Source organism: Candoia aspera, chromosome 1 (assembly GCF_035149785.1).
Source record: "Candoia aspera isolate rCanAsp1 chromosome 1, rCanAsp1.hap2, whole genome shotgun sequence".
NCBI lineage: Eukaryota > Metazoa > Chordata > Lepidosauria > Squamata > Boidae > Candoia > Candoia aspera.
This window is the reverse complement of record NC_086153.1, coordinates 160,046,356-160,190,534: the sequence shown is the minus strand read 5'-3', so window position 1 is coordinate 160,190,534 and position 144,179 is coordinate 160,046,356. Positions and strand designations below refer to the sequence as shown.

At 40.8% G+C, this 144,179-nt stretch overlaps 3 protein-coding genes and 1 long non-coding RNA gene across 12 annotated transcripts; 2 read left to right on the top strand and 2 right to left on the bottom strand.

The window, feature by feature from the left end:
* Positions 1-23,532: 23,532 nt before the first annotated feature.
* On the top strand, positions 23,533-34,992 carry LGALSL (galectin like). The gene is made up of 5 exons (XM_063316780.1): positions 23,533-23,788; positions 24,469-24,540; positions 24,667-24,755; positions 25,273-25,450; positions 31,240-34,992. Exons 1-5 carry the CDS (start codon positions 23,756-23,758, stop codon positions 31,381-31,383), a joined length of 516 nt encoding a protein of 171 aa, XP_063172850.1. The 5' UTR covers positions 23,533-23,755; the 3' UTR covers positions 31,384-34,992.
* A 29,998-nt stretch (positions 34,993-64,990) lies between these two features.
* MLNR (motilin receptor) lies at positions 64,991-68,238 on the bottom strand. Its single transcript, XM_063291053.1, has 2 exons — positions 67,428-68,238; positions 64,991-65,274 (listed from the first exon to the last, which is right to left on the bottom strand). Exons 1-2 carry the CDS (start codon positions 68,236-68,238, stop codon positions 64,991-64,993), a joined length of 1,095 nt encoding a protein of 364 aa, XP_063147123.1.
* A 9,450-nt stretch (positions 68,239-77,688) lies between these two features.
* Positions 77,689-79,099, bottom strand: LOC134506539 (uncharacterized). Its single transcript, XR_010068817.1, has 2 exons — positions 78,900-79,099; positions 77,689-78,010 (listed from the first exon to the last, which is right to left on the bottom strand). It is a non-coding gene; the product is annotated as an uncharacterized LOC134506539 (long non-coding RNA).
* Positions 79,100-98,278: 19,179 nt separating this feature from the next.
* On the top strand, positions 98,279-142,364 carry AFTPH (aftiphilin). Of its 9 annotated transcripts, none has more exons than XM_063316728.1 (11): positions 98,279-98,411; positions 105,543-105,591; positions 106,637-108,410; positions 113,097-113,245; positions 113,657-113,783; positions 113,979-114,035; positions 116,327-116,449; positions 119,352-119,412; positions 120,975-121,058; positions 123,875-123,998; positions 125,771-126,226. In XM_063316728.1, exons 3-11 carry the CDS (start codon positions 106,668-106,670, stop codon positions 126,033-126,035), a joined length of 2,733 nt encoding a protein of 910 aa, XP_063172798.1. In that variant the 5' UTR covers positions 98,279-98,411; positions 105,543-105,591; positions 106,637-106,667; the 3' UTR covers positions 126,036-126,226. The 9 variants fall into 9 exon arrangements, 8 of the variants coding, with proteins under 8 accessions (XP_063172798.1, XP_063172782.1, XP_063172819.1 ...); XM_063316712.1 differs by lacking the exon at positions 105,543-105,591 and adding an exon at positions 98,826-98,905; XM_063316734.1 differs by lacking the exon at positions 98,279-98,411 and adding an exon at positions 98,927-99,017.
* Positions 142,365-144,179: the final 1,815 nt, after the last annotated feature.

Below are 144,179 nucleotides of genomic sequence, written 5' to 3'. Positions count from 1 at the left end.
CTGGCACATGATACATGCCATCATATATCACATTAGAGGAGAAGCATGTGAATACTCCTCTAATCCTACTGAGTACTTGTTGGGGCTTGTGTCATGTTCGCCGTTTCAATGTGTTTAATACATCGTAACGTTTCGCATGTCATTAGCTGGATGCGTGTTTCATCTTTGACGGGAGGATGAGAGGGGTTTATCTCTTGGCTGTGATTTTGGAATGTATTTGGGTTATCTCTTGTATTCAAGGTTACTTTCCCAGGCTAGCAGTTCTGACGGTTGCCAGCACCTGGGACGGGCGGTTCTGCTGGTAGGGAGGCGGGGTATGTTTGCAACGAGGGTTTTAAGTTTGTATTTGGCGCGCTTTTGCTCATTCTCAGCTTTCTCTGTATTTGTCCTAAGATCCCTAATAAATCAGATTTCATTTAGCAACCTCTTGTGAGTCTGAGTATTTGAGTTGGGCAACCATTACAGCTTGTGATGGTGCTGTTGGTGTAGATGTGGGGACAAAGTAGACATCTGGATTTGCTGCAGAATCTGGTTCCCATGTTTGCATCATCATCCTGTTTTGCTGCTGTTGCTGTTGCTTGTGAGATCTGCTTCAAGTTGGGTGGTTGTATGCAAATATGGGCCTGCCAGCCACTGTATGAGAAAGTGCAGTAACGTTGTCTAGTATGGGCTGCAGCTTATGAATAGTATGTTTAAGAGGTTTGAGCTGTGAGCTGTAGGTGACAACCAGTGGTCTTCTATTGTTCTGTTTCTGTGGTCTGGCTTTTAACAGGTCATCCCTGAGAACTGATCTGACTCAATTGATTTGTCTACTGATCTTGTTGGGTAGTAAGGTAAAGGTAAAGATTTCCCTTGACATTAAGTCCAGTCGTGTCCGACTCTAGGGGGCAGTGCTCATCTCCGTTTCAAAGCCGAAGAGCCGGTGTTTGTCCGTAGACACTTCCGTGGTCATGTGGCTGGCATGACTAAACGGAACGCCGTTACCTGCCCGCCGAAGCGGTGCCTATTAATCTACTCACATCTGCATGTTGTTGAACTGCTAGGTTGGCAGGAGTGTTGGGTAGTAGTAACTTTCTTTTTCTTTCCATCAAAATTAATGCCATTAGAGGTATCGGATGAGTATACGCACTTCACTCTTGATATCTTTTCCAGTGGAGAAAATGAGGTAAATCTATAAATATAACATAGCCATATAATAGCAAGACAATGAGTTAATAATACAGTATTTTGTGGTTCTTTTGAACATAAGAACTTCTAAATGTTCTCCCACAAATAAATCCCACCCTAAATTAGACTGAGTTTAGACCAATTCTGCTGGTAGAAGACCTTCCATGTGGACAGCCAAAGGTCCATGGAGAAAGTTATCTGGGTCATTGATTTGCCCTGTGCTAATTGGCTGAGAAGGTCTGCTTCAGAACTGACTGCTCCCATCTGATGGCTGAGCCCCATGCTTTTTCCTCATTTTTGTTTTCACTGTAGGGAAGGCTGGGACCCCAAGCTCTACAACCACTTTTTTTCCCCTGTTCTAAATGGGTAGGTTGATTGGTCAACTAGGAGTGGAAGCAAAGAAAAGTCAACTACACTTTGAAACTGACAAGGGTTTGCTCAGGTATTTCTCCAGATGTTCTCTCTCATTACTTAAGTCTGCTGTGAGGAAGGCGGAGGAGGGAAGATTCCTGTAATGGTATGTGGGAATGACCTTGGGAGATGAGGGGAAGAGATGCCGCCTAAGGAACGATCAGATAAGACTGGGGAGGGAGCCCACAGCTGCAAAAACTGGCAGAGAAAGAAACTCAGAAAGGATCCTCCCTAACTTCTCAGGCTGTAAAAAGAGACAGCAGGAGATTTGTACTTTGAGATTTGCAAGATTCTGTTAACGTAGCCTTACAATAAAGTAGAATTAGTTCATCTGATTGTGTTTCCTGTCTGGTCTACCTGGGAAGGCTGACATCAATCTTGCATGTCTCAAAGTACAAAGTACAAATCTCCGGTCATCTCTTTTACATCCTGGTAAGTTAGGGAGGTTCCTTTCTGAGTTTCTTTCTCTGCCCATTATGCAGCTGTGGGCTCCCCCTCCCCCACCCTTTATCTGATCGTTCCCTTGGCAGCATCTCTTCCCCTCGTCTCCCATGGTCATTCCCACACACCCATTACAATCCCCTTGGACTTCTCCAATCAGACTCAAAAGCAAGGGGAGTTATATCAGTGACTTGGGCAAAAGCCACCAGCACCACCACCCCTGCCACCAATGCTCAGCTAATCTCTAGGCTAATTGAATTGGTTCCTCCCCTTCCTCCTCCACAAAAAGTTCTCTTTAAGGGACAAAATTGGAGGAATTCTGCTTCAATGACACAAAAAAGAAGGAAAGAAGCACTTTCCTAGTGTGGAGTGAGGAGCTGTGCTGCAGAATGCATCTCCCTTTCAGGCACAAGAGCAGATGACAAATGTGTGCTGTAGATGCTGGACCTTATTATCACTTGGCTTCTGGTTAAACAAGAAGTTAAATGGGAAGAGAAAGGAAAGTGGATGTGCAAGAAAGGCTGTATGTATGTATGCACTTACAGGTGCTGCTGCTTCAGAAGTTGCTCAAACTGGAGAGGTCTCCAAGAACAGGAAGACACTTTGCTGCTATACATGTCGAAATTATCACTGAGCCCCAGTGGTACCAAGTCTAATTTACTCCAATTTATAGAGGAACCAGACAGACAGGACACCAACCTCAGCAATTAGCAAATTGAGATTGATGAATGAAAGGGATTAGGAGCTAATGACATATGAAAAGGCCAAAGATCTTTAACACTGCCTTCTTAAAGGGATTGTTTCAAATTGTTATCTGTAGGATTTCTGTTCTTCCATAAAGCTAGCTTTATTTAGGCTGTAGGGGTGGGGTAGACTCTTGAACAGTGGGGTTTCATGTGCCTTGATGGCATGAAATCCCATCTTAAATTCTCAGTGAACTGGATCCAAAGGGACAGGTCACAACTGGTGCAGTCAGGATGCGCCCCTGAACCACTCCACCAAGGACCCTCTTGAGGGTGAGCACTACCCTTTCCTAACCAGGAATCACCCCAGATCAGAGGAAGCATCCTCTTTTTATACAGTTTTAGATCCATTATAGTATGTCCATTGAAGAAAGAATTGTAGGTGGCAGTGCCTAATGCATGGAATTAGTTGTTTTGAAATGTGAAGTTACTCTCTGTATTGAATAACATGCCATCCGTAGCTCAGCTCCAACTGAATGCATTTGTAATTCTAGGCTTTAGACATCAGCCATGTAATAGATAGCCCCGCATTTGACATACAAAACATTTTCCTAACACATTAATGCTTTTTTTTTCGCTTTAGGCAATCTGATAGAATGTGGCTTGCAGTTATATCATACATAAAGCACTAATGGTGTCCCATCATTGAGATATATGTCTTTCTGCAACTGATACAATATTAACAAGATCAATGCATGGTGTCTGCTCCTGGGGTTAAAAGCATACAGTATTCTATCATAGTACTTCTTCATTGATTGATGGCTAATATCCATAGGATTATGGCTTCTAAATGGAATGGCACTGTGGAGTTTGGAGAGTGGTTATTTGCTAGTGGTGTTTTGCTGAGTTACTCTGCATTAGCATGATAAAAAGGAAATGGGCTAAGCTTTCCCTTAACAAAAGAGCAATCAACCAAAGGCCAAGCCTCCTTGGGAGGGGCCCCATCCTAAGCCAGGTAACAGCAGAACCATACCTATCACTGAGTGCTACTGCTTGAGATAGTTTACATTCCCCTTGACAACAATCTCGTCATGTTGCCCAGACATGTCAATTGGCTTCTTGCTCTAATTGCACTAATAGGACAATCATGTGCCTTTTTTTTTTTTTGCTGTATGTAGATGGCTGTGTGGTGGGTGTGTTTCTATGAATGTAGCAAATGGTATGTGTTGCAGAACATTAGGTGCCCAACCCACTTGATTTTCAGAGAAAGGACCTAAGGAATCTGGGGAGGAGTCTTTGATTAAAGACCCTGCAGGCATCACCAGTCTTGCCAATGAGGCATTGCCAAACCTTGTTGCTATGGCAGAACTTCATTAAATGTCCCAATATGTTTCTTTTTTGGGTAGTGCTCATTGCCTTCAAGATTTTGCTGACTTAAGAACATGATTTATTTCCAAGTGCACAAACCCAATTCTCCCTAAGAAAAATACATATGGACTTTGCCTACACATCTCCAGTTACATAGAATTCAAGGGCACTGTTAAAAAAAAAAATTAAAGTAGTAGTAGTAGTAGTAGTAAAAAAAAGACATTAATTAACAATGGAAAAAAGTACTAGTCTAGATAATAAATCTATATTTAAGGAATTAGAGAATTGTAATCTGTAAGAAATAATTTGTTTTCTGTAATGGTATATGGGAATGACCTTGGGAGACAGGAGGGAGAGCCGCAAACTGGACAACTGGTGTGTTAAAAGTGTCTCAGCCCACAGAAGGAGGGAGACCATGGGAAACATTTCAGAAGGGACCCTCCCTACTTTTCTGGAGAGTAAAAGGAAAAGAAGGGGAAAAGACTATCAGTCTTGCAAGATTATGTTAATGTAGCCTTACAATAAAGATAGAGTTAGTACTCATAGTTGTACTTCTTCTCTGGACTACCTTGCAGGGAAGGTCCCTCCTGAAAAATTTCCCACGCCCTCCCTCCTTCTGTGGGCTGAGATACCTTTTACATGCCGCTTGTTCAGTTTGCGGCTCTCCTTCCTGTCTCCCAAGGTCATTCCCACATACCATTACATTTTCATTTACTCACTGTCTTTTTTGAACTGAGAGTTACATTTCTGATAAGCTGTCAAATTTTCCAAGCTATGCTCATATTTTATTAAAGGGAAGAAAAACAACCTGGACTACTGGTTGGGATTACTTCTATAACCAGACAACTGAGCATTACTCTAGGATAGCGCAATCTCCAAACTGAGCATCACAAACATCTTAAAAACAATCAACCAAAGTCCTGCCCTTTCACCCTTTTAGTCTCTCCATTTGAGGCCTTCAGGAGAAGAGAAGATATAGATTGTGACAACAGTTCTACTCAGTGGGAAAAAAATGCCAATACCATATCATGGAATTGGGGGGGGGGGCAAATTGAGAAAAGTTTGGGGGTCATCATATCCAAGGAAAAAGAAAAAAAACCTGGTCAGGAATTAGAAGCTTTGAAGTGGGGAGAGAAATTGGATGTTAAACTTTTCAGGAGTACGTGCATGCTGTCCCATGGAGTTCATCTTGCTCAAGGCCACCACAACACTGGCAGCACCACTTACAATGGGGAGATCTGCTGCGGAATTGCTACTGAGACTAAAAATTTACTGGAGCTCAGGGTGAAACATGAGATGGTAAGCTATTGTTGTCTTCTTCTCTTTTTCCTTCTCTTTTCTGAACCTCAGCCCCCTCCCAACTGAGTTCAAACACCAGACTGAAGTCTTTTCCCCAGTATTGAATTAAAGTGCTATCTTTCTGTGGAAAACTATAGCAGCTTGACATTTACTTATTGGCCTCATTGCCATCCCTCATTCTCCCAGTCCTGTGTTGTTCCACATTTCTGATGAATTGCATGGCCCAATTCAGTATGTTCAGAACATGACAGGTGAAATGATTGGTTAAGTCCTCTGGCTTTGCTGCCCTTCCTCTTTAACATGTCATTAGTCAACAAGAAAAACATCCACAAATCACAGCACTGCAGTAGGAAGAGGTGGGTCTGATCCCAGGACTCTGTTAGGTATCTCTAGGCTGCTTTGTCTGTTCCTGTTTCCACAACCCATCCTGCCATGACACAAGTTTAATGAAATGGCATTTCCTGAGTACTGTATGGTTTCTGGACCAGGTGGTCCCATCTGCTAAGACATGCCAGCTGGTAGGGCCTGGGAGGAGAGTATTTTCTGTTGTGGTGCCTGTTCTCTGGAATATCATCCCTCCAGAGATTAGATTGTCCCTGTCCTGCTTAGCTTTTCATAAGGCCTTGAAGACTTGGCTCTCTGCTTGAGCCTGGTGCCCCCGATATGTCATGGAGCCAATTTCTTCATTGTGCTGAATGTTTAATTGTTGCTTTTGTAATTTTTCCCAACTGCTGTCTGTGTGGGTTTTTTTGTACGTTTTTAAAAAAATAATGTTTAATATTGTTAGCCATCCAAATTCATTTATTTGGGATGGGCAGCCATATAAATTTACCAAACAAACAAACAAACAAACAAATAAATAAACTCACTTTTATACTACTGCGACCTTGCCAAAATTTGTCAAAGCAATTGCAAAAGTACTCACAACAGTGAATCCTCAGCAGTCTAGGGCTAGTGCTGCAGTTCAAATCCACTCTAGTTGCCTCCATGCTTGCCCTAAGCATATATTCAAAAGTAGTATGTAAACTCGTCCCTGGGGGAGCTGGGGGTGTTGACGACCGACAGGAAGCTCTGGCGTGGGCTGATCCATGAAGTCACGAAGAGTCGGAAGCGACTAAACGAATAAACAACAACAACAGTATGTAAAAAGTCTCTGTTAAGTCAAGTTGGGCCATTAGTGATGGCAAACACACATTCATGTATCTTTCTTTACAATAGCACAGAAGTGAGGCAATAGTTAAAAGAACTCTGACCAGCTCTTGAGGGAGCAAACAGCAGAATGGCAGTGGCTGACTGAAGACTGGATGGAAAGTGTCCCTGCATCAGCCTCCAATACAGGCCACTCTGGTCACTCCCACTTTAATCCTGTTTAAACCTCCAGGCCAAGAGTGACAAAATGTAACAGATTTCATATACCTTGAAGCTACCCTTGGATGGTATTGGAATGAAAGGGAAAACACCACTACCATTAAATGGACCATGAAACCATTTTCACTCATGGGCTGACAATGGGATGAAGGCATTATGGGGACAAAGGGGGAAACTGTTGTCAAGGAATGATTGTGCTGTAGTTAAGTGCAAGATGCACAGATTACTGGTCTGATCCTAAAGTTTCAGTGGACAAAAGAGAGGTTTTGGATTGATATTGGACAAGATCCAGCCATCAAGATATCTAATTTCAAGGCCTCTTGCATAACTTTTGCCTGTGGAATTTTCTGCAGCTGTAACTGGGGCACAGATGGGATGTCAACCTTACTGACTGAGAATAAAGTTCACAGCATCCTAAACCATTCTTACCAGAAGATTGGGGAGGTAAGCATTTTAGTGAAAATAAATATTTCTTGGAAAAGTTTATAATTTTCATGTCCCTGAAAAGGTTATTTGAGATGCAGTTGAGGCAAATAAGAGGTATTTTTTTCAGATAATTAAGTAAAAAAAAAAACTACAGATCTATCATTAATTGAACAGTAAATATTTACTTAACATTATCAACCAAATTGTAATACTTGCTTACAATTCCACCAAATGTGCAGGACATCTGTTGTCAAGGTTTTGCAGCATTCTCCATTTTCTCAATTATGTATTTTTCTTCAAAGATTTAGTCATCACAGTCATCTTAAAACAGTTTTCTCTGTGTATCAGAAAAAACAGATCATTTGAGTTTTTACTGAATAAAAAAATGGAGTATTTTCTGACTGCAAATACTAATAAACAGAAAAGTATTATATTTCTCATGACCTTTTGACACTGCTTTTTTCTGGAATTTTAACTTGTAAAAAATCAATATTCTGCTTTTTAGCTTAAGAGGGTCTTCCCAGCAGATTTAAAAAAAAAAAATGAAAAATCAGCAATAAAAACAACTTATAGTAGGACCAATGGTAGTAGAAAACCAGAAATGTGTTTCTTTCTTTCTACAGCAGTCAACAATCATGTATTAAACTTCTTGTAAATTCTTGGGCTTTGGTAGCACTTAAAATCTGTTATCTGAGCAGCCATCACAGGGTAGGGCTGGCTCTGAGTGTTTCATCTCCTGCTATTTCAGTAATAAAAATGGTGCTGAGCTCAGATTTTCCTGTCACGCTGCAGTGGACACTGTGGGGACCTCTTTGGGTTATGACTCATGAGGTGGGAAGCTTTTCAGCAGTTCCATAAAATCATGATTTGGTAAATACAGAAGATGGAATACTGTCTGGCTGTGATCCCCAGCCACAGTGGAGAAATAGCTTCTGCTATGCCTACTTTTTTGATCATCACTAAAGGGTTTTGAGGATCTCTGATCTTATGTTCTCGCACATTATAATTGGACTTTAGCTTTATTTTGGCACAGCATTCCAAAGCTAACTATTGCCACTGTGTGAATTACCAATTGCCATTAAATCAGAATTACTGGACAATTGTTTTCTCAATGGCAGGAGAACACTGTACATGCTGTAATAGTGTTTATTCTGCCAGATTGTTGCATATTCAAAACATTTTGGCTCGGCTCTTGTTTGTCCAAATGTTTCAGATTTGTGCCAGACTTTCTTGTTATTCGCTGCTCTTCTTTCCAGATTATTACAACTTTCCACCCTGAAACCAGAGAATGCCATTGTCAACATAGAAAACATTCAGGGGACCCTAAAAGCATAAAACACAATATCAGACAGTTCAGGGGTGAGACAAAATTCTGATCAAGCTGTATTCCTTTTTAATAAACAGTAGCCTGAAATTAAATATTATGGTAGGGGCAAAATGATTGCCTTTTCCGGCAAGTGTGTGCGCATACATACATACACACATACAGTCATCCTGATAAGCATTACTTAGAAGTTTTCTAAATTGACAGACATCCTGTAATCACCTTCTAAATTGCCAAGTTTCATGCCTTAGCCACAAGGCTATGTCATTTCCAGATTTGTCAACAGAAGCATACGATGTATTAAACTGTTATAACACTATTATATTTTTTGGATTGCATTGGGTTGTTTCAATTATTTTTCTACCGCTCTTGGATCATAATAAAGATTTTGTATGCACAGTATGTATATAAGTAAACAAACAAATAGATGGATGGATCAGGAGATGAAGCCGTCATACGTTCTTTTGCTTCAATCCTTACTGAAAGTGTTGCATCTTAAGTGTGTGCTTTGGTAGAGTGCACCTCTCCCCATGTTGGAGAGATGTCTATATCTCTAGGCTGGCTTGCAAGGTGATCTCTAGCCCAGCCTTTCTCAACCTTTTGACCCTGGAGGAACCCTTGAAATACTTTTCAGGCCTCAGGGAACCCCTGCAGATTCAGGCTCAAATATAGGCCAGAAGGTACAAAATTATTACATTCGTTTCATGGGTAGGCCTGTATTTCAGGCATTAACAGTGTTCTTAAACTGAAAATAAAGAATGAAACTTACCTCTTTAATGTGAAGTTGCCCAAATTTGAAATAGTTTTTTAAATAAATCATGATCTCCCAGGGAACCCTTAGTGACTTCTCGCAGAACCCCAGGGTTCCACAGCAGCCTGGCTGAGAAACCCTGCGCTAGATCCTGACTTGCATAAAGCAGCATGAGCATCCTTGTTGGGGTAAAACTAGGCTTTGGCCGTCCTGGTGGCAGATTAGCTGCAGTATGTCACAACTGACTGGTATTATGACACCATTAACAAAGAATACTGCATGTGCCATCACTACGACCAAAGGCTTATCCAAGATGCCCCTTTTGCAGCACAGACCAGCAATTGTTTTGGGGTGGCAGGAATGGATAATCTCACCCTGTGATACCCTCTCACTCAACACAAAAGCAACTTCCAGCTGTGTTTTACTGCTCTGCCTTCAAAACACTTTTTTTTTGCTTTGGTCACCATAAGTGCAGCTGTCCAGGTTGCCTGCAGCACATTGCTTTCTTCAAGGCCAACCCCTGCACTATGACTGGCTACTCTGCAGAGGCAGGAACAGTCCCTCAATTGAATCAATAGTTGGCATCTGATGTCTTTTAGATCTACCTTTAAAAGCAGTCCTGCAATAGTATACTGATTGTAATACTTGCCTAAAATACAGAATGCTGCTCGTTCAAAGCCCAGAAGTTGTTGGGTTTTTTTAAAAAAAATCCCTGTTTTTTCTTTCCCTGCATTATCTACTTTTCCACTTAAAACAACAACAACAGTGCAATGTTTCATCAGTTCTCCAGTCATTTGAGGTAAAAGGGTTTCACAGTCTGGCAGTCATTTGTCTCTGAACAATATACTTTATGGCTTCATCTATATACTGAGATTCTCCACTTCCTTGAGTCTGAACAGCTTGTACGAGTTGGACACATTTGCACGGACAAAGTATGTGGTAGAAAGACTCACGCAATATCTGAATCCAGCTTCTGTAGACAGTTTTCCCAAGTTTTCCAACATTCAAGATACATATTCTTTTTTATCCCTTCTATATAAATATGCTACCGGTGCAAACAGAAAAGTGTGCAAATATCAATAAACCATATTAATTGGGCCTTAAAGCTGGGACTATAAGAAGCGCTTCATTTACAGTGAAACAATGGAAAAATTAAAAACCTTTAGACGCAAAAAAAAAAAAATTGGCACATTTCTTGGTGCAGAGAAACCATATGCATTCTTCCATAGGAGGAAATACTCAGCACTTAAAGGAAGGGTACAATACTCTGATCTAATTTGCTCTGCCTAAATTAATTCCAGAGGACCACATTAACTATTTCAATATTTTTATCATTGCTTACAAATTCAGTGCTGTTTCTTGAAGCCCTTTCTGGATTGAATGGTGGAAGAGATATTTGGGATGACACAGATGTTTTATCAAAGTTAATCCATGCCAAATATATGAATTCCTATGTATGGCAGCTGTACATTTTCAAAACCTCACTGCTGACATCTGGAATGTGCCTAGATGTGGTGTCAACAACTTGAAAAATGTCTTTTTGAGTGGGATTACCTTTTGCTGTTCAACCTATTGCATGAACATTAAAAATGTTCGGCACAGTTTCTGAGAGTTTGCGAGGTTTTGGGCTGCATTCTCAAACTAAGTTAAGTCCATCAGAAGTTTAACAGACCTGTTATAGGATTTAATTTGTTAAAAGTTGTGGGGGGGGGAGCAAATTGAGCTGCTGAAAGCCATTATTTGAACATCACGTTCTTCAAATGGGGGCTATAAAAATGGACCTGTGTGTTGTTCTTTGCTTTCCCTGCCATGAAGATTGAAATTTCCCCTTGAAGACTGAGCTTTTAAATGGAGGCTGCTGGGGCTGCTGGTATGTCTTCTACATTGTACATCAAGTAGCAGCTTAGCTGTAATGGATGTAATCACATGCGTGTGTGTGTGTGTTTGTGTGTGTGAGTGCATATGTCTCTGTGTGTATAATTTGTCTCACCACAGAAAGTCAAAACAATGTATTGTGAAGTAGGAGTTTGAGTAAAAATTGTTCAAAAAATGAAAAAGAACTTGCTCCTAAAACAGCAGTCTCAAGTGTAAATGGTGGAAACCAATTATCCCAGGATGGAGAAATTTTTCAAACAAGCCAGAGCAAATATTAACAGACTATTACCTTTATTTCTTTGTCTGATTCCATACACTGTTGGTAGATTGAAATCCCATGGTTAGGAGCACTTTGGGCTCATTCCTGGCTTAGATAAAAGCACCTCACAAAATTTTCATTTGTGGCCTTCAGTGGAGAGGAATTCTGAAGCTAAGGAAACGCTGTAAGGAACATTGGCCTCAGCAATCATACAGAGGACACCAGAAGTAGGTATTTCCAAGAAACTGTCAACCTGCTGGATTTTAATCTGGCTTGGACTAAACAAAGTGGGTTGCTTTGAGATAATTTGGGTTTAGATTAAGGCAAAATAAGGCTTGCATGAAGTCACTCAAAAACAAATGTGGGTTGTGTTCAAATCCTTGGGTCCATCTTGGAGGTTTAGAAGACTCAGAATCAGGTTGTCTGTCACAAGTGATCATGTTTCCCCAACACACTCTTTATGAAGGGGAAATCAGGGGAGGGGAGAGCAGAAGAATGTGTGTGCCACATTCTAATAATTTTGAAGAAGCTTTTTATGTCTTAATTGGAGCTTGTGCTTTTACCTAAATAATAGATTTATCCAAATTCCTCCTTTTCCTCTCAGGCACTGTGCTTTTTTGAAAGGGCTGGAGAAGAGACAATTTCTCATTTGGCCTCAACTGAACAGGAAGCAAAAAAATTGCCTCAGATCTTTCCTCAATCATTGTAAGGCTCCAGCACTTGCATCTCTGTATCTGAAATTTTGCACATTGCCTCTTAACCCCATTTCCAGAATGAATACCATGGTCACAGTTCACAAAAATGCCCTGTTCAAACTGTTCAAAAGTCTCTTTTGGCTCCCACTTTAACATCTATACTAATTCTCTTATTCAGTGGCTAAAATCTATCAATATTTTGGCTCCTGAACTGGGGAATAGACATCTCCCAATCCTACTCTATGTGGATGATGCTGTCATTCTATCCCTATCATGCACTGGCCTTAAAAAAGCCGTTATTGCCTTGATGCAACACTGTCATAAGGAGCAACTATCAAAAAAACTAAGGTAATGGTATTTTCAAGAAAACCTAGAAACTTTAGTTGGACCACTAAATGCCGTAAGATAGAACAAGTTAAAATATGTAAACATCTTGGGGTTATATTTCAAGCCAATGGCAGAAAAGGTGCTCATGCAGATCATTTGTCAATCTGGCCTAAAGAACTACCACAGCGATCCAACAACATCATTATACATAACTTTCTCGGGCAAAAGCTTTAGCACAACTATTATTCAGAGGAGTTATTGGTCCCCATTCTAACTTTAGTCTGCCAGAATCTGTTCAGTCCAAATTCCTTGGTTCTATATTGGGAACCAAGCATCTCTACTGCAGCTCTTAGGCTACAAGCAGGGCTTAAGCAGAGACAAGAATTTGGTTAGTAGTATTTAATTACTGGCTTAAACTTATCTATCAGCCCATTGGCTGCTCTACTCTGTTTTCAGTGATACTTTCCAATCCACTTGGAAGAGGTCCGGTAAGTAGAAGCTCCTTCCGCATGGCCTTTCTCAGAACATGTTATGTAGCCTTGGTTGGTCTCAGGCTAAAAATCTGATTGCCCAATGATTACTTGAAATTGAGCTGCAGTATAATTTGAACCAACTGCCTGGTTTTTGTAGGTTACCAAGAGCAATTAATCAAAGAAGCATGGCTCCCCATACTGTATTTTCTCCCTGACCTACTCAAACTATTGTTGGGCTTTCACCAGAGCTTGCCCTAACACCAGCACAGGTTTTTTTTGGGGGGGGGGGTACCTTTGAATCAGTGTTGACTCCAGGCAACTACCTGAACAAGTCCCTGCAGTTTTCTTGGCAAGATTTCAGAAGTGGTTTGCCCTTGCCTCCCTCCTAGGGCTGAGAGAGAGAGAGAGAGGGACTGGCCGAAGGTCACCCAGCTGACTTCGTGCTTGAGGTGGGACTAGAAGTCACAGTCTCCTGGTTTCTAGTCTGGTGTCTTAAGCACTGCACCAAACTGGCTCTCCTTCAGCACAGTTACAGGGTAGATACTGCAAACTCCCAATGGCTCATCATCTCTGCCCTTGTGGCTCACAAGCAGGGCCGCAACTAGGGTCGGTGTCACCCAGGGCAAACATGGATTCCGTGCCCATTTTGGCGCCTCCCCAGCACTCATTTTGGTACCCCACCAGTGCAGCGCCTGGGGCACGTGCCCCGGTTGCCCCCCCAGTTGCGGCCCTGCTCACAAGGGACAGAATCAACCACACATGTTCTTTTGTATTGCAGCTTTTAATATGACACTGAGTCAAAATCTTATTCTTCCCCTTCTAGCAGCAATCCCTGAATAATCAGACAGTTTCCATGTTGATTTTCTGCTCATTGATAAGGCTGTTTATACAGCCTACAGTGTTAGAAAGTTTTGTTGACTCTCTTTTTTTCTTTTTCTTTTGATTTTCTTTGCTGGCTAAAGGCCGTAATAAATAAAACTGATTGACAGTGAAAACCCGTACCTATCTGTCTGCAATCTGGCAAGGTTCATTGAGCGCCACCACACAGCAACCCTTTGAGAGTGCTTCAAAGCTACTCTGCTTCCCTTCTGGAGCCATCTCAGCCAGAGTACTTTGAAAAATTTTCTGATCCTCAAGCATGGGATAAGAGAGGGGATGTAGTGGGCAGTCAACAGGAAATCTTAGGGAGTGTTATGTACAGAGATACTTTGGTTCTGGCTGATTCTCGAGGGAGCTGTTTGTGACATCCCTTGAAATGTTACCACTGTTCTTGAGAGCACTAAGGAAGCCCATAAAGTTAAACATGATGTGGGGCAGCACTGATTCTCTCAGAAGGCCGTATTATGCTATACTTGCAGACGTTGTCCATGAAATGAAATAGTTAACTGGAACAATTTTTTAAAAACATATAATCTAATGTTCACAGGCTACCTGCAAATATTTACCTTAAGTTTGCCTGATATCATGGACTCAGGAGGAAGGACAAAGCCTGCACATTTTCTGCAATGTAACTCTTTGTAAATTAGGTTACTTGAAAGGAAGCAGTTTTGTGGCAGAAAATACTTGTTTTTAAAGTAAACAATTCTGAATGATATTAAAAGAAGAAGAAAAGTCCTATTGTTCCTTTTTCAAACTACAAATGCTGGACCTTTTTCCTAGTGTTTCAATCATTTTTATTTTGTGAAAGCTTTTCCACAGAGCACTATTTTCACTAGGGCTACCTTATATGAGCTGCAAAGGTCTAGACAACCACTCGTTGGCAGACAAGAGTTAATGGGTTCTAGGTCTCCTTGCTGCCACCTAATTATTGTCTGGATTTCTGCAGCTGGTGGTCATTTCCAATCCATTTCCACTTCCATTCCTTCCAAATAATTTGGAAGCCAGCTGAGTGATTATCTTGACTTCTGGGGCCTCAAAACAGAACAAATATTCTCAGATGACTGTGAGCTAATCAACACCTCCTACAACTGAGCAAAAAAGGAAAAGTCGCCCTTGAATCAGGCTTGACTCCTGGTGGCTACATGGAAATGTCCATGTTGCTTTCTTGATGGCAATATGGAAGTGGCTTGCCATTACCTTCTTCCAGGATGTTTTTTCAGCTGCCCAGTCTAGTCCACATTCCTCAGATTTCCTGGAGGTGTCTCATCCAAGTAATAATGAGGTCCAACCCCACTCAGCTTTTTCGAGATCAACCAATGTTGACCAATAGGACAGCAATTAAATTATTCAGTCCTACCTGTGGAGCTTACACAGCCCCTTCCCAAAATCATAATCCTCTCACTAGAAGTCCTGAACAAACAAAAATAACAAGCATGTCTAAGGTCCTTTCTTCCATTCACATTTTCTGTACATGTGTGAACTTGGATGGAAGTGTGCTCTGGGGGGATGCTACCTTGGGACATGCCATCATTCCTTGGTGTTTAAAAGCCCATTGGAAGCTATGAATGTGAATAGTGGCATTTACAACCAAGGCTTGGAAGTGGGAGTTATGGTGGCAAGAGCAGTAGGAAGAGGTTCAGCATGGCCTGCAGCCACAGAGTGCCTGGCATCACCAAGAAGCCAGTTGTGGAGCACTATTTTGGGTGGACAAAGAACAAGCTGCTGCCCTGCACATTATCAGATGGAGAGGAGGAACATTACTGGCATGGAGCAGGATGGAAAGGACTTGGCTAGTACAGGCCACAGCTCTCACTTTGCCTTCTTTGACTATGGATCTGGTCCCTTCCTCAATATGTCATTGTACTGGTTCCCTTGTCCTTTTCCTATTCAAGTTGCAGCAGGCCCTGAGCAACACCTTCCTTGTGCCCCAGAGCTGGGAGGTATGCCAGGAGGTATGGCTTTCCAATACAAGAAAATAATCCAACTCGGTTCTCAAAGGGCACCAGTATCATGTGGGAAAGCAGAACTGGAGCAACCTTTTGAGTGGGAGAAAGAAGGGTAGAGGAGCTCAGAGCAGTCATTTGGGCCCTGACAACCACCTTTAACCCTTCACAGAGTTAAATTCAGTTGAGTGTGATTTGTCCAAGGTCACCCAACAGGTTTTGCAAAGGTGACTGCAAGGTGAATTGAACTCACACGGCCTCTGTCCAGGGGTAGCTGTATCACACAGCTTCTATGTGTATTTACTGCCTTCCTTCTACTACTGCTGGCCTGCCAACCTACCTCCTTAGTGAAAAAGAGATGTAGAAGGCCTGCATGTTTTGCAGAATTTGCAGAAGGCTGGAGTCCATCAAGTGGAGGAACGGGATGGCATTTATGCTTTGCAGTGTCAGAGGAAGCCAGTATATGTAAGAGTGGAGGAAAAATAACTCTGAGTTTCTAGCTTTAGGTAGACAAGTGCAACACTATAGCACGGTGATATCAGAGTAAACTGAAATTGTGGTGCTCCATAAAAACATTGGCAATTGTGGACTGCTCTCTCAAGTCCTCTGCTTGAGAAATAGCTTTCTCTGTCCATGCTTTGTGGTTGCTTAAACATCACAAATGTTCTGCAAAATTCACATTATGATTTGTGACAGTATCAGACAAAAAAGATGCGCTGCAGAACCATCTTCCAGAAGGATGAATCCTTGGATAGGGATTGATTCCACGATATCACAAGGGATTAAATTGATTTCCTCAGTTGACAGCAATGGGGAAGCACAGAGATGGGTCCACGGTGTTGCTTGTCTTCTGCTCCTCTGTCTTCAAAATAACCTCTTTTGCTATGGAAGATATTGTACTGCAGTGACAATGTTATCTCTTAATTGCTGCTCTTTCTTGTACCTCTATTAATAGTCAAGAAGCGGGGCTGTTACCTAAATCAGGCCACAAGCCATTCTGACAATAATTCATCACGTTAGCCCTTCAAAATGAGAAATACCACAATAATTAATCATCAGGACATACCAATATGTCTTTAAAAGAGTTGTACTCTTTTAATTTCAATAAAAAATAAAAAATCTGACAAGCCACAACAAGGTCAATGAGGCAAGGCTTCTCAAACTTTGCAGTGCCATGATCCTTAAAATTTCCAATTGATTGATTGATTGATTATGTGCCATCAAGTCGTTTTCAACTCCTATCAACCACATAGGTAGATTTTCTCCATGATGATCTATCCCTAATCTGCTCCTTCAAGTCTTCCAATGCTGCACCCATTGCCACTGTATCCGAGTCCATCCACCTTGCTGCTGGTCATCCTCTTCTTCTCTTTCCTTCCACCTCTCCCAGCATTAGTGCCTTTTCCAGAGAGCTCAGTCTTCGCATAAGGTGTCCAAAGTAGGATAATTTGAGCCTGGTCATTTGTGCCTTGAGTGAGAACTCTGGGTTGAAAATGTCCAATAGCATTCATCTTTCTCATCACCTTGCTATCACAAATTGGGGAATTTAAATAATACAGTGTAACTAAATTAAAATCAAATTGACTTCAATTAAATTGAAATGCTTGAAATTTTGGAATTTAAAACTAACAAAAAGAAACTTCCATATAAGTGTTTCCCCCCCCCCCGTGTTTAGCTTTTCCTCTCTGTGTTTAATATTGCTGTTATTGCACATAGTTAGATATATCAAGAGGCATTAACTGCAACCTTAAGATCACTGACCACACTTCTGCTTAGAACCGGGTTGATATAATCCAGTTTTGTGCCCAGAATCTTGCTGAACTAAACAGGTATATGTACGTATAAAAATATAAAATAAAAACAAATTAAAAATAGAGACAGACAGATTGTCATGGAGAAAATCTATCTACATCATCGCAAAGAGTCTACAGTGACTTGATGGCACATAATCAATCAATCAATCTATAAAAATAAGGGAGAAAATTTCCTCTGTAAACCACACAAATTTAATAGAACACACAAAGTTCTATTAAAAAGAAATCAATAGTAAAAATCTTCCTTAGGTACTCAAGCCCCAGTATTTTCAAAATAATTAATGCTAAGCCAAAACCTCAGAACTTTTCCATTCGTCCAAGACAAGCTGGCTACCTGAAAAACCTGGAACGGAGCTCAGTCTAGGCTCTTGATTTGCCTGTGCATGAAAACCCAGTCCGGTCAAATCCATTCCAAGCTTGCTTTCCCTCTCTGCCCAGATATTCTGGATGATTAGAGCAGGAAAAATGTAACATTTTCATTTAGCTCTTAATATGTGTAAAAATTTAGTAACTGATTCTTACGAACTGGACCAAACTGGCTCGATAACACCCCTGCACCCAGGTACTGCCAAACCTAGCTCCATAGGTCTACCTTTAGATGATCACATGTAGTCCTCTCAATGTTAGTAGAGAGAAAGACTTTGTTAGAGAATACTGTGAAATTCTGAGCATCGTCAGAATACGCATGTTCTTCTTGGAACTGCTGTTCAGTAGTTCAGCAATCCTCCTCCAGGTCCTTTTTAGCTGTTTTTGCCTAAGATCGTGGACGAGATAAAAGATAAAAAAATGTTTGTCAGTAGACAAGTTTACCTGGGATTAGGTATAGATGTTTATGGATGAGATTGAATTTCCTTTCTTCACAATCTGGGATTATTCCTTGGGTTAGCTTTATTCTTGGATTTTCATTGAAGCATGGCGGGGGGGGGGCAAAGGAGGGGGAATCATCACAGACCCCAAACCAGCCACCCGCAGATTTCCATTCCATTGATTCACTGTATACAAAATCGTGGCTCATGCTGATGCAGGATCATGACTGGCTATAGAAAACCTCTCTCTCTCTCTTTTCAGTAGCAAAACCAGGCAGGATACAAAGAGACAGCCTGCTATGAATCTTGAGGGACCAGATGGGATGGATGCTGGTGACCCATTTGGCCAAAGCTCAGCTTTCAGGAAAGAACATTCATAATGGCAATTATGACTAAACAATGGGATCCAGAGGGATAGATTTGATGCTATTTCTTAAAGCAAAGACAACACAGAATCTCTCAAAAGTAAGTAATTTATTATCACATACTTTTTGACGAATCACACTCCACTTCATCAGATGCTCTTCTCAGCATTAATGGGAATAATTCTCAGAGGAGTATGTAAACCTTCATATAGGGGTGTCTCTATAGTGATACTAACAATAGAGAGCCAGTTTGGTCTAGTGGTTCAGGTGCTGGGCCAGGAGCACCTTAACTGGGCCAGGAGTCTGTGAGTTCTAGTCCTGCCTCAGGCATGAAAGCCGGCTGGGTGACCTTGGGCCAGTCCTGCTCTCTCAGCCCAACTCACCTCACAGGGTTGCTGTTGTGGGGAAAATAGGAGGAGGAAGGAGTGTTAGGTATGTTCGCCGCCTTGAGTTATTTATAAAAATAATAAAGCTGGGTTAGGAAATAAATAAATAAGATAGATAGATAGATAGATAGATAGATAGAGAGAGAGAGAGAGAGAGAGATAAAAACTGAGAACATATTAACCACAATATGTTAGCTAAACTTTCTAGAGTTGTGTGGACAGGTGGCTAAATTGTAAAATGCATAGCTAATATATCCATATAAGTTTTATTTTTTAATCCGTTCAGTCATGTCCGATTCTCAGAGACTGCCTGAACAAGTCCTTGCAGTTTTCCTGGTAGGTTTTTCAGCAGTGGTTTGCCCTTGCCCAGGGCCGCACCTAGGGGGGGGTAAGCGGGGCATGTGCCCTGGGCGCTGTCCTGGGGGGGCACCAAAATGAGCACTGGGGGGTGCCAAAATGGATGCAGAATCCATGTTTGCCCCAGGTGACACAGACCCTAGTTGCGGCCCTGCCCTTGCCTCCTTCCTAGGACTGAGAGAAAGTGACTGGCCCAAGGTCGCCAAGCTGGATTTGTGCCTAAGGCAGGACTAGAACTCATGGTCTCCCAGTTTCTAGCCTGATGCCTTAACCACTAGACCAAACTGGCTCTCTCATATAAGCATAACTCACTATAAGGTGAACTAGATTTTCAAGAAACTCAAAATTGCACTATTTAGTACTGGTGGAAGTGGAAGAAGACAATAGAATAGGAAGGACAAGAGACCTCTTCCAGAAAATTAGAAACATCGGAGGTAAATTCCAGACCAAAATGGGTATGATCAAAAACAAAGATGGCAAGGACCTAACAGAGATCAAGAAAAGGTGGCAAGAATATGCAGAAGACCTATATAAGAAGGATAAAAATATCGGGGATAGCTTTGACGGTGTGGTCAGTGAGCTAGAGCCAGACATCCTGAAGAGTGAGGTTGAATGGGCCTTAAGAAGCATTGCTAATAACAAGGCAGCAGGAGACGACGGCATCCCAGCTGAACTGTTCAAAATCTTGCAAGATGATGCTGTCAAGGTAATGCATGCTATATGCCAGCAAATTTGGAAAACACAGGAATGGCCATCAGATTGGAAAAAATCGACTTATATCCCCATACCAAAAAAGGGAAACACTAAAGAATGTTCAAACTATCGAACAGTGGCGCTCATTTCACATGCCAGTAAGGTAATGCTCAAGATCCTGCAAGGGAGACTTCAGCAATTCATGGAGCAAGAATTGCCAGATGTACATGCTGGGTTTAGAAAAGGCAGAGGAACTAGGGACCAAATTGCCAATGTCCGATGGATAATGAAAAAGGCCAGGGAGTTTCAGAAGATCATCTATTTCTGTTTTATTGACTATTCTAAAGCCTTTGACTGTGTGGACCATAACAAATTGTGGCAAGTTCTTAGCGGTATGGGGATACCAAGTCATCTTGTCTGCCTCCTGAAGAATCTGTATAACGACCAAGTAGCAACAGTAAGAACAGACCACGGAACAACAGACTGGTTTAAGATTGGGAAAGGAGTACGGCAGGGCTGTATACTCTCACCCTACCTATTCAACTTGTACGCAGAACACATCATGCGACATGCTGGGCTTGAGGAATCCAAGGCTGGAGTTAAAATCACTGGAAGAAACATTAACCATCTCAGATATGCAGATGATACCACTTCGATGGCTGAAAGCGAAGAGGAACTGAGGAGCCTTATGATGAAGGTGAAAGAAGGAAGTGCAAAAGCTGGCTTGCAGCCAAACCTCAAAAAAACCAAGATTATGGTAACCAGCTTGATTGATAACTGGCAAATAGAGGGAGAAAATGTAGAAGCAGTGAAAGACTTTGTATTTCTAGGTGCAAAGATTACTGCAGATGCTGACTGCAGTCAGGAAATCAGAAGATGCTTAATCCTTGGGAGAAGAGCAATGACAAATCTCAATAAAATAGTTAAGAGCAGAGACATCACACTGACAACAAAGGTCCGCATAGTGAAAACAATGGTGTTCCCCGTAGTAACATATGGCTGCGAGAGCTGGACCATAAGGAAGGCTGAGAGAAGGAAGATAGATGCTTTGGAACTGTGGTGTTGGAGGAAAGTTCTGAGAGTGCCTTGGACTGCAAGAAGATCAAACCAGTCCATCCTCCAGGAAATAAAGCCAGACTGCTCACTTGAGGGAATGGTATTAAAGGCAAAACTGAAATACTTTGGCCACATAATGAGAAGACAGGACACCCTGGAGAAGATGCTGATGCTAGGGAGAGTGGAGGGCAAAAGGAAGAGGGCAAGGTGGATGGATGATATTCTAGAGGTGACGGACTCGTCCCTGGGGGAGCTGGGGGTGTTGACAACTGACAGGAAGCTCTGGCGTGGGCTGGTCCATGAAGTTACAAAGAGTCGGAAGCGACTAAACGAATAAACAACAATAATATATTAGCAAGGAAAGTCTAAATTATGACCCAAGGTATTACTGATTCAGATCTCTAGCCATTGATGATCTTAGGAAAGGTGCTTTCTTTTTTCTATCTTAATGTAGGTATGTGCATAATAATAGTAGTGTACTTTGCAAAGTTGTTGCAAGTTGTACTGGAAGAATGCTAATTTATATTACAATCTCCATGCCATTTTTCAACTCAAAGAAGTCCAAACAGTGCACAGTAATGAAGAACTAAATTTTTGGGATACCCAAGCAAGGCCTTTTTTGTTGAGCCCTATAGTCTAATGGTTTTCTGAGAAATTAGTAGAGCAGTAGCTACATGAACATCTCAGGTTAAAATATTCCAGGGGTCTCAGTCAGACACAGAAAAAGCCCTTGTGCACAGGCTACCCAATCCCTTTTCAGACATGGATTTGGGGAGGGATTAGCAACCTTTTGGGGCTAATGGCCACATCTAAAACACCGGAACATTTCCAAGATGCTCTCCCCAAAAGATCTGCCACAATAGGCATGGCCAGTTATCCATTTTCCGGGAGGCAATCTTGTGAGGTTTATTCATTATTTAAAAAATTTCTACTCATCTGTATCTTGCCATAGAAATTGCTCTATCATCCCTTCTAGTTTCCCAGAATGCTCACTGCTTACCCCTGTGACTTTCTGCTAGATAAATAGGCACAAGCGTTGGGCTGCAGCTACTACTAGCTTTAATTTTTAAGTTTGCCTATCTAGTCCGTGTGGGCCCCAGTAGACAAAGTTAATACCACAGCCTGGCACTTTGTTTGCGGCAAAGCAGCTTCTCCTGTCATCTTGTAAAACATAAATTCAGGTGGGGCAAGGAGGTTGGCAGGTGCCTAAGGCCAGTGAGTTGTCTCCCCATACAAGGCTTCTCCCAAAGGTCTCAGCAGGTAGTGAGGTTGAAGGCCCTTTAAATATCCTGTTCCTGAGCTATAAAAAAATGATGGAGCCCTTTAAATTGCACACCCTGTGGAGTCAAGGCACATACTAACGCAAGAATAACAATGGTTTGAGTAACAGGCCCCAGTTAGCACCGAGTGGCAGCATAATTATTTTTAGTTTCCAAATATTTGCCAAAGGAGGCAGAAAGTTTCTTCTGGTCTGTCTTCTTGAATGAAAGTTGACCAAAAGGAGTTGTAAGGGTTTTGAACATTTGAAGGGAAAAGATGATTTGCTAAAATCAACTCCATACAAAAATGAATTTCCCAGAGGAAGCTACTGTGGTTGAGATTTTTGGAATGCTATCAAGAGGTTTTGGGTTTTTTTTTAAGGCGCTGAAGTCATTAAATGGCCAATGACCACATTATCAACAAACAAAAATAAAAGCAATTATTTATTAAGTACTAGTTGCAATTAGCATTTATTATACTGTATTTTGTTTATAACACACCTGGCTATCCGTTTTAAAAAAAAACTTAAGTTCCAAAGCACCTCAACATTCGCATAGGGTAGTAAATCAAAGAGAACCTCTGTAAGGGGGGAAAAAAAAGGTAGATCTGACTATGCGTTTCATAGCGATCGTCCCTGCGCGTCTTGCAGGCCCACCCCGTTCTACCAGCCGCTGAGCCCAAATTGCGACCCGCCTGCTACGCCGCCCAGCCAAGCCGGCCTCCTTCCTTAACCGTGTCTATTTACCACCACCACCACCCGCCACCGCCACCCGGGGCCGCGCGTGCTGCATTGTGTCCCCTGCCTCGTAGCGTCAGCGCCGCGGCTTTCCCCTCTTCCTCCTTTCCCGCATCAAAACAGCTCGGAGGCAAAGTGCGAACGGAACAAGCTGCAACAGCCTGGGCCGCTGCCGACCCCGCCCGCCTCCTGCCAGCCTTATGCCCTGCACTGGGCTTCCTGAAAGCCGGGCCAAGGCTCTCTAGAGCGCCAGGGTGGCAGAGCAGCAGCCTCGCTCTGCACCTTCATCTTCCACCGCGCCGATCCTGCCGCTGCCGCCGCTGCTGCATTCCCAACCCCGCGCGGCGTTGCCGGCTGGGGGATTTGTGGAGAATGCCTCCTGGATCCCGGGCACGGGACAGCCGAGATTAGCTCCCGCCCCCGTCCCTCCCCCTCTGGCTCCCTCCCTCTCTCCGATTCCCTGCCTGTTCAGCTCCGGATGCGCCTTGGCCAGCGCTCGGCAGGCACGTCTAAGCCGGGTTCTGCCCTCCTGCAGCTCCCCCTCTTCCTCCTCCAGCCGATCGAGGCTTAGATCGCTGCACCGTCTCAACAAGATGGCGGGGTCGGTGGCAGAGAGGGACGCGGTGGTAAGTGGCCCATTTCCTAAATACTTCGCGGGTGTCCGGGCCAGCAAGGTGAGCGGCGGTGAGAGTCGGGCGTTTCAGGTCGGTCGGCGGCGCCAGCTTCTGTGGGGCTCTCGCCGAGATCCCCCCTAGCGACGGATTCCAGCTGGAAGAGGGGAGCTGCGGGTTGGGATCTCCAGAGAAGGAGAGGACCTGTTTGCAGCGGCGGGAGGATTTTCCGTAAAGAAAACGCCTAGGGGGACTGAAAGGCGGTGGGGAGGGCTGGCGGTATTGCTAGGTGGGAGGACTAACTCCGCGATTTCTTATCCCTTCTCCCTCCCAGGCTTTTCTAGGTAGCATTGGGAGGGGGGGGGATAAGTGTATTTTGCGTTTTTGCACCTGGATGATCAGGTACGTGGGATACATAGATGGGGAGGAGGGGAGGGGTGCGTGGATCTGTTTCACCACAGCAGACAGACGTGAATTGTACCTGGAAGACTTTGCTGGGTAATCGGGAGGCAACACCCTTTGTTTTGCAAAAAGGCTGGAGGAAAAAAGATGGATTCTCTCTTCCAGACTTGAAATGAAATTGGCGCTCTGTTGCTCAGCTGGCCCCCCTCTTTCTTCCCCTTTCCATCCCTTTCTGGGCTGAACACAAAGGGTGCCTTCTGTATCTGAATGTGTTGTTTTGTTTTCACTTTCAGAAAATAGAGGACAGACTTTTAAACAACTCTTTGGGATCCCCAGTTCAAGCCGAAGTGTATTTTCCACGACTGGTAAAGGATTTTGGCTCTCCCTCTCTCCCTCTCTTACTATAATGGGGCCTGATCTGGCCCCCTTCTCCTTCCTTCCACTCTGTAATTAGAGGCTGTTCATTCTGACTCCCTGCAATCCTTTTCCAGATTGTCCCTTTCTGTGGGCACATCAAAGGAGGAATGAGGCCAGGCAAGAAAGTCGTGGTAATGGGCATCGTGGATCTCAACCCAGAGAGGTAATAAGACACAGGCCAGGCCTGCTTTCCCCTGGCAGGGCCCTTCCATCCCTGTCCGTGCATTCCTCCTCTGTCCAAGAACCACGAGAAAAGCTGCGTTCCCACAAGAAGAATGTATCTGCCAAACATCCATCATTCCCAAGGACAGTTATTTTTATCTGCAGTTGTAAATATAGAACGCTGGTTTCTCCTTTGACCTGTAGGGAGGAGGGATATCCATATCTATAATATTAGCTTATAAGAGAAGATTTCTTATAAATGGGCCCAAGGAGGGATGCTTCACACACGTTTTCTGAATAGAGAGTGTCTCCCTGTTGGTGGGGATGAAGGAACCAGGTATGTTGAGAAATGGCAGTAAGGAAGACATTAGCTAAGGTGGCAAAGTTGAAACCTAGACTATACCAACTATAATTATTGTTGGCAATGCCAGTTAGAAAGGTGTTTGTTTATACATAGGCTGCATCTTGGATTCCATTGCTTGTTTCGGCTGAATGAGGAGATACTCTTGCCTTTACAGTTTTGATATCAGTCTTACGTGTGGAGATTCAGAAGATCCTCCTGCGGATATAGCAATCGAACTGAAAGCCATATTTTCAGAGAAACAGTTCCTCAGGAATTCCTGCATATCTGGAGAATGGGGAGAAGAACAGTCATCTCTTCCATATTTCCCATTTATCCCTGACCAACCCTTCAGGGTGAGTGCTAAGAGTTTATTGACCAACCATATATAATTGTTGACACTGATGTAACATTGATTTTGGTCTAGGTGTGTTTCACATGCAGTTGGAGAAGATCACTAAACAATGCTAATTTTTGCCCTCTGAATAACAGAACTGTATGTAGACATTATCTATAGAAATGTAATATCATGCAAGGTACATTCATTCTGATGGCAATTTATTCAGTCCAGATATAGGAATGTGACAGCAAATGAAAGATGGTAATGCTTAGTGGCACAGCACACTTCCTTGGTATGGTTATTATAAACATAAATTAAAAGCACTCTAAAAATATGCCACTTTTTGAAGTGGTTGCCATATAATTTCTATACTCCTTAGTATTGTCTCCATGGTTTTTCTGTTTATTGGGTATAATATGTCTCAGTATTCTCAGGTGGTTGAAGTGCTTTTCATATATTCCCACAGAGTTCTCCTGGAGTGAGTTTAGCTCCTTATATCTATAACCGTCATAGGAATAATGTTTTTTTGTGAAAGCGTGCTTGACGTGTTTTGCTCTTATTTTGTTCTTTTACACCATCTCATTATAATAAGAGAAAAGGGGTGTGAGAAACAAAAAATATGTACATCCTTCTGCAAAGCACTTTTGGACTCTTGACTTAGACACACACAATCAACAAAGCAAACTGTGCTGTCATAGCATTAGAATCAAATGGAAAGCTAGATTCTAGAGCTGTCTGTACTTCAAAAACTATTCTCCGCTATTCATTCAAGCCTGTGCATATTGCCTTGATTTCCTGGTCTGGTCTACCCTGAAGGGCTGACATGTTCTGATATAACATAGGCAAACCTTGGTGCGTTCTAGGTACCCAGGCTGCTGCATTCTGAACCAGCTAAAGCTTCCAGATACTGCTCAAGGGTAGCTCGATTTAGAGCAAATTGTACTGGTCTAGCCACAAAGTAAGGACATGAGTAATCACGTGCAAAACCTCCTGTTCAAGAAATGGCTGCGACTGGCACACAAAATGTAATTGTGCAAAGACCAGCTTTGTCATGGTGCCTACCTGTGGTTCAAACATGGGCCTCTAGAGTAAAAAAATCCCCAGGTTGTAAGCACAACCCCATCCAGGGTCAAAGGTAGACTACTTTCAGTCTCGGTCCGTTTTCTAATCCACATTCATTCTATATTACTGAGACTCAGTGTAAGCCTGATTTTCCCATCCAGATGCTGACAGCCTCCAAGCACTGAGTTAGGGTGTCTCCTGCTGTGGTGGAGATACTTAACTGGGTATCATCTGTGTATTGATGAAGCCTCACTCTGTGCTGCCGGATGACCTCTCCCAGAGGCTTCACATAGGTATTCAACAGCATTGACCTTACATCTCAGTTCTGGTGACCCACATACTGATCTCTCTTGCCCGCTGACTGGAAGGACATTCATTCTCAGATGTCTGTTTGGGCTAGAATGAGAAGAGAGAAAACAATGGCATTTTAAAAACTTTTAAGTTTTCTTATGTATTTCATATATCTTGTAGTACTCCCCAGGGGGCATAACGTGTCTCATGCATAGATTATCTGTTAGGAGCAGTGGCCTGCTCTGTTGGATAATGATGAGAGATAATGCCATATAAGGAGCAACACTGAGAAACACAGAACCCCATACTATTATAAGTTTATACTTTACAAACTGTACTTTAATTCCTTTGTGAATAGTGCCGCTTGGGATTATGTGATTCCTTGTTTGCTGGTGGAGGGCAGTTAGATCTATTTATATGTCAAATACATTGCTTTGTTCTTAGTAATGGATAAGTACTCAGTGAAAACTTGTGAGAAACCAACATTATAATAATAGTTTTCAGTATTGTTTATTGTTATTTTTATACTTTTTAAAAGAAGTGTGGAAAAAAAAGCTAGTTTACAATACAGGATAAGTGGTATACTCAGATTTGAGGTTAGCTCAGAATAGCTGTCTAGACCAAACATGTCCTGCATTAATTTCCAATGATTGTATGGAGTTCTCTTAGTAATGTTGTTATCCTAAGTGCCACATTGTATTTGCTTTGCAACACTGGCTTTAGGACATGAACACAAGATATTGTTTAAGTAGTTAAGGGCAAAGCAGGGCATCATTTAGCATTGGTCAATCTTTAACATGCTCTCAAAGGAGCTGGAATGACAAGGAAGACAGACAAATAGAATCAAGAAATCCAACCACAGTCGGCAAGAGTAAATCTAAAACACTGCAAATAAGCAACTCCAACATTAAAAAGGCAAAGAGTTAACTGGAGTGGGCAAGCAAGACTGTCAGGAAAAGAACCTTAAGCGGAGTAAGTGGGTTGCTATTGAAAAAATTACTTCCAATCATCAGTCACTTTATCAGTTGGCAAAAGAACCTAGCACAGAGCCTTTGATGCTGATCCCAGTGGCCAGCCAGGATCACCATGGAAAAGGGCAGTTCCTTACGTGCCCAAGTCTTAGAGATTTGTAGGTTAAAACTAGCACATTCAGTTTGATTTGGAAATTTATCAGTAGACAATGTAGCTGCTTGAAAAGTGCCCAGTGCACCCTAGTGCATAGTCCATTGAACAAGTTACAGTAAGCTCTTAAACAGTAGCCCCGTAGAAAGTACGTTTTTATCATCTAAGCCAGCGGTTCTCAAACAGTTTGGTCTCAGGACCCCTTTTGTTGTCTATTTGTTCAGTTGCTTCCGACTCTTCATGACTTCATGGACCAGCCCACACCAGAACTTCCTGTTGGTCGTCAACACGCCCAGCTCCCCCAGGGACGAGTCCATCACCTCTAGAATATCATCCATCCACCTTGCCCTTGGTCGGCCCCTCTTCCTTTTGCCCTCCACTCTCCCTAGCATCAGCATCTTCTCCAGGGTGTCCTGTCTTCTCATGATGTGGCCAAAGTATTTCAGTTTTGCCTTTAATATCATTCCCTCAAGTAAGCAGTCTGGCTGTATTTCCTGGAGGATGGACTGGTTTGTTCTTCTTGCAGTCCAAGGCACTCTCAGAATTTTCCTCCAACACCACAATTCCAAAGCATCTCTCTTCCTTCTCTCAGCCTTCCTTATGGTCCAGCTCTCACAGCCGTATGTTACTACGGGGAACACCATTGCTTTAACTATGCGGACCTTTGTTGTCAGTGTGATGTCTCTGCTCTTAACTATTTTATCAAGATTTGTCGTTGCTTTCCTCCCAAGAATTAAACGTCTTCTGATTTCCTGACTGCAGTCAGCGTCTGCAGTAATCTTTGCAGTAATCTTTGTAATCTTAGTAAACTTTGTAAAGGACCCCTTTACCTTCTTAAAAATGATTGAGGATCCCAAAGAGCTTTGGTTTATGTGGGTTATATGTTTCAATATTTACTATATTAGAAAACTGAGAAATTTTGAAATACTTATTTGACTTTGCAAACTCCCTGAAGGGGTCTTGGGGACCCCCAGAGGTCCCCAGGGCACACTTTGAGAACCATTGGGTTTGAGAACTGGATTTTGTTGCCTGTTGGTTGCAGAAATGAAGAGAATTCCTTGTACGTGTTTGGTATAGGATTCTGTGAATCATGAAGCTTCCAGCCATTATCAGTAATGCAGTTTCCAGCAAGTGATTATATCCTTCAATGGGCTTCCCCAATTATAGGGTATAATATAGGGCATCTTCCAGATCTATTGGATGATGGTTGCTGTAATCCCCAGCAGTATGATCATTGGTAGTCTACTCCAGTACATTAGCTCATTGGTAATCTGCCCAATTGTACTTCACTGGAGTTCAGTGGACTACCAGAGATACTCGTCAGAGAAGGAAAGCTTCATTTAACAGCAAGAAAATTGTGGTAATCCTCTTGGACACTGTTTCAGCTTCTAAATTTTGTGGGCATCATGAGAAGAAGTTTAAAAGCTAGATGCAATTGAGGATTCCCCCCCCCCCCCCGATTTCTCTTTTGTATGGCAAATGTTTGCTTTGAACTAGTATTATGTGAACAATGATGATGAGACCAGAACATCACTTATGGGTATTTGGAGATTTTTTAAAGAAATATTAAAAGCACTCTAAGTGGAATTTGACTGTCGCCTTCCCTTCAAAACGATCAGGGTTTAAAAATGCTTGCCTTTGATTAATTATGCCTGTAATCATTGAATGCTGTCTTTCTTTTTATTCATCTATATCAGAAGTGAATATCCTGAAGCTTCAGGGTTGTACGCAGTCCCAAGAAAGAGACAACGAAAAATTATTACAAATTGTAATTGTTAATGTAACAATACAGGAAGATTATTAAATACATAACTATAGTGTAATCATATCAACTATTTAGTAAAAGTAGCAACCATTACTTTGGGGAGGAATGAAATCCCCACCTTGTCATTCAAGATTTGGGACGTTATTTTTATTTTTTAATTTCCATGCTTACACCATCATAAGATTGCACAAGGGAAATTGTTACTCGCTTCTATAGTTACTAAGTACTCATATACATATGTATGTGTGAATTTGAGGTAGCTTGCATGGAACTGTTTGAGGTAGTTGGCATGAAGTACTTTCTGCTTCATTGGGTTGTACAGATAAGAGCCTTTGTGGATCAGTGTGTTAAAGGATAAAGAAAGCTAGTGCAGTATAATGGTTAAGGTGTTGAACTAGAATTGGGGAGACCAAATCTACCTTTAGCCGCGGAAGCTTGTTGGGTGATCAGGTGTTAGATATTCTCTCTCAGCGCAGCAGGAATGATATTGCGGGGTGAAATTGGGTGAAAATCTATGTTATGTACAGTGAAAATCTATGTTATGTATTGCTTTGAGTCCCTGGAAGAAAGCAGGATATAAATTTAACAAATCTCCAACTGTGTTCATCCAGTAGCAGAATGGAATGCCTGGCAAATAAGGCTCTCCTTTTCCCCCCTGCACCTTTAAGCACAAACTCCAAGATCAACCCAAATTAACTCCATGGGAGGAGACCATGGGAAACTCCTACCACATCAGTGGAAGTTTACTTGCATGAGGTTGGATGCAGCCCTTTGTTTGCATCAACAAGCGATTGGATCCTGTCTTTTAAATTCTGAATCAGAGGAAGATTTATATTCACATCAGAGATTTCCTTTTAAGTATTATTAAAATATACAGTATATAGCATGGCTAATGGAAGAATTTTGCAAAGCCTAGTTATGGATATGCTTTTCCCACCTGGGTGCGGGAGCCATTAAGGATTAGACCTCTGTGCACTTACACTTGCATTAGAAAAAAAGACCAGAATGTTATCTAGGAGTTTCATACATATTCATGGAGTTACCCCAGCTATTTAATTGTATTTCTTTATTTGTATCCCATTAGCTGCATTGTCATTGTACCATACTACCTTTTCATCCTCATCTATACCGTGCACCCAGTGATGCTTCTAGGAATTGCCATTTTTAACCCATCAGTGCTTGATTGTGTTCTCTTATTTCACTGAACTGTTTGCTTTAGTCAATTAGTACATTGTGTTAATAGCTTTGGGAAGCTATACCTATTCTCTGGCTATAGCTTTGAAACTGAATTTGACCCAGGGGCTTCAGTGATGTCAACCAGAGATTCTGTGAGCAGCTTTTCCTTTCTCAGCTGTAAATAGCCTTCCAGCTCTTTATAGATTACTGTGTCTGTGTAGTTGGATTGCAAAAGATTACATCTGTGAGTGATCTAGCCCAAACCACGTACAGTAGATGGTCAGAGCAATGTAAAATAGATAGCACTTCTCATACCAATGCTAATTTTGAGTTCTTAAAATGTTCATTCCAATTAAAATTGTCCTCATTCATATTTTTATTTCTTACAGGTTGAAATATTGTGCGAGCACCCTCGTTTTAGAATATTTGTGGATGGACACCAGCTTTTTGATTTTTACCATCGCATTGAGAAGTTATCAGCTATTGATACAATAAAGATAAATGGAGATCTCCAGATTACTAAACTTGGTTGACCTAGGTTTTTCAAATTATTAAAAAGAAAAAAACAAAGATAACCAAAATTTTAGATTCCAAATTGGCTCTGGTGCTATTAGCCTCTGTCTGAAGAAGGAGTGAGAATTTCGTTTGGGACACCTACTTATCAGACAGGGATCATCATTTTCTTCTCCGCAGCAAAGGACATGTTGATGAATTGAACTATTGTTTATTTGAATGAAGAAAGCACTTAATGATAAATAGATACTGAGCCGTCCTTCTTTTTTGGAACTAAAAAGCCTACCCCTGCTGGATAATCACATTATAATGGATCTTGAAAGAGTTACTTCATTGTCTAAACTGTATAAGCTATTCATCTTCCCAATAAGAGGGCAGGTTTTGAAACCAACTGCTAAATCTATTACAGCAAGGACTTTTTATTTTTTGCAAATAATCATCATCATCATAATAAAAAAATTCTCCTGCACTTAAGTGGATTAATGTAAGTGTAACACCAATCACAAAATCAGGCTAGGTATGGAAGCCATTATTCAGTGCCTACATTATTCAAACCAACAGCAAAGGTCCCATAGATGTTAATGGTGCAGGGTTGGTTAGTTGGACACTGTGGCAGTGGTCTAGCACATGCTCAGCCCCTTCATCCCGCCTAATCAAGGGAATGCAAGAATATATAATTACAGACAGGATTGTGGCCAGCTGAATTGCCAAGGAAAAGGCAGAAACTGAGCAATGGCTTCTGGATTTAGCCTGCATATTTTAGTCAGGGTATGTGTATAGAATGTAGGTCATTACATGTTTTGCACAATGTAATATTAATACAATCTTTAAGAACTTTCCTCTAGTTTATTTATTGCTACTCATTGTGTTAATGTATTCACAGAAAAAGTGAACAATATTATTGAAGCTTAAGAGCAGCAAAGTATAAGCGTTCTGGATATACAATGTTATAGTTACATACCATTTTGGAAATACCTGCTGTTTATCTTAAGATGGTTGGGGATATTCTTGTGGTGCCCTCACAACATCACAAAAGCTTGTCTGTCATGTCTTCACCAGAAATTGCTTTCAGTATGTTGTAATTTTGCTGTAAATGGTAGCTCGGAATTCACCATTGCTTAGGAGCCCCCCCACTCCCTCAGTTAATCCCTCAGTTAATAAGGCTTACTAATTTGATTGGGATATGCGTAGACTGCAGTTCCATTATACTCATTACCCAGGAGTAAGCCCCCTTCTGGGCAATGAAATTGATTTCTGAGTAAACATTGTAAAATAGCACTGTTGGAGCTTGAGAATACCATGCGTGTTTGCAAACCAGTGCCCTTGGTGGCTGCTGTCCTAATTGGGGGAGGGGATAAAATTCTCAGCTCATCGAAGGACAAAAATTTAGCCCTTATAAATGGCCTAATTTACAATTTAATCTAATTTTCCTAATGTAGGAATATTGGATGTTTACAAATAGTAGTTTTTAGTGATGGGCATAACTGCATTATCACTGTAATTATACTGCAGAATGAATGAGTAAATGCAGTGATTTTTTTCCCCTTGGTTCTTTAGGAATCAGTGCAATTTATATACCTTGGACCATATTCACAGTGAACGGCAAAGGATTTATTTGAGTGTTACAGTGTGAAGAAAAATGTCTATTTGCATTATTTTTAGAACTTGTATAATAGGGACTTTTAAAAGACATTTATTATGGAGACTTTTGTAGTATAACTTTTTTTAAAGGCAAAAAAGGAACAAAATAATTTATGCTTGAATCATAAAGGAGGTCTGTTTCAATCAATCAAAGCAGGAACCTTCTTGTTTAAGACTAGATACAGTAGCTTTATTGTGCACTCCCCAAACATCAGCTCACCTTATCTGATCTTTGAGTTCACGTCTCATTTAATGAAGTGGAGGTATGAATTTGTCTCTTAGACAGGAAATCTGTAAAATAGACATGGCTGCCATTCTGTGGCCCCAGAAAGAGTCATTGGTTGTGCACAAACCCTCTGTGTTGGCTTACGCTGATGTACTACGTTGCAGAAGTGATTGACCTACACAGTTTGAAGTTTAAAAAATAATGGAATCACATCACACCCAGTCTGTTTGGGTGGTCTTCTAAATGCAGGAGCATTACCTTGTGGCATTCTGCAGCATAAAATAGCTGTAGCTGATGAAAAATTGCTTGAGATAGTAGGGAATAGTTGCTTCCTTGTCTTTAAGAGATAGAAAAGGGATCCAAAAGATTTATTCAGGATTCACTATAGTCGAAAGGAGCACCACAAAGTAACTAAAGCCACAGTTTGTCACCCATTTACTAGGGAGTTAATTTCACTTAATATCAGTGGGACTTAACTTCTCTGTTAAAAAGTGCTATGAGATTGTAGCCCTAAATTCTCTGAAGGCTGTAGGACTTATTTCTGCACAAACATACTTAGCAGTCATGCCATAAGACTATCTTACTCACATTTACTTAAGACAGCCCCATTATACTTGATGATACTAATTTCCAAATAATCTTGAATAGAAACAGAATATGATATGTTTCAGTCTTAAGTATGCCTGAGGGTAGATCTGACTGTTTTTTAAAAAGTTGGGGAAGAGGAGCTACTCCTGAGTAATTCTGGCTAGGATGGGGAAGCATGTTAAAGTCACAATATTTGATATAGTTAAATATTAAACCTATTTCTTTAATCAAAGAATATATAATTTTGTTAAAATGGCATATTACTTCTGAATTAATCAGAACCAGAGATCTGCATATTCTTGGAGTAATTCGTCCATAGCATGCTTCTTTAACTGAATACTGCACATCCGGGTGAAAATCTATAACTTCTGGTTGAAGTTGGACTCAAGCTACTATCCAGTCCAGCAGTACAATGAGCAGCCCAGTCTACAAACACACTTCACACTGTAAACATTGGTTTACAAGTCAGAATTCCTGAAGCTGCACAAAAGTGTGACCACAGTTTTAAGCATGCAAATTTTCACTTTGAAATAAATGGTCAGATCATATAATAGAATCCTACTTGCTCTGTGTAGATCCTCCAGACCTTTTCCCATTTTATGTTCTTACTGTAGGCATGCTTTTATTTATGTCTCTGCTGGATATTCTTATTATTTGTCCCTCAGAATTCCACCTATGAAGATAATTGACATCCCCCAAGATTTTGTAGGATTGTTTTGCCATCATAGTTACACCTATGAAGATTCATTAAATCTAGGTACACTGAAATGTGCAACTGGAAGAAACTTAACTTTGAATGTCCTGATTTACCCTTGTTCCAAATAAATATCACAGCCTAAATTGGCCCTCCCCAGCCTTCTTCAATGAACATTATGGGAGATGTAGTCATTAGAGCACTAGGTTGGGGAAGACTGATCCCAATGGTTACTTTTCAGGCAACAATTTCCCACTACTACTTACCAGTAACTTCTTTTGAATCAATTTATATGTCATGTTCTCTTCATATTGCTATTAGATTCTGTGTAGGATTTTTACCAGGATGTATTCACATGGTGTATATATATTGTTAAACTGTGCCATTTTTTAATGTCTTAAGAAATCTGACAATATTTCTATATAATACAAAAGAGAGAGTGAGAAAGAGAGATATTCTTGAAAATAAAAGCCAACAGAGAGGAAAAGATTTTATTTAGGATGTTTGGATTATTTTTATCTAACATATATCAATATGCAGGCAGTCTAATGAATTTCTGACTGACTGATCTCCAAGTTTTGGAGGCTGAATTTAATTTTTCTGATTTCAACCAATCCACAGATTATGATGATGAGAAATGCCATGGTAATTTCTTCCACACGGGAATATCTGATAACTTTTAAATAGTTTTTTTCCCTGCACAGCAAGGAGTTGGGAATCTCTAGCCTTCCAGATGTTTCAGCATTTCTCACTATTAGCCTGCTATCTGTAACTCTTATAATTTAGCAGTTTCCCTACTGCTGCATAATTTCTATCTACAAGTAGATATTAAAAACAAAGAATATATACTGTAATGTAATTCTCTGCTTTAAGTTTCAGTCCTGAACATATTTTCTAGAATTAAGCTTTGTTGGACATCATAGAGTTTAATACTAAACTAAGAAGCGTAAAACTGTACTCCATAAGTAGAGCTGCAATTCTGTATATACCTGGAACCTGTAGGATCCATGGAGAGCATTGTCAGATTGGATATGGATATGATTGCACGGCTAAGTTCCATGATAGGATACATTTCTTAATCCATTGGCGGTGAATCCTCCTGAAGAGGATTCTAAGTCTGATAATATCCATTAACTAATAATTACCAAATATCAAGTTGGCTTAAAACACTTGAACTTTGAATTTTGGTGATACAGAAAGCTCTGTGTATCTTATAACCGGAGGAGCGGACTGTTTTATCCAAGTTTCATTATGGCAGCTCTTGGCTGTTCCTGAGGTTGGCCTTGCTTAACTGATCAATTTAAATCCTTAAGTATATTTTCAGATGTTCATGAGATACTTTTATATTTGGTGGCACTGTGTGGTGAATGGCATGATGTCCACAGCTGAGCCCAAGAGGGTAGGGAGAGAATACCCCAGACACCTCTTTCTGGAGCATGCCCTTTCTTTTTGTTTTGCAAGACATGCTGATCCTCTGAAGAAGTACAGTTTTAAGTTGCTTCATCATTCCCGGTGAAATTTTTAAGGCAGTGAGATGATAGTATCACTTGAAGCACCTATTAGCCCCTTACTAGCTTGCTTAGAGAATATTTGCTCTCCAGCGTGATTAAAGTAAAACTGTGTTTATATTTACCTAGTACTTACAGAAACCAATTTTTTACTTGCTCTTCAGATGAAAAGAGTCTTAGAGCTGTTACATAAACTCGGTAATCTTACTGATCTATCGTTTCAATCTTAGAATCTAAAAGCCAGGCATAAGGAAAAAAGGACAAGGAGGAGAGAAGAAAACAAGCTAATTCAGACATCTTCCCCCCCCCCCCAAGCTGTAATATACTCTTTACATTTAACAACGTTTTAAAAAGTAAGATGTAAGGGCAAGGTAGTCTTAAAGCAGTTGTCATCAAGACAGTTCCTACTCTGTAATGCTACAAACCCACTCAGCCTAGCATTACATGTGAGTAAAAACTGAGAAGGCTCCACAGAGCAATTTTCCATGCAGCATGGGAGCAGAGAGTAAGGGACAACTCAAGCTTCTTTAAAGCATCTAGCAGCATATGGATACTGAAGTATCTGCAGTATTGCTCAGATAAGATTGACTATTTCCTTTTAACGCAGATGCAGTTGGCAGAGTTTGGGGCTAAACCCTTCACACATGTTGGTTGTGCTCCCACAATACGTTCTTACCAGGTACTACATTAACCTATTTTCTGAGTTTGCCCTATATATTCAGCCATAAGCTAGCCAAATGGGTTGGGTTTGCATAACACACATAGACTGAAAAGGAAAACAAGCTTCACAAGTTATGTAGATGAAGTTGCTATGGCTGTAACTGATCTGTGTCAGTGTAGGACTACCATGCTGGGGCTACATAAATCAGACCCAACCTGATGGCAGCAAAGACTGGGGTTTTCTGTATCTCTTTTCTGACATCTAGTGGTTCTCCAAAGTTTTGCAGCCCATATGCAATGGGCCTGGATTGCCAAGTGAGCACAGCCACTATGTATGTGGAAGCTCCACTCCAGATCAACTGTGCACCAAGGTAAATGGCTATGAAATTTCTCTGATGATTCTTTTTCTGAAGCTGAGCTCACTTTGAGATGCATTGCAGTACAATGATTCCATTCCCACTTGCAGGGTATGCCAAAGTATTCTTTTCCTTGGCTTTTTTTTAATATACAGTATATATAATATATATATATATATATATATATATATATATATATATATATTCAATATAATATTAAATTATATATATTCAATATAATATTAAATTATATATATTACATTATTACATGAAAATAATTTAATAAATACTACTTTAATAATACTATGAAAGATGAGATGATAGATAGATAGATAGATAGATAGATAGATAGATAGATAATCCTATCTTGGATAATCCTAACAACCCTTGGGGGGGTTCAATATTGACCACTTTGGAGAACCCTGCCCTATCAAATGAGATGGTAGCAAGAGTGAATAATAATAATAATAATAATAATAATAATAATAATAATAATAATAATAATAATAATAATAATAATAATCCTACAGTGGGAGTAGTTTCATGCCTAGGAAGGTGTTCAGCAGAATTTGGACAGAAAAAGTATGAGAGGTACCAATGAGCAAAATTTGGGAAGTGCAGTGTGGCTTTATGAAGGGCAAGGGGTAGGCTCAGTGCTGGCCCAACTATATATGGTGCCCCTAGGCCACATTGACTGATGGCACCATGTCTTGCCGATGCAAAGATTTGCATTTTTAGAATGTTTCGGAACCCCCTAAACTAAACTAAATGCCTACTTGGCCTTATCCTAAAACTGGCCTTGGGTGTGCTGATTGGGATTTTGTGCTTCAATAAGTTATTGAGAATCTATGAATTTGAGAAATAAAAGTTCATTGTAAATTTGCTGATTTAGAAAATGTGTACGATAGTGTACAGACTTGAATTATGAGAAGTTTTGCATGGCTATGGAGTTGAAGATTAGTTGGAACCAATCAAATGGTTAGTTTGGTGGCCGCCATGGGGGGTGGGGGTTTATTGGTTTTTTTTGTTTTTTTGTATTGGATTTTAATCTTGTAAGCCTCCCAGAGTCACCGTGTCTGAGTTGGATGACTATATAAATTTGTTTAATAAATAAATAAATAAGGCATTATATGATGAAAATGAAGCATGTTTAAGAGCAAATGGAATTGCATAATGAATGATTCAACACTGAACAGGGAGTAAAACAAGTATGTATGAAGTCCCTTTTGTTGTTTAAAGCAGGGGTCCCCAACCCCTGGGCCACGGACTGGTACCGGTCCGTGGCCTGTTAGGAACCGGGCCGCACAGCAGAAGGTGAGTGGTGGGCAAGCGAGCAAATTTACAGCCTGAGTATTTACAGCCACTCCCCATCGCTTGCATTACCGCCTGAGCTCCACCTCCTGTCAGAGAAAGCAAGCCCATTGGCTGCTATCTCCAAATGGCGTGAAGAAAAAAGAATAAAACGTCGGGAAAAAGAGGAAGCACTTGAATCATCCTGAAACCATCCCCCCCCCCCTCCCGGTCTGTGGAAAAATTGTCTTCCATGAAACCGGTCCCTGGTGCCAAAAAGGTTGGGAACCTCTGGTTTAAAGTATTTATGGATAAATGTATAAGGGAGGCATGCAATGACAGTCCAGGTGTGTTGGCTAGAGATATGAACATACCTATATGTTTATATACAGATAATTCATGTATGGTTGGCTGAGAACCCAAATATTTGAAGCTAATGTTAGACATGAAAAGAGTATGTTTTGGATCACTTTGCTATATGGAAGTGAGAGTTGGGTGTACCAGGAGAAACTTAAACACATTTAATACAATGGGAAAGGGATACTTAAGTAGTACATGTAGTAAAACAAAAAGAGATTGAATCAAAAATCTATGGGCACTGAATGAATATGGACTGAATATAAAAGTGAGTGTCCAGTATGAAAGAAGTATATTTAGGTGATTTGTTCCATAGAGAGAATGAATGAGGACTGACTCATAAAAACAATATATGAAAGAAGAGTGGATGACAAGAACGGGAAGATGAAGAAAGTCATGGTTGGATGGAGTTGGTGAGATCCTGAAAAAGAAAAAGGTAAGAAATTTAAATAAGAAAAGGCAGTGAATGAAGTGGTATATGAACATGATGGAAGCAAAGATAGTCCACTAAACTGTGAGAGCCTGCTTGGTGTAATGGTTAGGGTGCTGGCCTAGAAACCAGGAGACTGAGTTCTATGCCTCCCTTAGGGTGGGTGACTTTGGGCCAGTCACTCTTTCTCCACCCAACCACCTCACAGGGGTGGTGTTCTGGGGAAAATAGGTGTTGGGAATATTAGGTATGTTCACCGCTTTGAGTTGACCAAAGTATCTGAAAGGTGGGATAAAAATCTAATAATGATAATAACTCGGTTTGCTAGATATCCTTTTCTTATCACTTAATGTAAGTAAGCCTTTAATTTCTTTAGCTTATGCCTTTCTTTCTATACTTTGCATAATATTGCTTGGCCAAAAGGTAATAGCATGATAGGTATGTTTTTGTGCCATCATGACTCACATTTTGTCATGAGCCTGACATGATTACTAAGGGGAAGGAGGAACCAAAGGATGTGTCAACCCACAATTTCCCCTCCTATTCATGAGTTCCCATGATGACCATTGAACTTATTGGTTAATCAAATAAGGGGTATAAGCATTTGAGTGTTTCCCCAGATTATTCAAGGAATAAACAGTCTTACACAGAGCACTGACTGAATCTATTGTAGCCAGCCAAGAATAAACACTGCTGGAGGGAATGCTATCAATTCCCCACTGCTCTCATTAATACAAGAACCTTACTATGATAATGAATAGTTCTTTCAACCTTCTGAAAGTAGCAATATCATATCTAAATAGATTTGTGAAACTAATTTGGATTTACAAGATGTTGGGGGCTACTTTCTGTAGAAATCTTGGGTCTTTTTATCAATGAAGGTCAGATAAGGACATGACCCTTAGAACAACGTTTTTTAAATTTACCAGACTTAATACAAGCTATGCAGTGTTAATGTTTGGTTGTTTATTCGTTCCGTCGCTTCCGACTCTTTGTGACTTCATGGACCAGCCCACGCCAGAGCTTCCTGTCAGTCGTCAACACCCCCAGCTCCCCCAGGGACGAGTCCATCACCTCTAGAATACCATCTATCCATCTTGCCCTTGGTCAGCCCCTCATCCTTTTGCCTTCTACTCTCCCTAGCATCAGCATCTTCTCCAGGGTGTCCTGTCTTCTCATTATGTGGCCAAAGTATTTCAGATTTGCCTTTAATATCATTCCCTCAAGTGAGCAGTCTGGCTTTATTTCCTGGTTTGATCTTCTTGCAGTCCAAGGCACTCTCAGAATTTTCCTCCAACACCACAGTTCAAAAGCATCTATCTTCCTTCTCTCAGCCTTCCTTATAGTCCAGCTCTCGCAACCATATGTTACTGTGGGGAATACCATTGCTTTAACTATGCGGACCTTTGTTGTCAGTGTGATGACTCTGCTCTTAACTATTTTATCAAGATTTCTCATTGCTCTTCTCCCAAGGATTAAACATCTTCTGATTTCCTGACTGCAGTCAGCATCTGCAGTAATCCTTGCACCTGGAAATACAAAGTCTTTCACTGCTTCTACATTTTCTCCCTCTATTTGCCAGTTATCAATCAAGCTGGTTGCCATAATCTTGGTTTTTTTGAGGTTTGGCTGCAAGCCAGCTTTTGCACTTTCTTCTCTCACCTTCATCATAAGGCTCCTCAGTTCCTCTTCGCTTTCAGCCATCAAAGTGGTATCATCTGCATATCTGAGATTGTTAATGTTTCAGCCAGTGATTTTAACTCCAGCCTTGGATTCCTCAAGCCCAGCTTGTCGCATGATGTGTTCTGTGTACAAGTTGAATAGGTAGGGTGAGAGTATACAGCCCTGCCGTACTCCTTTCCCAATCTTAAACCAGTCCGTTGTTCCGTGGTCTGTTCTTACTGTTGCTACTTGGTTGTTATACAGATTCTTCAGGAGGCAGACAAGATGACTTGGTATCCCCATACCGCTAAGAACTTGCCACAGTTTGTTATGGTCCACACAGTCAAAGGCTTTAGAATAGTCAATAAAACAGAAATAGATGTTTTTCTGAAACTCCCTGGCTTTTTCCATTATCCAGCGGATATTGGCAATTTGGTCCCTAGTTCCTCTGCCTTTTCTAAGCCCAGCTTGTACATCTGGCAATTCTCGCTCCATGAATTGCTGAAGTCTCCCTTGCAGGAACTTGAGCATTACCTTACTGGCATGTGAGATGAGTGCCACTGTTCGCTAGTTTGAACATTCTTTAGTGTTTCCCTTTTTTTGGTATGGGGATATAAGTTGATTTTTTCCAGTCTGATGGCCATTCTTGTGTTTTCCAAATTTGCTGGCATATAGCATGCATTACCTTGACAGCATCATCTTGCAAGATTTTGAACAGTTCAGCTGGGATGCCGTCGTCTCCTGCTGCCTTGTTATTAGCAATGCTTCTTAAGGCCCATTCAACCTCACTCTTCAGGATGTCTGGCTCTAGCTCACTGACCACACCATCAAAGCTATCCCCGATATTGTTATCCTTCCTATACAGGTCTTCCGTATATTCTTGCCACCTTTTCTTGATCTCTTCTTCTTCTGTTAGGTCCTTGCCATCTTTGTTTTTGATCATGCCCATTTTTGCCTGGAATTTACCTCCGATGTTTCTAATTTTCTGGAAGAGGTCTCTTGTCCTTCCTATTCTATTGTCTTCTTCCACTTCTGCGCATTGCTTGTTTAAAAATAATTCCTTATCTCTTCTGGCTAGCCTCTGGAATTTTGCATTTAATTGGGCATATCTCCCCCTATCACTGTTGCCTTTTGCTTTCCTTCTTTCTTGGGCTACTTCTAGTGTCTCAGCAGACAGCCATTTTGCCTTCTTGGTTTTCTCTTTCTTTGGGATGTATTTTGTTGCCGCCTCCTGAACAATGTTGCTGCATTAGACTTGCCTAGTTTTCCTCTCCAGCAGCCCTTGATCTTCACCCAGCTGGACGGGTCAACGGCTTGAATTCCAGGGCATAGTCAGCCACCGACCTATGTCCCTGCGTAAGATACTTGAGTGCTTCCTTAGCCCTTGCCTTTGCCAGGGGGTCCTCGAAATACAGCTCCAAGGTGAACATGAAGTCTTCAAACGACCCGAGTTCAGGAGCATCAGCCTCTGTCAGTTGGACATACCAGTCCGCTGCTCTGCCTTTCAGCTTAGGGGTAATGGCCGATATCTTAGCCTCCTCTGAAGTGAAGTATGACCTGAATTGTTTCATGTAGGTCTTCGCGTTGGTTAGGAAAAAGGATAGTTTGGTGGGGTCCCCATCGAATTTGACAGCAAAGTCTTTCACCGCCTTCCCTGTTGGAGGGGAATCAACTGTGGGCTGAGCAGCAGGGCCCCTGGTCACCCCAGAGGACCCTCTTTGGGGCAAAGCTCTGACTTGGTGTCGCCTCCTGCCCTGGGTTATCGGTGGTCCGTTGGGAGGAAGGGGAGAGGGTTGTGCAGAGCGAGGACTCTTGTCTCGGCTTCCCTGGTCACCCATCGTGATAGACAGGGTTTTCAACAGGTCCTCCACCGAATCCATCCTCGCCTCCAACCTTCTCATCCTTTCAGGGGTCACCGTTTTCTCCCTCCGTCAAACGTCCGGCCGTCCCTCTGATGCCACTTTGGTCAATTCCACCTCTGGGGTTAGCGGGAACCGGTACTTCCAGGAAGCACTGGACGTCTCTGCCTTGGGTTCCCCCTCATCGCTAGATCCCCCCAGCTCAGGGCTTGAACTGGAGCCCCTTGGGTAGAACAAAATGTCCGGGGGGGGAGAGGGCTCTGTGGTACTGGGTCAGCTTGCGGTTCCAGCACCCCGGACGTTGGTTTCAGCTCTGCCATCGTTAACTACTTTCCTCACAAGAATTGCACTTGGCAGGAGTTAATGGGTATCACAAAAGCGATTCTCAGCTTTATGTAACGGTTGCCTATCCCAAATACTCACAGACTCTCAAGCAGGCCTTGGTAATATCTGATTTATTTAAGAATAGTGAGCAAACACAAAGAAAGCTGAGAATGAGCAAAAGCGTGCCAAATACAAACTAAAAACCCTCGGTGCGAATGTGATCCCTCCCCGTTCGTTCAACTGTTTCAAATTCCCCATCCCAGGTGCTCCTAACGAGTTCTGCTAATCAATGGGCAAAAAGGACCTTGAACACAAACGATAACCCAAACACATTCCATCCCAATGAATAGAGATAGAAAGCCTGGTACCAGGTCTCCCAGCAGCTCCCTCCCTCCCGGAACACACATCAGCACCATGGCATGCGAAACGTTACGATGTACATTGAACATTGCAATGATGAACATGACAGTTGCAAACTTCTGTCCATAGTTCTTCCAGGACCCTATCTACTAAGTCCAGTCCCTTAAATCTATTCTTCACCTCCACTGCATATCCCTTAGGAATATTAGTGAGCTCATATCTAGCTGATCTGTGGGTCTTCCCTAATCTCTTTAGTCTGATCCTAAATTGTGCAAGAAGAAGTTCGTGATCTGAACTACAGTCAGCTCCAGGTCTTGTTTTTACCAACTGTGTAGATATCCGCCACCTTTGGCTGCAAAGGATGTAGTGTTAATGTACCAAAGGGGAAAAAATGACTTGGGACAATTTAGACCATACATACAATATTAATGTACTTGAGAGTTGTCATCAAAGTTAGATGACTGTATCTTAGACTCTGAGAGAGGCTGATTGTGCTCTGAAGATGTTGTCTCATCCTTAATGTTTTTTTAAAAAATTGAATGGCTAATGGTAAACAACGGTCTTAGTGCTATATTGTCATGCGCTGCCTACCTCTGAATAACGTTCAGACACTGGGTTGCAAAGCAGGCTCTGGTTTATTTCAGGATAGGTACAACGTTGTTAGAAAAAGCTGAGAGTGACAGGAGCGCGCCGGTGCGGGGTTTAAATACCCCGCGCCGGTCAACGCCCCCTCGCTCTCGGTCACGTCACCCCCCTTTGTCCCATGCGTTGCCCTGCCATTGGTTGAGGGTTTCTAGGATCGCCCATCCTCAGGTTTTCATTCTTCTGCTGATTGCTTTCAGCTGGGCGATCCCCGTGGTATTGCTGCTGATGGCTTGGGTGGCTCCGTGATCCGTTTATCTATTGTCTGTTAGCCGTTAGTCGTTGTGGGTTGATGGCTACTTAACTTGTACCCCTTCACCTATTTCCTTGTCATTGTCATGAGTGCCATTGCGCTGATTACTTTAGCTCAACGGCACTCATGACATACTGCCCCCTTTCCGAATAGTGTTCTCCCCCGGGTTTCTGGGTTTCCCCCATGGAGCTGTCAAAACGCCATTTTTTTTTTTTTTTTTTTTTTTTTTTTTTTTTCAAAGTTCCCGCCGGAGTAGTTGTCGCCCCTCCCTTTGCTCCTCCCTCTACCACGTGCCTTCCCAGGGTGTGTCCATGGTGCGCATGCTCGGGTTCTGACCTGGCGTGCGCATGCTCCAACCACACCCTGTTTGTTTGGCTCAGTTCGGCGAGGCGAGAGGCGTGGCTGGTCGGGTGCTGCTCAGCTCCAGGTAGGGCCCTTTTTTGCTTATTTGGAGTGCGTCGCCTTTGTTGTGTCTCCTGGGCGTTGCCCCCAGGTTGCCCTGTTGACTTGCTTGCCACTCCCCCGCGGCCAGGGGGCGGGGGGAGGGTGCTGGCGATCGTTTGTCACCACCCCGTGGGCCCGGGGCGGGGGGAGTGAGTCCCGGGGGGGGGAAGGTCCACCCAAGTCGCGGGCTTGGGGGGGGCCCCTTCCCTTGGGGCACGGGAGGCGGGGGGAGGCCTGCGGGGGGGGGGGTTGGTTTTGCTGACCTTGATTGCGGTTTGTCGGGGTATGCCCGGTGGAATGCTCTGGTCAGGTCAGGCGCTTTAACGTTGTGCGCCGCCACCCATTCCGGGTGGGGGAAGTGTTTCCACCTGACCAGATAGTGTAGGGTTCCTCGTTGCTTGCGTGAGTCGAGGATGTCCCTTATCTCGAAGTGGTGTTGCCCGTCGATCATAAGCGGTGCGGGCTGAGGCGTGCTTGGGTGCCATCGGGAGGTGGTTGCCGGTTTTAGGAGGCTGGTGTGGAACACCGGGTGGAGCCTCCGGAGGTTGTGTGGCAGGTCCAGGCGTATTGCTACCGGGTTCACTATTTGCGTGACTCGGAACGGCCCGATGTACTTAGGCCCCAGTTTTTTCGAGGGTTGGGTTGACTTTAGGAACTTGGTGGAGAGATAGGCCATGTCCCCCGCCTGGAACGTCGGTTGTTGGCGCCGGTGCTTGTCGGCCTGCTCTTTGTAAGCAGCCTGTGCCTCCTTCAGCGCCGCCGTGATTACTGGCCATGCTTCCGCGATCTTCCGTCCCCAGTCGCTGGCGTCCACCTGGGGTTCCGGGGGTTGAGGTAGCTCCGGTATGGGGACGAAGTCGCGCCCCGAGACCACTTCGAACGGGGTTTTTCCCGTGCTCGTGTGGACGGCGTTGTTGTATGCGACTTCGGCGAACGGGAGCAGTTCAGCCCAGTCGTCCTGGTGGTAGTTCGTATAGGATCGTATAAATTGCTCTAAGGTGGCATTAAGAACCTCAGTGGCTCCGTCCGTCTGCGGATGCCAAGCCGTAGACAGGGCCTGTTGGGTCCCCGTCAGCTTCAAGAAGGCCCGCCAGAATTTGGAGGTGAACTGTGTGCCCCTGTCGGTCACCACACGTGCGGGACATCCGTGTAGCCTGTACACGTGGATGAGGAAGAGTTTGGCTAGTTGTTGTGAGGATGGGACTGACGTGCAGGGGATGAAGTGGGCCTGCTTTGAGAAGTAGTCCTTCACCACCCAAATGGCCGTTTTCTTCTGGCTGGGTGGGAGGTCCACTATAAAATCCATAGAGATTTCCTCCCATGGGCGGGAGGGTTCTGCCACCCGTTGCAATAGCCCCGCGGGTTTGCCTGGTGCCCGTTTGGCCCGAGCGCACGTTGGGCAGGACGCCACGTAGGTTTTTACGTCTCGCCTGAGCGCGGGCCACCAGAATTGCCGCCGTGTTAGGTGTAGGGTCTTGAGGAACCCAAAGTGTCCCGCTTGCTTGGCGTCGTGTGACCTATGCAAGATCGCCTGGCGTTGCGAGTCCGGGACGTAGATTCTGCCTTCCCCCCATGCTAGGTCTTGCGCCATCGTTACCTTGTCGGGGTTTGCCAGGAACCAGGGGTCGGTTTTGAGGGCGGCGGCGAGGTCCGTGCGCATTCCCCCTGGTAGTTGCGGTTGCCTTCTTTCCGTCGCCGGTTGTCCCGCCGTCGGCTGCGCCGTAGCGTCGAGCTGCCTCCGTGCGCCGCTTCGGGTGGTCACGGCCATCCCCAGTTGCGAGGCGGATAGGACCGTCCCAATGGTGTCTGGGGCGGGCTCTTCGTCTTGGGGCAGCCGGGAGAGGGCGTCGGCCAGGAAGTTCTTCTTGCCCGGCATGAACTTCAACTGGAAATCAAAGCGGCTGAAGAATTGTGCCCATCGGACCTGTTTTGGGCTAAGGCGTCTAGGCGTTCGTAGGGCCTCGAGGTTCCGGTGGTCCGTCCAGACCTCGAATGGTTGGGTGGCTCCCTCGAGTAGGTGACGCCATGTTTCTAGTGCCGATTTCACCGCAAAGGCTTCTTTCTCCCAGACGTGCCATCGCCTCTCTGTCTCGGAGAACTTCCTTGACAGGTAGGCGCATGGTTTCAGGAGCCCCGTGGAGTCTTTTTGTAGGAGGATGGCTCCCAGGGAGAAGTCTGAGGCGTCGGCTTGGACCACGAACGGCCGTTCTGGGTCCGGGTGCGCGAGGATTGGCTCCGTCGTGAACAGCGCTTTCAGCTTGTCGAATGCGGTCTGGCACGCGGGAGTCCAATTCAGCACTGTGCCTGGGTTCTTGGCGCGTCTGGTGTCCCCCACCCCTTTGGTTTTGAGGAGGTCCGTTAAGGGTAGGGCTATCTCAGCGAACCCCCGGGCGAAGGACCTGTAGAAATTCGCGAATCCCAGGAAGCTCTGTAGTTGCCGTCTGTTGCGGGGCCGCTCCCAGTTTAGTACCGCTTCGACTTTTGCGGGGTCCATCTCGATGCCGTCCCCGGAGATTCGATACCCCAAATAGTCTAGGCGGTCTTTGTGAAACTCGCACTTTGTGGGCTTTGCATAGAGCTGCGCCCTTCTGAGCTTGTCGAGGACTTGCCTGACTAAGGTTACGTGTTCCTCGTATGTTTTTGTGTAAATAAGGACGTCGTCGATGTAGACCAGGACCCCTTTAAACAGATGTTCATGCAGTACCTCATTGATGAGCTGCATGAACACCCCAGGGGCCCCCGCGAGTCCGAAGGGCAGTACCTTGTACTGGAAAGCGCCTAGGGGGCAGTTGAACGCCGTCTTCCATTCGTCCCCCTCCCTGATTCGGATGCGATAGTACGCCTCGCGCAGGTCCAATTTGGAAAAGACTTTGCCCGTGGACAGGTGGGCGAGCATGTCCTTCACCAGGGGTAAGGGGTATTTGTTGGACAGGGAAGCCGCGTTTAGGCCCCGGTAGTCGGTACAGAGCCGTAGGGTCCCGTCTTTCTTCTCCCGGAATAGGACGGGGGCTCCGACCGGTGAGCATGCTGGCTCTATAAATCCCCTGTCTAGGTTTTTATCGATGAACTCCCGGAGGGTTGCCATCTCCTTCGGGGTCATCGAATAGATCTTTGGTCTAGGTAGGGGGACGTCGGGCAGTAGGTCGATTCGGCAATCCGTCTTGCGGTGGGGGGGTAGTTGGTCTGCCTCTGCTTCTCCGAAGACCTCGGAGAAGTCGGCGTATTGTTCCGGTAGGTCTGCAGTGGTAGCGGCGTTGTCTTGTGTGGTCGCCTCCGCTCGTCCTACCGTGGGGTTGCTTTTGCCAGCTGGTACTGGTGCTCGATACTCGCCGTCGCCGAATGTGAAGGTGCGGGTCGCCCAGTTGATCCGCGGGTTGTTTTTCGCGAGCCATGGCATCCCCAGGACTGCAATGGGCCGTCCGATGGGCGTGACTACGAACGATGTGCGCTCGGTGTGAGTGCCCATTTGCAGGGTGACCGGCTCGGTTTGTAGCGTGGCTGGTTTCCCCCCCGCTGTGGAGCCGTCCAGCTGGTGGAATGCCAGCGGCGTGGGGAGGGGGAAGCAGCGGAGTTCGAGTTTGGCGACTAGGTCGGGGTGGATAAGGTTTTTTGAGCACCCCGAGTCCACTAGTGCCGCGGCCGTGGTGGCTCCGTTGCCGGCAGAGAGTTGAATTGCTGCCAATATTACGGAGCTTTTGTCGTTTCGTTGAGGTGGTTCGCGTTGCTGTCCCGCCGCCTGCCTCGCCACGCGTTTCAGGGCAAGCGGGGAGCATTTCCCGCCGGCTGGTCGGGGTCGGTATTGTCCTCTTCTCCCCAGTAAGCGTCCCAGCCCTCTTCCGGTGTCGCTGTGGCCACGGTCATTCGGCGGTGAGGGGGCGGCCCCGGGTTGGGTGGTTTGGGGCTAATTTTCGGGGCGGGCTTGGGCGCGCTGGTCGGCGGTCGGTTGGCGAAGCAGTCCGCCGTCTTGTGCCCTAATTTGCCACACCTCCCGCAGGGCTCCCGGTTGAACTTCTTTTTAGGGTATATGGGGCCGGCCATCCCCCCGTGTGGTGCGGGTACCTTTTTCCCGACGTAGTTTGTGTCTTCCGTGGTTGTCATAAGGAAGGTGCGGTGCGCGTGTTCGGCTTTCCCCGCGAGGTGGATCCACCCGTGTAACGTTTCTGGGTCGTCGCGGTAGAGGGCCCATTGGAGAACGTCGCGGTTGAGCCCCTTTTTGAAGATTTCCAGCAGGGTGGTCTCAGACCAGTCGCAGACCTTTCCCGCGAGGGCTTTGAACTCCAGGGCGTAGTCAGGGACCGTGCGTGCGCCCTGTTTAAGTCTCTGGAGTGCGCTTTTCGCCCGTACTTTGGCTAGGGGGTCTTCGAAATAGTTTTTCATCTCGTTGATGAAAGCAGGGAAGGTGGCGAGGGCGGGGGAGCTGGACTCGTACAGTTGGACGTACCAGTCCGCCGCCCTGTCTTGGAGTTTGATTGCCACGGCGCCGATCTTGTCGGCCTCGGAGTCATAGGAGTGTCCGTGCCTCCCCATGAACTCCCTAGCGTTGGTGACGAAAAACGAGAGTTTTGAGGGGGTCCCATCGAAGAAGATGGGGAAGTCCTTTGGGGCCCGGGCGTTTTGCGCGGCCCCGCCTCTCGCTTCCCGGGATGTGGTGTCGGCCGCCTGTGCCGTCTGCTGGCTTTCCGCTGGCTCGTGTGGGTTCGGTGCTTCGCTCGGGGTGTGGGCTTGTGCGGGGACGTCATTGGGTGGCGCGGGGGGCATAAGCGCCTGGAGCATGGTCCGGAGTTCCGTCAGCTGAGCCCGCATGGCCGCGAGTTCAGCTCGTGCCTCCTCGTCCACAGCCCGCACCGCCGCTGGGGCCGGTTCCGTTGGCGCGTCCTCGGGGGGGGGGGTTCATCGTCCCTCCGCCGCGGGTCCGCTTCCTCCTCCGTCTGATGGGTGTCTCCGTCGTCCTCCTCCGTGTCGAGCACCGTGGGGCTGTCGCTCCACGCCCGTTGCTGGGGTGCGATGTGGGGCGCGGGGTCCTCCGCTGGTTTCGGAAGTCGTGCTGCTCCCTCCCGCGGTCGGGTTGCCTCCGTCGCCATCTCCCCTTGGGGTTGGAGCTGAGGCTCGGGTCGGGTGGGGCGGGCGTCCATGGCTCCGGGAGTCCGCGGTGCCTCTGGCCTCGGTCGGTCCTCCTCTGTCTCTTGCCGCGCGGCTCGCCCTCCTTGCCCGCGCCGTTCCGGCCTCATCTTGCTGGTCTTCTCGCCGTCTACTCCTCCCGCGGCTCGTTGTCGTCCGGTGGGGCTCGGCGAGGCTGAGTTTATGACTCTCAGCTTTATGTCATGCGCTGCCTACCTCTGAATAACGTTCAGACACTGGGTTGCAAAGCAGGCTCTGGTTTATTTCAGGATAGGTACAACGTTGTTAGAAAAAGCTGAGAGTGACAGGAGCGCGCCGGTGCGGGGTTTAAATACCCCGCGCCGGTCAACGCCCCCTCGCTCTCGGTCACGTCACCCCCCTTTGTCCCATGCGTTGCCCTGCCATTGGTTGAGGGTTTCTAGGATCGCCCATCCTCAGGTTTTCATTCTTCTGCTGATTGCTTTCAGCTGGGCGATCCCCGTGGTATTGCTGCTGATGGCTTGGGTGGCTCCGTGATCCGTTTATCTATTGTCTGTTAGCCGTTAGTCGTTGTGGGTTGATGGCTACTTAACTTGTACCCCTTCACCTATTTCCTTGTCATTGTCATGAGTGCCATTGCGCTGATTACTTTAGCTCAACGGCACTCATGACATATATAATTCTGAAATTTAAAAAAGTATCTTGGCAGCCACAGTATTAATATATGGAAATCTCAGTCACCATTTATGTAGTTTCAGGTCACTGGGTCTCCCTGTTATTGTGTGTATTAATTATTTTCTCAACTAGGTCACTTCCAAAGGCTCCATGAATTGATTTACAGCTCCAGGATACCATGTCAGAAATCATGAACAGATTTCCATATTGTCTGGAAATGCAGTGAATTCTTGCAGGCCAGCCATTCACTGAGCCATCGTGACAACTGTCTAAAATTCTCTCTTATATTAGCATCGACAATTTTACTGTACATTATTAATATTAGCAGTCATTGCAGGGGAGTGAATGTGATCAGGTAGCATGACAATGTTCCCCTCACATGCATTCAGTTAATCTAAAAGAGGATTGTATGGACATTTCTGTAGTTAGTTAGCTGTATTAGCAGAAACACCAGGAAACCCAGAAAAACACTACGGCTTTATCTTTTGTGGACTACAGTCTAAATTATCAGGTATGGTGAGAAAGATGTTTACATTAGTCACATTAAACATAGGGCTGCATTAACAGGTCAACTGAGCCACAAACTTTTCTCAGTCTTTCATGGAAACCTTAAAAAAGGCATGGTGGCTTTAAAGTGGGGCTGTGCTCACGTTCCTGCATATTCCCAACCAAGCTCCTCTTTGACATCATTTAGATATGTGTTCATGGCTGAGGAAAAGGATAGGAAACAGCAGGTTCAGAGAGAAAGGAAGTACTGTACAGAGTGGTGATGATGATGATGATGTGCCATCAGGTCATTTTCAACTCCTAGTGACCACATAGATAGATTTTCTCCATTACAATCTGTCCCTAACCAGTTCACCAAGGTCTCCCAACAGTGCACTCATCCCCACTGTAACTGAGTCCATCCACCTTGCTGCTGGTTGTCCTCATCTTCTCTTTCCTTCTACCTCTCCCGGCATTAGAGCCTTTTCTGAAGAGCTAGGCTTTCGCATGATGTGCCTGAAGTAGGATAATTTGAGCCTGGTCATTTGTGCCTTAAGGGAGAACTCTGGGTTGACTTGTTTATGAAGCCAATTTAATGGCCTGCTAGAACCACTGAAATGGAGCAGAGCTTATAACACAGCTGAGAAGCTGGCACAGAAAAAGAAAATTATCTTAGATAGCTTCAATGAGCATGTCAGAGAAACACGGGTTATTAATCTTACACACTCAGCCCTCCCAAGCATAAAGAATCACACACTTAGACGGATTAGGTTAAGATAAGTAAAAGAATTTCTTACTGACTTTATTCTTTGTTGTTCTGTTAATGCATCTTGGTGGAAAAGATGAAGTTCCTTTGTTCTTCTTTCCTTTCTAAATACTTAGTTTGCGTTAAACTCTCAGCCCTACAGCTGCCAAGAGCTGTGTGGAAGAAAGGGGCAGAATCCTTCATCAAGGCCCGAGCACATGGCCCTGATGAAGAGAGAGCAGAGCAGCATGCTTGCTTCTCTCTGGGTGGATGAAGGAGGAAGAGAGAAAGAGGGAGTGGGAGTGGCAACAAACAGCTTCCTCAGAGTTGCATTGTGGGACAACTCAATTTACATGCTAATTAACATGCTAATGAGGCATGCTGGATTTGCCAGGACTTCCAACAGTTTAATGATCGATCAGTTTGTTTTCTTGGCTGTCCACGGTATACTCAGGAGTCTTCTCCATACCAAAGTTCAAAGGTGTCAATATTCTTCCTATCCTGCTTCTTCAAGGTCCAACTTTTGCTTCCATAGCATGTCACAGGAAATGCCATGGCTTGCACAATCTTGATCTTTGTAGTTACAGTTATCATGGCATTCTACAGTAATGTCTTTTCTAAGGCCTTCATAGCTGCCCTACCAAGTATTAGTCTGCAGTGTATTTCTTGATTGCTTGCTTACAGAAAGTAGCTATTGACAAAATAATTGCTGGTGACTGTTCTTTAAAGCATGGCTACTGAATATTCAAAAAATCAGATTTTTCCTAGGTATAATGCAAATATTTTTCTATCCCATTCTTATGTATTTAACTAAATGAGCCAGTGTCACATACCACTGGTATCATATAATATTTTATAATGTTTTACATTAATGATTGAATAAGGCAAAAGGGCTGGTTCTTTCATGGAAACGCTATACTGATTCAGGTAACTTTCTTTCTGGTTTATTTTCCCATTTTATTTCTTTTTTGGCAACATTTTTGGAAGTGGTTTGCCCTTGCTTCCTTCCTAGGGCTGAGAGAGAGTGACTGGCCCAAGGTCACCCAGCTGGCTTCGTGACTGAGGCAGGACTAGAACTCACGGTCACCAGGTTTCTAGCCTGGTGCCTGAACCACTACATGATCTTTTCTGTGCTTGCAAAAGTATGCTATAGATTTTGGAAATATATATATTTTAATAAAAGCTTTTACCCCATCAAGGCACAAGTGATGGCTAACCTGTTCTACTGATATTAATGGAAACTAAGTGCATATAGCCTGGTGTGGGTGTGTATATGTATGGAGAAATGTATTTGTTTGTTTGTTTGTTTGTTTATTTATTGCATTTCTTCACCGCCCATCTCAGCAAGTGACTCTTATATATATAAAGTAAATTATATATAAATATAATTGCCTATATACAGTATATATAAATATAAATATAAAATAAATTATATAAATAATTGCCCAGTCTGTGCTGGGAAATGTGCTGAGAACCTTTTCACAGAACTCAGGAGTCAGAGTACAATTGATTATTCCTTGAAATGCAGGAGAGATGATGAATCTCTTTGAAAGTGGATAGGCGTATAAACATTTACATCCCCTTATACATGGACCAGTTCAGAGATTATGTTTTATGGTCATGGAAGTTGTTCCATTGGGTACAATAACCTGTGCATAGTTCATTGTATCTTCAGCAAAGGATCGTTACCTTGTCGTGGTGCTGGAGCTTGAGCACCTCAATGATGCCATGAGCTAAACCGTGAAGGGCCACCCAAGACAGGAAGGTCATGACAGAGAGGTCAGACTAAATGCGATCCCTGGGGAAGGTAATGGCAGCCCACCCCAGTATTCTTGCCATGAAAACTCAATGGATCAGTACAACCAGAGATATGTCGGTATACCATCGGAAGATGAGACCCCCAGGTCGGAAGATGGTCAAAATGCTGCTGGAGAGGAACAGAGAATGAGTTCAACTAGCCCCAGACGTGATGACGCAGCTAGCTCAAAGCCGAAAGGACGGCTAGCGGCCGATGGTGCTGGTGGTGAACGGCGAATCCGATGTTCTAAGGATCAACACACCATTGGAACCTGGAATGTAAGATCTATGAGCCAGGGCAAATTGGATGTGGTTATTGGTGAGGTGTCAAGATTAAAGATAGACATTCTGGGCGTCAGTGAACTGAAATGGACTGGAATGGGCCACTACACATCAAATGACCACCACATCTACTACTGTGGACAAGAGGACCACAGAAGAAATGGAGTAGCCTCCATAATTAATAGTAAAGTGGCTAAAGCAGTGCTTGGATACAATCCAAAAAATGATAGAATGATCTCAATTCGAATTCAGGGCAAGCCATCTAACATCACAGTGATCCAAATATACGCCCCAACCACAGATGCTGAAGAAGCTGAAGTAGAGCAGTTCTATGAGGATCTGCAGCACCTACTGGACAACATGCCTAAAAGAGATGTCATTTTCATCACGGGAGACTGGAATGCTAAGGTGGGCAGTCAAATGATACCTGGAATTACAGGTAAGCATGGCCTGGGAGAACAAAATGAAGCAGGACATAGGCTGATAGAATTTTGCCAAGACAACTCACTCTGCATAACAAACACTCTCTTCCAACAACCTAAGAGACGGCTTTATACATGGACTTCACCAGATGGACAACACCGAAATCAGATTGACTACATCCTTTGCAGCCAAAGGTGGTGGTCATCTATACAGTCGGTAAAAACAAGACCTGGAGCTGACTGTAGTTCTGATCACGAACCTCTTCTTGCACAATTTAGGATCAGACTAAAGAGATTAGGGAAGACCCACAGATCAGCTAGATATGAGCTCACTAATATTCCTAAGGAATATGCAGTGGAGGTGAAGAATAGATTTAAGGGACTGGACTTAGTAAATAGGGTCCCGGAAGAACTATGGACAGAAGTTCGCAACATTGTTCAGGAGGCGGCAACAAAATACATCCCAAAGAAAGAGAAAACCAAGAAGGCAAAATGGCTGTCTGCTGAGACACTAGAAGTAGCCCAAGAAAGAAGGAAAGCAAAAGGCAACAGTGATAGGGGGAGATATGCCCAATTAAATGCAAAATTCCAGAGGTTAGCCAGAAGAGATAAGGAATTATTTTTAAATAAGCAATGTGTGGAAGTGGAAGAAGACAATAGAATAGGAAGGACAAGAGACCTCTTCCAGAAAATTAGAAACATCGGAGGTAAATTCCAGGCCAAAATGGGTATGATCAAAAACAAAGATGGCAAGGACCGAACAGAAGAAGAAGAGATCAAGAAGAGGTGGCAAGAATATATAGAAGACCTTTATAGGAAGGATAACAATATCGGGGATAGCTTTGATGGTGTGGTCAGTGAGCTAGAGCCAGACATCCTGAAGAGTGAGGTTGAATGGGCCTTAAGAAGCATTGCTAATAACAAGGCAGCAGGAGACGACGGCATCCCAGCTGAACTGTTCAAAATCTTGCAAGATGACGCTGTCAAGGTAATGCATGCTATATGCCAGCAAAGTTGGAAAACACAAGAATGGCCATCAGACTGGAAAAAATCAACTTATATCCCCATACCAAAAAAAGGGAAACACTAAAGAATGTTCAAACTATCGAACAGTGGCACTCATTTCACATGCCTGTAAGGTAATGCTCAAGATCCTGCAAGGGAGACTTCAGCAATTCATGGAGCGAGAATTGCCAGATGTACAAGCTGAGTTTAGAAAAGGCAGAGGAACTAGGGACCAAATTGCCAATATCCGCTGGATAATGGAAAAAGCCAGGGAGTTTCAGAAAAACATATATTTCTGTTTTATTGACTATTCTAAAGCTTTGACTGTGTGGACCATAACAAACTGTGGCAAGTTCTTAGCGGTATGGGGATACCAAGTCATCTTGTCTGCCTCCTGAGGAATCTGTATAACGACCAAGTAGCAACAGTAAGAACAGACCACGGAACAACGGACTGGTTTAAGATTGGGAAAGGAGTACGGCAGGGCTGTATACTCTCACCCTACCTATTCAACTTGTATGCAGAACACATCATGCAACATGCTGGGCTTGAGGAATCCAAGGCTGGAGTTAAAATTGCTGGCTGAAACATTAACAATCTCAGATATGCAGATGATACCACTTTGATGGCTGAAAGCGAAGAGGAACTGAGGAGCCTTATGATGAAGGTGAAAGAAGAAAGTGCAAAAGCTGGCTTGCAACTAAACCTCAAAAAAACCAAGATTATGGCAACCAGCTTGATTGATAACTGGCAAATAGAGGGAGAAAATGTAGAGGCAGTGAAAGACTATGTATTTCTAGGTGCAAAGATTACTGCAGATGCTGACTGCAGTCAGGAAATCAGAAGACGCTTAATCCTTGGGAGAAGAGCAATGACAAATCTTGATAAAATAGTTAAGAGCAGAGACATCACACTGACAACTAAGGTCCGCATAGTTAAAGCAATGGTGTTCCCAGTAGTAACATATGGCTGCGAGAGCTGGACCATAAGGAAGGCTGAGAGAAGGAAGATCAATGCTTTGGAACTGTGGTGTTGGAGGAAAATTCTGAGAGTGCCTTGGACTGCAAGAAGATCAAACCACTCCATCCTCCAGGAAGTAAAGTCAGACTGCTCACTTGAGGGAATGATATTAAAGGCAAAACTGAAATACTTTGGCCACATAATGAGAAGACAGGACACCCTGGAGAAGATGCTGATGCTGGGGAGAGTGGAGGGCAAAAGGACGAGGGGCCAACCAAGGGCAAGGTGGATGGATGATATTCTAGAGGTGACGGACCCATCCCTGGGGGAGCTGGGGGTGTTGACAACTGACAGGAAGCTCTGGCGTGGGCTGGTCCTTGAAGTCACGAAGAGTCGGAAGCGACTAAACGAATAAACAACAAAATCAATGTTGGCCAAAAAGGGCACTTCTACATGCATGCAAGTGTATATTTGGGGAAAATATAAATAATGACTCATACAGGCACAACGTATGGTCTGGCTCTGTTTGCACAACATGCTAAATTGTAGGGAGTTAAACTAACTTCCCCTTGCAAAAGGTTTAATGCAGGGATAGTCTCCCCTTCCTGGTTTCATAACAGAAAAATCCTACAGAGGCTACATGGAAACAGAACTTCTTTAGAATTGACCTCTTAATCTCCCTCCCAGGTCATATAAGGAGGGTAGAAAAGAGGTAGGAAGGAATGGATGTAGCTAAGACCCCCCTCAATTGTTTCAGCATGGTGCCAACACCAATGTGTTCTTGTAGATTTTTTTTCTCCTCCTCTCTTTGTTAAACAAACAAAAATGACAGCTCTCTGTTTCATGGTGACTGGTAGGAGTGAAAAATTTGGCAATTCCCTGATTGATCCAATCATCCCTGATTGAACACCACCAGTGCACACAGGTGAGTCAACTGGCTGGGAGAAGGGTGACCGGATCAGTTCATTGTGCAACATGCATGCCCAAAGGGGTGAACAGTTGCTCCTTCTGGTTAAGCCTTCATATTCTTGATGAGGACAGACTACAAAAATACTTTTTTTTCTAGATTATTTTGACTATAGATATTTCATTCCCCAACCAGCTGTAGGTGATAGGAGGCCCACACATCTGGAAGGAGGCTAAACTGGGGAAGGCCGACCTGATGTCAGCCTATAAGTAGGCCAGGTCAAAATCTATGGAGAAGACTGGTTATAAATCTAAACAAATAACCTTGAAAGTTGCCACTCCACAATCCGATGATATATAATGGTCATTCTCCATACAGAAGCCCTTTTGAGTGGCAGCTGGTATAATGATGTACTGGTAGAAATGGGCATTCAAAAGCTGATCTGAGAGGCTATAGGCATGGTAGTGTGACATGAAGTCTTCATTTTGGAAGCCCTTTGGAGTGATGGAGGTAAGGAAGATCAGATGTAAACAGTGCTAAGATATTGGAAACTCCATGAACAAAATGTTAAACCTCTGTGTTGGGGGCAAGCCAACTGATTGCAGATGCTCCCAGAAATGAAATGCAGAACCTGAGCACAGAAGCTCCATTGGAAAGAGACTTCCCCCAGGGGCTGCAGAAACAGCAAACATTCTTGGTGTAGTAATGCTGGTAACGTTGCACATTTCCGAGGAAAAACTGGACAGAGGAGGATATATTGAGGTCCCTAAGGAAAGGTCTCAGCAGCATCATGGAAACTGCCATTAGGGACATTCTGCTGGTAAACCAGAACAGAAGCTGGCAACGCCTCGCTGAGTGATTTGCTTCAAACGAATTTAATTCTGCTCTTAAATTACATTTTGGCTTGCTCTTTCCCTTAGCCTGCTGCTGTGGCTCAGGCATCTCAGACTGACACTCAGGCAAACTTGGGGTGTTTTTATGAGAGAATCTGAAGGATGTCTATCTGCCTGGACGAACAGTCACTGTAGCAAATTACTGAGGTTTTGCAGGGCAGAGGTGCAATTTCCATGCCATAATTAAGCACCGTTGTCCTGAGGTCTAATTGAATGGCCAAAGTCCAGTCTTGCTTTGTCATTAAATCAGAAAGCAGAAGCAGAGACTAGAGTCTGACCCAATGGGAAATGGTACTTACTTTGCCAGAATTATCTGGGCAGGACCTATGAACTAACCATACAATATCTATTCTTTCCATCTCCAGACAGCCGGTTGAACATGGTGTTCTCCGGTCCTTGAGGCTGTACAAAATATGTCCATAAAAAGTGAAAAGTGAAGAACAAACCATGTTATGATTTAGTTTTATATGTGAATGCCACAGTCAGCTTTTACCATGGTTCGTTGAACAAGCCAGAAGCCAGTCAGTTTGTTTGGCCAGGAGCTGTAATCCAAGAAATCTGGAGTGCATCAATTTGAGGAAAACTTCCAGGTAATGCCCTTGAAAAACCAAGAGTATGTGTCTGGTGGAGGAACACAAATATTTTAGAGAGAAAACAGAAAAGGCTGTATTTCTCAGCATACCCCTTTTTCCTGCTTTGTCTCAGTGACACTGCCATTGTTTCATCCTCAACACATACCGAAGGCAGCCTCGAGTCTCTTTAGTTGTATTGATGTTAAAGTAGTGTTCACTCCTAAGCAGGAGGCAACCCACAGTCATTTTTGGGTGGGTATAATCTTATGCACTTTACCAAGCTTTCTGTTAGTGGTACTGTCAGATGACACTAGGGGGTGGGATCAGCCCAGCAGCACTTCTTGGCCACTTATTGACACCTCTTCTCTCTCTCTCTCTCGTTTGGGCATTTTGAACATTTCATTCTTTTGTCCCAGGCACTTCTCCTTTATCTTTTCTAGATCAGGGATAAGCAGATCTGGGAGAAGAAACCTGGAGGCTATAGGCCAACTCACCCATTTTCCCCACCATCTCTCCCAGCCCTGACAGCTGATCTCCAGACAGGGAGATATGGCACTTAAAGAGGCAGAGGTAGATCCTTCAGAAGCCCCAGGTCTCCAGTCAGGGTGGGCTGGTGGAAAGAGCACATAAATCACATTCACAGAGAGGTCACCTGTCACAGACTGGGCAATAGCCTGGAGATTTTTAAAGTGATGGCTTTCATTTGGTGGGTTATGACAGATCCCCTCTTCTACAATCTGCATGTGGTAGAACAGGAGAGATGGGTCAACTACCTATCAAAACTCACCCTCTCCCCAAGCCCCATCTCCTATCACCGTCTTGATGGGCAGATGGTTTCTCATCAACTAGTGACTTCCAGAAGGAGGAAGAGCAGAAAAGTCAGGTAATTTGGCCAATCATTTTGCTTAAGGTGCCCTCCACACCTAGGCTGACCATACGTACCGTTTTGAATGGGACAGTCCCTTTTTTTAACATTTCCTGACCGTCCCGTCATTTTAATATAAATGTCAATTTTGTCCCGTTTTTTTTTAAATGTCGGAGCCGTTATTGGGAAAAGCGGGAAAAAATTGAAATTGAAATTGAAAGGGAGGCTGACTTACTCATTGGCAGTAGTTCTCAATCCGGCGGGAAACCTAGAGCAGGAACTGCAGGAACAGCTGATTGGTGGTGAGCAAGAGGAAGAGTCGCTGCCGCCAATCAGTGCAGTGGAAGCCGGTCGGAAAAGCATGCCCAGCAGAAAAGAAGCCAATTGGCTCTCAGGCCAAAATGGCGGGAAGAAAATAAAATAAAAGGGTGCACCAGAGAGGAACAGGTTGTCGGGGACAACCATTCACTAGACTCCTCCGTTCCTGTCCTCCTGTCCCAGCTCGCCACTGCCCTCAGCCCTCCTGCACTCCTCCAGCCTCCTGCTGCCTTGTTCCTGTCCTCCCATCCCAGCCTGCCACTGCCCTCAGCCTTCTACAACCTCTCCGTCCAACACCACCCCTGCACCAGCCTCTCTGGACCCAACCACTGCCACACCTCCCCATCCTGCACCTTCCCAGCAAGGACCAGAAAATGGATCTTAAAAACTCTTTAAAACTTTTTTTATCATCTTACACTTTCATGAATATGGAATATTACATAAGTTTAACCGCATCCCGTTTTGCCATCCCAATGTCCCATTTTTTGTCTCAAGGAAATATGGTCAGCCTATCCACACCCAAAATCAGAATTCCACAATTTGATAGAAAGTCAGAACAGAGACAATGGGATTCTTTTTGCTGTACAAGTTGTGACATTTTATTTACAGTAGCTTTAAAACATCCATACCATATTTTTCCTTCTCTCTGGAAATCTTCCTTTTAGAGAAGACCATGAAAATAATACAGCTTGGATAAGGAAATGGTGGACAGGAGTAATGAGCAAATTGGTCAAGGAAATGACAAATAGCTTGTGAGTTTTAATCCCTTCAAGTATTTTGATCAATTACAATAGCAGACCAGCTGGCAGGAAACTAGAAAAACCTTGAAATACAAAGTGGCATATTTGTTGTATTAAGCAACTTGTTAAAATGTACACAGAAGCAATGAAATTGATTTTTTAAGCAAAGCAGCCAGATAACATGGACTGCCTGCTGACTTGATAAGTCTATTTGAAGAAAACATTAAGCACACCTTCCTTAAGGCAAATAGCGTGTGCCTTTCCAAATTCATTTCCTATGACAGGTTGAGGCACAGAAATCACAGAGATCCCACAAAGAGCAATAATCAGAAGTAATGGAAAAAAAACCCTGGCACTTAGACTTTCTATTGGGTTTTGAATACCTTGTTTATTTTATGTAGGTCAGGCTTACTGGTTGGTGAAAAATATGACAAGCAAGATCAGATTAATACGTATATGAAAAGAATAGGTAGAGATCTGAAACAATGGACATATCAAGAAAAATACATAGGAAATATTGGCTGGCTAGCAAGTTCAGACACATAGGCACATTTTATACTGCTATTTCATTAATTCCATTGCAAGATATCACTAAAATTAGTTTTAACTCTGATTGCAAATTCAGGAATAATATAAAAATATAATCCCATTTGAATAATTCTGAATGCTCCTTTCTGGCAAGGGAGAGCCTACTTTAAGTCATCAAATTTAAAACTTTTTTCCTATCTGAAACTAGAATTAGCTCCATATTACCTTGCAGAGTTTAATTAGCAACAAAAAATATGGGACTAGATCCAGACTTGAAATCAGTGGGTCTTATGCATGGTCAATCCAAATCCCACTGATTTCAGTGACTCTATTCTAACTGACTCAATCTGGACCTTAACCTATAACATTTTTATATCTTGTTCATACTGCTCATTTTTTGTGGTTGTAAATTGTATAATGTACAGGATCAATATCACAGATGGAAATGGTGGTGGTGCTAATTTGATTGTTGAAGATTTGCAGAACAATCAAGAAGCTTTTGTAAAGACTAAGCTGAGTTTTACTTCCAAATTCACTATCCCCTATTACAAATGAACAAAGACATTGTACCTAAAATGATAACTCTAAAATTATAACCCTGAAATGATAAAACGATAACCCTAAAATGATAAAATGATAAAAATAAATTATAAAATGACATATCAGCTGGATCAAACAGAAGTAGCTATCTTTCAATAACAACATCTGGAGATTCTAGATGAAGCTTAAAGTATAAGTTGTTCATGAGTGTTAAGTTCACATCTAAGAAAAAGTAGTCCTTCTCAAGACCTCACCAATTTTCTTTAATCAACAGACGCAGAAGCTGAATAATTAACTGATATATGGATGGGCATTTGAAGACATCAAACAGCTTTTACAAAATGATTAAGCAAATTTAACATATTTCATATGATTCTTACACTAGTTGGCATAGGGCAATCTAGCTTTGAGTTATCATTGGGCTACAGAATATGCAATATGTGCTTCAGCTGACAGGCATCATAATGACTCGGATTTTTTGAGATTTCTCCCCTCCCCAAAATCTTCCAGTTTGGGATCCTTATCAGACAAAGACACCCAAAGATTTTTTGCACTCCTTATAGACAAAATTGTCCAAGTAGTATTCTCTCAGTTTGACTGATAAAACAGCATTAAAAATAAGAAAGGAAAGAGTAATGTAAGGAAATTCTTCTAAATGGCTATAGGTATCACAACCTTGCTTTAAGCAAAATACTTGTTTTTTTATCTTGAGTTCCAAATATTGAAAGCCTGACCATGTGATAAGAAAAACAGCAGTGCTCATTTGTTTATTTATAATTTTAACATGCTTTTCTTTGGGGTTTGTGCAAAAACTGATTTTATCTTCTTGATTTTTTTTCCTGGCTTATCTAAAAGAAACCCGAAATTCATTGTTATCATTGTTAATAATTTCTAAACCTTCATCTTAGTAAGAAATACTAGATTGTCTGGAGAAGACATTGCTGGCTACCAATTATCCATTTCTAATGCATGTATTGAGGAATTTCTGGACTGAATTTGCTAGTTTTCTATCGAATATGAAACCAGTTGTTTTTATGTAATGGTTAAAAAATGGCAGTGACCCTCTTGGATAATACAAGAGCAATTAGATTAAGGCTTTTATTTAGTAACGCCAGTAGCCTGTTTTATTCAGAGATACGGTATCTCACATGAAAGAATCATAACATGTTTGTTCTTTTTTCAATATGTGATGTCCTCTTCCTTAAATTACCAGGTTGTTTTATGTTTACTCTCAGAGCATTTATTATTTTGAGATCAGGATTGCTGAAGAACATTGAGCAATGCCATTTAAGCCAAGGATCACCAGCACATTTTGTGGTATTACATGCATGAACTCCCACCTGTGATTAAATTAAACTCTCAACAAAGGGAATCGAAAAACAATTTGGTGCTTTCAACTGTGTTTTCCTTTATTTAGAGCTACTATATCCAGGTTGCAAAAATCCAGGGGGCACCATGAGTTTACTGCCTTGTATGGTCATCTGATTTTTGCAGACAGGGTCTAGATTGGGTGGCCCTGTTTTATCTTTTATTTCTCATCATTCTCTGAGATAAAAGCAATGTAATTATTGTTCTGTGCTCTTCTAATGGAGTTTCATTGACTCAGCTCCACCTTGTCATTTTTAAAAAAATATATTTTGTGGTTGGCATTGCAAAAACAAATTGTAACCACTCCACCGTTTTTAAATGTGTTCTAAATTAGAAACTGAGAGCCAGTTTGGTGTAGTGGTTAAGGCCTCAGGCTAGAAACCAGGAGACAGTGAGTTCTAGTCCCACCTTAGGAACGAAGCCAGCCAGGTGACCTTGGGCTGGTCACTTTCTCTCAGCCCTAGGAAGGAAGCAATGGCAAACCACTTCTGAAAAACCTTGCCAAGAAAACTGCAGGGACTTGTCCAGGCAGTCTCTGAGAATTGGACATGATTGAACGGATTAAAATAAAAATGAGAATTTGGAGCTTTATCTTCTGCGCAGGTGATCATGCATATCTTTTCCCTGTCTGGAAGAATGGGCAACCTGCAGCCCTTGAAACTTATACAAGCCTTGCCCTAATCCAAAAAAGCCCTTTGAATCAAGGTGTTCAAAACTTTGCCAAGGTCCGTCTGACTGTTCCTTGGCTACTGCTGTGCAAGGAAGATAAAGAGAAAAAAACTGAATCTCAGAGAGAGTGGGATCCCAGGCAAATAAAAAGGAAGTGCTGAAAGAAATAGAACCAGACCTTGTTCACTTCTTCTTCTGGACCTGCCTGTCTTGTTTCAGCTTCTTGACCTCTTTGGACCTTGCAACGTAGCCTTTAACTGACTACTTTTGAAACAGTCAGCCTTCCACAGGAGAAACACATCGCCACTTCTGCTGGAGGGAATGGAAACTGTCCACACCCTATAATTTATGAAAGACCTACTTCTTCTTGAAGGGAAAATGTGGATGTAATTTATTTTGTAGAGTTGGGTGAACTCAATTTGTTCTTCAGTCTTGTGCCAGGGCCCTGCAACTGTGACCTTAATTGCATCAGAGTGAGGTATATTTTTACTATTTTTGTCTAGGTGAGAATCAAATATCTCATAATTGTTAAACAATAGCCTCCAAGTTTTCTTACAGTGCCCATAATCAGACTGAATTACAATTAAAATTACATCAGCCAGTTGGTGTCAATATTAGGGAAGCAAATGGAGAGCTAAAATAAATGAACATATAGTCTGATTTAATAATAATCCCTGCCTTCCGTTCCACATTTGTTTTATTACTTTTGTTAGTCTATCTGATCCAACTAACTGGGTCTATCTCTTGAGCTGTGGCAAATTGAAAACCAGCTACAAATGGTGCTACATCATTCTGACGCTTGCTAAAACAGATAAACCAAAAGCATTACTGCCTAACCTAACAGGAAATTCACAAACATGAGTTTAAAATGTAGGCTGCTATTCTTACAATCAGGCTATTTGTCCAGCTCAGAGGTGTATTCTGCCAACCACAGTCCAGTGACCCTGCAGAGGCTGTGGATGACTCCTTCTAAATTATTTTGCTAGAAATGTGGTAGAGAATTGAAACTTGGATCTTTTGTACCTAATATGTCAAATGATGGGACTTCCCCACAGCCTTGCTAGCTAACAGATGATCTCTTTTAAATGATCTCACGCCTGCCTTCTTCACTGGTGGCCAGACTCAGCCTGCCATTTTGGCAGAGCTGGCAAACTATAGCAAAGTCCTTGCCTGCCAACCAAGATCAGCTTGTGGTTTCTAATCCTGGTTTGCAAGCATTCATTTGCTGGAAAGACCAGGTGGCAATTACAGATTCCCAGGAAGGAAGGGAGGTGTGAGAGTCTTTCTCTGCTTGTCCAAATAGCCTCAATGATAGTTTGGTTTCATCTGCACCAGCCCAGTGTTACATTTCAAAGAGTCATGCCTGGAAGCATTAGGATCTGCCCTTCATTTCACAAATCTGCCAAAAAGCTTATCAGTGAAAGCAGTGGTGGAAAGGGTCCTATAAATCATTTCATTTTTAAATTATCCACTAATCTCTAGGTAGCCAGCTGTCTCTCTAGTAATAGTAGAAGCCCGTTCTGTTGGCTTTTTGCTTACCAGTAACTTGCACACTGCTGCCCTGTATTTCTTTGAGACAAGATTGTAAAGGATTGGATTGACAGTAGCACTCAAGTAGAAAAGCTGCAGTGCAAAAATGTTAAAATATTGAGAGAAGTGCATCATCCTGGAGTCCTTTGGGTTGATGTATATGATCCGGCCAATGTGGAAGGGCAGCCAGCAGATGACAAAAGCCAGAACCAGGATAACTGCAAGCGGGCAGAAAAGAGGGAAATAAGATTACCTATTGAGCTGGTGCAGTTAACCCTAACCATTAAGGCATGATTAGGAACCTTTGGAATGGATCGATACTCTCACATTTCTCTGAAACATACAATAGGATAGGCAGGAAAGCAACAACTTCTTTATCTGAATAGGAATCATTTGGGACATTCAACAATAAGTGCCTTGATAAAAATGACATATCTTTGACTCCTTATTTCTCGCTTTGGCTAATATAAAGAAAGTAAGTGGGTTTGGATAATGGATAGGGCAGAACAGGCTTCATCTCAACCCTGGCAAGACGAAGTGGCTATGTGTTTTAGGGACCCCGATTCCAGGGAGTTTCCATCTTTAACTCTCCGTGGGGATGCAATTCCTCAGATGGTGTGCAATTTGAGTCCTCCTGGACTCAATTCCTGTTTGATGAGCAAGTGGCAGCCACCGCCAGGGGGTCTTTGCATAGGTTCACATTGTGCACCAGTTGTGCCCATTCTTGGACCAAGAGGTCTTGCTCATGGTGACTCCTTAGGCACCTCCCATTTGGATTAATCTAATGCATTGTGCATGGGGCTGCCCCTGAAGAGCATTTGGAAGCTGTAGGTGATCCAGAATGCAGTGGCGCAGGCGGTTTTGGGCATTTCTCATTATACCCATGTAACACTGCTATGCTGCAAGCTGCACTGGCTCCCAGTTGGCTTCCTGGTGTGATTCAAGGTGCTGGTTATTTCCTATAAAGCCACCTTTGGCATAGGGCCAGGCTACTTGTGGGACCACCTTTCTCCCATTGTTTCTGCTCAGCCCACCAGATCTAGTGAAGAGGGCATGCCCTGGGTCTGTTGTCTCATTGCACCCCAGAGTCGTGGCCTCTCAGTGGCAGTGCCTGCCCTATGAAACAGCATCCCCCTGGAAATATGGATGGCCTCGATCCTGTTAGCCTTTCGTAAGGCACTGAAGACCTGGCTGTTTCCCCAAGTGTTTGGGTCAGGAAGTTAGATGAGCTCTGCTCTTGTTGATGTGCTTTTTTCTGCTGTGAGTGGGATTATTGTTTATCCTTGTTGCCAGGGGTTATATGTTGTGTGGGGAGTTAATCCTTGTACGCTGCCCAGAGTCACTTGTGTGAGATGGGTGGCCATATAAATCAAATACATAAATAAATAAATAGGCTAAAGGGTTTAAAGTTGCTGGCTACTTTGTACTGGCTATTGGCTACTGGCTATATGAACAATTGGACATAAATCACATTTCCATATAGGGCTACAGAGAGGGAGCAGGAGAATCTAATGCATGGAAATGTAATCATGAAGTATGCAGAACTCAGAGACTGACTGGTGGATTGAATCCAGAACTGGCTGGAGAAGAATGGTACTAAAGAACAAATGAGGATGGTTTTGACCACATGATTTTTGAATCATAGATGCAGTTTATGAGAGCAGAAGTAACATTTGGATGTTTGCTTACTCCCCATGCTCAACTTCAATATATGTATATAATGACAAAAGTATGAGTTCTCCCTTATTCAAAGGAATTGGGTCTGGGACCTCCTGCACTTTGAAAACTGAAATATTCCCATGAGCCCAAAGCTTTCTGTGCTCTGAGAGTCTTAGGAAGTGTTACGTCCCCATGGAAGTCTGTATTTGAGGGTTTTAGCAACAGAATTTTCTGCAGGGCAGGGGTTGATGCTTATTTTCAAAGAAACCTTTGGGACTGGAGTACCACGCAGTTCTCCTGGCTATGCAACCCTGATTACTTTTTTACACTCATTAGATACAAAAAGGATTAGCTAGAAGTTCTGTAGGATAGCCCTGGATAATACTTGGAACTAGATCATCCTCATTCAGTACTTTTGGACACCAGAGTATCTCCACAGCTGGTTATCACCCAGCAGGACTTTCAGGTTTCCATCAGTTCTGGAGCTCTGATAAGAGCAAACCTCTGTGGAATAGTAGATCAGGAGGGTTCTAGATTGTCAACCCCTGCTACAGAATCAATAACAATGGAGATTTGCTATGAATCCCAAGGTTTCCTAATTCTGTGTAATGGGGCTGGGGGAATTTCTTTGGTAAAGGTAAGGGATGGACAGGACATGGGGGCACTAAGATAATGCTTCCTCCCCATTTTAAGGTATCCTCCACTTACTTACCCAACATGCGCACTGTTTGATGATGGTTCCGGTATGAAGCCCCACCAAGATGTGCTTTGCCAACCCGCAGAAGCTCCTTAGCAATCAAGCCATGGAGGATGTAGAGACAGAAGAAGGGGAGGATGAAGTAGCTGGTGGTGACCCAGAGCATAATCTCCAACAGACCTGTCTGTTGGGCATACACAGTAGGGCCACATTCACGGCTGAAATCATCATCACTGGAAAAGTTGCCAGCCTGTTGGACTCCCACAAGGAATAGGAAAGGTGCAGCGGAGAGCAGAGCCACACCCCAGAGCACTACCAGCAGGGCTTTTACCCGCCGTTGGGTCACCAGGACTTTAGCCCGCAGGGGGAAGCAAATGGCCAGATAGCGCTCAGCTGTCAGGGCTGTCAGATGCAAGATGGAGCAGTAGGCACATGCCTCACTTGACCAGTGCCACACACGGCACAGCACAGTACCCAGCACCCATGGGTGGGAGCGCCACAAGCGGTACAGATCCAAGGGTAGACCCAGCAGGAGCAGCAACAGGTCAGAGACAGCCAAGCTGCCCAGATATAGACTGGTAGTGTTGTGTAGCTCTTGGGAGCAGCTTGTCACAATCACAGTCAAGACATTGCCACCCACACCCAGCACCAGTAAGGCCAAGCAAACGGCTGTCACTGGGATGAGAACGCATATGGGCAGCAGTGGGCAGAGGTACTTGTTGCAGGGTGGAAGGGCCCAGATTTCGGTATCCTGTTCTTGACACGCAGCCAGACTGCTGCTGTTGGTCAAACCCATGTTGCAGGCAGCACTGCAACTGGTCCCCATGCTGCTGTTACAGAACATTCAGAGCACCTCTCAGCAGGACAAGATGGGAACTCATCAGAGACAGGTTCCCGCTTTCCTTGGGCGTGCTTGGTCTGGTGTGTGCTCCTGCCGCTGCTTCTGTCCTTTCCTTCTTCCCCTCTCTTGGTCTTACTTTATACTGCAGCTTTCAGCAAAATCCCAGGAGTTGCTGCCCCTTTCACTGTGCAGGGAAATGAAGTGCCTATGCTCCAATCCCAGACTGACAGATATCCATGGTTACTAAAAGATAACTCCTCCCAAGTAGACATCAGTGCTTTTTATAGTCGCTCCAAACTGAGCCTCGTTCTTTCATATTGGCAACAGGAGCAGCTGTTGAGAGGCAAGTAAAGATCCCCCTCCTCAAAAACACAAAAAAGCTGCTGAGATGTGAAGGAGAGAAGACCCAAACACAACAGGAGCACCTAAAGGAAAGATTCTTGGGTCCCCTGAAATATATCACATTTATTACAGAGTATGCTTTCATTAGGTAAAGTCCACTTCATCAGACACATGAAGTCTTGCTCTTGACTGACTGACTGACTGACTGACTGACACACACACACACACCTGGGTTTATGGGAAATGGGGAGCAATTGTAAACAGCTTGACCAAATGTAAAAAGTATGATGTGTGTGACTAGAAAAGCACAGTGTATATAAATATAAACACTAATTGCTAGGGGGAGATGTTCTATCTTCACTGTGTACATTTGTACTTACAACTTGAGAAGATTCCATTGTCTCGAGACAAGCTACGGTGATAAAATCAAATTTCTGGGTAAGTTTTGATTCATCAATTTCATACTTTTTGTTGAAGAACAGCAATTTGATAATCAGGTAGAATTTTTTCAGGGAGATTAAACGTTCTCCTGTTGGTTCTTGAACAACGATGTTACCACTAAGTGGTGGTGCATATGTCCATTTTACTTTGGGGTATAGTGACTAGTTTGGCTGACTAGTTTGGCTAGGATCATACATTATGTTAAGCTATAATGTGGTTGGTCTGTTTTTTTACTGGGAGTGAGCCATAAACCCAAGAATTGTCAACTATGGTTTAGAGCTTAGTGATATGTGTGAACTAGGCCACTGGATCTTATTTAAAAAATCATTAAAGCAGAACTGACCTGTGGGCTTTTCCCACCTGCACAACCACAGCACAAACATACCCAGGCAACCTCTTTCTTCTGTTGTGTCTTTGCTTTTATCGTTTCCCCAGCCCAGGATTGCGACAGGCTTGAGTTGCCCTTGACTATAATATTTCCACTCTTATTCCCACACCATCTAAAGACAGTCTCAAGGTGTATATAATCTGTCACCACTTACCTTAGAAGGAAGGCCAGTGTCTGGCAGTGATGGGCAGCAGAGGAAGGATAGGAATCAGCAATGGGGATCAGAAATTATTTATTTATTTAAATTTGTTATGGCCGCCCACTCCAATATACTCTGGGTGGCTTACACAATCTAAAAAAGCAGTCAAAGCAGTTTATAGCCCTTTATCTCTGTCATAGTGAAATATTATTGTTCCTATGACTGCCAAGCAAACTGCAAAGCAAAAACATGCAAAAAATATCAGTAAACTCACAATTTCCTTCGGTCTTAGACAAAATAACTAGCTGGAGGGGATGCCTTTTCTGAAGAGCCAGACTTCACTGCCCCCATCTAAAATATCTTCCAGACTGCCAAACTCATTAGGAAATTATTATAACTGTGCAACACTGAAATAATCAGGACTTCAGCCTTGCAGGCCGATGCAGCAGGAATTGTATGGAAACCAGCACACAGAAAGGGTTGACCCAATCTACAATACTTGGAATTAATTAATGGGAGATAGTATCAGGATGGTGGGCTCTGCGATTTACCCCCTGAATAGATGTAACTGCAAGTCAGCTTGACAGCGAGATATGCAGTCACTTAAATAGAAGGCACAAGAGTATATTTATACTGGATCCAGTGGTATTCCATCACTGACTCTCAATGGGGCTGAACCTCCCCATTTGAGACTTGGGTGCAATCTGGGGGTCCTCTTGGAATCTCAGTTTCTGTGGTAGATTCCAGCACTGCTGCTGGTTCCCAGGGGAAGGACGCATTCCAGACTGATAAGAGGCTTTGCAGCCGGGACTCTGTTGCTGGGAAGGTTAAGAGGTTCAGGGTAGCTCTGCCCTAGAGACCTTCTGGGTTGTTTTCCCTTAGGTTAGTTGAGCAGCCTTAGTCTGGCAAGATTCTGTCTATAAGCTGAGAACAATAAAGAACTAGAGTTGGAATACCGGCTCAGCTTGTTTCTTGGCCTGGTTACCTGACAGTTTCTGCCTGAAGAGCAGGTAGAATCTGTAGCCAAGAGGGACTTTGCACAAGTACACTTGGTACACCAGTTGTACCCTTCCCTGGATCAGGAGGCCCTTCAGACAGTCACTCATGCTCTAGTCATCTCACAATTTGATTATGGGAATACACTCTACTTAAATGCTGTCCTTGAAGACCATCCAGAACTTACAGCTCATCCAGAATGTAGTGGTGGGGGTAGTGATGGGGGCACCAAGTTATGCACAAGTCATCCCACTGCTTTGTGAGCTGAACTGGACACCAGCTGGCTTCAGGTGGGATTTTGGTGCTTGTTGTTCACCTTGCAGGACATTCAAGGCCTGGCTTAAGGACCACCTATCTCCAGTTGTCTCTGCCTATCCATTATGGTCCAGCAGGGTGGGCCTGCTCCAGGTCCCATCAAATCAATTAAAGAATGTCATCTTGTGGGACCAAGGAAGCACACCTACTTTGTTCTAATTCCTGCCTTCTGGAATTATCTCTCCCCAGAGATTCATGTGGCTCCCACCCTTACATCATTCAGGAAACCATTGAAGATCTGGTTGTTCTTCCAGGCCTTGGGGACAAGGTGGTTGTGAGCCCCCTTTTGTCCTTTTGCCTGTTCTCCTTTGATTGTTTTCAATACTTCGCTCTTTTAATTATTTGTATCTTTTACATGCTTCCTATCAGTCCAACTAGCATGATCAGTGGTCAGAGATCACAAGAGTTGCAATATGCAACATACGAGGGACTCCAGATTGCTATCTATAACCCTGATATTTAAAAGCCCGAACAACAAAAAAGAGGCAATCTGTTCATTTCTTGACAATATGAAGGCATCCTATTTCAAAGAAGCCTGTGCCAAAGCCCAGTTTTCACAGAAGGAGAAGACCCCTGAGATGGATTCTTGGAGTATCCTAGTCAAGCGTGGACATTTGCCAATAGCTGGATGTCAGATTGGGATTATGGTAAAAGATGTCATGCTGTATTCTATGCAGGAAGGTAATTGGCATTTACACCTTTTTTCCACATGAACTAGGATGGCCCCCCTCTGCCTTCTCCGGTCAACCCAGTATGGCCAGATGGTAGTGCATGTGGTGGAATGCCCTGAAGTGTGTCAGAGCTTAAAAGATTGAGATTCCCTGCCCTGCTGACTATTGTACACTTATGATTCCCTGTAAGCACTGATCCCTTTAAAAAAAAGGTTGAAAATGATTTGTTCAAGAGTTTAAAATGATGTACTGTACTATCTCTGCTGAGCAGCTATTTACTGTATATTCTTCTGGGGATCTACTTCTAACCTATCGGAAAGGGTTGGGTGCTGGATTCTGGAACTTTTTGAAATAAATTTTATTCAGATTTAATATAAATAATTTCAGATATCTATGCGGTGTTCATAAAAATTATAATACATTTTCTTTTAAATTTGAGTGAAATTATTACAATTGATTTTTTGTCTGGAAAATATATGCTAATGCGTAACTATCATTGCTTTAAAAATGATTTTGTCCTTGCTTGACAGAAAATATTTGTCTCAGTTGGATCTGAAGAATATTTTTTTGCTCTTTTTCTGTAACATTCATAAAGCACTGCATAATTTCTTTTGCAGGATTTATTTCTTAATTTATTTGCATAATTTCTTTTTCAAGATTTATTTCATTTGGAAGATAATAACTTTCTAATCTTGTGTATATACCATGTCAGGAGATTAATCAAGGGTTAATATACATGACTCCTGTATTTCATAAAAGTTCAGCAAGGGCTTTTCTTTTCAGAATAAGTATATAAGAGCCAGACTTGCTATCCATGTTAAAGAAAGAGTAACTGAAACCTTCCACAATTTGACCGTTGAAGGTCTACAAAATGTGTTTGCTTTATAAGAAGAATTGGTGACCAAGTCATGGTGAAAGCTTTAATTCTGAGAACATCTGTCACTGATTTCATTCCTGCACCTCCCATGATCCAGCTAAACTCATTAGCACATTCTCTTCATTTAAGATGGAAAAAAGGAAGTGGTTGCTGCTGTGGTCTAGCACTTTGGGGGCAGGTGGATTCATTCAGAAGTCTTAGAGCACATTTAGGATGTTCTCACCAAATGGCTTCCTTAGGAGACGTTTTATTTTTACAGTATGGAAGAGAAAAAGAAAGAGGTGGGAAACCCCACAAAAGCATATGTCACTTTTTTACTAAACAAAATTATTCTTGCAAAATGCATTCTGGTCATGAACTATTGACATTTAACATTTAGTCATGAACTATTGACATTCACAACTGGATAAAAAGGAGAAAATTAAGCATATAAACTAGCATATGCAATCCACATATCTAAATAATCCTTCAAACTATAAAATGCTTGTTCAGCTAAGAAAGGTGATTTTTGAGATTGTTCTTCCTGGACCATAGGAGGTTTACATGTTCAGAAGTTGGCTGCCATAGTGTGTCATTGATCACAAAATTGCCATTTATCAAAATGCAACTGAAAAAGTTGTTCTCTTTCAGGTTTCTAGCCCCACCCCCAAGTGCACTTGCCCATGGAACTTACCTTTGCCTTTTATCTGATCAGGTAAGTATCCTTCTAAGCAAATTACTGGGCAGCCATCATTCACTGTTTTCATTTTCTAAGAATGCTTCTAGCATTTTCAAACACACATAATAAAATCCCTCCTCTCATTCTTGCAATGTTCTCCTCATTGCAACCTCATGGTGTTCTTCCATTCTCCTCCGTGATAATTCTTTCTGCTGAGTGAGCATCAGGTCAGATGTCAGAGTATGGCACAGAAGCCACATCCCATCCAGACATGATTATAACTGTTAAAGATTTGGGCTAATGAGACAGAACATAGTGTTAGTGAATGATATCTTTAAAATAGTGTCAGGCAGCCTGCGGAGAGATATTCCCAAAGGGTCCTCTTGCCGGTAGACATTCACTATGTTTCTGAAGTGTGTGAAGATACAGCGAATCAACTTAAAGGTTAGCTAAAATGATAGACGAGGAGGAGGAGGACCCAGCCCTTCAAAGTTCCTGGTTTCAGTTTTGGTTATAGTTTGCCATTTGCACTTCCGTGAGGTGATAAAACAGGTTTTGCAGATTGTCCATTTCTCAGTAACAAAAAGTAGGATATTACTGCTAACACTGGGGACAAAAATCCTGCAGTACCAGCTCCACATGCAATCCTCAACCTAATATTTAAAGCCTTCTGCAAGCAATCAGCTCAGATCTCCAGTTAGAGCTTCAAGTCATCTCTCCCTGGTCAGAAAAAGAGAGAGCGAAAATCTCCTGCTGTATGCTTTTCATTATTAGCTCTAACTCCATACCACTTGCTTCCCCCTGTCTAGCACAACCTTTTTTATTAGAAAAAAATATTGCTGTCCATGGCTCACCTGGTCAGGGAGAGGGAAACTGAGGTGGTCTTCCAGATGTTGCTAAACTGCCACTTCCAGTATTTTGCAGCAAAGTTGTATTGGCTGGGGATGCTGGGAGTTATAGTTCTTGGTTCCTCCAGAAGCTCACAAGACATCTGGAGGCTGACAGCTGCTTTTTCACAACCTGCTGTCTTGGTAGAAATCCTGGAAGTTCAGTCAAGAAGAAATTGTGGGAATAAGGGAAGAATGACTCAGAATAACAGGCAAGGAACAGGGATCAACTTAAAGGAGACGGAAAAGAACCAGCTGGGGTTTAACCATCATCCACTAGAAAGGATTTGTAACTTTGTCAAATAATTGAGGAAGGAACTTTTAGAACTAGGCACTGAGTTATTTATTGGCTTTTGTGGCTTATTTGTGCATTTTATATGTGTGGCCTCTTGCCCCAGTCCCACAGATCATGTTCTGGTAGAAGAGGTCTCTGTGTCTTTCCAAATATCTTTCAGAAGAATCATTGCCATCCCTAGGAAAAAATCAGGAAGTAGTGCTCCGGTCCATGCTTTGCCAGATTCCCCATCCTTTTCATGGTGATTCATCGTGACACCTTCATTAATCTCAATCTGTAAATCCCTTGTTGTTGTTGTTGTTATTATTCTAGTATGCTATGATAGTCAAACATTTTAAAACCAGTCTAAGAAACCCAAAGGAAGGGTGGATGTGGGGGAGAGGGGGAAGCAAAGTATGATGTTCACAGTTTGGGTTATCTAACTGTTGTTTCTTTATCCAAACATTTAGATATATTTTTATTCTTGTTTTGGTATACCCGGAAATTGTCAGTATATAATGTTGAAAGTCTATATTTTATAAAAATTCCATTGAAGTCTCAGGGGCCCTAGTGCTTACTTAGAGGGAACAGTTTCCTTACAAGAAGATCGGAGTCATTCATTTACTGTAGGCAAGTGAGCTTCAGCACCCCAACTAACTCCTGTTTCCTATCAGTTTGAGGAAAGTGCTTTTGTGCCCTTAGATTTCCTAGCCAGGCCTCCACATGACCAGTGTCACCACTCCCAAACATTTTCAAATGCTCTGGGCTATTTGACAATGGCCTGTGATGCAGCCATTGCAGGAAAGGGCAAAGCTGCCCTGCGCTCCTTCCATCCAACCAGTGAGGGAGCACTGAATTCAGTCTGCCAGTATCCTGCCACCCTTCACTGGCCCCCACCCTTGCGTTGCTGCCTTTGTTCATGAGAAAGAAAAGCAGCCACTTTGGCTAGGAAGAGACTCACAGCCAAGGAGGAGGACAAAAACAGGGGACAACTTTGGACCTGGAAAATGAGGATTGCTTGAAATTCCCACCAATGGGAAAGCGACCCACCATCCAGCCCCTTGAAACCAAAAATAGTTCAACTTAGGAGTTTTGCAGTATGAGTTTTTGGCAGCTGAGACAGATTTTTTTTTTTTAAAAAAAGGTCAACTTGGCTGCTCACTAAGAAATGTTAGCGTGAGAACCCAGGGTTGTATTCCCACCAGGGCAGGGTTTGGATTTGATAGTTATCACTTTCTTCTCTCTCTCTTTCTTGCTGCCAAGAAGCATGTGGCAATTTATGGAGCTCCCACAAACATCTCTTAAAAATGGGGAGGCATTCTGAGGAATTGTAGTGTTCAGGGTGGAAACAGACCTACCATAGTTGTAGTGGGGCTGTAAAAATCCAGATGATCATTAGAAATGGAGAAAACTGTACATCTGGATTTTTTCAGACTAGATGTGATAGCCTTACATTGTGGGAACAATGCCAAAGCCTCATGTGGAAGTGTCTCCTGCCTCTCCTTGTTCTGTAACTGATCTACACATACACACATATTTTTTTTTTAAAAAGGTCAACTTGGCTACCCATTAGGAAATGTTAGCATGAGAACCCAGGGTTGTATACACACAGCCCAATCTCACTCCATCTCCTTTCCTAGTGGGACAAAAAAAGAGGAGTCAGTCCTGCCTATCATCAACCATATTAACTCTTATTGAAAACTCATCATGCAAATTTTACCTCTCAACACTGCTATATCTGAGCCAATTTCCAGGGCCCTGCAGCTAAGTGAGCCAAGAGCGGGGCACCCTCTCTCAGAGAGTGGCAAACATTTGAAGCAGCAGTGCATGGGCCAAGTGTAAATCTGGGTTGACATGGGCATATTAGACCCTGCCTTTCTCTTTCAAAAAATATTTTACAGAGGGAGTAAGCAAAACATACATAATTGTATTATCATTATCATTATTATCATTATTAGATTTATGGATTAGATTTATGGCTGTCTAAAGCAGCAGGGACTAAAAAGCATTTTTGCCAGCTCTGAAGAGACATTGCAAGATAGCCACCCTGAGAATCCAAGAACTACACAGGTCAAAGGGGTATGTGAGGTCATGTTGATAAAACTACAAATGAATAAAAGAATGGATGTCCTTCTCTGATTCAATTTAATGCAAGTGATAGAAGTAGCTGGAATTCAAGTCATGACCTAAATCAACCTTAATGGTTCCTACCAGAAAAGCTGGGTCTATAATTCTCACCTCTACCCTGTGAAGAATAAAAGCCTAAAAGCCATGATGGCTTAGGAAACCTTGAGTTTGTAGTCTTAACCTATCTGGTGAAGATCATGTTGAGATAACTGGCCAACATATTCCATTGCAGAGAATAAAATAAATAAAATAATTGCAGAGAGCCCCCCTGAGTCAGCTACCTGGGAGAGTTTTCAAACTGATCCCCAAGATATCACTGTTTCTGCAAATGTCAGACATTGGAGTATCTTATGGTCACTGAAATATTTGTCCTACTAGCAAGAAATATTAATCTTTTGGAAGTAACTGGAGATGATAGAATTATCTCATGAACATGGTTTCCTAGACATATTTGTGTTGATTAGGTGAGATGAAGTATCTCTAATACTTGGCATGATATTAATGTGGTTTTAGTATAATTAGAGTCATAATAATAACATTACAGATGAGAAAACAATATTCCAAACATCCTGTGGGGAGGAAACTGTAATCAAAGAGTACATACTAACCAAATGAGATTATTATATAAATGAGACCATAAAGTCTCCATGACTTTGCTTCACAAATGTTAGTCAAATGCCTCTGATAATAGCTAAACTAATAAAAAAACATTTCATAGAGAAGGTGATCCAAATGAATAGTGAGGACTTGCAATAAAGATATTTCACAGAGGGAAGGGATTGGGCGTGTCTACAGGAGGTCAAGACTGCTCACTTGAGGGAATGATATTAAAGGCCAAACTGAAATACTTTGGCCACATAATGAGAAGACAGGACACCCTGGAGAAGATGCTGATGCTAGGGAGAGTGGAAGGCAAAAGGAAGAGGGGCCGACCAAGGGCAAGGTGGATGGATGATATTCTAGAGGTGACGGACTCGTCCCTGGGGGAGCTGGGGGTGTTGATGACCAGCAGGAAGCTCTGGTGTGGGCTGGTCCATGGAGTCACGAAGAGTCGGAAGCGACTAAACGAATAAACAACAACAAACAGGAGGTCAAAAAAGTCACACTGGTAGCCACAACTATGCAATCAAAGAATTGCAGGAAGAGGGAGAGATTTTGATAGAAAGAGGTAAGTTTCTTCTCCAACACACCCAAGTTTGATCCAGATGGTTTCAGATATATACAAAAGAAGAAAATGAAAATAGAAAAAGGACTTGCACTTATAAAGCCATTACAGCCACACAGGTCCATGAGGGGGGGGGGGGGAAATCCAACATCCACAGTTGTATGATACATTTATTATGGTAAACCTGTTTTCAAATTGAGCTTGAAAGCTGCTTGTGCATGGACACATTTCCACTGTTTTCTTGGCAACAACACAGAAATGGTTTGCCATTGCTTTCTTCCATAATTTCTTTCCCTTATCAGTTGAGCCAACATGTTTACATTTCTCTGTGGTTTCCCATCCAACTCCTAAGCAGTTATGATCCTCCTCAGCCTTCTTGAGCCAATACCAGGTAGGTGCTGCCTTTATTCACACCAAAGTGCCACAAAACTACATTCAAATTTTTGAGTTTTAAGAGCTCTTCATTAGGCAAATAGGCTAGGAAAAAAAAGGCAGGGAGTTAAAAGAAAAAGGGAAAAATAGATTTTAGAGCTATGTGCATATCAGTAACATTTCTGAAGAAATTATGGGTAGTTTTGGTATTCAGATTGGGTCTTACCAAGTATGTGATAAAGGCTCTCCCAAAGATTGTTGGAAAGATAATATTACAAGAAAATGTTTGTTTACAAGAACAAAAAGGCCCATTCACAGTCCAATCTGTTTATATCCATTTATTTATTTATTCATTCATTCATTCCAATTTAGGTGCTGCCCAACTCCAGACTGACTCTAGACAGCTTGCCATATAATAAACAATAGAAAACACAATAGAAAACAAAACAAGATGGAATCCAGTCACTGTATACAAAAACATAGACAAAAGTTAGATAAATCAACTATAAATTTATTAAACAAGCACACAAAAGCACATCCAACAAGTGGCTCCATCCATCTTAATAACCAGGTCTTCAAGGCCTGATGAAACAACAACAGAGTGGGAGCCACATGGATTTCAGGGGGGATCTTGTTCCAGAGAGCAGGTGCTGTGACAGAGAAGGCATGCTTCCTGGGTCACAATCAATGTCACTGTTTAATTGAAGAGACTTAGAACGCAAACTGCATAGGTTCCTGCCTTGGCAGAGAACAAGAACAAATAAACATATGTTTGATATCAGCAAAGCCAGACCATGATTTGGAGGAATCTCACTAACGTGAGAATCACTGTGAGCTTAATTTTGACTAAGTGGGCTGAAGATCTTCTGAAACTCTGATCTGTTAAATAATTGCAAAGCACTCTTCAAGTGTGGCCTGATGTAGAAAAGGGGATGTCTTAAAAATAAAGAGGACTAGAATATTCTATTTATTCTCTATTTTATTAAATCTGTACCTTTATTGCTTGAGGAAAAAGATGAAGGTGTGTGACTTCACAGAAATAGCAGGAGCCTAGAGGATGATACACCCTTCATCCACAGAAATAGTTCATATATCATTTTCCTGTTTCAGTGAAAAACTCCAAGTGGTTTATACTAAATCACAATAAAATATAGCAATAGCTGGTTAAAGCATTTTATAAAGTAAAATTCCATGATTGCACTGACAGCTAAAACACTTAAAGCCATAAGCCCCAGCTTATCTTAATGGAAGAGAATTCCATATGGCAGAATGGCATCTTCTGCTCTGTTTCCAAACGAGCTTGAGTAAGCTATTGAACAGCAAGCAAGATATCCTCCAGACAATGCCCAGAATGGGTAGACTCCTACAAAGAGAGCCAATTTTTCTCTATGAAAGAAGGTAGTTATAAACAGACAATGACAATCAGCTCACGTCTGCCAAATGAACATCCCATTCGTTTTGCTCATCGAATGCCTTGCCTGATTTTCAGCAATCTTCAATAATCTTGCTTCTGCTGGTGGTACAAAACCAGACCAAGGAATTAAGACACATCAGAATTAAGAGAACTTCTTTGATTGGATATTGTAAACTTTTCTACTAACAGAAGTTGCCCCGGTACAATACAGTTTACTAAGATGATCAACATAAGAGACAAAGTAATAAACCAATAATCTTCTTTCCCACAAAATTACCAGTACAAAATTATCCTTGGGAACTCATTACTGAATGTTTTGAAACATTTTAAGTCCTATTCAATCAAATCAAAGCTGAATCAAGTCCAATACCAAATTTCCAACAGTGTTCAATGAATTAGGCTCCTGCTGATCAGGACCATCTCAAGAATATGTGGTGCCTAAGACAAAAAGGCACACTCTGAATCATGTATGAAGAGAAATTGCACAGTAGTAGGATTTTCACTTCAGCTCTGAAGACTGTTGGCATTTTCAGTTGTCCCTGAGGAAACCTAGCAGGACACAGGACACACAACTCTGTCCTCCATCTGAGAGATGCTCAGGAAGAATTGCAGGCAGATACTTGCCTCTGTGGTCTCCCAAAATCTGCCACTTGAAATAGTTACTTCACTCTGCCCAATTGTAGGGCTAGCACTACAACCAACAGGATCCAAAACCTATACCAGGCCATCTTTCTTTTATGCTCAGATACCTCAAATACTTTATTTTGGCCTCATCGGGAAGGTGCTACAAACACTGTAAATGTTGACCTTCCTGTTATGCTCTTCTTCTAATTCTTCCAAGGTCTAATTGTAACACTGCAACCTGAACTGCACACATGATGGATCCGCTTTATTTCCAGTTCCTGCACTAATAAGATCCACCTTGGAATTTGGCAGCTGCAGCATTCTCAATTGACTTTTTCATCACACTGTTTAGTACAACTTGTCCATGTTATTACAGACCATGGTCATTTCTGTATTGCCTTTCAGAAGATTAGATTTCAGATGGTACACAGCATAAAACAAGCTCTCTCCAAACAGAAAAAACAAGGCAGAACCTAGATGTAGATTAAAACTTGTTTAGTTAAATGATAGATACACAACCTAGTGTTCTCCCAGTTGTTTAAGACTACAAGTACTATACTCCCTTGCTATTAGCTCCATTAGCTGGGACTGATGGGAACAGAAGTCCAAAACATCTGAAGGAAAAAAGTTGCCTACCCCTGTGCTAAATCAATAACTAGAATTATTGGAAGTATTTTATTATATAGCAGTGTAAGCTTGAGGAGGACCTCAAAGATGATCTATCTGTATGGAGGATATGGACAGATAAGGGCTTTAGCAGATGATCTTGGAACACAGAGGGTTTATAAGAGTAATTTGAATAGGGCCAAAATGAATATATCCCTTTTCCAGGCCCCATCAGACACCGTCAGAGCATATGGAGTTTGGAGGGGGGGTTGTATTTGCTTTGCTTCATACTTTACATTTTACGTGGAATCTTATTTGTTGGTCATTCAGTAAAAGCAATCACATTTTAAAGCTTTTCTAATTCAGTTTTGGGTGTTATCAGTCATGGATTACTAACTTAAATAGTGCAGTTCCTGAAGATTTTTGGAGGAAAGAAGGAAATGATGGTGGTGGTGGTGACGGTGATGGTGACGGTGATGGTGATGACAATGATGCAGAGTCTGAAGACTTTTACATACAAGCTCAAATCAATCCACCCATTCCAATCCATTGACTCATGATGCACATGCTCCAAAGGGACACATAATAAGCAAGTGAGTGTTGTAACCTTACCACTGGCCACAATTACATTTACATAGTTGATTTTAAGCTTTCCTTCTGGAAGAATGTTAGTATTATAAAGTACTTCATATTCATGCTCAATATCATTTATTGCTAAAGCATCAGTGGAAGCTTTTCCCAAAGTACTGTCCTCTGGATATGTTGGAACTGCAGCTTCTAGAATTCCTCACAGCAAATTGGATGGACCTCAAGCATAGGGTGCCATCTTGTGGCTTTGTGCAGCCACACAATGCAAAGAGTAAGGCAAAGCATATGTTGATCCTTTCTAGAGCAACCTCTCAGCAATTCTAGCCAAGCTGTCTTTTTATAAGAAAGCCCATGAACATGGCCTCAGTCATACTGGGGATCCCTGATCTAGGCAGATAGATGCTTCCACCAATGGTGGGGATGTTGTAATGTAGGAATGTAATGGCAAAATCATGTATTAAAATTCTTTATTCCAGATCACTCTAAGAGCTGACACCATTAGTCCCAATAATGACCTGACTCATGCACAGTTGAAATATGCAGAATTCAGATTTATTGGAAACAAGTGTACAGAACAGAAGAAAAGCTGCGATTGAAAGCTTCCCGCCTAAACTAGCTTTCATCTACATAAAGCAACACACCTCAAAATACAATTTTAGATCCGGCAGTCCTATACCCCCATGTTCCTTGGCATCCTGTAATAATTTGTACTTAATTCTTGGTTTTTTACCTTGCCAAATAAATTTTGAAATATCTTTTTGCCATTGTTTAAATACTATATCAGTTGACAAAATCGGTATCGTCTGGAAGAGGAACAACATCCTAGGCAATACATTCATCTTGATTACAGAAATCCTCCCCAAAAGAGATAAGTGTAATTTTCCCCATCTTATGTCTTTTTTAACTTCATTCCAAATTTTAACAGTGTTTTGGAACAACGCACTATTTTTAGTTGACAAAGTTACTCCCAAATATCTAATCTTCTTTTCATACTTAAAACCCGTCTTCTTCACCAACAGGTTTTGATTGTTCAGTATCATATTTTTAATTAGCATTTTCATTTTCTGTTTATTTACTTTAAAGCCCGCTAATGTGTCAGAGTGCTAGAAAGTGTTTGGCCTGAGAGATCAGAAAAATCACACACCAGGCATTTCTATAAAAATAAATTTATTTACAGAAAGCACAAAAACATATTTACAAGCTGTGCATTCACACGCACTCAGAGAGGACTGAGCTGCAACTGGGCTGGAAGGCTACAAACGCGAAACTAAAACAAGTCCAGGCAAGTTCCTCCCCCAGGCAATACAGCTTTAACACCCAAACTGAGGACAATTAAGTTTGACCTCTTCACCCTGCCAATACTTAAGAAAGTACTCAATTACCATGGTAACCTAGTGGCTTGGTCCGTGCAAAAACAAAGAAATGCCAACACTCCCCTTTGTTTTGCTAAGGAGTAAGACACAAACCAATGTCAACTCTGTATGTCTTGGTAGAGCAAGAGATTTGGTTAAAATATCAGCAATCATGTCTTTTGATTCACAATATTTTAACATTATTTCTCCTTTGGCTATCACGTCTTTGCTATATTGATATCTAATATTGATATGTTTTGTCCTATTCTTGCAAGCTTCAGATTTTGCAATTGCAATGCAAGCTTGATTATCCTCATAAACAGTTATAGGCTGGTTCATTTCCATGCCTATGTCTTTTAACAACTGTTTAAACCATACAACCTCGTTACAGGTTTGTGCTAGAGAATGAAACTCTGCTTCTGCAGTGGAAAGAGCAACAAGTGTTTGCTTTCTAGAATGCCAGCCTAAGCTTGATCCAGCAAATTGAATTAAAATCCCAGAAGTGGATTTCCTGTCACTGACATCTGCTCCCCAGTCAGAATCGGCAAAAGCCTGCAATTTCTCTGTTCCACAGGCATTTAGCTTCAGGCAATAATTCTTTGTTCCTTGCAAATACCTTATTAACCTCTTCAATGCTGCTTTTCCAGTAGATGTAGGCTTCTCTACCTGTCTACTTAAAATGGCCACAGAATTTGAAATATCTGGGCGAGAGTGATTTGCAATGTACAGTAAACTTCCAATTGCAGATCTATATTTCTCTGCCTCAGTTAATTGAGTTTCTCCTATTCCTTTCTGAAAATCTGGTATCATAGGAGTAGAGACTGGTTTACAGTTTTGCACGTTAAAATCCTCTAGGAGCTTTTGAATTTTTCTATGTTGGCTTAATAGAAAGCTACCATCCTTCTCCCTGTGTATTTCCAAGCCTAGGTAATTTGTTACTCTTCCAAGGCTTTTTAATGTGAAATGGCTTTTCATGCAGGATTCAAAATCAAGCCTTTGTTTTTCTGTTGATGTGAACAGCAGCAAATCATCAACGTAAATGCACAGATACATACAGCCTTGTTTGTCTTTCTTCACATATACACATGGGTCTGCTTTTCCTTTTCCAAAACCAAAATTCTGCAGTTTTTCATCTAATTTTTGGTTCCATGATCTAGCAGCCTGTTTTAACCCATAGATTGACTTCTGCAGTTCACAGACTAGATTCTTCCCTTTTTCATAGCCAGGGAGTTGCTGCATGTATAATTTGTGGTCTAAATCACCATAGAGAAATGCAGTTTGAATGTCATACTGGTGAACTGACATTCCTTTGAGTGTAGCAATTTTTAACAGTAATCTAATTGATTCACCTTTAGTAACTGGTGCAAAAGTCTTGTCAAAGTCTAAATCTTTCCTTTGAGTGAACCCTTTTGCAACCAACCTTGCTTTATATTTTTGGATTTTTCCATCAGGGATTTTTCCTTTTTCAGTTTGAAAACCCACCTACAACCCAGACAGCGTTCATTGGGAGGTGGATTTACCAGTTTCGTTCTATTTTCCTTCAAGGATGCTAACTCCTGTTGCATGGCAAAATGCCAATTTTGTGCATTCTCAGGTGTTAAAGCATTCACTTGTTCTAAGGACTCAGGTTCTGTGAATATGTGAAAAGCCTTTACTGTTTCAGCCTGAAAACGTGATGGAGGAACACCTTTATTACTCCTCTGAGATCTGCGAGGTAATACAGGGCTTAAATTTTGACTCCTATCACTTTCCTGAGAGGCATCTGTCTCATCAGACAGATCTTTAGTTTGCTTTTCTGGCTTAATGTCCTCACTAGGCAAAAGCTCACTATCAGCAAGTCCTTGCTGTTCTGTTGTAGATAGATCAACTGGAGAGCTAGAATTTAATCTCCCCCCATTTTGCTCAGCAAAAGAAGCGCTTTTGCTAATTATTAATTTCTCTCCCACTATGAACCTGTAGCTCCTTTGGCTTTGTTCATAGCCAACAAAGATGGCTTTCTTTGTCATGGGGCCTCCTTTCCTTCTCTATTGTTTTGGTATATGAACCCATGCAGTACTACCAAACACTCTAAGATGGTTTACCTTTGCTTTCAAACCATAAAACAAATGGAATGGAGTGTCCTGAATCACAGAGTTATATAATCTGTTTTGCACATAACAAGCAGTGGACATTGCCTCTGCCCAAAATCTGAATGATAACCTGGAATCTTTAAGCATGCATTCCATTGCATTTTGCAAAGTTCTGCCCTTTCTTTCAGCAACACCATTTTGCGGAGGGGTGTAAAGGTTAGAAAGAATTTGTTCTATCCCCTTTTCTGCTAGGAACCTTTTGAATTTGTGAGAAAGGTACTCTCCTCCTCTATCACATTGGAGTGCAGATACAGGCCTAGGGAATTTTCCATTTGGCCATGTCACAAAACTTTTAAATTTCTCAAATGCCTCATCTTTATGTTTTAAGATGTAGATAAATGTGTATCTTGAGAAATCATCAATGATGGTCATTGCATACCTTGCTTGTCCAAGACTTGGAGCAAAAGGACCAATAATGTCAGAGTGTACAATTTCCAAAGGTCTAGTTGTAACTCTGTCACTGTGCTTACTCACAGAAGCTTTTTGTGTTTTGCACTCTTTGCAAACTACACAATCTAAGTATTTCTCACAGGGTTTTATCTTTAGGTCAGCACACAGCTGTGGCATTTGTGCTATATACTTGAAATTAGCATGACCAAATCTCCTGTGCATCAGGTGTACACATTGGTCATGATATGGCGTGTTGCCAACTGCAGCCTTGCAGCTTGGCTTCCTTGCATTTTGCACAATGTACAAGGAGTCTTTTAACATACCAGTAGCACACAATTTCCCATTTTTACGTATCTCACAACCATTTTTCTTAAATGTTATGACATACCCTGTTGCAGCTAATTGTGCCACAGATAAAAGGTTGGACTGTAGATTTGGCACATACAACACACCTTTCACAGTTTCTCCCAAGCAGGATAAATACAAGTCACCTTGTCCCATAATTTTGGTCACAGACCCATCAGCCAAAGATACACTTTGTCTGTTTGTTTTAGACAGTGACACAAAAGAGCTTTTACAATTACATAAATGACAATTGGCCCCAGAATCTAATACTCATACATCAGAATTACCCTTCTCAGCAACCTGTGCAATTTGGGTTGTCTGAAGAGCCTTCTTCTGTGTTGCCCTTGAGTTCTCTGTCTTTCTACTCTTGGGTCTCAAGGCACAGTCTTTCTGCAAATGTCCAGCTGAACCACAAGTGAAGCATTGCTGGCTGGCTAGTGCTGTGGCCTCAGCTTCCTTTCCCTTGTTTTCTGGTATTGCAGCTTTCCAGAAGAGATGGGGGGAATCTTTCCTCTCTCTTCTCCCATTCAGTGAGTATGCGCTGTGTTACATACGATGGGGTGAGGTCTGCTTCAGGCATAGCCTCCAGGGTACAAATCAGTGTGTCCCACGTTTCATTCAATGAGGACAGCAGGATATACGATTTTGTGAGAGGTGTAAATTCCATTCCTCTCTCCTGCAACTCAACAAACAGCTGCTGAATATAATGCAGGTGCTCAGGAAGGCTATCTCCTTCTGCAAGGTAGGCTTTGTACAGCTTTTTTGTCAGGGTAACTTTACTCCCTGCTGTTGCCTTTACATACAAGTCTCTCAAAGTGTCCCAAAGTTGCTTTGCAGACTGCATGCCTCTCACGTGCACTAGCTGATTGTCCTCAACTCCCAGGATAATGGTGGCTCTAGCCCGCTCATCCTGTCTAAGCCATTCAGCACTGGGATTTTGGGGGGTGTCCTCACCAATTGGCAGCCAAAGATTCTCTCTGCAAAGATACATCTCCATCTTCAGGGCCCAATTCAAATAGTTGGTCTCTGATAGGCGCTCAAGAGGCATCACTGAGGGCTGGGAGGCAGCTATGGCTTCTTCCTTCTTTTGCAAGTCACCTCAGCTGGCTTCTTTCTCCCGCAGACCAGCAGTGGCTGGAAAATCTACAGGCGGCTCCAAAGAAAATCTTCACAGGTCTTTGCTGCCTGGCTTTAAAATGTGCATGAGGTGTGGAGCTGATCTCTCTGCTGTCTCTGGAGTTTCACTGGTCTGCTTACTGGGCCCATAACCTGTCAGAGTGCTAGAAAGCGTTTGGCCCGAGAGATGAGAAAAATCACACACCAGGCATTTCTATAAAAATAAATTTATTTACAGAAAGCACAAAAACATATTTACAAGCTGTGCATTCACACGCGCTCAGAGAGGACTGAGCTGCAACTGGGCTGGAAGGCTACAAACGCGAAACTAAAACAAGTCCAGGCAAGTTCCTCCCCCAGGCAATGCAGCTTTAACACCCAAACTGAGGACAATTAAGTTTGACCTCTTCACCCTGCCGATACTTAAGAAAGTACTCAATTACCATGGTAACCTAGTGGCTTGGTCTGTGCAAAAACAAAGGAATGCCAACATAATGATCCAAAATCTTACAATTTTTTCATCAAATACTCAACTGAGTCTAAGGGATCTTGTAATATCAAAACTAAATCATCCGCAAATGCCCTTAACTTAAAGACCTCCCATTTAATTTTTAAACCTTTTATTTGTTCATCTTCTCTAATATCTCTATTGAAAACTTCTAGAAGTAAAATAAACAACAAAGGTGATAAGGGACATCCTTGTCTGGTTCCTTTTTCTATGTTATTGCTATTGCAAATGAATTTGGAAGATGAACAAGTTAAGGAGTATATGGTTAAGTGGGCTAGAAATTTTGGGTACAATATTACGATGGAACAGTGGGAAAGGATGTGGACAAAAGGTTTAAAATTTACATTGAGTTATAATTTAAAGGAAATTTTCTATAAAATGATGTACCGTTGGTACTTAACACCCAATAAATTAACGAAAATGTTTTAAAATGTAACAAATGTATGTTGGAAATGCTCAGAAGGAGAAGGAACCTTTACCACCTCTGGTGGACATGTGAAAAAGCAAGGAAATTTTGGGATCAGATATATTTTGTTATTCAGAAAATCCTTAAAGTAAATATAACAAAACAAAAAACCAGAACAGTTTCTATTAGGTTTAATGGAGGAGGAACTTGAGAAAAAATGTGATAATTTGTTTCTACACATGATTACTGCAGCAAGAATATTTTATGCCTAACAGTGGAAGGAACCACAAGCACCAACAATAGAAGAATGAACAATTAAATTAATGGATATAGCACAAATGGCAAAATTAACAGACTTAATAAAAGATAAAGCTGTTTCTAGATTTACAGACATATGGCAACCTTTTTTAGATTGCCTGCTTGTAAAAGAAGAAAATGAAGTTATGATTATGGGTTTCATTTAAAACTTTATTTATTGAATAGAAATAATGGTAATGTTGGATAAACTAGTGGAAAAAGATTATTGCATTTCAAATACAAGTTTATCTATAATGGGGAGAGTCGGAAACCACCTTTTATTTTCTTTATCTTATTTTATTTTTTATCTTATGTTTGTATTTATAATCGAGGTTGTGTTTTCTTTTCTTAAATGTTGTCTTTGTTTTGTTTGTTGCTTGTTGTATTTATTGTATGTAATGTTTTGTATTTTATTATATTTTGAAATAAATAAAGCTTAGGCTAATTTTTAAAAAAAGGAATTACTGTATCCACCACCTCTTCCCTTTGGCTATTATGTTGCGGTAAGCCCAACAAAGCATCCACTAAGAAGCTTTTTTCCCTAGGCAGATACTTTAAAGTGAAATCGCATTCAATTTTCTTTGAGTTTTTAAAGCTTCCAAGTTTCTGTGATCAGTCCAAACCTCAAAAGGTTTCTGAGCCCCTTCCAACAAATGTCTCCACATCAGTAAAGCCCACCACACTGCAAAAACTTCTTTCTCCCACACATGCCATCTGCACCCTGTCTCAATAAACTTACGCGACAGATAGGCACACAGATGCAACTCACCATTTTGACTTTTCTGTAACAACACGTCTCCAATTACCATGTCTGATGCGTCTGCTTGGATGATAAATGGTTTGGTGGGATCGGGGTGTTTTAAAATAGGCTCTGTTGTGAACAGCCACTTTAAATTGTCAAAAGCTGCCTGGCATTCCATTGTCCAATTCAACACCGCCCCAGGACTTTTGGCTTTCTTTGACTCCCCCTTCCCTTGCATTTTTAACAAGTCCATTAAGGGGAGTGCAATCTGAACAAAATTCAGGATAAACTGCCTGTAAACGTTTGCGAACCCTAGGAAACTTTGCAATTGCCTCCTAGTCTTAGGAGGCTCCCATGCCACCACATCTCGCACCTTCCCCGGATCCATTTCAATGCCATGACTCAACACTCTATAGCCTAAGTAGTCCAACTGCTCCTTGTGAAACTCACACTTAGACAATTTGGCATAGAGTTTGGCTGCTCAGAGTTTGGTTAACACCTTCCGCACCAGACACAAATGCTCCTTTTCATTTTCTGAGTAAATTAAAATATCATCAAGATAGACTACGACTCCTTTGTACAGATGTTCATGTAAAACCTCATTAATTAATTGCATAAACACTTCAGGACTGCCTTTCAACCCAAATGGTAAAACCAGGTACTTATAACTCCCAAAGGGGTCATTGAAAGCAGTTTTCCACTTGTCCCCCTCGTGAATGCGAACACAAAAATAAGCTGCTCTCAAGTCCAATTTTGTAAAAATTTTCCCCTTCGACAGGTGAACCAACATGTCTTTCATTAACAGTAGGGGATACTGATTAATCATGCTGATAGCATTCAAGCCTCAATAGAGCACAACCTCAATGAGCCATCTTTTTTGGTTCTAAACAACACTGGAGCAGCCATTGGGGAGGTGGCAGGCCAAATGAAACCTCACTCCAAGTTTTTGTCTATAAATTCCCTTAGCACTCCTGCTCCTTCAATGACATGGAATACAATTTCAGTTTAGGAAGCTTTGCCCCTAGTTCAATTTCAAAAGCAGTCTGTTTTATGATGGGATGGTAATTGATCACATTCTGCTTCCCCAAACACCTCCCTCAGGTCTCAGTATGGCTTAGGGATCAAATCCAACTCCGAGGCTCCATTCGCCCCATCCACTGTAGACACCGCTGCCAAAGCTTTAACTTCTGTTGGTTCCCCATCCTTTTGATTTCCTAGATACAGTCCATCTTTAAATTGTATCTGCCTGGTTAACCAATCGATTTGGGGATTATTAGCTCGTAGCCAGGGCAGTCCCAAAATTAACAAATGGTTGGCTATTGAGGCCACAATAAATTTCAAAGTCTCTTTGTGGTTGCCGACCTGCATAATTACTGCCTCAGTACAAAACACCACTGGGCCACTGGTGGCTTCTCACCCATCTAGCTGGATGAAAACAATGGGCTCCTTTAGTCTTTTTACTTTCAACCCCAGTCCATTCACTATAGCTGGGTGAATTAAACGTTTAGCACACCCAGAGTCCAATAGAGCAGCCAAATCCACTCTCTTCCCTTGTCCCAGAGCCTGCAACTGCACCCCAACCATCATCATGGGGCCATCTCCACTCACAGTTGGATCCTTGAGCCCTTGTGGTTCAACCTGCCTGTTGGCGCCCTTCAAGGCAGGCTCTGCTCATTTCCCACTGGTGATTGGGGTTCATCTGAGGAGCCCCTGCCTGAGGTGTCAGGCTCCACTACCAGCTGCATGCGCCCACTAGCCACAGCTGCCTTGCTTTTTGTAGATAGTGACTTGCCAGATTTGGATTTGGGCTTGGGGCATGGAGCTGTTTTTGCTGTGTGGGCACTTGGTTGCCCGATGGCCTTCCTTGCCACATTGAAGCATAATCCCTCTCTGATGCGACAATCTCTCTCCTCTTCCCAAGACATCTTGTTCTTGACATGCATCAACTCATCATGGCAGATGAACATGATCAAACAATTCAGCAATCACTTAATTGTGGAGTCTGACAATCACTTAGCATTCTTATCGTTCTTAAAATGAACAAATTTCACTTGTTCTAACAAGCTAAGTCAGGCACAAGGACACTCTAAAACCACAATATGCAATTACCAAATTGCTTCAAAAGACATGGAACCTCACCTAAAGACTATCCTTATAGACTTACGATGTACATATATCAGGAACCAGGCCAAGAAACACGCTGAGCCAGTATTCCAACTCTAGTTCTTTATTGTTCTCACCTTATAGACAGAATCTTGCCAGACTAAGGCTGCTCAACTAACCTAAGGGAAAACAACCCAGAAGGGCTCTAGGGCAGAGCTACCCTGAACCTCTCAACCTTCCCAGCAACAGAGTCCGGGCTGCGAAGCCTCTTATCAGTCTGGAATGCGTTCTCCCCTGGGAACCAGTGGCAGTGCTGGAATCCACCACAACATGGCAACTATTTGGTCCTCAGACTGCATCCTATACATCAATATACCTATATAATGTACGGCCTCTGTTTAATTTAATTCTGTTTAATGCTATGATTTTTGTTTAAATTAGGACTGCAATCCCCCCTATTCTAAATTTCCCAGTTATTAAAAAAGCCCTTGGACTTTCTTATAAAGTTATCACATTGTTCTTTTTTGTTTTCCCCTGTGGGTATATTTTTGCATTTTTTCAAGCTGGTGTTTTGGATTAGAAGATACATGGAGAGCACCAGGTTGTACGAGGCTCTTGTTAGAGTATGCTCTGAAAACAACATTTTATTTTACTTTTTTTTAAAAAAAAACTGTCCTTCACACCTCAAACTTTAGAGTTTAGCCAACAAGCAATGTTAACAAGCAATGCTATGAAAAACAGAATTTCATTCTATTGACAAGCATGGAGAAAAATACACCTGGTTGGAGTCAGGATGCAACCTTCAGAACTTTGCTTATCGTGAAGGCCAACACATGTAGCCCAAACTATTTCAAAGCTTTGCTGTGAAGGTAAGACAACATAACAGCAAACTGTAAACTCTGTAATCTGAAGTCCTTCAGATATGAAAAAAAAAATGTTTAAATAACAGCTTTGAAATTCCATGGAATTTTAGGAATTTCTGGCAAGAGTTTAACAGAGTTTTATTGGTTTATTAGTGCTTGACACAACTAGAAGTAAAATCTATACAAAAAGGTTTATTTTTGGCTTGTCTTGTTTTGCACAAATCCTATAGTTGAGGATATTGAACAAACTTTTAGGAGAAGCGAGGACTTTAATAAATAAAATATTAAAAACTGATAAAACTACAATATTGAGCAAGGTCAGTTTCTTGAGAAAAATATCCATCTCTTTGAAGCTATATCTAAAATTAACAAACTAAACTGAATACAGTACTTCTGAAATCAGAGTAGGGAGAAAAACTTAATTTTGAAAAGTGGAGTTTGAGTGTTTTCCATACCTTTATATCTGTCTGAAAAAATACAGTTGGGAGACTTTCTGGAGAATGACCAACAGTGAATATAATATTGCAGTAAAATGCAGACATTTATCAAATCATATATTTTAATTATATAATTTATTATATTATTCCAACCTATTAAAAGCAAGCTATAAACATAAAAAGCAAGCTATTTACATAAAGGGTTTAAATAATGCAAAGTAAATAGGCAAAAATTGTTCTGCTGCTTGCCTCCCTTGATAGCCCCCCACTTGAGGCTAACTGAAGGTGGATCAACTGCAGCCTTCTCTAATCTGCTGAAATTGTAGTCCAATGCTTCAGAGGTCAGGGCTTAGGAAGTTACATATATATACTATGTACATATACATACTATGTGCTCCTCCTATCATTAGGGGAAGACTAAATAAGTCTACCTGTAGAGATTATTTTTATGGGTATTGACATTTTTCCATCAGCAGAGTTATATTTTTGTAATTTTCAAGGCATCTTAATTGGAGGATCTCCCAGAAATAGTTGCATCCATTGTCTGTTTTTGTAATTTCTCTGTTCCCAGAATAAGCAAAAGACAAGCAACAAATTTCATTTATTTTTAAACACATTTTAGATGTCTCTGGTTTTCAGACAGATTTTCTAAATATTTGGCCAACTAAATAGTCCCATGTGAGAATATTTGCTGCCCTTCAGCAAGCAAGTAGTGCTTGTTGAATAGGCTTCCATAAAGGAGGTGGAGGAATCATCAACCAATGGGAGTTGCAGAGGAATTATTCAGCATTTTTCCATACATGAAAAGTGTGAGAATAGGCTTGGAAAAAAGCTTCAGTGGAGCCTTCAGAATGAGCTATTATTTGCTCTGAGCTGGCCACGGTAGCCAAAATCAACACTGATGATGGGCAAGCCCTGCCTTACTGGTCTGACTACTGTGTGGAAAAATTCAGATATGCACATCAGATATTCAGTGATCCAGAAAGGGCCCTGTTTCCCTATCACAGAAAAAAGGAGGCAGACTGGGATGGTGTTGTGGTAGAAGGCACTGCTGATTTAAAGCACTATCATCCACAGAGCTACAGAACAGTCCCCTCCATTGCATCTGTTGAAGTGAGATGTAGCTCACTAAAAGGTTTTTAACCTTTTGATTAAGTGTTTCAGTCGGAAAAGGTGCTACCAGACCGCTCCTGATTTTTTTTAGAATAACCCCCTTTTAACTGTGGAGCTGATTGCCATACAGTAGCCAAGGTTCAGAAAAAAGCTAGGGCACTGAGAGGTGATCGCAGGACAGAGACTGAAGGCAAAGCAGAAGGGATATTTAATCTTTCCTCTACTTTAACTCTGCAACTCACTTCTTCTCTCACTGGGGTTTACACTGCAATTTTTGTGTGTGACCATGCCTAGTTCTCTAACTGGAGAAGGAAGAGGAAGGCCTCAGAATGAGAAGGTGGATGATCGAAGAATTAAACATCTTCCTTCTAGTTTTTAGATTTGTGCAACAACTCATTCCCTCTTGATGCCACTGTTCAAAAACACAATGTGGAGGCATTCTATGTCTATTTCTGTTGTGATGCCACCTAGACATCCTAGCTTGATACGGAATCAAGATCTGACTGACAGTTGGCTGGAGAGCCCATAGCAAAAATGTGATTCCCCACAACTCCTCTCTATTCAGGTAAAAGAATGTTTATTCTTTTGGAAAACCTGCACTCAGCAGGAAGGAGAGAATCTAGAAGCTATTTACTAGGGCTAAGAAAAGGGCCCAAAATCGTAATTGCTCTTAAACCTCTGATTTAAAGGTATAATCTAGAAAAATCCAGGAAAAGCAAATAGTTTTTTTTTTTTTTTTTTTTGCTGTAGTGACCCTGTGTCGCAAAGGTCTAAATAAACATTTTAGCCAGGAATCTCCTATTAGGTCTTTGATTTCTTAATAAGTGCACTGAGGCTTACTCAATTGTACACTCTCTTTACAGCAGAGTTCTACTAAATCAGAAACAGTTCAATATTATCTGATGTCTGCCTAGAATCTTGTAGCTTTCTATGAGATATCTTTTGAGGACACCATGTGATTTAACAGTTTTTTTTATCTCTTTTGCCACTGAGTGTTTTGCATACGAGTACCTAAAGCTGAAGTCTTTAAATCTTTCTTTAAAAAAATACAATTAATTTGGTCTATAACTGGTGAGATTGATCTTACTCCCAAAGGAAGGGGGTCTGATTTGCTTAGTCACAGGCAGAGGCATCTACAGGGAGGTTCAAGTGAAGAAAACAGTGTTGTTTTACAGAAGATGTGATGCAGGCACCTTCCCTTTTATACCAGTGTTATGATATCACATGAGCATATGAAAGAGATAACGCTTGTATGGCAATGGTGCCATGCTGCTTTTATCATTTGGACAAAATTACTGGTTTCTGCAGACACCTCTGGTCACACGTCTCAAAACTCTAGAGGCATGTGAAATAAATAGGATGTGTTTATCAGCTTGTTGTTGTTGTTAGTAAGATGCACAGGCTGTGATGACTCTATCGTTCTCTCATATCATGGTTAGGAGGGAAGGTGCCAGGTAAAGTTATCCCCCTGGAAGAGAAGTTGTGGCAAGAGTACCTACTCCCAGGCAGAAAGATTGGGCCAGGAGGTATAGAACCAGAGGGTTTGGAGGGAGGAGGATTGAGACTTCCAGCCTTTTACCTGACAGGCTAAGCACTGCTGCTATAATTTCAATAACATCTGAGCAAATATTGGGCTTTTCTGGAGCAACCAAAGCATCAGAATGTCTGTTGCTGGTGGATGTTGCTTATGAATTCTTTGGGTAGATTGAACATAGTCTTGGCTTTAAGTATTGTATGCACTGAAGTCCAAAAAGAAAGAAGATACAGTAGTGATATCCTGAATCATGTTTCTCCTCCTAGGATGAGATAACAAGATACAAATTTGAACTCAGAAGTACTTTTCTCTTTCTTCTTCTGCAATACAAATATAAAGCCTACCTTTGCTGGAATGCACATTTAATGAAAAGCTGATCTATTGCTTTATTTCCCCAAGTATATTTTTATTAATAGCCATTTATAATCCATTCCAAAACCAATTTAAATAATAACATAACATAACATAGCGTAGGAATGTGAAGCACATTGCATCCAAAGCCAAAAAGTACTTCAGAGTGGATATGTGCAGGCTGTTAGCACTTCCTTAACTCAAACATGCATTTTCCTGGGAATACGGAATTCCTGTGTCGGTCCAGGAGAAGATGTAGATTCCTTCAAGAGTGGCAATGGGTGTGGCATATGTGCCTCTGGCCACCCCAAAGCAACTTTTCACTTCAGATCCAAAGTACTGCATATCCTTCCTCTTAATTTAAGTATCCCTAGACATTTTGAAACTGCTAATAAATGGTTAAAATAAAATAAATTAAGTTGAATGAAATTCTTAGCCTGTGGGCAGTTTTGGGTTTTGATATAGAGCTCCGGATACTGAGACTTGCCACAAAAGAAACCCTCCCCACCCACCAAACACACCCACATTTACCAGCACTATGACATTACTACTCAGAAAGGAAACTGGTTTTCAAAGTCAACATTCCCATTCCACATAGACAGCTGTAAGGCAGAAGTGAGCAATCTGCAAATTGAGTTGCGTATTTTTCATGCTTATTAATGGAAGATTGGTTAGTTTCTCACCTGTCAAGATCTTTGTAATGTTTATTTATCTGAGTACCAAATGTTTGAGTGTTACCCCCTGAGGGACAAATGTTTTCTCTAGCTAGCAGTTTCATTTGCAGGATTTTTAAAATTCATAAATATCCTACTCCTGCCATTGCCTCTTGCCCCCAACCAGTGAAGTCACAGGCACTGTAATCCAAAATCCATCTGTCAGGGAAGACTAATATTATTAGACAGATGATCCCAATACCAACTATTCTTTCACTGAAATTGTTTTCATCCTGGGCAGCAGGTTTACATAAGTCAACCTAACACATCTGACCTGCAATTATCCCAATGATCATTAGGTGGCAGTAAAAAGATTCAGATGCCCTTGACTCTACTCCTATCTAGTGGCCACCCATACATTGCAGAGCAGTTTTGTTAGCTTTAATGTCAGTATCAGGCATAGATATACATCTTTGTCTCCAAAGTACAAGCAGTCCTCTGGTTATGATGGTAATTGGGACCAGAATTAGTGACAGCAATCCTAGCAGTTCCCATTGCCATTGTTAAGCAGGGACTCATGTGACTGCGACTTGTGATTTCCTGCCAGCTTCCAACAAGCAAAGTTAATGGGGAAGCCAGCAGGAAGTCACAAGTCCCAGGCGGCTTGCAAGGAGGCCGGCAGGAGGGTCAGTGCTATGGAGTGCAGCTGGGGGGTAGGGGGTGCTGCAGCACTGCGTGAGCGTGGCCAGGCAGGCAGTCACTGTGGAGTGCAGGCAGGGAAGTTGCCAAGTGCCTGAATCGCAATCACGTGACAGCGAGGGTGCTGCGACAGCTTTGGAACTTCGAGGACCAGTCGTAAGTCCCACTCGTTCAGTGCCATTGCAACTTTGAACGGTTGCTGAATGAGTGGTCATCAACTGAGAACTACCTGTAAATGCCAGTTGAATTGAAGCCACATATAAAAGGACAAATATTCCCTCTAGGCAAGTGCAACATCTCCTGCTAATTTTATGGTCATGCCAATTGAGTAATAAAATATGATGGCTTGCCATTGCTCTTTTCCAGAATGTTTTCTAAAGCACCAAGTTGAATCTACTTTAGATCATTAGGATTTCCAAATGGTCTCCCATCCATATTCTAACTGGACCAACCCTGCTGAATGTTTAGGGATCAGACCAAGTGGGCTGGACACACCTACTTTCCCCTTTCCTAATCCCACCTCTTCCTCGTTTCAACAGATTAAAGAGACATTCCTGAGGTGGGGATTAAATTTCTGTACAGAATACAGAATGGGCCGCACACTATTTTGTGTTGAAACTGTGGCTGTTCTGCTTTTTTCAAAAGACCCTGTGTAAAATTCTGAAGTGGTTTTAAGTTTAGATGTGCCTGTGGTTACAGACTCCTTTTGTTTTTTTCATGGCCCTGACCTTAAGACAAGATGGGGCTCCCAGATCTGGACGGACTAGTTGGCAGCAAAGAGATGTTTCAGAATGAAAAATCCTCACTCTTTCTAGTTGTTCTAGCCATCTAGTTGTTTGGATTTTGGCAGTCCAGGTAACACAGTTTGGAAATGAAAGCAAGGAAGTGGTCATTTGGATAGGCTTAGGTGGGGTGGGGGGTGCCTTCAAGTCAGTATCGGCGACTGCCTGGACTATCCCCTGCAGTTTTCTTGGCAAGGTTTTTCACAAGAGGTTTGCCCTTGTCTGCTTCCCAGGTCTGAGAGAGAGTGATTGGCCCAGTCAGCCAGCTGGCTTCGTGCCTAAGGCACAACTAGACCTCACGTCTCCCCGATTCCAGCTTGGTGCCTTAACCACTATACCAAACTAAGAGAAACCCGAATTCAAATCCATCCGGTACGAAGCATCGCTTTCCTAGTATAAGTCGGCAGGGACAAGCATCACCTTAGCATGCTTTGCGCTTCAAACTTGAAAAAACGAGGATAGAGAGAAGATGATACTTTTTTCCCGCGGGACCTCGTCAGCTTTGTGAATCTTGGATTCCCTAAGACCTCTATAAATCTCACGGTGGCCTTTCCAGCATTCACAGGTTAAACCCGACCGTAAAAGTTATTTCGATAAGTTTTAGGATTCCAAGCACCGCCCTCTTCGCCTGCGATCCGAGCTGTCCCTGGAGCGCACGCAGGTGTCAGCACTGCAGAAGCAGCAGCAAGGCCAAGCGGTACGCGAAGCAGTAACTGACGTACACTGCAAGTCGAGCCGCTGGCGTCTTCTTTCCGCAAACCAAGGGCAACACTGCCCTCACCAAACATGGCTGCCTATGCACCGATTGGGCTTCCTCTTCCTGCAAACTTCAAGATGGCCAATCCACTTTGCTATGGATCAAGCGTGCCCACATTTAACATGGCGGATCTCGCTTACTTTGGTAAATAGACTGGAGCATGGGAAAAGGTAAAGAGACGCTCGACTTCTGATGCCTGCCTGAGTAACACCACGGAAGTGGTCTTCCTTCGCTTCTTTCCGTGAGAGTACCGAATTTATAGAACGAAACAGATCCCTTCACCATTGGGCCACTAGATCGAAAGCAGTTACAGAAAAGCCTGTTCAAGCGTAAGTAGATGAAGTGCATCAGATAGGGCCGCGGCCTGAAGCTGCGGTTCCTAACTGTATGGGCTCCAAGGATGGGAAAAGCCCCCTACCCGTTGACGGACGTGACGTCGACACAGGATGTAGTGTAGTGGTGGGACACATAGAGATAGGGAAGCATTCCGCCGCGCGGCGTGCTGGGAAGCAGCGAACTAAGTGGGCGGCGAGGGGAGGTGGGTCAGTCCAAGGCGTTTCCTGGGCTCTGGGGCGGGAGGGGGAAGTTCGAGATGGATTCACCTTAATGGCGGTTGCTGCGGGAGGCCTCGAGTCACCCTCCCAGCCCGGTCTGGCCCGGCCATGCCCGGCCCAGCTGCCCTTGCAGGAGCCCAAAGGTAAGGAGCGCGGCTACTGTTGCCGCTGCCGACGCCAGGTCTGAAGCGTCGGGCTTAGGGCTGGACGGCCAGGCGGACCCTCCGCCTCGGCTGCCTGCTGTCTCCCAGGGCGGGCGTCCGGAGGGTGGGAGAGAAGCCGCCGCCGCCTATGCCCCAGCCTCCCTCTTCACTCCGGGCTCGTTTCGCCGTGGAAACGCACCGCCTGGGTCTTAAGGGGAACCCGCCGGTCGGGGTCCCTCGTTTCCTTCCCCGAGTGGCGGGGGTGTAAACCCGGGCGCGAGCGAGCAGCTTCTTTTCCGCCTGGCTCGGGAGACAGGGCGCCCGTGGAGCGTTTCTTGTAAGGTGTCTTTGGAAAAGGCGAAGTGGAAAGGAACCGTAATCTATTCCGGCGCTTCCTCTTCCTCTCAATTATAGACGAGCGTATTTCCTCCCTTTGAAAGTTGGAAGAAAACAACCAGGGAAGGGATGGAGGAATGAGTCGTGTCGTCATGACGGTATGCTCTGGCCTGGTTTGGGCAGTCAAAGGTGTTGGGTTTCTTTTGGAGTTGTTCCCAAGCTGTCTCTGTCTTTGTTCTTCTGAGGCAGTAGCTGGTGCATCTCTGGCCTGTAAGTACCGGGGTTTCTTCATCTCTTTTCCTTTCCATCTGTTTCATTCCTCCATAGGTGAGGATGGATCAAGCAGTGGTAATTTTGTTCTAGTTGGCACTGTGCCATACCAGTTTGCACTGTGCCATACCAGTTTCTCACTGCAGGAGTGTGACACAAATTAGGCTGCTAGAATTGCTTTCCAGGGGGGTTTAGCTACCCACCCACCTACCCACTTGCACTTTAAGATGAGTTTATTAGGCAATTCCAATCTGAAAGATGATATTATTATTATTATTATTATTATTATTATTATTATTATTATTATTATACATTTTTTGTTTTAACCTTCTTTTTGATTGTCAGAAAAGTGCCAGAGGATCACTGCTTAATTCTGAAAGCAAAAAAATTAGTTGTTATACAGTTGTTTAGTGCCATAGCAACATTGTGGAAGTTGACACTTATTAAATCTTTAGTTTTCTCATTACATCAAAGGTTAAAAAGTGGGTTTCAATTAAAAATTCTCATAAAAAGTATTGAACTACCCCCTTCCCCCTCCCATCTTTTGTTTTCTTCCATTGGAATTGATGGACACAAACTACACCAGCTTCAGACCCGCCACAGTTCTCCCACCCCTCCCCTTTTCTAGCAGCATGCCAAGGAATAGAAATGCACTGGATTCAAAAGATTTGCTGCTTTTCTCAAAATACCTCAGCAGTATAACTGTTTAGTTCTTTGTGATATCAGAGGAGTGCTTCCTGCAACTGGAGGAGAGACATGAAGTCAAGTATCTCTCTTCAAGAATGAACTTTCTCCCTTATAGAAGGAGAAAAAAATGCTATCATTTGTTGGCTCCCTCCTGGTCGTCAAGTTTTTTGATGACTTTTTCACTGATCTTTTAAGAAACAAAATTCTCTTCATTTGACCCTGTTCCCCCTCCTTTTTAAAGGCATATTTTTGTATTAATAAAGTGTATGCAGAAGTTACTAAACTGCCATGCTGTAAAAATTCATATGTGACCTTACTCAAAGAAAGCAAACCTTACTTTGTACTCTTTGTTTTGAAATTTCCTGCACTTGTAAACAAGAGGGAATGCAGCAGCACAGGCAATAATTGGGATGCTTTAAATGGCCATGTTCCATCAGTGCTATGTGAGCTGCATTGGTTGCCACTTGACTTCAAGTGCTGGTTGTCACCTATAAATCCCTTCATGGCATAGGGCTTGGTTATTTGAGGGACCACCTGTCTCCAGTGGTTTCTGCCTATCAAGTAAGATAGGGGAGAGTAGGGATACTCCTGATCCCTTCAATCAAACAGTCATCTAATGGGACCCTGGAAGCACTCCTTCTGTGTTCTGGTACTTGCCCTCTGGAACAGCAAGCCCCCAGAAATTTGCATGGCTCCCACCCTACAGAGGTTCCCTAAATCTTTAAAAATGGGCTTTGCTCCCAAGCCTGGAGTTAGGTTGTTTGAAACCCAGGTGGCTTTCTTTTACATTGTGTGATTTTGTCTAGGTGTGTATATTCTTTTCTTTTTTAATTACGTTTTTCTTTTTATAATCATGTAAGCCACCCAGAGTCATCTGAGAGTCAGGTGAAAATAAATAAATAAATCTGATAGATGTAATAATAGCCCTGTGAGCAAAATTAAATTTGGGGTTGGAATCACACTAAACATAAATAGTAGACCCATTGAAATGAATGGGGTATACAGTACTTAGTTTCATTAAGCTGGTGAACTTAAATTTCAGTGGGTCTATTCTAATTATGTCTAACCTTAAATCTGTCCCTACATTAAATATAATAAACACAAATCTTTAGTATAGAACCTGGTAAAAGTGTGGTAGGTAGATAACTTCAATCTGAGTTATAAAAAGTTCCAGGACTGATACATTGTATAAATGCTTTAGGATTTAAATCAAGGCAAGGAAATTCCAAAACATTTGTTATGACGTTAAATACTGGGGGTTACATATATTTGTGTGATTCTGCCCTAGATATTTTGGTTTTCCTACTAACTTTTTGTTACTAATTATTACTGCTATTGACTCTGTACAAACTCCAGCAGCATGATTTTTAACTCACTTAAAGCAGGATATCTGTCTCTAACTTGCTCTGTCTCCAACTCAAAGTCCTTCATGAAACTTTGCCTCCAATATGCAATTTGGGAGCCTGGTGCCTTAAAACAGCAAGTATAGTATTGTGTTTTAATGTGGGGGTGGAAAGTTAGCCTTTTCTGCTTGCTTAGTGGAACAGGCAAAGGCATTGGGGGAGGAGAGGGGAATACTGAATTGAGGAACCAACACTTCCATCCTCAAAGTAGTGTGACCCTTGCAGTTGATTGCCTGAGTTGCAACTTTCTGGATGATGGTAAGAGAGGAATAGGTAGACATTTTCTGTTACTGCAGTAATGCTACATCCTCTCTATGTGTGAAAGCACTTTTTCTTTTGAATGAATAACTGGAATTTTTTTTTCAGTCTCTCATCCTGATTCTTGCCTGATACTCCAGTTATTTTGTTTTTTTTATTATTGCTTTCCCTTGTTCAATCATGGGTTCTATTTTACTATGTATATAATACTGTTAACATGAATGTATTGTATGTTCCTACTTTTTCCTGCCTTTTGTCCTTGTAAGCAGTGTCATTCTCATACCATACTGATCCTATTGATAGATGTGTATGAATTAATATGGTCTTATTCAGTTGTCTTGTGCCTTGTGTCTATGAGAAAAAGCACTGGGGAAAGTAATGCGGAAGACTCATGATCCTTTGTACCTTCCTATGTACCTAAATTAAATGGACATTATTTGGCATTGATTGATAATAGCTGTCTAGTATCTATAATATTATGGGAAAGGGAAGGAGGAAAAGCAGGCATGTGTAGGGCTACTATCTCACCCCAACACTAGTCCAATAGTATTTCCAGATAACTTTTACTCTGGTTACAGTAGGTGAAAACAACTATTTAGTTGTTAAATTTATATCCTGCCTTTCTCCAGAAGCTTCACTCCTTCTTCCAGTTTTTCCCCACAACTGCAATCCTATAAGGGGTTGGACTGAGACAGAATGACTTGTACCAAAGAGACACAGTGAGCTTCTATGGCCGAAGACCTGAACTTGTGTCTCCTAGGTCTTTGTCTATTACTTTCTATTACTTTTACCACTATACCATTCTGGGTCTTCCACAACATTATTTCTGGAATGACTACAGTTCCAGAACATGATGATCAAACTAAATAATACCCATAATTAGTGTAAATGAAATGAGATAGCATGCCTATTATGAAGATACTGAATTTTTTAGGGGAAAAAAAACAGAACAAGTTTGGCCTCTTGTTTTATACCTGGACTCTGCTATACTCTGGACAGCATTTATTCTTTATTCACAGTTACCACTGCCCTAAATTGCTGAACAAAACATTCAATTCTGATATTGAATAGGTATTGGAATTGAATATTAATATGATTGAGAGAAGCTATCAGTTCTCAGTTGCTTTTTAAAATATATTATGAAGTAGACATCTCTAGCTGTAAGTTCTTCCCAAATCTCAAGAGGTATATGTGAATTTCTGCTACTTAAAAGGAAGACAAAAGAGCTAAGTTAATTATTTGTTCAGTGTTAGTTGTACAATGCCATGTGTTTGCATATATTCTCATGGAGCATATGTGGTTAAAATTCAGTAGGATGTTCCACTCTGGATAGGAATGTTAATAAACTAAAGATGGTAGCCACTAAGGAAATGGTATATCCTGAATTCATGTTTCCATTAGAAGCAAATGAAAGATAGCAACCATCACTTAATACTACTACAACAGTGTTTCTAAAAGAGCAACTTTAGATGCAATCAAGTAATACATTATAGATGATGTAAACTTAGGCTGGCTAAGCTAAGTACAGAAGGATTTACTTTTTAGTGTGAATTCAAAGAAATGTTGAATGTGACTTCAGAGAAACCTTCACACAGATTGTAAATGTATATGTGACTCTATTGAGAAGTAAATATTAGATTGTAATACAAATATCAAATGAAAATTGCAGTTTAATTTAATGTGGTTTCAATATTTTCGCTCTATTTGAGACATGTTAAGGTTACAGACTTTGTGCTGAGTTTAAAAACGGTTGTCTTAACATTGTTATAGCAGACTTTTGCCCTCTTACCAGAGGAATTCTGATCCAGCTGAAGGTTCTACGTACAGAGTATGAGGAAAAATTTGAAATTCGCTTACTTGTGTGTTTGCTAGCATAGCCTTCCTCACTGTCAAACTCTCTACAGTGAATTTTCATAATGTTGCTGGAAAAAAAGATGAAAGTCCCACTTTTATTCATGGGAGCTGAGAGGATCCCCTATTCTGTAACCAAAACTCAACTGTGGAGGCTTGTAGATAAAGTTAACAGTCATGGAATAAATGGACAGTTCCATTATGAAGGAATAATCAACAGAGAGTTGGGATTATATGGTTAACTACTGAAATGTAAGGAATCATATGGTTGAAAGGGGGCATTTACTGAAGATGATTGAGTCCAACCTCTGCTCAGTTCAGGAATCTAAAGTAAAGCATTGTATTTCTATCTAGCCTGTACTTGAACACCTTTGAGGGAGAATAACTCACCACATCTCACTACCCCCCTGAATAGTTGGTTCCATTATTGAACTGCTTATACTATTAGAAATTTTTCCCTAACATCCAGTGGAATCTGCCGCCTTCTAATCGAAAACCATCATTTCATACCCTGTGTTCTGGGATTTTTGAGTACAGGGCTTAATCTTCTAGTAAGTAATATTTTTTCAGGCAACTTATAAGTGCTATGATATTTCCCCTTGATCTTATTTTCTCCCTCAGTCTTCTTTTATCAAGACAAAACATTCCCAGTTCTTTCAGTCTCTCTTTATGAGATTTAAGTTTCTTGTCACTGTAACTTCATTACTGTTCTCTGATCCTGTTCCAGTTCATTTGAATCCTTTTTAAAGTATGGCACAGTAGTTGATGTAGGTTCTGAGCAATGCAGAATAAAGTAGAACTACTTCAGTTGTTTGGAAACTGTATTTCTTCTTATGCAGCCTAAAATTGCATTTGCCATGTTTGCAGACTCAGCGCATTGCTGGCTCATATATACTCAACTATTGTTTCAAGATCTTTTCCACAAGTACTGTTGCAGAGTCATACCTATGCATTTTATGAGGAAGAACTTTGCATTTATCTGAGTTAAATTTCATTCTATTACTTTTAGCCCATTTCTCTAACTTTACAACATTTTGAATTTTTTCCTATCTTCCAAGGTAATCACTATCCCCCTCAAATTTAATAAGCATACCCCCACCTCTTTACACAAATCATTAACGAAGCTTGACCCTTGTGATACCCAATTCAGTATCTCCATCTAGTTGAATGATGAGTGGTTGATGTACTCTTTTGAGTTGGTTATTAAGCCAGCTATATGTCCATTTGTGCCAGCTGTCACTGTACTAGCTTGCTGATAAAAATGACATGGTATACTTTGTCAAATGCTTTGCTAAAATCAAATTGTTTAATCTGTGGAGGAAACTATCTGACCAAACAATGAAATAAAGTAAGCGTGGGAAGATGTGTTGTTGAGAGATCCATGCTGTTTTTCTCTCTAGCTTAAAATACTTACCACAAACAGCATCTTTCTCTTTCAAGTTTGTCAATTTTAGTGTAAAAAACAGAAAATTCCCTCAAGCAAGCAGTTTTAAGGTTGAATAACCAAGGACAGGTTCCATTACATTTAATTAAGAAAGTGAAAATGCCAGAGATATAGATTAATTCAGCCTTACAAAATAGGTACAACAGCTTCTCTCATTCCTATTTTCACTATCCCTCCAAGCCTGAGCCTTTTGTGTGTGTCAGTGTGTAGATAAATAATTTTTTAAAATACCCTTTTACTAAATTTTTGTTCCCATAATTACCTGCAGAACTAAACCATGCCTCTGCATAAACTGTGGAGCAATTTTTGTAGCTGAAGAATATGTTGAGGTTCATCAGGAAATTATTCTAACAGCTTTTTTGCCTTTACCTATAGAAGTAAATGAGTACCATTATATGCTTAGGGACACTGTTAACTTGGAGATGAAACTTGCACCTTGTATCCTCCCCATTAAAAATCAAAACAAACCCTATGTGCATTACCTTATCCTGGATTCTGTCCAGAAAATATTGAGGGAAGAAAATGGAATATTGATAATTAGCATATAAATAATATTACATCTCTTTATATCTTTAAGAGGTTAGGTTGTTACTTCATATTGCAGCCTTGTGTGGTTCTTCCCCAAAGTCCTATTTTTAACACTACGTATTTCACATTCATTTTTGAACAGTTACCTGTTTTTGTGTGGATCTGAAAGCTTGAAGCTGCAAAAAACAAAATTTTGCCTCTGTTGTAAGCAGCTTGATTTCATCTATCTAGGTAACATAGCATTTATGGTACCTATTTTAGTGGCTCAGCGAGCTCAATTTATTTTCTTAGAGTGAAGTGGCACAGCAACCCCCACATCTAATACAATTTGATTATTCATTTTTTTAAAAATAGCTAAACTATGGTGGATACAAACAGAGAGAGAGAAAGGCAGAAAAAGAAGGTATGTATTTTTAATAGTAAAAGGGGCAAGTAATTATGAGGGGATCATTTACTACCCATAGTTAACCACCTCTCAGACTTTCATCCTTATTCAGAAGATAGATGTTCTGTTCAACAAGTGGCAATGAGGTCTGAAGAGAGAGTACTTCGTTTACCATCAGTACACTCAGAACTCAAGCATCTAAATGGGGTTCATACATTTTATATATGTAGTTCAAGCAAATCCATGCTTAATAATGATCCTTTGTGATATAACCTACTTTAGTCCTTTAAAACTGCCCTTCATTTACTGTAATTGTTTTTGGCTGATCTAATCTTTAGGTTTTACCACATTTTTGCTTGCAGATGCTTATTGTGTTTATATGATTTTACATCTTTTAACCTGCTTTTTAGGCAAAATGGCTTCCAAAACAGCTTATTAATATTGGTAGCAAAATAGTTCCTGATCTCATTCTTAAAATCTAAAAAATATATGACATGCAAGGAAAAGTGATCATGGGGAAGATGAAGGATAAAAGCAAGCTGGTATATTAGATCTCAGAAATTACAACTCTTACCATGACCTGCTGGGCTGAAAACAGTGTGTGATGGAGTGCTTGCTGGCTGCATGACAATTGGAGAGAGTTCAAAGCAGCTGGTCTTTCAAGCTATGGCAGTAGAATAGCTTATTTTCCCTCTTATTTTATCTCAAGGATGAATGCAGATCTGGGGCAATTATTTCTGTTTAATTGTAAAATTAAATATGCTTGTGATGTAATAATTATATGTGCTTGTGATGTAATAAAATAGTGGAATGGTAGGTCTAATCACAGAGAAATGTGTGATTTTGGCAGTGGATAGCTGAGTTACCAGAAAATGCCCAGTTTTAAGGTGGGCATTTTAGCATCTTCTAATTGGCTGTGATTAGAAATACTTATTTGGTGAACTTTGAAGTCTTTATTTTGTTATGTATTATACAAGATAAGGAATTATATCAACTACAGTGGTATAATGGTTAGTATTCAACATCTGATCTGTTTTAGTGAATTTTTATTTTCTTCTTACAGGTGCAAATTAATTTCTATGAAGAACTAAATAATGGAACCAGACATCGTTCGAATGTATTCTTCGTCCCCTCCCCCACTAGATAACGGACCAGATGAGGAGGAGGAGGAGGAGGAAGAAGAGTTTGGTGATTTTGGTGGCTTTTCTGATGTTGGAAGTACTAGCGTAAGCTTTGATTTTACATCAGAGTATTCCAGTTCAAAAGAAGAACATAAGTCTTCATTTAACTCCGATTACTCAGGAAGGGTAGATAGTGTTATAACTTTTACCACAATTAGATACAGTAACACTAAAGACAGCATTGCAGAACTTCCTAGTTCTATAAAAGAACTTCCTGATAGTACTAAAGAAAAATGTGAGTGTAGAAACTTGGGTACATCATTTGATGATGTCATTCCAGTAGAAATAACGAGAGCTGGGATACTGGAATCATCATATTCTGAAATTATTAGGACTGATCTGCAAGTTCCAAGTGAAGATCAGCAAATAGATACCTGTAATGGTGAGAGACTACTATGCCCAGAAGTTCTAACAAATGGATTTTCAGAACCAGACACGGCAAGTTCTCAGGGAGTAGAGGATCTGGACAATGTCAATGACCCAAAGGGATTAAAAACAATTAGCATTCATAGTACTGAATTAAATTTGGATTCTGTACCCAGCACAGAAGAGAATTTTGCCACATTCTCACATAAACAAACAACCCAGGTAGAAGAAACAAAAAATAAAATATGCAAATATTTTAGTGAAAAAGAATTATTAAATGCACAGGAAAATTATGTAAATAGAATTGGAGAGGCAGAATCCATGAAGGAAGCTACTTTGGAAGAAAGCTGTGAACATGAAGGGGAAACTTTCACTGAAGGTGAACAGATCTGCATTTCAAAAACTAATTTAGTAATAAATAATGTGAAGGCTGAAAAAGACATTGTTTCTTCTGTACAAATAAATGTGAACTCAGTAGGCACAATTGAAAATACTGAAGAAAGCGGGGAGTGTGGCACCGGAAACAACAAAGAACATACTTTGTCTTGGACCAGTGATGCTGCAAAAACAGCAGACCTTAGCCTAAGTAGGCTTGAAAGTCTTAGCAGTCTTCCTAGTGACAAGAAGGTAAATGATTCTGAAGTAATTAAAAATGGTGAAAGTGACCCTGGACATGCATCATGTAGTGATGTTAGTGAAGATGATTTTGGTGATTTTAGTATAGTCAGTAATGGATCTCTTGCTTTTGCTGATAGTGTTCAAGCTTCTGCCAGCCAAGAACATTTTCAACCCCCTTTTGAAAACCTCAGTAGACTAAGTAATGAATGTAGTGAATCCACAGCTAATAGTCTTCATCAGCAATCAACAAAGGTAGCTCCTGGTCAACCAAATGAGATTTCAAGTACTCTGTTGGAAGAACATCCAATGGTTGATTCTGGTTTTAGCAAGAACATAAAGCCCTCTGTAGAATTGGAAAATGGAGATGATAATGAGTTTGGAGATTTTGATTCAGGGACAAAAAGATTTCCAGACTCTGATGAATTTTCGGACTTTAGTTCTGCTGGTTGTAACCAAGCTACAGAGTGGAATGCTTTTGAAATTGAACAAAAAGAAAGCTGCTTGTGGGCTACTTTTGAAGACGAACAAATGGTAGAATCTCATCCTAGAGAAGATGTGTGGCCATCCCATACAGTTGGCACAACTTATGCTGCTGAAGATTCAGTTAATCCAACAATGAATAGTGTACAAACTGGCAGTGAGCAGTCGCAAGAATTGCGAGCTTCAGCTCAGGTAACTACCATGTCTTTTTTGTGTGTTTGTTTTTTGTTTTCCCTTCCCTGATCAGTAGAAATATTTTTCCTTTCACAGTAGAAAAGCATATGCTGTTGGTTTGACTACCCTATACTAAGTGAAGGGCATTTGGGACTAAATGCTAGATTGCCAGTTTTACTTTGTGGACATGACCCCTCACACTGCAGGAAACGTCTTCCTGGCCATAGTACTTTGTGCTATGTTAAATGCTGTTAACCTGAATTCCACAAGTAGCTCTGCAGTGCTGATGGGGATGGCTGAAGTACAACAGAGTGAGTGGACCGCCAAAAGCTGTAGTGTATGCAAACAACATACACTACAGTTCAGATCATCACTTCGATGTCAAACAGAAGGGCTTACTAACTGTCTTTACGAAGCATATATTTAATAATTCAATATGTACCTTAATGTATTTTGGGAAGCACTTGTTTATTCGGCAACTGAGATGATATATAGCTTTTCTGAATTATTAAAAAATAACTGAATTATTTTAGTATTGTCTGGTAGAATGGAAGGTATGTATTCCCCTTGTTTCCCACTTTTTAGATGGAAAAAAGTTTGATTTAATTTGCAATGCAATTTTAATTAAATTAATGTACATTTCAGATATTAGAGGAAAGTTGTTTAATATTCCTTACCAAAAATAAGGAAGCAAAGTAAAAATAATGTTCTGTGAACTTTTGCAGTGCCGCTTCATGATGTATCCAGTGTTTTGATAGAAGAAATATGCTGATAGTTTAGACCAATGTTTCTTAAAGTGTGGTCCTAGGACCCGTGGGGGTTTCCCAAGACCCTCTCACAGGTCCACAAAATCAAAATTATTTGTGAGCCTATCTTGAAAAATAATACAGAATTAAAGTCTCATCAAACAAATTGTGAGAAGCAGTAGCAGCAGCAAATGCATCAATTTTAATTTTTAATATAGTAAATTTTGATAAATATAGCCCATACAAACAAAAGCTCTTTTGGGATCCTCCATGATTTTTAAAAGTGGGGAGTGGTCCTGAGAGAAAAAAGTTTAAGAAACACCGGTTTAGACTATACAATTGAGTCTAAAAAAATTAAACTTCAGCAGAGAATATATATAAACTTGCATACGTTGAACAAATTTTCACTTTTTAAAGTTTTAACTTTGTTTAATACATTATCTTAAAGGAAGTAGATATATTGTAAACATCTATTTATTATTTCTGCCCGAAATGATGTTTATATAGGCAAAACTATTCTGTCAGGAGAAATATTGTTAATATAATTAATTGTCAATCAGGTTTGTGGAAAACTATATTTCTTTTGCAGGATTTTTCAAAACTTTCATTTTTTTAGAGCAGTTTTCCACATATTAAAAAATATTGAGCCAATCGAAGATGTATTTTAATTTCTGCTGTTTTGCGATAAGCTTGGCAGCTAACAAAAGGATTTTTTTTAAAAAAATCGTATGGCATAGCAGTTAGGTGTTCATGCTGCTTTTTCTTGCTGGGAAATCCTTGTGAGGTCCAGCAGCCAGATGTATAGACTATTTAGCCGTGACAAGTTACATTGCCCGGGGTGCACCACGAGGAGGCTAGTCTACATTATACCAAGTTGGGCTGAGAACAAGTGACTGGCCCAAGGTCACCCAGCCAACTTTCATGACTAAGGCGGGACTAGAACTCACAGAGTCCTGGTTTCTAGCCAGTTGCCCTGACCACTAGACCAAACTGGCTCTCGCAAAAGGAATTGAATCAAGTTCTTGATTCATTACAAAAGAGTAATGGGTGATTTTCTTAGTGTCTTCAAAAACTTTCAACCAAAAGTTGACAAAAGTCAACATTGTAAGAATTCACTGATGAGATTTCCTTGCTTTTAAGTACAGTAGATAAAACTTTTTCAAGTATTTTTGTAGTGTTAATGAGATCCTAGATATTTTATTAAGGAGTGATTGTACTTGACTCATCTGAAATCAAGTTAGTACTTGTAAAATTCCTTTTGCAGGAGCTCACTTTTCTTCTGAAAGAGCTCCTTAATATTCTGCAAATAGAAGGTATATTTAGATCTACAATATTTAATAGGAATTTTAGTTTACTAAATTTGGTGTTTTACTTTAAGCAATATTGTATTTTCTGTCTTTAGTTGAAAACAGTATTTCCAAAATGGGATAATGCCTTACAGTGGCAGGAACTTCTTCATTTTCTTAAGCAAAACAGCTTGATAAAGATTGATGTATCTACATATGAATGCTACAAAGTAATACGATTTATATCAGGACTGCTATGGTCCTTTTTGCATTAAGGTCATAGTCGGCCTGCAAGTGACAAAACAAAGATATGTATCAGACTAGAGCAGAAATTAAATTTGATGAAGAGTTAAGCATCCTTCACATTGAACTCAGTGTCTTGTGACTTTATGGACACATCCATTCAGTTTTCTAGACAATATTTCAAAGTAGTTTATGTTGCCTTGTGTTAATCTCCTGTATTTAACAATTGTCTCAGCAGATGGCAGACTTTGGTCAATCTTGACCTGAGTCAACCTTCTCTGGGAACAGAAGCTAAGCAGAGTCAAACCTGGTTAGTATTTGGATGGGAGGTCACCAGGTATGTAGGCTGTACTTAAAGTTGAAAAACACTATGAAAGAAGGCAGTGGCAAACACCATCCATATTGTAATCAAGAAAACTTCATGGTTATATCCATGTAAACACTAGGAATTTGACTTGAGAGCATATATATTTATTTAATAATTTCTTTTGTCACATTAAAAATGACAATTCAGTGACAACTTTTGAGGGGCTCTAAGGACCATGCCCAATTGCTTTTGGCAGGGATGCAGCAGATTATTCTCTAACATAAAGACTTCCTTTTTAACTTTGAATGATCATAATTAAACTAAAAATCTACTTTACAAGACATGCTGTAAAGGTAGATTGACATAAATATGATTATTAATCAACTTGTGGGCAAAATAAAGCCCTTGCTTTATCTTGTTACAATGTGCACAACTATGACCCCATGTTGCTCAAGGGTCCTGAAGTTCTTGAATGCAGTCCCTTCCAAGATGGCTACCAAGTTGTAATTTTGAATATGAAGAATAGGAAAAATTTTAATTACTTAGGAAATAATCATATTAGCCACAAATTAAAATACTAAATTCTATCAAATTTTCTTTTTGTTGAACCTGCCTATTCTGGAGTCTGTAGCCCTTGCCTTGACACTCAAAGGTACCTTCAGCCCAAAGAAGTTGTGCATCTCAGCCTTATAGCAGGGTTGCATTGTGCACTGTTCCATAAATTCACTCAGAAGTGAGTGTGGCCAAGAAATAGTTGGTAGACCAGAATAGGAAGGAGGATATGAATTAATGTTGACTCAAACATACTTTTTAAAGAAATCTGCCTCCAGCACTGCCCAGCCAAATGCTTTTAAGATGTTTAAAAAGCTCTAAAAGCCTTAGCAGATGATGCAGAATAACACAGTAGGTATAATTTTACTATCATTGGCCCAATTTTTCATGAAATGGAAGATAACATCCAAGCCTTGAATATGTCTGCATAGTTAAATAAACACACAATTATGTTGTCATCAAGTAGAACATTTAAAGAGATCAATTCCAAAGTATTTCTAAGTTTAAATTGATCCAAAGGACATCCATAAATCTTAAATACCTGCTGTCCTGATTTGTTTTTATTTTAATTTTTTTAAATTAATCATAACCTTTTCAGAAAAGTATCCTAAATATTGTACTGTTTCCAAGAGGATTGTAATTGAAATTTAGCATAATTTTTTGCTGGAGAATTTTGGCAGCAACTGTGGAAAGCACTTTTAGGCCTCTACCAGAAGCTTAGGGAGGTGGTACATGTGACCCCAAAATATTTGTCAGCTCTTCAAGGTAGGTCAGGTCATGAAACAAACTCATCAAGGCTATTGAAGCTCTATTATATTAATGCAGGGTATAACAACAAAATTTTGAAAGACTTGCAGCTACTCACAAATAAATAGTGGTTTCACTTGCTTGGAAAATTCTGACTACAGGTAGTTCTCACTTAATTGGTAATTGGGACCAGCAACTCTGTTGCTAAGTGACACGGTTGTAAAGTGCAATGTCACGTGACCATGCCAACTTACGACAGCAGTTGAGGCAGTTCCAGTTGCCGTTGTTAGGCGAATCCCATGCGGTCACAGCATCCCACAGTCACATGATTGCCATTTGTGACCTACTGCTGGCTTCCCCATTGACTTTGCTCGTCAGAAGCCAGCAGTGAAGATTGCAGATGGTGATCACATGATCACGGGATGCTGTGACTGTCATAATTGCATATCGGTTGCCAAGTGCCTGAATTGCAATCATGTGGCTGCGGGGACGCTGCAACAACCGCAACTACAAGGAACGGTCATAAGTCCCCTCATTCAGTGCCATCATAACTTCTGTCACTGAACAGGTGGTCACGGAATGAGGACTACCTGTACAGTCAAATATGGTTGTGAATAACAGAAAATTAGGTAAATATATGTTCATATTGCTTATAGGAGATGTTTCTGCTTGATGTCCTACCACCTTCTCTGAGATTTGCAGGAAGTTCTAGGAGCTGTAGTGTAGATAATTTTATCTGAAAGTCATCATGTCATTTTTTTTCCTTTAATTAAAAAGTTACATAATTTTCAGAACCAAATTGGTTTTCTGTGTCCTAATACAGGTTGTGCTTCTAAATCGCCTTGAACGAATATTTGAGGCCTGTTTTCCTCCTGTACTTGTTTCTGAAATGAAAGAGGAAATTCCTCCTTTAAATCTCCTGTTGGAAGTGAGCAGAAAAGCAGAGAGGACAGTAGAGAACTTGTCAGAAAGGTATGGAACATTTAGTGCGATCAAGACATGGAGAAGAACACATGTACATTTTTGGTAACGTTTTCTGAGACAGACTCTCCTGTTGGGCGGAAATAGCACGTTTTTAATTTGACAGTGAAATAGATAATTTGGATGTGGGGTATTACTTAAACATACAATGAATTATTTATGATATTAACTTCCAAGTGGACACCAATCTATTGGCTGTAAACCTCATTTTCTCATTATATGGTGAAAGAATTGTTCTGTAAACATCAGTGTTATTTCCCTGGAGGTTAGATGTTTGGGTGGGATTTTAATTAGTACTTTTTAACATGCCAGTCATTTAAAAATGCAGAAGAAAGCAACTAAACCTGCTGAGTGCCAGTGTTTTTCGCTGCTGTTCCTCTTGACTTATAACTTGCTCTGTAGGGAACTCCTTGATGTGTGGGCAGAGCTTCAGGATATCCATGATGCTTATGGACTGCGATACCAGTGGGGTGGCTCCCATAGCAACAAAAAGCTCCTCTGCTCTTTGGGAATCGACACACGAAACATTGTGAGTTTTCAGTTACGTAGAAACTCTTCTGGAATCGCGAATAGTATATGGGAGTAATTTTATATGAAATCGTATATTTCATAAGTAAGCCCATGAAACTGTTGGTCTTTCTTTTTTGAAAAATGGTTCTTGAGACTAATTGGATAACTTCGCAAATAACTTAGACTAATTAGATGGAAATGTCTTTTGTTTTAGCTCTTCACAGGTAACAAGAAGCAGCCTGTCATAGTGCCCATGTATGCAGCAGGACTGGTAAGTTCCAACAGCTCAATGCAGTTGTATCCTCATAATAGTAAAAGCTAATGCCCTTGCCGGTCAGATGCAGTGGAAACCCTAAGTCATGTTTTATTATATTGCCTCTTTTATGGAAATAATACAAATAGGTATTTTGCACCTTTTTGTGGACTTTTCAGGATATACTAACCATTTCTATAAAGTATTGCTGGCTGACCAGTATGATGCCACATCTTTGGCAATAACCAAATTTTACTATGCTGTTTTAAAGAACAGAAGTCAGATTTTAACAGCATGATAAATACTCTGTCCCTGGACAGGAATTTTCTTTTTTATGTCTGCTTTTTTCACAACTGTGTTTCACCTGTAAAGCACATATTTTCTCTCTCTCTTTTCACTTTGTGTTATTTAGTCTATATCCATAAATTGAACAAGCTGAGCTAGTAAAATTTAAATTTCAGTTCAGAAATAATTGTAAGTGTACCAGTTATTTAAGTTTTAAATATACTAGAATAGCATTTAATTAGTTTTATTTATTAGTACACCATCATACCTTGTGATATTATTGTACTGAGGGAATGCTATTACTTAATGTAAGATTCTTCCACTTCTCTGCATGTTTCCTCATATGCTATGGAGCAGATTTGAGACTGAGTGGATGACTAGGAGCTGTATCGTGTGATAATAACTTAGCTCATAATAGAGCTTTTGAGGTCTTTTGTGGTCTGCATCAGAATTGGACAACAAACCCAGTTGCATTTTTGGATCAGATATTTTGTGCTCAAGCTATGCAGAAATGTTCTTGAATACCATTTGCTCTGGGACACAAGCAGGAGTGTCATGCTGCATTCATGTCCACTTTGTAGGACATTTGGTTGAGAACATCTGATAGTTAATCATAGAAACAGAAGCTACAGTATCTTAAATAGGTCTTTCCTTAGATTTCACATGATCGTTAGATACTTAAGGAAAGTCATAAACCCTTTTGACTGTTAGGTCCATTCATCCCCCATCCTCCTTTGCATATTCCAAATTCTTCCATTTTTCCCCAAGTTCAGAAAATACATTAGATTGAGATGTTGCTTGAATTAGACAAATTATAAATGCTCAGATCATATTTTGCCTCCAGATCAAAATTGAAAATCCCAATTTGAATTGATATTCACTTATGTTTTGGGAATTGATTACAAATCATTGCATAACTTGCCTGATTCATATGTGATGACATAACTATTTATTACTAACTAGGAAATGAGAGAGCAAAACCCAAGCTATAAAGATGTCACATCTGAATCATGCTTTTTGTGTGGTAAAACTGCTATTCCATCTTTAGCCAAATCATTTTAAACAGAGAACACTAGTACTTCTGGTGATACTGATAATGGATACGGACAATAAGAGTTGTAGAGCAGCTGCATCACCTCACAAACTACAAACAGTCCAGTTTTCGTTTGAGACACTGGAGCTCTGCAGAGCTTGGGGATGGATCATATGGCTCTTGTGCTCTTCTCCAGTAATGACAGTGGTTTAAATCAATACATGAATAAAACAGTGTGGGGTGTGGGCTGGAGGATAGATGCTGTTTTCTGCACTAATTGGTCATCTGGGGAAATACTCTGAGATCCCTTTGATGTTAACAATGAGGACAAATGCAGGTCAGCCACAAACTGTGGGGGGCGGAGGGGTTGCAGAGTAAAAAATGGTGGTGGTATGAAAGCACCCACTCTCCATCATTCAGCAGCATATACAAATTACACTGTTATACTGTAATGTAAATATAAACACAAAATAGGCACCAGGCTAGAAACTAGGAGTCTGAGTTCTAGTCCCGCCTTAGGCATGAAAGCTGACTGGGTGACCATGGGCCAGTCACACACACTCAGCCCAACTCACCTCACAGGGTTGTTGTTGTGGGGAAAAGAGGAGGGAGGAGTATTAGGTATGTTTGCTGCCTTGAGTTAGTTATAAAAATAATAAAGGTGGGATAATTTTTTTAAAAAAAATGTTAGGTTGATATATTTTTGCAATGAGATTCAATTAGCTCTTTGGAGAATAGAATTAAACAAAAAACACCTTTATTTTCACACTATAGAATTGTATTTAAAAAGAAGTAATGAATGTTTCCATGATTTTGAACATAACAATAAAAATAAATATAACAATGCTAGTCTTCTTTTTCTTTGTAAACCGGAAGTAAATCTTCCTTTATGCTAAATAGTAAATGCACTAGACAGAAATCATTGTTTTAAAAATATGCTTTGGCATTTATTCATTGTTACAAAAGTGGTGTGTTATGTGTTCATTTCTAGGGTATGTTAGAGCCTACAAAGGAACCCATGAAACCAATTTCGGCTGCGGAGAAAATAGCTTCAATAGGACAGACTTCTGCTATATCACCAGAAATTAATCTATGTACACCTGATCAGTTACAGGTAAAAAAAGAAGAAGAAGGATGGTCTTTTTAATCAGTACATTCTTAACGACAGTATCCAAAATTCTGCCCACCTGCCTGGAAAATATAAATAATCTTCATATGCTCAGCAAAAGCTCTTGGATTTTTTTGTCAGAGCTAGATCCATTAGTATCCATCTGCTGATGGAACATCTGTGAGTAGGAATGAATTATTTCTTGATTCTCCCTCCTGTTGAACATCTACCAATCTGCTACTAAAGCTTGGGAAACCCTCCAGATTGGGTGGATAAGGGACCAGTGGGGAGAGAAAATAAAAGACGCATTGGGCAAACAAACTCCTAACCACTTAATTTGGGTGTAGCATGTCCCATTAGTTTCAGTTTCTTGTGTTATCTAAGTTCATGTGCCACCTCCCTAGCAGTTCTCTATCTTGGATTTTCTTCCCATGTGAGTAAATGAAGCCTGTTTCCAAAGTCTTTCTTAGCCAGAGAAAAGAAGTCTTAGTCTGTTTTCTCTTAATGGTTGTCTGTTTTCTAGCAATAGTAAATAACTTGAACAGCTACACTTCTAACAGATAACAATGGTTCATTTAACAAATCATTTTTGGGCCTATTTATATTGCCCTTTTCTGTGCTAAAACTGCTAGGATTTTTTAGAAAAAAACATTTATGCTTTTCCTATTACATTTATGTTTTATTTAAACTCTGTTTCCCCTTTTGGTATTGAACAGAAATCCTACTGTTGATAGAAGTGATAGAATAGCTATTTTTTTTCTTAATTTAAAAATAGCATTTAAATAAAGATTGTATATATTATATACAATTATTTTGATTTTGGTGTAATGCGGGGAAGAGCAACTAATACTGAAATCTTCTTTTGAGGATATGAACAAAATAAAATGTAATGTACAGGTAGTAGATATTTATTTTTTATCTTTTGGTTTTTAAAACAAAACATATATTCAAATAGAAATACATTCAAAATAATGAAGTGATTAGATGAGTTTCTTCACAAAGAATGTGGAAGCTTTGAATCACATAGTTCAGGCTCTGCCAGAAGATAGCTTAATGAAGTATTGCTGTCTTATATTTCCTTTCCATTGAAAATTATCATGGCAATAATGGAAGTAGTAGCATTTTTTGACATTTCTTATACTTCACTTTAGGTAAGATCCACAATATCTTGAGATACTTGATTCTCTTCTATGTGATACAAAACAAAACCTGCTGTAAATGTTCTTGTAATAGATGATGGTATTTCCGTGCCAGTGCTGGACATCCTCAGATATGTTTGGCATTGATATGGGAATTGTCCTGGTCATCCCCAGTTGTTCCTAGAGGTATGTAAAGATTGGCCAAAGTGGTGCTATTACATTGTGCTCCTCCCTACTGAGTAGGTTAAAAGACTCTCCTCTAAGATTGCAGTGTCAGGCTGGGACATACCTAGAGGGTAAGGAATTTTAGTTTCCTGCAAGTAGAACCTTGGAGGGTTGGGCACCTGGACTATTTGAATAAATTATGTATTCTGTCATAATTTAAGTTACATAAAACACTAAGTAAAATCCTAAATTGTTTTCTTGTGCACTATACATTCAGTATTTACACTGTTTAGTTTTGCAAGCTGTAGTTGTAGTTAAAGAAGATTTAGTGAAACCATCTGTTGACACATTTTGATCTTGCCTTGCATTTATGCCTTTTTGCAAGAAAGAGATACAGTTCAGAATGAATATGCTAAACAGAAATATCAGATGGAAAGGGCAACATCTGCACAAGAGATAAAATATTAGATGGTAATAAAGGGACTTGTATTTGCTTATTTCCAGATAAACATCATTAAGCTTTAAGGGGCAGTAGTTTTATTCTCTTTCCCTATCTGGATAAACTTAGGATCTAGAGATACTTTGTAACATTTAGTTTAGATTCAGATTTGTGCTCAGAAGACTTCTGTTTATTTTAGAAGATGTTAATTTTTGTTAATTCCCCTTTTTTTAGCATTGTCCTGTAAAACAGCTGTAGGCTCTGGGGGATTTTTTAGAGTAGCATGGCACTGTGGGATTACAGAGGAAAGGCATAACTAGAAAAAAATCCCATGTCCTTTCTCCAGTAGGAAGTTTCTCCTGGATCCTTGATTCCTTTACAAATAAGAGCAGTCCTTCTATTCTTGTGAATGGCAGCATCTGGAGCTTTTAAAAAAATGAAGTATACACTACTAATTATCAGTTTGCAACTCTTCCTTTGTCTTATGCTTCAAAAACAGAAATGTAGGTCGTAGTAGTAGTTCATATATCTTTTGTTGTTTTCTTCATTCTAGTTCATACTTAATGCCCTAGCCAAGTGTACTAGCCAGTCTTTTGAAATGTTAAGTGCACATAACTTTGCTTTAAGTGCAACTCAGGACTGTTTTTTCAAAATTAGTAATTATGACTTTACTATAATTATTTAGAGATCCAGTGATCCATTTTTATTCATCTGTTGCATATACCTGATTAAATATATTGTGATTGGTATTTTTGGTATTTTCAAAGCTGAAAAATTAGAAAATCGTGTTTTGTTTTGCTGTTTTTGTTGTTACTGTTCTATTTTCCTTGCATTAATCATTTATACCATTGTTATCTGCCTGTTGTGTCAGAGCAATATCTCTGTCTGGAATAATATACTGTAACTTGTAAATACATACTGGCATGGATACCTATGTCCATCATACATATCCAGGCCTCCCAGTACTAGGAAATAATTACACCTTTTCATGGGTTACATGAAATGCATTTTAAGGATTTCATTTTGAACATTTCAGGCATTGTACTTTGAGTCTTGTCTTTTCAGTGGTAGCCTTTTTGCTTGCAAGCCAAAGAGAACTTCACATAAGACATTTTATTATACTATGACCTAACTATAAATCTGATTTCTGACTTTTCAACTCTAGGAATCTCTACCACCTGTCCAGTTTGACTGGAGTAGCAGTGGCCTTACTAACCCTTTAGATGGTACGTCTCTCCGTAGAGCCTCTAGCACCAGAGCTAGAGTTAAGAAAGCTACAAAATTCAGACAAACGTCTCTCTGCTGATAGCTTAAATATATATTTTTCTTAACTTTGGAAATTCAGGCTTTCTTTCTGTTTAGCTATGCCCAATTTAAAGCAGTCTGTAGTGTTTAAGAGCAAGGTAAGACTTATTTTTGCTCAATTTGTGTTACATACACATCACTGTGGAATAAAATATTGTATTACCATGACCTAAGTTTAGAATAGGTAAGATTATTTATACTTAGTTTATAGCTTTCATCCCAACAGACTGTTGCCTATTTAGGCTTCTTTGTAGTTCTAAATAGCAAGATCAAGTGTGTAGTAATTGCTTCCAAGTTTTTATCAAAATCTGTTTGTAAAACATTCACTTTTTAAAAGCTACTTTTCAACCATGTACAAATATTGTATATGATAAAATGCTAGTCCACTTTAAGTTTTGTTCATTGTGAAATTTACTAGAGTAAATCTTTTTGTTAATGGCCACAAACTGTATTGTCATGATTTTCTCTAGTTAAGTGCCAAAAATAAGAACAAAGCTTCAAAATGTAAAAATATGTAAATTAAACAACATCTGATAAATTAAGATCTAGTAAACATGGCGTCTATTCTGTTACAGTTCAGTCATACGTCATAATTACCAGCCATGTCGGTGAACTGAAAACATTGCTAAACAGTGTTTGAGGATGTTACGATTTTGTGATTCATATGAAGGTGCTGAAGGAAAGCCTGGATGGACTCTCTTGCTGTTGTCTGGTGTCTTATTTCTTCAGTCAATTCATCATGCTTTCGTTTAAAAATTTCTTTAAAATGTATTACTGATTTTTCTGTTTCAGTATTAAAGGGGAACAATGTAACTTGGCACCAAGGAGTTGGTTGTAATGAGAACTATTACTACCAATTTTCCTATATATTGTTTTGGTATGATATTTATTAAATTTATAAATCACATTCTATGCCTGCCAAGCACCTGGGGCAATGTATTATGAGCTATTAATTATCATAAGGAAGCAAGGAACAAAGCACACAATAAAATTTGAAGAGAGTATAAAATGAGATCATACAGTCTTCGCTGTATTTTTATAGACCACACATTATTAATCGACCATGTACAATTTAAGATTGTAAAGTTATACACATTTACTACAATTTGTACTAAGACGGCAATATCTTGTTTCACTTAGAAGAGTGGCTTTGAAATTACAAAATTGTTTCCCTTTAATTGGACATACCCTTCTGATCCTCTCTGGTTCTGTCCATTGTTCTGGAAATGTGGGCTAGCTTTTAAGTTACTAGTATTGGAATCCTTGCTGCATTTGTACATGAGAATGTACATTGACTTGTTAACACCTATAGAAACTGCAAACTAATCTTGTAAGCACCATTATATTTTTTATAAAATGATGTAATAAGTACTAATTATAACTGGCATGTTCAAGTGTGTGTCTTACCCCTTTTTACACACAAATCCCTCCCTTGGCTTACCTTCTGTATGGCTGCCTACCAACATGGTCACTGAATTTCAAGCTCGTGGAGGTTCCACTCTTCTGAACCTTGATTTCTTTGGGCCCGTGGATGACAGTAGCTCTAGCACCACCACCACCATCCCAGGTCAGCCAAACACTAAACACTGCACATTTAATCTCTTAACTTTTGTACTAAAAGCATGAGCTGCATTATGTGACTTTCCTACAAACAAGAATATATGGGTTTTAATTTATTCTTGGATGCTAATCTTTGACACACAGCTTCTTCCTCCATAATTTGTTCCAATCAGTAGTTAATACTACTTTCTTTTTTTTTCCTATTGAACTGCAAGTTTGATAATTAGTTTTATTAATTTTATACCTCAAATGCACTGTTCTAATTGATGTGTTTAATCCAGAGTTATCCAACTTTAAAACGTGGTTGGAACAAAATAAAAGTATTGCTAAGAATATTTTCAGATCGTTATCTACCTTTCAGTTTGAGATTAAGTTTATTGGTTTCAATATCAAAATCTACAGAAGGTAGAAATAGACAGCTGCAACTAATGGAGTTCATAAGAAAGAGCTGGCATCTAGCTACTTGTAGAAAAACTGAAAAGTTGGTATTAGGACAAAAATATGTATTGTAGTTCTGCACAGACACATTGTGAAATATTTTTTGAAATATTTTAAGGCTGAATATGAAAATACCCTGCCAGGTTAGGATGAAATATGAGATGGTTGGGCATGCTTAACAGAGTATATTCTGCTTCTGTTTAATTCTCTTGATAGGTAAAGGTTTCAGTATACTTGAATGATTGATCTGTAGCAAAATTAATTTTTAAAAAGAAATGGTCATTCATCAAGTTTGTTCTGTTAAATGCTGCAGATACAGCCTTGCTCTGTATCTAAGTCTCTTCTGCTCTTTGAACTCTCTATATGGATCTTAAACAACTGACTGCTTGAGGCAAGATTCTCCTCTGGGTGGAGGTATCCATTTTAGGATGTAGCTGAGGCCTCTCTGGCCTGGTATTGTTCCAGGGGCACTTAATGGAAGTCCAAGCTATTATGAGACTGAAAGACCTGGATATACTGCATCTCTACTGTATCATTCTAGTATTCTGCTTGGAGTTCAGCTATATTTCCGTGGCAAACCATGCCTCTGTGTACACATGAGAAGGGTAGAGGAGAACAAGCTCTGTTAAGCTTTGGTGACCAAATGTCTGGAAAGATCGTCCTGTCTCTTTATAGATGTAACAGCTTTTGGTGGAGTATTGTGCTATGAAGGAGACCATTTTTAACGTTTGAGTACTGCAAGTTAGAATTGACAAGTAAATCATATTTGCTGGAAGTTGGTGATTGAGTTTTGTATGAAGCTTACATATTATTTGATAGATTAATTTTAATCCATCAATTTTAATTTTCATAGTATTGGTCATTAGTGCACAGTTATTGGTCTCTTGTAAAATCAAATTTGATTTCTGACATTAATTTAAAATAATTGTTGTGGAAGTACATAGTTACCTATTTTTGAGTTTTCATTAAAATTTTGTCATCAAATTAATGGAAATATATAGGAAGTAGTGACATCTGTCTTGTTTCTTGGAAAGTCATTTGCTTCTAACCTGCAACTCTTGAGTGTTGAAAGTATGTAACAGTGTGTGTCTGTTCCTAAACTTGCAGCTTGGTCTTAAGTTAGATCCTGAATTCTCTCAAACTCATTAAGGTTTTTAAATATGACCATTTTTATATTAAAGTAGTATGGAAATTTCCAGGCATCACGAGATGATTAGTAGTACCTACATAGTCATACTTCATATTCACTTTTTTTTTAAAAAAAGGCCTTGGATTAAAAAATTGTGAAATAAAATTTAGAACATCTTTAGCAGTTATTTCTTAATCATATGTGAAGATAATCAGTTTTAGCTACTGAATGTTATTGACTAATAGCTTGAAAATGTTAATTGTAACAATATGGTAAATATATCACATGATTTAATTGTGATTTTTAAATTTTAAAATGCTTGCAGATTTACGTGCTGGCATACCTTAATGGGATTTCTGAAACTTTTTTTTAACTGTATATTTTTTCAACGTATGTTTCTGTTTATTTAAGAATTCTGTAAACATCTGAAAATATTTAAAATAATACCTTGGTTTAACGTTCATATGTTACCTCCATATTTTCAGTTGAGTAGTCACAGGTTTGTAGTGGGTATAGGGTGACAAGGGCTTTATCTTTGGTTTAACTAAAAGTTTTCTTTGATGATGATAAGAAATTACAAATTATATGCACTTTAATCTTCATAAAGCTAGTTGCTGAAAACAGTTGGGCTTCTTACCTTGAAGTCCTCATTATAGTAGCAGTATATTAACTATTCTCTCTTTTTGGGTTGCCAGTTTCTACTCCTAGATACGGCTTTTTTTTAAAGTGTTGAATTTACAGTTTGTCCTGAAAATGCTAGGATTCCATAAATAGGTTTATTTTAATTATTTTTAGGGTTCCTATTGGTTTCAAGGATCCATGCCTTCCTTAAAAACATTCTTATAAAAGGGGAGGAACCAAAAATTAAAAAAAAAATTCTTAAACTTTTTTCCATTACTTACATGGAGAAAAACAGCATGCAAATTCTAAATACTACTTGTGTAATGATAATGGAATAAAAATGTATGTTACACAGTAATACTGTATAGAACTGAAAGTATTCTGTTTTATGATCTCATAAAAAAATACAATTTAATTTAGTGTAGACTTCTGTCTGGCTTTTATGTCAGTTTTATCTGCTGCTCTGATTCTCACTTAATAGAATGTGATGGAAATTAACAAAATGTATATGATTTGCTTATTAGGAATGTTGATAGTTCAGATGTTTACAGACAATGGAAATAAAAATTCCTTGACTGAGATTGTATGCATGCAATTTCTGCTATCTGCTACTGATTATAATTTTATGCTATAAGGTGTGGATCCAGAATTGTATGAGTTGACAACTTCCAAGCTAGAAACTTCCAAAACCACCAGTAAAGTGACTGATGCATTTGCAAAGCTAATGTCTACAGTAGAGAAAGCAAGCACATCAGCAAGGTAAATTGCATTGACTAGTGACATTTAATGATTTGTGAACACTGATATATTTTGTAAATTTATTTGATTGATTGATTCATAGAGTGATTGATTAGGCTGCCCATCTCACAACTGGGTGATATACAAGGATTAAAACAACAGCTATAACCAATAACCCATGATGCCTGAGGTAAAAACAATACATGCCAATCATGAAAAACCATATCAGTAGCAGAGATTGTTTTGGGGCTGTTTTTAATGTTGCTAATGGACCAGTCACTTGATGATGGGCAGCCTCACTGAAGATGAGGATGAGGATGATATAATGGCTGGATCTCTCACACTGCTAGTGTTAAGACTACAGTCACTACTGTGCTTCTTAACACCATAATTACCATGTCAGTTTTTTATTGGATTGAAATGGGTTGTTAAAACTGTTGCTTTTCTAACTTTTAGCCTGCTGCCGGAATATGCTGGCATCTAGTGTCTTAGTTACACTGGTGAAAGCTCAGGAGTATGCCACAAGGCTGATATTCCTCATGCCATAAACTTCCCTAAAACTTACAATTTACTACAAATGACACATGAACCATAATTACTATACTGTTGTAGCGAATGGCTCACATGGTATCTTCAGAAATGTACTGATTTATTTAGGTGTATGTAAAACACACAGAACACACACATGCATCTACACACACTTGCGCACACTCTTGAGCATAATTTGCTTCCTATTTCTAAACTTTGCAATTCTTTCACTCTCCACTTGATGTACCTTATGTTTTTGGTGTAAATATCAGGCATTGACCAGGAATGGGCTTCCTGAGAAACAGAAGCCATTCAGTATCTGATTTGGAAGAAAGGTTGCAAAAACTTGAGCAGAATAATTATAGGCTGCTAAGTATGGGATCTTGGACTCTGATAGGCCAGTAAAATAAAGGATTGCACTCAGGTTATGGTTGGGCATGGCATATAAATATATGACTGGCCAGTTTGTTTTTATATTTTGCCTTTGCTTTGAAAAAGTGAGTACGCAAGTTGCCGATACAATAGAGTGTGAATGTGGGAGTACTGGTTTTCTAGAGAACAGTTCATACATTTGAGCGAATTGTGTTTTTTGTGGCTCTTTATTCTGACACTGTTCTTGCCTGACTTGGAACATAAGTGATTATTCACACATATATATCAGCAGACTGTACATTACAGTACAGTTTGTGGGGGCATGAAAAATCTAACAATGCTTTTAAACTGAGTAAATCCACTCATTCTGAATCAGCAGTTGCTATAGCTTAAACCTAAACCTTCTCAGTACTGTAGTCTGTCTAGCCCCAAGCTTAAGTGGTAATAAGGTATGTGGATAAAATGTAAAGTTTTCTTTTGATCTTAGGACAGACTGCTCCACCCAAAGCATTCCATTGGAATATTCCAAAGTAACTGCATTCAAGGGAACAACAAAAAAATATGGTTCAAGTGTTCTGGCTATAGGAAACAATGAGAACTCAGTATGAACCCCTTGCTCTCTTGTTTTATACTCCAGGGCCACAAAAACAGGTGGAGTGACAATCCATACTGGCTGCCACCTGCCATCCAAACTGCAGAAAAATTGGGTGAGGGGGTCAACTGAATTATTTATTTATCAGGCTTATAGGTTTCTTCAATCATACTCTAAGCAGCTTACTTTCCCAGTTACAGTAAAAATATTAAAACAAACACAATTAAAATAACAACTGTCACTTATATCACACCAAGAAAGAACAATCCAGAAATTCATACCAATCCCTTTTTTGTGACAGCCAGATCTTAATGGATTTACCAAACTTTAACAGGGTTGGTGCCAGTCAAATCTCAGGGGATGCATTTCCAGAGAAGGGGAGCAGCAACAGAGAAGGCCCATCACTGCAACTATTGGTGACAACATTCCATCAGAATAGAAACCTCCAAAGAGCCCTCCAGAGTCCCCAAAGGTACCCAGGTCCTAAGCCATGTCTGCCTTTAAAGGTGACAGCCAGCATCTTGAACTACACACAGAAGCCAGCTGATAACCATGCAGCTCAATAGTAGTGTCGCTCAGGTGTGATGAGACATACCTCTAACTGGCCAACTCTAGCTTCATCTGGATGGTCTTCAAGTGCAGCAACCCTCCCAATCTCCAGATACCAGAACAGCGTCTTGGCTGCATTTCCTGTTTGATCCAGGATTAAAATGTACAGCTAAATACTATCAGAATCAGATGATATCTGACACCATGCTGCTGGATGACCTTCCCCAGCAGCTTCAAGTCAGTGTTAAATGCGAAGGGTAAGAGGAACAAACCCCATGACAACCCACAATGGAGGGCTCTATGGCTCAAATGCTTCCCCCTACCAACTGGACATGACCCTAGAGAAAGGAGAACTACTGCAAAATAGTATCCCCCACCCACAACTCCCAAAGGTGGTCTAGAAGGTTATCATGGTCAATGGTATTAAAGGCTGCTCAGATATCTAGAATGACCAGGAGGATTCCACTGCCTCTATTCTAGTACCACCACAGATCATCTGCAAGAGCAATCATTGTGGTCCTATTTCTGTACAGACCTGAAACCCAATTGGAAAGTGTTCAGATAATCTGCTTTATCCGGGGTCCCATACAACTGTCTACCCACCACCTTCTCAACTGCCTTCCCCAAAAAGAGAAGATTGGAAGCAAGGCAGTAGTTCTCTAAAACATCTATTTCAAGCAATGACCTTTCCAGGAGGGGGTGCACCATCATCTCTTTCAAGGCAGGCAGGACCACCCCACTGCTGGGGATACATTTTCCACCATTCTGACCAGTCTCCTATCACCTTGCTGGAGGCCTTCAGCAACCACAAAGGGCAGGAATCTAATCCACTGATAAAAGAGCTAATGTCACATAGAACCCTACCCACTTCCCCAGGATCACAGGCTAAAACCTATTTCACTTCAGAAAATGTTTTTTAAAATCCCATATAATTTATGGAAGCTTATGTTTCCTATGGGTGCACTAATAAGAGCCTTGCCCTGGAGATGCTAATTGAAAGAAATCTGTGGAGCATAATTATTTAATGTTCCTTTTTAAAAAAAAATAAAATACACAGCTAGCCTACATTTCTTTCAGTTACCTCTAGGGAATGGCTTCTAAAGGTCATCCAGACACACAATCTCAGAGGGTACAAATTATATTCTGAGCATCCAGTAAAAAGGAGCAATTCTCACCAAAGCTCAACAAACCAGCCCAGATCAACAACCATAGTCTTAAAAAAAAAAAGTTCCAAAAAGGTGGCACAAAGGAGTGCACAGAGTACAGTAACAGTAAAAGTTCAGCAAGCCAAGCCAAAGCAAATCAGCAGTGTCTTTTAATTTAGGGCTATCAGATTTGAGGTGCAAAAGTCAAGATGTTCTGAGTCTCTTTTTTCTTTTTCTTTTTTCTTTTTGCCAACTAGTAGTTACCCAGCTGTTTATAACCTTGTTCAGTGTACCCAGCATGTACGTTAACATTCTGAAATACTCAACACTCAGATCAACCACCCAGAGCAGCATAGAGAACTTTCTGAAACAACAACATGTTGTTTGATTGATAAGCTTAGGGTGGTGTGTGTGCGTGTATATACCAACTGCGCATGCTATTATGTCCTATTGATCGTGGAGCTTTCAGTTTGCCTTTGAAGATACAGGCTCACTTCATTTATAAAGGTAACCTAAATTTCAGTATCAGCCAGACACACAAATACGTACAGAGTGCGTGTATACCTTACCTCAATAAGTCAACCAAACTAATATTGTACTAATATTCTTTGCTTTTATATTCACTATTAAAGTATGCCCAACATTTACATTGAACTAGAACACAGTAGTGCATGGGCATGTATTCAATTTTGCCTTGGCCTGTGTTCTTTCAATTACCTGCCTTTTCTTCAAGACTACACTCATGTAAACTCGCTACATCAACTCTAACTTCCCCATAACAGTTAAATTTTTACCAAAAAAAGAACAGTCGGCTATGTTCCAGGAAAGTAGCCAATGGCATTATGACACTGCAAGTAGAATAATCCCCCTTCTGCCTAGGTTATCATTTGGTAGCAGAGCAACACTTCTGTGCTGCATGTGCAAAATATGGAGTGCGGCCTCACGGCTAGTGCACTGTAATTGTCACATCTAGGCCAGTAAACAGGGCCTAGCAACCTCATCAATGGCTATGTATGAAGGTGGACAGAGCACTGAAATAAGCACATCCAGGAGCACTAGCTTTATCTTTATTGTAAGGTTACATTAACGGAATCTTGCAAGTCTGAAAGTACCCCTCCTGTCCCTCACTTTTTTCCCCCCAAAACCAGGGAGGTCCCTTCTGAGGTACTTTTGCCACCCTTCCTTTTTCTGACTCAAATTTCATTTATCAGGCTGTTGTCTAGGCTGTGGTTCTTCCTCTTGTCTCCCAAGGTCATGCTCCAATGCCATTATAGCAGTCAGGAACTGTGGAAGATGCCAGGGTAAGCAATGTGGACCTGGCCCCCATTGTTTATTATTAAATTTATATCCTGCCTTTCTGAATGTTCCATTCAGGGCAATTAAAACTACCAATTATAAGGCAGCAGGAGTGAGTCAGGATCTAATCCAATTGCTAGTCCTTGCAAGGGCCTTCCTGGTCTTCTCTGTCTCTCCTGATGGCATTCAAATCCAAAATGGCTCACTGTGCCATGTGCTGCTTAAATGTCTGCCGCTTCCTTCTAATATTCCACTCCCTCAGATCACCCTTACTTTTATCCCCACAACCACCTCCTGAGGTTGGCTGGGCTGAGAGAAAAGAACTGGCCCAAAGTCACCCAATGAGCTTGGTAGTCAAATGAGGAATTAAACCTGGATTTTCCAGATCTAAGCCTAAAACTTTAATTACTGGTCCCTGCCACTGATTCGTCCGGGATGCTGTATTGGTCCAGGCAGGAAAACTCAAAAGTCAGTTTCTGGATGGCAGGAGGCAAGACAGCACTCCATTTACATTGCCTAGAGAAGCACAGAAAACTGGAAGCAGCTCAACTTGAACTGGGATGGCTGTGTTCCTGGTATGGAATGCCTAAAGCAGTCATTTGAAGCTTAGCACAGTTCATGCACAGTTCATGCACAAACTGTTTTTCACATCCCCAGTAGCACTTCACATTGCTTTGTACAATTGATTTTCTCATACCTCTATTTATACTCTGTGTGTGTGTGTGTGTGTGTGTGTGTGTACTGCACTGCACTGCACTGCACTACACTGCACTGCACTGCACTGTATAAGTTGCCCTGGGAGTGCCTGATCATGTTTCTAGCCTGTCAGTTTTCCTGGTATGTTGTGAGGATTTCTATTTGAATTTTGTACAAAATGAAGTATTTGCTTTTTAAGAGCAGAATAAAAGAAAAAAAAATTACTAAAAGGAGAGGGTTGCAACTCGCTTCCTGCAAGTTAATTGCTGGAATTCCTTCATTAAATTCTGTTCACAGTTGAGGATATGCTCATCCCAGAAGTATAAAATGTGTCCCTCACAAGAAATCTATTCCAAATTTCAGAAACTGTTTCCCTTAGCAACTCAATCATTCTAAATTGCCACTATAGCCTTCTCTCATCTGAAACACATCCGGATGAATTGGGCTCCTAGTGTCTAGCCAGCATGAAATCTAACCTGCCTAGAGGGCACCAAGCAAAAGAAAGTTAGGCTAACCTAAAGTTCTTATGATACTTCAATATTTTGCCACTAGGGGGAGTACTAAGCCTCAGTGATCTTGGGTTATTTTAAACTTGGTTCTTTAGCAGTTCTACTATAAGCACAGGAAAGTTTCCCTTCTGACACAGTTCAGTGTTCTGTTAAAAATAATAAACCAAGGGCTTTAGCCTTTCTTGCCATTCAGACCATTCCTTGACTTCATTACTGGAACACATGGATGGTAGATGTTATCCAAACGCAGTTTTACTGTCTTTGTCAGTTGTGTACAGTCTACTGGTCTATTTGGACTGACATTCACAAATTTGCTCTGAGTTGCCTGAATTTTGCTCTACTGGTCTATTAAACTGACAGTATTATTTACTAAAACTATAGTTTTCTTATTATAGTCATCGAGGTGACTTTTAAAATGTTACAGCGCAAATAATGGTGGTTAAAAACAAAGCAGTATTCAGATATAAAAGATAAAGTCTCCAAGTCAAGCTCAACTCCTGTAACTCCACATCTCTGCAGTTATCTTGGCAACAGTGTGGAAGTGATTTGCCACTGCCCCTTCTGGGATGTTTTTTGACTTCCCAACCTAGCCTGCAGTCCTGATAGTCCCTAGGAATCTCCCATCCAGGTCCTATCCAGGTCCAACCCTGCTTAGTTTTTGAGATTCAGTTGAGCTCTCTCTAGGCATGTCTAGGTAGTTGGAGCTACCTAGTAGGAAATTTTAAAAGATAAAATAAAATGAAGAGCATATGAGCATAAAGTACCAAAAATGGAACTGAATGGTACCTTTCCAAATGTAAGAATTTGTATGTTGTACCTGCCTCTGAGCATGACCTTACTTTATATTGTTTAACCTGCTCCAACCCATAAGTTTGCAACTGAACAGCTATGTAGAGCTAAAACTTTTTAGATGCTATCCCCTGCTTGTAGTAAAAGTTGGAGGAAGATTGGAAGCCCCACAGAAATAGTTTGCAGACTGTCCTCCTGTAGCTTAGGAGCAGCTGGAATAATATACACATTTCCAGAATTCCTAGTTGGTGAATAAATGTTCACTTTGAATTAATGTTTATCTTTTAAATCACAAATGATGCTGAAAGAGAAAAAAATGCAGTTCTGTATGTTCAAGGATTAGGAGGAAAAAAATCTTAAAGCAGCATTCCTTATAATTTGCAGATCTATTTGGCTTGGAACTGTGATGAAATAAAGCCAGTGTTGCTCATTCTACAAAAGGAATGTATGAGAGATACCAATATGTTTATGTCACTTTAGAGGAAACATAATTTGTTTTCATAATCATTACAGTAGCTAAAACCTTTTTTTAAAAATCCATTCAGCTGTGTCTGATTCTCAGAGATTGTCTGGACTAGTCCCTGCAGTTTTCTTGGCAAAGTTTTTCAGAAGTGGTTTGCCATTGCCTCCTTACCAGGGCTGAGAGAAAGTGGCTTTGTGCCTAAGGCAGGACTAGAACTCAAGGTCTCCTGGTTTTTAGTCTGAGGCCTTGACCACTGCACCAAACTGGCTCTACAACCTAAATGTTAGGTAACTTTTCTCCCTCCCCACCCACTTTTATACTGTTAACTATTCGGGTGGAAGGGGGGCAAGTATAGCAGCCCTTCTTAAAAATCAGTTTCTTGCACACAACAGCTCTGCTAAGATAAATAGCAGAGTGCTTGCTTTTTCCGTTTTGTGCTTCATTGTGGACTGCCATAAAGGCAGAAAGGTTGGATTAAAATTGTAGAAATAAAATACTTCACCAACCATATTTGGCATATTATGCTGTTTAGTGCATTTTATTATGTTTTGGGGGATAATTATTATCTCCCAAAGTGCCTTGCAACAATTAACAAGAAGCAGGCCAAACCCTCAGGCTCAGAATCCCTCTCCCCTCCACACACACACATCTCAAACACAAATACACACACACACATATAGAAAAAGGGCAGAGAAGAGATAGAAAGGGGAGATACAGGAGATTAATTCTTCAATACCAGACTGAAAAGGAGAATAATTTGCTGGAATTTATTATAAGTTAAAATACTCAGCAGAATCAGGCTTCCTAAGTATCAGTATTGTACGAGGTTTTTTTTCCACAGTAGGAAGTAGAATGTCCTGTACAGTATACATTTGGTCTAACCTAAATGCTGGCTGTGGAATTCTAGGAGTTGAAATCCACACATCTTAAAGTTGCCAAGTTTGAAAAACACTGGTCTAAATCATAACATCTGGAGGACACCCACTGAAAGGACTTAAATATTAAACTACTGATCCTAACCAATATATGCAGTTACTAGATCTAGCTGAAGAAAAAGGGTTCTTCAGGTTGTAGTGGATAGCTCAATGACGGCATTGACTCATTACTGTGAAAACAGCAAATTGCATGTTGAGGTTCCTTAAGAAGAGAGTGGAAAAAATCTTATGTTAATAAGATTTCTACCAATATACCATTATACTTGGAAAACTGCTGGTGAAGATAGAAAGGGACAATGAAGATGATGAAGGGCTGTAAGGATTTCCTATTAAAAAACATGATTTGGGGGCTTTTAGTTTTGGGGAAAAAAGCAGATTTGAAGAATATTTTTATTAAAATTTCATTGCAATTTTAAAGAAAATATAGAGAAAACACTTTAAAACAACAAAACATAAGAACAAGTAAGAAAAATAAATTTATATATATTATATACATAATACATACTGTATATAAACTTATTTTTTAATTTGTTCTTAATACTTAATTGTGTGTGTGTGTATATACACATATACATACACACACACATTGTGTTACCAAAACAAAATGTATTCTAATATAAATAATCTAAATATATCACATATATTTAAATAACAAAATATCAAATTACCTTGTGTAAAATATTATGAAATCTATGCCAAAAGGAAGCACATTGTGTCATTTTTTATGTGTAGGGTTTATTCCCAGGCAACTGATATTCTGAGACATACTTTTTGGGATTGGGCAGCATACAAATAAACTAAATAAATAAATATTTCAATCCTTTGCCTTCTTCCCATCCAGAGATTTTGAGTACTTCTTAAATTTGAATTGACAAATTATTTAGGAAGTTTTTAAAAAAAACAGAGCCAATATATGAGCTCTAGTTAATTTTTGTGTGAATACTCTTGAGCAAATCTGCTATTTGTATTTTTTTAAAACCAAGGAATTTATAAATTACTTTTATAGCTGATGATTAATGACATTATGCAGGCCACTGTCCCCCAGCATTTTAGCACAGAACTAATAGACAGCACATCCAGTTTTTGTAGCCTTGTGTGTTCTACACAACTGTTTGGGAAGTAATTATTTTATGCCAGCTTTTCTCTGTATTTAGGGGTCGCATGAGAGGTACACACACCTCACTGCAAATATATGGTGATCATTAGACCATAAATTTACCTGGAAGAACTTATCTTTGGCAGAATTGCCCTTTAAATTTTGAATAATTGTATGGAATGTATACTTATTTGCTATAGAACTGAGCATAAATATGTGTTTGGGGAAAAAATAAGAAAAAGCCTTTCCAGTCCTTAGTATTTTAGTTCTAAAATAAAATAAAGTTCCAACACAAACTTTACAGCTGATAGACCTAATTAGTTTTAGTTCTGACTTCAGTATTCTTTATCAAAAATCCTTTAGGTCTCTTTTCTTTAATTTCTGCTAACAGTCAAATATTATTTTTTTAAAAAGTAGTTTTCAGCCCTTCTGAACAACAGTGTTAAGCAGAAAATACAGTTTTGACTTTCTCAGATGACTTTTCACCCAGTTGTTAATACTCTGGCATTTCTTGGCTGGTTTTGATCAGAGTCATGTTACCTGTAGAAATGTTTGAATATCTGTCTGGCTTAAATTGCTACTAAACTGAAGACATTGGCCACGTGTCTGAAAACGCAGTATCAAATAAAAGCTTTAGGAAACAGTAACTTTAAAAAAAAAAGCTGTTAATATGGTGAAGCTGACTAAGTTCTGAACATAGGTGAGGTGGAACACTAAGAGAAGGGTTCAAAAACTGTGGAAGAGGAGTCATGACAGCATTAGATTGTAGAACTTTCTGCTATGCCATGAGCATTTGTAAAATTCGAAATACTATATTTTACAATAACGGTTTTGGAAAATTCTAGAAAATAGTGTTATTCTATCTGTTACTACAGCAGTGGTAGTCTGGAAACACAGCATATATGTAATGATGTGATAGCCACGTTGTCAGTCACTCACTCACTTGTTTGCTCTTAACCAGTGTGTAAGAGTGATGTATCATGATGTACAGTATTCTGTCAACCCAAGTAAATAAAACAGTCAAAGTTACATTTCTTTTTAAAGAAGTTAGATGAAGCTGCAGAGGGAATAGTACCGTCACCAAGTGATGGGAATATAATTATTTCTCAAGAATACTGCATACCTAGCAGCAGCAGCAACAACAAAACGTGCCACAGTGTGTGTATTTCTTTTTGTCTAATAGTGCTATTGTCCTTCAGAATTTGAATGCCCTTTGGAAAGAAACCATCAGCAGTATCAGAATGCCTCAGCTGGTTTTTGTTTTAAAAAAGAGCAAATTGAGAGATCAAAAGAAAGTAATTCAGATTATGGGAATTGGAAATGCGTGTGTTAAAAACATCTTTTTATTAGCGTCAAAGAGAAATTTCACCATTGGCAAAGAGGTAACTATGTCTTGCTTGTTGGATGCAATCTGAAAACTTTTGGGCGATGAAACCTTTAAAAAACTGAGAAGACTCCCTCCTTCTTACACTTCCATTTCAAAACGTATAACTATGATGAGGAAAGATGCTCATCAAGTTTTTTTTTTAATGTTAAAGAGATGCATGGTATTCAGTTAGATAAATATACCAACAGTGCTGACAAAGCTCTGCTACTTGTCTGTTATCTGTTTGATTGGGACAAAGAAAAAGTTAAAGAAGAGTTCTTAAACTGTGTGGAGCAAAAGAAACAGCTGGTGCTGAATATTTTTCTCCGGATTATTTCTTAGGGGCCAAAAATGTCAGACGGTGTTTCAGTTTGTAATGATGGTGCAATTAATGAGGCTGATAGGTAGAATAACTAAAAATCAGTGATTAAATTATTGATTGTAATTAAAATAGGATTAAAAATCAGATTTATAAATTTAAATAATATTTTTAAACTTTTCCTAGAATGTTTTGTTAAAAATGGATATAGTTTAAAGAAATAATCATGAATGTTGACCAAGAAAGATCTGTGAATAGAGAATTTGAAAAGATGAGATAGATCTGGGCCAGGAGGAAAAGTCTAAATATAAATACAAGGGATCAGGAAGATAGAAGCGAGCAGAACCTGTCCCTGCTGTCCTCAGTTTTGGTCCTGAACTGTCCTGTTAGCTAACTAAAACAGCACACTGGAAAAGAGGCCACATTTGGTAGAATTTGAATGAAGTGCCTATACTTCTGGGTAAGGCAGTCAAGTGCATACAAAATATAATTAAGTGCAAAGAAATGTATGTATGGCCTTGCGTCCTGAACGAAACATTATTTTGAGAACTGCTTCTGCTTTGTGAAGGTTTTGAAAGAAGCATGTCTGAATATGAGAGCTTCAGGGAACCAACTGGGACACTCTTCTTTTTATGAGAACCATTAGATTTCTCTGATCATAGCTTTTGGATAAGCTTCTCAAATTAATGTAGGATATTTGAACAAAAACAGAATTACCACATTGTGGTCTAGGATGGTTTCTCTTGAGCCCTCTCTTGGGATCTTAGCCCTGATCATTTCATCTATTCCTTCATGCTTTAGTTCCCCAAGGTCCATCGGAATAGGTCACTGATGCAGGGTACCAAACAGTCCATTGTGCTCCGTCTTGCTTCACAGATAATCAAACAGCTGCCCTTCTGCTGGGATTAGTTGACTGAGTCAATTAATCTCTTTTTGATGTTCTCATACACACTTAACTTCCTATTGCTCAGTGAAATCTGTCATGGGAATAGGGCCATTGTTAATAAAACAGATATAAATGTATGTGCATGTTTTTTTTGTTAAAATAATCAACATTTTATTTATTGAAGAGAGTAGCTAGAAGAAACAAGCATTAGTAAAAACAGTAGTAAAATGTAAAAAAGGGTGATAGTTGTTCTACTGCAAATCATGGCAAAAATATCCTCCAAACCTCTATGATGATTAATAACTACAAATCACAAGTATGTATCTGCTTACTTGGCACTAAGATTATCATCCTATTTTTTAATGAAAAACTGAAAAGAATCTGGCTAATTTGGTTTACATGATATGTACATTCCAAAAATAAAAATATATCATTCTCTAAGTATTGAAGAAATTGCATTTAGGCTATATTAAAAGTACTTTTACAGGTTGTTCCTGACTGGTCAAGAAATTGTGATTTAAATCAGTGTTTCTCAACCTTGGCAGCTTTAAGATGTGTGGACTTGGGGAGTTGAACTCCACGTATCTTAACGTTGCCAAGGTTGAGAAGCACAGATATAAATCATTAAATCTCCCTGATTAGTAATTTAAATTAATTTGATTGAAATCAAATCCATCCTGCTGGTGGCATGCAGGTTTAATCAAAAAAATTGAGTAACACCAAATGTACAAGGCACGTGTTATATTATACCCCCAAAAGTGTTGGCAAGCAAGAGAATAAATGCCAAATTAGATGAGGTGTGAGCAACAGCTGACAAAATGATCTATACCAATCGAAGTGTATTCAGTGTTTTGCACTGAAGATGTTGCCTAGTCTGGCACTGAAACATCTGCAAGAAAACAACAAGGCTCAGAGAGCACCAAGGACTTCACAAAACGATCTATTTCATGAATCCAGCTTTCTTCATTCTTGATTGCTTACCATCTTATATGTTGAAATAGGATTCCCCTATCCCTACCACAGCTATTACATGAAGATGTTCACTGGCTGGTTAGAGCAGGTAGGTTATTGCAAAGTTTGCAGGTTTAAAAGAGAATCACTGTATTTATATCAAACAAGTTGTGACCTTGCTTGGTCCTTTAAAAACATAGGTAAAAACAAGGAATTGTGTTACTTTGTGGCCAGATTCCAGCTTTTGAATGAGTTAAACTTGTCATTCAAGGGAAGTGCTTGGCACCTATAATAAAACTGGAGAGGAAATTAAAAACTGGATCAAAAGAATTAAAAACAACTATTTTGATATTTTTATTACCTGAATGGAATTTTATGAAGGAGGCAAAATAGAGTTACATATTTACAAGCAACTTATTATTAAATTTATCACTTACAGCAGCTTTTACAAAAGCCCTGCACATATCTTTCAGTAGGCCAGGAACAAAAGTAGGAATGGGATTATGCAATATGCTGGCATTGCACACTTCTTTGTTTGTGCCTCTCACTCCCCAAAACGCATTCTGTTTCTCAGGCCTTACAGACCTCTCTGCACTCCATCGAAGACTGTAGGCCTCTGCAACACGACTTAATACCAACTACATTGTTCTGCTCTTCATCTTGAGCGATGAAATGCTCTTGGAAACCTAGAACTTATTTTGTAAACCTTGATTTGACTTTTTAAAAAGTATTAGCTCATTAGTGATTTTTGTCTTCTTTCTCGTAGTTAACATAACTGCTTTTGCTTTTTAAGTTACTGGCAGGCAAATAAAAAAGATCTTTAAAATGCCCATAAAGTGTTCCCACTCCCAAGTAATAATACTACCCAGAAAAAAAAATCACGTATCAACAGCGTTAGAAAACAGCTAATGCAACTGTGTTTTTGAAAGATGCCCTCCACACAAACACAATGCTCCCCGTCATCCCACCCACCCTCTCTGTGTCCTATGTTTATTCCCATTTTCTTTTTACCTGATGGTTGGACGTGCTGTAAATCCAAGAAAAGTCATATTCGGAGATGAGACTATATAGTTTTTTGATCCTCAACATGCATCTTCAGCAGAATAGATTGGAGTCCAGCAGTAGAGCCTAGAGGAAATGGCCCTCTGATGGCCATTGCTGTGAGATGGAGGGGTGGCAATGTACAGGTAGTCCTCGCTTAACAACCATTCGTTTAGTGATGGTTCAGACTTATGACCCTGCTGGAAAAACCATGCTGACTGCAGTCAGGAAATCAGAAGACGCTTAATCCTCGGGAGAAGAGCAATGACCAATCTCGATAAAATAGTTAAGAGCAGAGACATCACGCTGACAACAAAGGTCCGCATAGTTAAAGCCGTGGTGTTCCCCGTAGTAAGATATGGCTGCGAGAGCTGGACCATAAGGAAGGCTGAGAGAAGGAAGATCGATGCTTTGGAACTGTGGTGTTGGAGGAAAATTCTGAGAGTGCCTTGGACTGCAAGAAGATCAAACCAGTCCATCCTCCAGGAAACAAAGCCAGACTACTCACTTGAGGGAATGATATTAAAGGCAAAACTGAAATACTTTGGCCACATAATGAGAAGACAGGACACCCTGGAGAAGATGCTGAGCTAGGGAGAGTGGAGGGCAAAAGGAAGAGGGGCCGACCAAGGGCAAGATGGATGGATGATATTCTAGAGGTGATGGACTCGTCCCTGGGGGAGCTGGGGGTGTTGACGACCGACAGGAAGCTCTGGCGTGGGCTGGTCCATGAAGTCACGAAGAGTCGGAAGCAACTAAACGAATAAACAACAAAAATATAAAAAGTATAAAAGTGAAAATAGAAAATAGAAATAGAAGGTAGCTTCCGACTACTTCCAATACAGGTATAAGTACAATTAAAAAGGATATTCTCTTACCATTAATTAATCCATATTAACATTATTTCTATCAAAACAAACCATCTTATCATCAAAACCCACAATCAAAACTTCATTTTTTTCCAGCACAAGCACAGCAGCCAGTTTGCTGGCTGGCTGGCTGGCTGGCTGTCTATCTACCTATAAATTTATTCACCGCCCATCTCCACCTCATGGGGGACTCTGGGTGGTTTACAATAAAATGAAGTTAAAAATTGAAACCATTCCAATACAACAATACAATAAATAAAGATATAATAAAATCCAAGTGGCAAAGGATTTTAATCAGTCCCTGAGTGTAACAGGCCCCTCAAAGTCACTTAGGGCGCCAACCATCCCCAGGTATAACTATTCCCCCTCCCATTCCAAGCCTGCTGACAAAACCAGGTCTTTAATCTTGGGGAGTCCAGGAGCGAGGGGGCCTGCCTCACCTCTGGGGGAAGGATGTTCCAGAGGGACATCGCAGTGTCCTGTAATCATCTGATGGTCATTTTCAACCAAAGGAAGAGCGGTTCCAAAGGAAGCAGCTGGACAGGCCATGGATAGGTGCCTGCTCAGGTCATTCAGGACCATACAGTGTGTGACCATCCTTCAGTGTAGATGGGATGGCCTCTTCCAGCCAATCCCACAACAGGGAGTTCCTCCTTTTCCTCTTATGAGGGAATGTACTGTATTCGGAGCAACTTTTATCTGCGAGTCTGGTTGCATTCCAGTTGGTGTGTGTGCTCATGTACCTCACAGTTAGCTACTTTTCTGTTTCTGCATTTTTTTCTTCACAAGGGAAGGTATTTTAAATACCTCTTTCCCCACTGCAGTCTAAAATGTTGGAGTATAAACCTATTCATTTGAAACTTCCTGCATCCCATCTGACTGCCTGTGGACCACCAGTGGTATGCATGCGGTTGGTTGAAAGCCACTCATATTAACAGATGCTTTGCCTTAGTACAGGAAATCACAATCTGCCTTCATGAAGAAGTCCCCAGCACTAAAATAAAAAGCATTATGAACAAAGCGGATGTATTTGTCACCTTGCCTCCTGCAAAAATCTAAGCAGGAGGAAGATTATTGGGATTTTGGCTCTGCAAATAGCTTTAAACAAACAGGAATATATTTAAACTTCTATGCTGCCACTTGAAAGAATTCTGTTCTTATCAACATACAGGTAGTCCTCGACTTAAAACCACAATTGAGACCAGAACTTCCATCACTAAGAGAGGCAGTCATTAAGTGAGTCATGCCCAATTTTATGACGTTTTTGCCATAGTCATTAAGCAAATCTGGCTTCCCCATTGACTTTGCTTGTCGGAAGCTGGCCAGGAAGGTCGCAAATGGTGATCACATGACCCTGGGACGTTGCAGCTGTCATAAATACATGCTGGTTGCCAAGCGCCTGAATTTTGATCATATGACTGCAGGGACACTGTGACAGTAGTAAGTGAGAGGACCTGTCACAAGTCACTTTTTTCAGTGCCGTTGTAACTTGGAACAGTTGCTAAATGAATGGTCATAAGTCGAGGACTACCTGTTAAGAGGAGTGCTAACTCTTTCATCAGCACAGTATGCAGACATAAATTGCCACTATAGAAATTTCATAGTACTTAAGTAAATGTATGTATTTGGGGTTAAACTAAGCAGATTGATGGATCTTTTGCACGTACTTGTGGACATTGTACAGTTGTGTATGTTGAGATAACCTGGAGGAACTTGTATCTGCCCAAGATCACAACATGTGGTTATACTTAGGTGTTTTTCACTTGAAGGAACAATAGTTTAAGAATATTCATACTTTTGTCTGCCTGGCTGTTTGCCAACAGCTCCTTCTGATCAGAATGATGAGCAGCAGAGAATGGCAAACTTGAGATCAGCCCTTCTCTTCAGTTATCTGTGCACTGTGCTCTCTTCCCACCCCCATCCCCATCACAGCCTCATATCATGTGCCTGTAGACATTCCTTTGCATGCTGTACTACAAGGAGACATCAATTCCAAAAGGAAATTTAAGGTCTCTCTGGGTTTAGTGAGGCATGTGATAGCTGGAAACAAATTTAAAATTAAGAATGAGTGTAAGCAGACTGCTTGGTCTTCATGCAGTTCCATTTGAACAGCAGAAAGCTGTCATATGACTGACTTGGTAGGACAAGAGAATGATCTTGTTAGCAAGCTTGGCAACAGCTGAACTTGAAATGCTGTATTTACATGAAAGGAAGAGATGTCCCCCTCAGCTCTGTCCCCCAATCACAACCCATAATTTCCTCTGAATAGGAAAGGGAAGGAGATGTTTTTTCTGGTTGCCCTACACTTGTAAATTGCTTGAAGCGGAGAGCCCCTGCTATCCAGACTATCTGTAAGTCCAGACCATCACTAAACAAGGCTTTCCACATAAATGATGGTTTTCAAAACTTAGGATCCTCAGTTGATGGAGTCCCTTCTGCAAACATATCTTCAATGGAGGAAATGTTGACCGAGTTCTACATATTCTTTATGTAGGACTTTATGTATGTTAAAATCAGAATGCAAGAATCAAATACCAGCCATCAGAACAATTTTAGATTTTTGTACGTGGATGCCAAAGCTATTTAAAGTTAAACTGGGATTGACCCTCTTGCACAGGCTTTACTTCTATGCATAGGATCAACCTAACAGGACAAAGTCCTGAATGTATTCAAAAGGTGGTGTGCGAGGAGCCAATCATTTTCTCGTTGCAGTACCAGCAGTGGGCTTTGCCCCACTGAACAGTGCTGCAAATAGAACTTGTCAATGGAAACATTTTCTCTGAATAACTTCCTTCTGTAAATGTCTCTAGTTATATTAAGTAATTTGTCTTCAACCTTTTTTTTTTAACAGAAAACCCCAAAAGGAAGAACAACTCAGCAACGAAGCTGCCAAGGTGATTTCTAGCCTTCCTGACTTATCTTTCATGCATGCCAAGGTGTTGATGTTCCCAGCTACGTTGACACCTTCAACAATTTGCCAAGGCAAGGTAGACTAAAAGTGAAATGGATTGGACAGTTTCTATTGATTTTTCCCCTAGCTCTTTTCTGTGACCTACAAATTATCTCGCTTTAATTAAAAATCCAAGTTCAGGTGATTTGTTGGTAAGCAGCACTAGAAAGATATACATAGTAATGTATATTTATTTACATACTGGAGCCCTGGATTTATATTAGAAAAAATGTAAATAATTGGGGAGGATTGCACCTTTTTTGAAGACATCCTTTTTTCTGTGTGCTGGGGTGTAAACATTTGTCTTTGTGGAATACACTGGTTGTGTCCTTCTTATAAAACTTTATAAACATTTTTTAAAAATGAAAAAATCCAGTTTTTGCTCTTCATGAAATTCCCCAGGTTTGTTTGTTTTGTTTTGTTTTGGTCAGAATGAATCACTTAACCTTTGATGAAAATTCTTTTCTGAAAAATGGGTTAGGCTTCTTGTTTTTTGGGGGGGGGGGTTGTTTTGTTTTTTCAGAAGGCCCTTTTCATCTAATGAGGCTTTTTCTTTTTAGGGATTTGATGGCTGATTTTTAGTTTTCTGACTTCTAGTAATATGGCTTAACATTATCTTTTAAGGAGTTTACTTCAGTTCTTTTAGAAAAGTAATAGATCACTGCCTAGCCATGTGATTGGTGTGATCTATGTAGTAATCAATTTGGTTTGGGATGGAAGGACCAAAACTATCTGAATGTCTTACAATGAAATATACCTGTTACACTTTTTTGTTGTTGTACCACTATTCTTATGTTTGATTTTGCACAGTGTAAATTTGACATAATCATAGGTTGCTATGGTTTAGGCTGTATGTACAGAAAAAAACTATGGGTTGTAAATGTTTGGGAAAATTCCTATGGAAAAAAAGAGAATGCTATGTAGAACAACCTCTAACAAAGTTCATGTGCATGCCTGAGGTCTTTTTGAAATTTCAGTGTACAAATTTCTCTTAGCCTAATCAAAATAAACAAATAAAGTTATATAGTCTGTTAATGCGTGTAGTGATGTTCTCTTTATGCTTTCAGTACTGCTAAAGGCAGAACCGAAGATTCCTTTTTTTCACACGTGAAAAGAAAATGCATATTTAAATGGCTTCTTACCACACAATTCTACAAAACATACACTATTAATTTTAAAAGGAATATACTTTTGCTTCCTGTTGATATGTGAAAATGGTTTCCTTCTTATGCAGGACAGCAGCCTATATAGAACTAAAGCTTTTCGAACCTTAGCTAAGCAGTCCCTTCTTAGTTAGGAAGTTTAAGGATAATCTCAGTGCTTTGCTTAATTTTCTCAGACAGATACATTGAAGAACTACAGGTAAATGTATAAAGAGATATGGAAAATAGGAAATATGAGGCAAGTATTATATAGTAGAGAGCCAATTTGGTATAGTGGTTAAGGCACCAGGCTAGAAGGCAGAAAACTGGAAGTTCTAGTCCTGCCTTAGACACAAAGCCAGATGGGTGACCTTGGGCCAGTCAGTTTCTCTCAGCCCTAGGAAAAAGGCAATGGCAATTTCTTTAAAATGTTGCCAAGAAAACTGCAAGAACTAGTCCATGGAGTCACTGCATAGACTGGTCAATGCATGGACTGGTCCATGCAGTTACCAGGAATCAACACTGACTCGAAGCCACACAAAAATATCACATAGTAATATTGAGTTGAAATCGTTGCATGTCAACACTGAGTTGACAACATCATATGATAATACAGCAAACAACAATGTAGGGCCTGAAGCAGTAAGGTCAAATGATATGGAAAGGAATTTCAAATAAACATTAGAAGGAATTTACTGAAGGTTATGATCCATTTGACAATGAATGGACTACTTTGCAATGTGGACGATTCAACTTCATTAAAGATTTTCCTGAAGAACCTAGATAGTAATTTGCACAGCATGCTGTGATAATGGGCTTTCTGAATCAATTTGAAGGTTCAGCTAGATGAGATCAGCTAGATGACTTTAGAGATTCCATCCACCTTTGTAGTTGTAAAGTATGGAAATGATGATCTCTAAGTACCAGTCTTCCCATATTCAGAAACACTGATTTGTCAGACATACTAAAATTCCAGTAGATAGTTGATATTCCATTCTTTACTATCCACAAAGGTGGACTCAGCATCATCAGAGAGAAAATAAGTGGAAAGTGCCTTAGACTGCAGGTTTTAGCTCAATGAAACCCAGGAGATCACCACCTCTGCAAAGATGCAGGGACAGGAATTTTAAGAATTTCAGTTTGCTTTCTAATAGAATTCACACATTTCTTCATAAATGGAATGGAGAGAATGTGAAGACAAAAATAAATGGAGAAGGTGGAGGAAAGAACAACATTTGACAGAGTCTTCTACCTCTAAATGTTGGCTGTGTGAGCTTTGAAGAGGGAGACCCTGCTTAGATACAACAGGTATAAATTTAAGTTTTATAAATTAAAAGCCGTATCTCATGGCTTTTAATCACATAAGGTTTTTCATGGCTCCTGCGTCTAAAAATTCTCATGCCTCAGTGGACTGAATTTTTTGAAGGCTCACCTTGGTTTTACATGATTTGATTTAATATGATTAACCTTAGGCTAGCAGATGAGATAAAATAGTGAGCATGCAGAATAAAGACAGCACCAACTTAAAATCAGCAAGCTAGTCAGCCATCATGAAGAGTTACCAGATGCAAAGTAATTTGCAAGCTGATTGGGTTGGATTAAGCATACCATGAAGTATAGAAGCAGCAGAAAACTTTCCCATTTTCCAAAATTGCTGGAATCTGATCTGACAGAAGAAAAGGTACATAGAAGTAATTGAATGTACCTG

Bases quoted from the DNA above. Each gene is read 5' to 3' on its own strand.
- LGALSL (XM_063316780.1), top strand. From the start codon at position 23,756: ATGGCGGGGTCGGTGGCAGAGAGGGACGCGGTG. The intron at 24,756-25,272 runs GTAATAAGACAC...TTGCCTTTACAG, and splicing joins GTGGATCTCAACCCAGAGAG to TTTTGATATCAGTCTTACGT. The intron at 25,451-31,239 runs GTGAGTGCTAAG...TATTTCTTACAG, and splicing joins TCCCTGACCAACCCTTCAGG to GTTGAAATATTGTGCGAGCA.
- MLNR (XM_063291053.1), bottom strand. From the start codon at position 68,238: ATGGGGACCAGTTGCAGTGCTGCCTGCAACATGGGTTTGACCAACAGC. The intron at 65,275-67,427 runs GTAAGTAAGTGG...GCCCGCTTGCAG, and splicing joins TCAAACAGTGCGCATGTTGG to TTATCCTGGTTCTGGCTTTT.
- AFTPH (XM_063316728.1), top strand. From the start codon at position 106,668: ATGGAACCAGACATCGTTCGAATGTATTCTTCGTCCCCTCCCCCACTA. The intron at 113,246-113,656 runs GTATGGAACATT...CTTGCTCTGTAG, and splicing joins GTAGAGAACTTGTCAGAAAG to GGAACTCCTTGATGTGTGGG. The intron at 123,999-125,770 runs GTAAATTGCATT...TTTTTGTGACAG, and splicing joins AAAGCAAGCACATCAGCAAG to CCAGATCTTAATGGATTTAC.